The sequence below is a fragment of the Trachurus trachurus genome (genome assembly GCF_905171665.1).
Source record: "Trachurus trachurus genome assembly, chromosome: 13".
Classification (NCBI taxonomy): domain Eukaryota; kingdom Metazoa; phylum Chordata; class Actinopteri; order Carangiformes; family Carangidae; genus Trachurus; species Trachurus trachurus.
Window position 1 is genome coordinate 29,602,171 of NC_139892.1, and position 144,179 is coordinate 29,746,349.

Here is a 144,179-nt window from a genome sequence, read left to right on the forward strand (position 1 = left end):
TCTCTAATAATAGAGTAGTTATTTGTAATAAAGTGGTGAATAATTATTATTCATGAACATAAATTCAACCACTACCTGCAGAATAAAATAGAAAACAGTACCTCAATTATGATAAATAACTGAGGCTTTTCAAGAGTTCATCTTCAGACTCTCAGACTCTCACCCAATCTCAGACTCATACCCAAAAGGAAAACACATCTCACCAGACCAGCTTCCACATTGATCTTGCCACTCCAGTGGAGGGATGGATGTTGTTGTTCCAAAACATTCATTCATGTATTGTTTTAATGGCACTGGTGGTGATCACTGTCTGACATGTAGGTTCAAAATGAGGTTCAGGACTGTGAAGGCCACAGCACATGATTCACATCATTTTCATACTCACCAAAACTTCTCTGGTACATCATGCCATACAGTATGTGTGGTAGTATTTCTGTCCTGGAAGAGACCACTACTGTCAGGAGAGGAATGTTTCATCACAATAAAAATGATTATTATTATAAGTGGAACAAAGTCATGCCAACCAAACAATGGAGCCAATGAGTCCCTATAGATCCCCTTACTGTGGTATCAAGATTTAAGAAGAACAAACAAAGACTCTCTTCACTCAATCACTCTATTGCATGAAAATCTTAGTTGTAAGTTTTGAAACCACAATTTTCTGTCCATATATTTACTGACACCTTTAGATCATGCAAATACAGATCACTACACTCTGTTCACTACAGTCAATGTTCCTATTGAAACACCAGCCAGTTCAGCAGTCTGTGACTAAAGCTCCTGCTGTTGGTGCCCCAATTATGAACCCTCTTTCACTTATACAGTAGCTCTTTTCCTGTTGCCATAGAAAATCAGATTGACCTGAGCCTGCCGGTATTTTTATAAATGCAACAGATTTCATAACTGCACTGAGCATCGCCCCTGTGTGGAAGTGTCGCACTTTCCTTTAACAAGGGAAGTTTAATCAGTTTATTTTCCTTAAATTCATCATCTAATCATGTAAATGAGATTAATCTATTTTCATTTTATTCTTAGATAATAGAAGGAAATAGTCTTTAATAATAAATAACAGTAGGATATGTTATTATCATGTAAAATCATTGTATATATTGAGAGATTTAAATGTTATACAATTATTATCTTCCAATACAAATGACTAACCTCTAATTAAGTACTAATTAATGTTGTCAAATGATTACTATTCACCAAATCATGACTTAACTATTGGGTATCAGCCTAATTTGCCATTTATTAACAATTCTCATGACTTATAAAGTAAGATTTTATATGTTAATTAATATCGTATGACAGTTAATTTATACTTTTAAATGATTGTTTTTTTTTTTCGTTTTTGTGATCTTAATTTTGGTCTTATGAGTATTTGACACTGGCCTTTTGACCAATGAGGAAAAACACCTGGTTTCACTGCTGCAAAGTGTATTGTTTTGTACAGATCTCCTGTGATGATGAACATGTTATTGTGTTTATTGGACTCAGTCCGTATTTATTGCATAAATAAAGATATTTCACAATTGACTAAATTAGTTTTTCTCCAGGACTGTCTTCTTATTCCCCTCGACATGCTCCTCATAGGCAGCAATGAAAGCTCGAGCACCTGCTATTACTTCAAGATCATGGGTTTTGCAATATCAGACTAGACATCAGACTAACCTTTGGTGTTTCTTGGTAAATTTACTTTGTTTTTCCGGCAGTTATTGTTTGTCCAGCCCCGAGGTGTTTCACCTGTTCCCAATCACCCTGATCTCCCCCGTGTATTTTTGTGCCAATTTTCCTTTCACTTGTTGTCAGTTTGTCTGTCTTTTCGTCCTGAGTTCAACCCTATGTTCAGTTTTCTGCTTGTCTGCCTGTCTAGACTTCTGTTTATCCTTTCATCTGCCTGTGAGCCAGGTTTTGTTCATTTAAGTAGCCTCACTGCATCTACCTGCCTTTACAGTATGTGTGCCTGTATTTAGGTCAAGAAATCAATGAAGCGTATTACGTTTTTTTCACCGTTCACAACAATTTGACCTGTAAACCAGTTGGTTTGGTTTAAACATTTGCAACTCTGGCTGTTAAAGTAGTAGTAGGCTGAGCAGCAATTCTCCTTAACAGATGAATGGCCACCATCCTGCACTGATTGCTGGGATCAAACTAGTCATCCATTCACTGCCCAGTGTTACACCACAGGCTGCAGTGTCAATACATGTGGAATGCAGTCATTGATTTCAGGCTCAAATCATGACTGCTTTAAAATTAAGCTGTTGGTTTTACTGACACTTTATTCTTGACTTGGTGGTGATTATTGACTGGTGGTCTTGGTCATGGAGACCAGTCTGCAGCCATGATAGTTGTTCTAAGGCTGTGCAGTCATGCTTTGAGCTCATGCTTATGGAAATGCTGTGTCACCACTGACTAGTACTACGCTCACCTGCTGATCCATAGCAGGTACAACGTTTACACTGTGTGCCATCTGAGTTTATAGTGTCTGAGAATTAGTGCATATTAGTTAGTATTATTAATCTGACCATGAATGTTTGTACAAAAAGGGTTTGGTGGTGGACGAGTGACAGACCACACAGTCACAAGCATGGCTAAAACTGGAAATGTAAATGTATAGTGATTCATGACACCTGAGCTAAATAATGAAAATCTTGTGATGAAAAAGTTCCATACAGCTGCTGTATCTTGTGAGATAATTCTTTTCCCAACTGCTTTAATATTCATCATATAGGCCCAAAGCCCAAAGAGTTACTGTACCACAGTGCAAAATGTCAGATGCTTGTTGATTATTCATCTGTGCAGCCTGGAGCTGTTTTAACCCTGTACCTTTTGCAGAAATATGTGCTCCATTTCACAGGTCACTGAATCCTGGAAATATGGGCAATCAATGGGTATCAAATTGATAAACTGCTTTCATCACTGTCAAGGTTGCAAGGACAATGACCTCCACCCTGGATCACCATAAAGTGTTTTATCCTACCCCAGGCTTCTGGTATAATGAGCGGTAGCTGTGAGCTGAAGCTGTCGGCAAGCCATATTTAAACAGCATTAGTCATATGGTTGGTGACACAGGCGAGAAAGTGTCCCCTTATGAAAGGAAATACATAGTTCCTGTACTGCAAGGTGATGATGATTCAACTAAAGGGTGGTTTGATTTGTTTGTTTGTTTGTCGTTTCACAACCACAGTGAATTGTTGTGTTTCAAGTGAGGAAAACTGAGCAATCGCCTCTGGCTGACAATCCTCTTAATTTGCGTTCCTTCTCATTTGTGCTGAAGAAATCTGTGTTAAAAGGAGCTGTCTTTGTTTTCCCATAGGTCACTATGCTGATCAATATTTTGAATCAAGGTAATTTTCCTTTGAGACTCTTTAGTAAGAGTGCACCGTTCACAAATCAACCAGGTCTTCATGAAAAGAACATGAGAAAAACTGAGGCAGTTTTTCAGAGTAAAGGGAGGAACAACCCAGTATTAGTGTGTGTTTTCTACACATGCAGCTCCATATCTCCTGGTTTTATCACTGTTGTAGCGAATCATCAGTTTAGTTATTTTAACCTGAATAGACACAATATCATCAGTATCATTTTAAACACTTGTCTCAGTATAACAATGCTCATGTGTTACCCATGTTAAGTAAGCTAACAAATTCTGCTGCAAATGAATCAAGTAACAGTGACAGTGTCACCTATGCTGATCCCGGGGATTGAAATGGTGTACCCCCAACTGTCAATCACACTTTTGTAATGCTTCTCGACATCCTTGGCTATTTCTGGTAATGAGATCCGAATCTTGTTGGAGATGCATGGACCTAATTTGTGAATCAATGAATGCCTTTGTTGGACTCAGATGATGCTTTTACTGTAAGCAAACAGGAGGCTTCCTCAGCGTGGTGCGGCCACAGGGTAAAGAGGAGCACGGTGCAGTGTAACTTAAGGATATTCTGAGGATCACTGATAACACTTTGCTCATAGGGCATGCTGCATTGGACAGGGTTAGCCTCTTTGCATTGAGCCAGTTTACCATATGGAGGGTTAGGGTTAGGCTGTTCAACCTGTAAAAGATAATGCTTGCGTATAGCAGCTTAGATCACACAGTTGATGCTCTTTGCAATACAGAACAAATCAGTTACCTAGCAGCAACTTCACACTTACCCTGACTTTCAGCTCTGTTCAGCAGCAGCACTACCACCAGTGAATCAGCAGAGGGTTTAATTTGTCCTGTGATCTGGCAGGTGATTTCTGGATGACCGGGTGGTGACGAGGAATGCATTAATATCTGAATAGATCAGAACAGTCCAGAGCAGAGACGGAGAGAAAACGATACAGAGTTAGATATTTCTTGAAGCCAGGCAGCCTGGTTTCCAGACAACAAGAAAAAGACTCAGATAGTGTAAATAAGGCCGCTGCACACATTCATACCCAAAGCACATTCCTGGGGTCAGCAAGGAAAAACGGAGATAAACTTTTCTACTTCTGGCTAGCTGCCATGGAAACACTTTAGTGTTTAGCTCCGGCCTGGTTGTATATGACTACTGTAATCAATCTCATTCTGTATGAGGTCATTTGAATTAGTTTCACATTAAAAATAACTTTGAATGTGTATTTACTGCAGCTTCGCAATTGCATGTGAGACTTAATGTAATTCACCATTTGATCTCAGTTGTGTGTAACCATGGTGACACTGGAATAAATGGTTTAGCCGTTTGGTCAAAGTCTTGGAAATGTCCAAAGGGATGCATTGCAGCAATGTTAGAAATAGGTCTCTGAATTATTCTAGAGGGCACATGATTGGGTAGAGGCTTAGTCACTTAGATGCTGTTGCATTTGCCTGCAACACAGCCTCTGAATTCAGTTCTGGGTCACAAGAAACCAGAGAGAATTTGGAAACCCGCTGTCTTTGAATACTTTCAGGGGAAAACAACAATCTGTAGATTGGATTTGAGAAAGCAATTATCTAAAATGCCTCCAGGAAGCGAGGGTCAGATGCTGGAACCACATATCACTGCTCACAGTGGCACAAGATGTGACAGGCTGTGTCTCGTCGTAGTAGAGCTCACATCTCTCACTGCCATCATTAACCAGAGACATCAATATTTAAGTCAACGCAATGGGTGTAACTGCACTGTGGAAAAAATGGTTTGGAGCCTTTCCTGCTCTTTATGATTTGGGACCTTTCCTAGAATCATCAGTTTTCCCCCTTGTGTATCTACAAGTAAGATGTCTCACAAAATGAAACACAGGACTCTACTGTTGGTTTTTACCAAAAATATTTCATTTGTCTTTCTCTGCTTTGGTATTTCAGTTGAAATCTGTGATGGTAAACACAGGCATCTTTTATTTAAGCTACCAGAGTGTTGTCAACTCAGTAGCTCATTAACACACGATCTGTGTTACTTCCAGCATTGTGAAAGACACAAAGAAAGTGAATAATTGAAGGAGAACCAAATGAATAAACAATATGTGCCTCCTCAGAGCTATAATTCATTCAATGAATATGCATCGTCGGTGGGATAAATTGTCAAAGAGATTTGGCTCTTTGATCCTTTTCTCAAGCTGTTAACTACAGGGAGTGAAGGTGTGTGCAGTTTCTTTTAAGTACCGTTTTTTTTTTTTCATAAAAAACAGGATTAAAATGAGACGCTGTGACTCATATAATGTTCAACCAAGATAAGCACAGACACTTGGATGATTAATTTTTAACTCTGAAATGAGTTGGTTAGAATATATCTTGTCTTAGACTATATAACTTTGTTCAGTGATAAGAGGCAGGGCCTTTGCTGCATCACAAACACAAAACAAAAGGAGAATACAAATCATTTTTGGTTGAAATCCACTCAAATCCACTCATGTGTATCTAATTTTAAAGTAGAACTAAGTGATTCTGTCCTCTCTCTACAGACAACTTTACTGAATTTGGAAGTGGACAGATTGTGACAGTGTCCTGTGTAGACATCAACAGTAAGACCATGACCCTTTTCTCTACTGTACTTCTTCTGTGTTAGTTTAACAGATAGAACATGAAGGAATTTAATGAAACATTATTATTTAAAATAAATATTTGACAGATTTTAGTTCCATGAATGATGATTGATTTGGACATCATGAAAGATGCAATTTAAAAAAAAAAAATTATCTTCAAACTGTTCACTATGGACATTGATCAGTTTTCTTCTCCTCAGGGTATTAAATCCAAAATGTTGCACAAGAAGTACAAACCACAAAATTAGTGCAGTATAGTCCGAAGACAAGCAAACACAAACCTGAAACACATTAACTTGGTTACTTTGACCTCATAGAGCGGCTGATGTGCATGCATTTCCTTCTTCCTAAAGCACTTCTTAAAGACTGTTTCAGGATGGCTTCAAAGTGGCTTTCTGATTCACTCACATGAACCATGGCATCTTGTGCTGTAACTGCATTTAACTTCATGTGAAAATAAACTAGAACTATCCCTTTAAGGCCTCAAGTCTTTCTTTTTTTATAGTTGTTTAAAGCAGCATGACATTTGAACAACTTTGGTTAGAAGCTAGGGCTAACCCTGCTGATGTGACACGAACTGGGATATTTGGAGCACACATCCATGTCTCCCTCGGGATGTGCTGTAATAATCTTACAGCTCCAACAAGTCAAAATTCATTTGTGCTGTTGGTTTGTCACATGCAAAATATTTACATCAGCTTCAGATATAATTTGCCTTTAGTACTGATTACCAAAATTTACCAGCATGCTAAACTAAGATTGGGAACATCAAAGTACCTGCTAAACATGAGTATATTTCAATTCTGATGTTTATTAGGTTGACAGGCTGACATTAACACGTATCTCAAAGCACCACTGTGGCTAAAACCAGCCTCACAGAGCCAACAGCATGGCCGCAGACCCCATTATCTACTAAACAACACCACACATGCTAATGTGTCCTATTCAACAAAGAAACTAGTACTAGTTTTGTAATCTGTTAAATCTTTACTATCAAGCTGATGAACATAACGTAACTTTGGAACTTGACAAAAGTAGATAAAGATACCTTCATGCTGAGATCCCAAACTAACCTATACTAAGAAAACACACTCCCCAATCTCCAGGATCAACAAATTATTGAATTATTTGTTTGTCAGAAAAGAACTGCCCAAAGGATGATTTATAAGGCAGAGATATGAGGTGCCATCCAGTGGATTTAGCAAATACAAAGGCAAGAGCAGTGTTAGGGAAAATAATAAGTGACAGATACAAATCACTGGCACTGCAGCACATGGTATCTGTGGCACTCATTCCAGCAGACTGATTGATTTTGCCAACATGAAGCCTAGAGGGCTTTGGGTTGTCACATTAAGAGGAGCTCAAAGTGAGACTGAAAGCCTCTAAAAGGACACGCCAGAAATGCGACATTTTGCTCATCCTTTCCTCTTATTAGAAACGCATTTACAACCAGAATTCACACACTGTTTAATCCTCCAAACCTTATTTGATTTCAAACAAGGTGTTATCAAGCTGTTTCTCTTCTGCTTCCCTCTGATGCCAGTCTTGGAAGATCTGGCTCATTAAAATAGATTTTGAATATACAGTGGTACAAGAAGAATAGTACATGAGCTACCTTGATCCAAATTTGTGTGCAAACAGTTTCCTTATATTCACACACTATTTATTCAATCTTATTATGCATTATGCACTTGTAATATATATGTCTTTAATTTACACTGTCTGCCTCATTATCCTCAGGGTGTCAGGGATTGGTGAGCCGATCATAAGCATATTCTGAGTGAGGTGTTGGTAGAATTTCTGTTCAGTTTGCACTCTATTACAAGCCTCTTTTGTGCAGTCACTACATCCTGTCTGCTATGCTATGAGTTTGGCTTCTGAAAGTGGAGTGAGAACTATCATATCCTTTATGGTGGACTAATAGGATCTCACAATGTATCATTAAAAGTAGTGTATGTCTGATCACTACCTAAGCAATACTATCATGTATTGCGTTCATACTGAAAGACAGAAACTGATGCACAGACAATGACCTTTTTTTCTAATTTTCACACAATATGATCCTGAAACTTGCAGAATCTAAATAGTGTTTTTCTTTGAGATGTGACGTGTCACAGTTAGGCATGATTCAAAATTCAAAAAACGTTATTGTCTATCACATAGTGACATAAAATTCCCTTCCCCAACTGTGAGCACTTTTAAATCCAGGTTAAAAACATTTCTCTTTTCACATGCTTATAGCTGAGCTCTTTTTAAGAACTTTAAACTTTATCTATTTTCTTTTATTTTACTTTTATTTGCTCTTGCTTTTAACTCTGTTTTTAGTGTTTGTTTGTTTGTTTGTTTGTTTTTATTCTGTTTTATGCTTTTTTTTATGTTTTATGCTTTTTCTCTGTTTTATGCTTCTTTTTTTAATGTTTTGTCTTTTCAGTATGTAAAGCACATTGAGTTGCCTTGGTATGAAATGCGCTATATAAATACAGATGCCTTGCCTTGCCTTGCCTTGCCTTGCCTTGCCTTGCCTTCAGTTAAAAACACCACAAAGACATGAAAACCACATCCAAACCCATGAGACATATACAATCACATACAATAGTACTAACTAGAAAATTTCCTCTCGGGAAATTTTGAAAGGCCCACGGGGCTACTGCCGGTTTTGCCATCTCTGTCAACATGGGAATCAAACCCACGATCTTAAGGTCAAGATAGAGCTGATCAGACAGACACATGATCATCTTTCTATAAGCACTGATATGGAGGAGCTGTAATCACATTAGGTTAACTGTGTGTGTGTGTGTGTGTGTGTGTGTGTGTGTGTGTGTGTGTGTGTGTGTGTGTGTGTGTGTGTGTGTGTGTGTGTGTGTGTGTGTGTGTGTGTGTGTGTGTGTGTGTGTGACTGTAATCACATGAAGCTGGCTCTAGAGTCTGTGTGTGTGTGTGTGACTGACTTGACACATAGTTAGTTAGTAGCTGCATCCTGTGTCAGTCTGATTTAGCTGTGTCGGTGTTTATAAACATTTAAACGAGCGCCAGGTGGATTGTTTATGAAGTTAACGAGCCCTGGCCTGAGGATCAAAGAGGTTACCACGGCGATAGGGGCCCCCCAGGCTGAGACAGACAGAAACGTGGAGAAAAAGAGCCATTTTCTGCCTCTGTACCGGTCTCACAATTAGGCTTAGGGTGAGAAAACGGTAACTCCTATCAGAACAAAACACAGATCAACGTTGCTCTAAGGACTTACTGAAACTTTTGGTACGATTTGGTGTTTCTACAGTAAATATTTTGGCGACGCTGGCAGTTTTAAAACATCAGGCCGTTCTGCTTCTCTCAGAAAATATTTGTATTGGAGTCAATGAGGAGCAGAGACAGACGTGGCCGCACTTAGAGGCTCAGAGTTTAAATTCTGTAAGTCACTCTGATATTTTGAGCAGATGATGAGTGACAGGACAAGTTTGTCTTACAAATTCTGAAAAAATTATGTGTGTAGAGTGTAAACTGTGGCCGGGCCGAGTTTGGAAAGAGAAAAAATCTGGAGTTTTTCTGGCATCTCTCCCACTCTAACCGATGATGTCATGCACTCTGACACGAACATTCCGTCCAATACACACCCATTATAATCTCATCATTTCTCCAAAAATGATCATGGTCATTGATCAGGGATTGATCAAAAACTATATGACCTATCAAAACGTGGAGTAATACGACAATACACAAGACTTGTGTCTACTGTTTAAAGTTTAAATGGAGTCTCTAGGTGAAAGTATGCCTGAGCAGTAGACGTTTGTTAAACTCCAATGATTGGTCTTTTTCGGTCTTTTTTTTTCGCCCGTCCCATTGACTTACATGCAAAATTTTGCGTAGTTTTTCGCGACTTACGTCGCGAAAAATTCGTACACTGTTGAAAAAAGTAATAGCACACCGATCCCGATCAGGACACACGTTTTGATATATAATATGTCCTGCAACTCTTTGAGTTGCAGGACTAGTTGCGAATCGAAAGTCGGCCGGAAGTGGAAAAATAACTAGAAAAAGCATTTCCAAGAATGGAAATGGTGTGACTGCTGATAGCAACTGAACGCTGTTGCAGAATTAGCAAATAGTGCAAGTAGTGATCACCATACAAATGTTTGACCAAGGTCGGAATCGAACCCACAACCTCATTGTCATTAGACTTCCACTCTGCCTCTAGGCCACAGTGCACACACAGTTGCAGAGACTGTTGTCTGTTAATGATCTGCACACTGTCTATGAGGAATCAAAGACTGTCCAATGACAGCTGAATAATTGGAATGAAAAGTCAAGCAATGATGTGAAATGACTGAGGCAGGAATCGAACCCATGACCATATGATCACTAAACCTTTACTCTGCCACTCGGCTACAGAGAGCACACTGCTTTCAAGACTGTTGTCATTCATTGTAATGTGATGATGTGCTGCAAACTGGTATGAGTAATCAAGGAGATAACAAACACCTGTGACCAATTGAAGGCGGGGGAGGAGAGCAGAATTCAACATAACATAACAAGAGTTCTTCCCTTGGATTCGAACCAGTGACCTTAGGGTTGGGAAGCGGCCACCCTACCCCCTACACTACAGTGGAGTTGTCAAGAAGATTGTTGTCTGTTAATGATCTGCACACTGTCAACATCTAAAAAGTTAAATATTTTAAAAAGTATAAAGAGTTAAAAAGAGAAAAGTAATGCCAATAAAGTCCAGAAAAAGCTGCACGTTTTGATATATGAATTGTTGAAATAGCACAAAGTATGAAGGACTAGAAGAAGACCGTAAAAAGGCGGAAGAAAATGGCCAAACAGAAGAACAATAGTGTGACTGCTCAGCAGTCACACTAACTAGAAAAAACATTTCCAAGAATGGAAATGGTGTGAATGCTGAAAGCAATGCTGAATGAGCTGAAGAAATTGTTGAAAGAAAGAAAGAAAGAAAGAAAGAAAGAAAGAAAGAAAGAAAGAAAGAAAGAAAGATTGAAACGAGAGAAAAAAGAAAAGGACAGAAAGAAAGAAAGAAAGAAAGAAAGATTGAAACAAGAGAGAAAAAAGAAAAGGACAGAAAGAAAGAAAGAAAGAAAGAAAGAAAGAAAGAAAGAAAGAAGTAAAAAGACAGAAATGGAGTGAAAGAAAGAAAGAAAGAAAGAAATGGAGTAAAAACAAAGGAAGAGAAAATGAGTAGAAAGAAAGAAAGAAACAATCAAACAAACAAAGAAGTAAAAAGACAGAAATGGAGAGAAAGAAAGAAAGAAAGAAATGGAGTAAAAACAAAGGAAGAGAAAAGGAATAGAAAGAAAGAAAAAAACAATCAAACAAACAAAGAAGTAAAAAGACAGAAATGGAGTGAGTGAAAGAAAGAAAGAAAGAAAGAAAGACAGAAAGAAAGAAGAAAAAGAGAGAGGGGGGTGATAGATAGAAAGAGGTAGATGGATGGATGGATGGATAGAGAGGGAAGGATAGAAAAAGTTACGTAAAATACAAATGAAGGAGTAGAAGAAAGAAAGAAAGAAAGAAAGAAAGAAAGAAAGAAAGAAAAGAAAGAAAGAAAGAAAGAAAGAAAGAAAGAAAGAAAGAAAGAAAGAAAGAAAGGAGACAGAGGGGTTAAAAAATAGGGAGGGGTATAGATAGATAGATAGATAGATAGATAGATAGATAGATAGATAGATAGATAGATAGATAGATAGATAGATAGATAGATAGATAGATAGATAGATAGATAGGACACATGTTAAAAGCTGCATCCTATGTCCTAGGCTCCACCTGTAATTGTACTACTATTAATAGAGTTGGAAAGACTAAACGTCTGAACTTAAATTCATGAGAAAAATATAAATTGTTGGAGATGTTTACATCAAAAGTATAAAATAATTGAGAGACTGATGAATTTGAGCTGAAAACCTGTGTGTGTGTGTGTGTGTGTGTGTGTGTGTGTGTGTGTGTGTGTGTGTGTGTGTGTGTGTGTGTGTGTGTGTGTGTGTGTGTGTGTGTGTGTGTGTGTGTGTGTGTGTGTCTGGGTGTGTGAGTCTGACGGTCTCTCTGTCTGCGTGTACATGTGCAGAAAGTAAAACTGTTGATAAGCGCCACAAAACTCCTCTCTCCCTAATGATCTGATTGATTACACCTGTGTGGCAGCCTGCCCTCAGAAGTTACCATGGTGACTACCATGCTTACATTTTACTGTGTGGAACAGTGTTGTGTTTGTGTGTTGTGTCTGTTTGTGTATGCGTGCATGTGTGACTGTGTGTGAGCGTCTGTGTGTGTCTGTCTGTGTGAGTGTGATGCCTGTGTTTGTGCGTGGACATCCTCTGTCAGTCTGGTTTATCATGTGTCTGTGTGGGGCTGTGTTTAAAAACATCTTAACGAGCGGCCAGGCTGCACCTGCACTGTTCTATTTATAGACGTTGATAACGAGCTGGCCAGTACAGCTGCCACTGCACTACACAGAGCAGAGCAGAGCAGAGAGATTTGTGCTCTGAGCAGCTTCCGAAAACAGCCCAGTAAAAGAGAACCGTACCTTTTATCAGAATGTGGCCATGACTACTGGGGCAAGGAGACCTTCCTGAGCACATTGATGTGCATTAAATGTTTGTAGGGCAAAAACTTTTCTCAGGGTCGCAAGGTAGAAAAGGGGGGCATTTCTGCTTTTCTAAAAAAATCAGCTCCTACTTTTATATTGAAGTGGATGAGCCACTGGAGCGGGTCTAGCTGCACAATTAGGCTCATAGAGACAATTCTGTAAGTCTGTCTGCTGTATTGAGCACATCAAATGAGAGACGACAAGTGTGGTACAAACCAGTGAGGAAATCATGTGTCTAGAGTTTAATTTGTGGCCGTGCTGGCAATTTATCCAGAAAAAATCCTGAATGTTTTTTCGATCCCTCTCACTCTAACGATGATGTCACTCACTCTAAGCCCTGCTCGTTAAGCGCAATACACAACCATTATAAAGTTGGATTTTGTCGAAAATTTTAATGATTTTAAAACGGCCACATATCAGAAACTGTTGAAGATATTAATAAGCTGAGTAATATGTGAATAGATTAAAAGTTTGTCTACAGTTTAAACGTCAAATGGAGTCTGTGGGAGAAAGTATGCTGACGTTTGACAGGTTCAAAGTAGTAAGATTTTAAAAGTTTGAAGACGTTTTCAATGCATTCCTATGGGAAAAAATTTGCAGAAAAAGTTAAATATTTTAAAAAGTATAAATAGTTAAAAAGAGGAAAGTAATGCCGATAAAGTTCAAAAAAAGCTGCACATTTTGATATATGAATTGTTGAAATCGCACAAAGTATGAAGGACTAGTTTAAGTCCGTAGAAGGGCGGAAAGTAGTCAGAACTAGAAAAAGCATTTCCAAGAATGGAAATGGTGTGACTGCTGACAGCAACTGAACGCTGTTGCAGAATTAGCAAATAGTGCAAGCAGTGATCACCATACAAATGTTTGACCAAGGTCGGAATCGAACCCACAACCTCATTGTCATTAGACTTCCACTCTGCCTCTAGGCCACAGTGCACACACAGTTACAGAGACTGTTGTCTGTTAATGATCTGCACACTGTCAACATCAAGAAAGCTTGAGAGTCAAGCTTGAATGACTTAGAATGAAAATTTCTGTGAATTTCAGGCTGAGAGCAGCAGTTTCAACATGAAGCAAGTTATCAGAAGTCAACAGATGACGACTGGGAAAATAATTCACTATAATTGTTGTTGAGGCAAGATTTGAACCAGCAACCTTCAGGTCTCCAGACCAGCAAGCTAACCACTAGGCTACAGACAGAGACAGTATGTGAGGGGTAAAGAAAACCTTTGATACAATGAGCTTTATACTATGAGGAATCAAAGACTGTCCAATGACAGCTGAATAATTGGAATCAAAAGTCAAGCAATGATGTGAAATGACTGAGGCAGAAATCGAACCCATGACCATATGATCACTAAACCTTTACTCTGCCACTCGGCTACAGAGAGCACACTGCTTTCAAGACTGTTGTCATTCATTGTAATGTGATGATGTGCTGCAAACTGGTATGAGTAATCAAGGAGATAACAAACACCTGTAACCAATTGAAGGCGGTGGAGGAGAGCAGAATTCAACATAACATAACAAGTGTTCTTCCCTTGGATTCGAACCAGTGACCTTGGGGTTGGGAAGCAGCCACCCTAACCCCTACACTACAGTGGAGTTGTCAAGAAAACTGTTGTCTGTTAATCATCTGCACACTGTCAACATCTAAAAAGTTAAATATTTTAAAAAGTATAAAGAGTTAAAAAGAGAAAAGTAATGCCAATAAAGTCCAGAAAAAGCTGCACGTTTTGATATATGAATTGTTGAAATAGCACAAAGTATGAAGGACTAGAAGAAGACCGTAAAAAGGCGGAAGAAAATGGCCAAACAGAAGAACAATAGTGTGACTGCTCAGCAGTCACACTAACTAGAAAAAGCATTTCCAAGAATGGAAATGGTGTGACTGCTGATAGCAACTGAACGCTGTTGCAGAATTAGCAAATAGTGATCACCATACAAATTTTTTACCAAGGTCGGAATCGAACCCACAACCTCATGGTCATTAGACTTCCACTCTGCCTCTAGGCCACGGTGCACACACAGTTAACACCAAGAAAGCTTGAGAGTCAAGCTTGAATGACTTAGAATGAAATTTTCTGTGAATTTCAGGCTGAGAGCAGCAGTTTCAACATGAAGCAAGTTATCAGAAGTCAACAGAGGACAACTGGGAAAATAATTCACTATAATTGTTGTTGAGGCAAGATTTGAACCAGCAACCTTCAGGTCTCCAGACCAGCAAGCTAACCACTAGGCTACAGACAGAGACAGTATGTGAAGGGTAAAGAAAACCTTTGATAAGAGGATCACTGGCTTCTGCTTAAAGAAAAAAGTAAGGAATCGTGGCAGAAAAAGTTAAATATTTTAAAAAGTATAAATAGTTAAAAAGAGAAAAGTAATGCCGATAAAGTTAAAAAAAAAAAAGCTGCACGTTTTGATATATGAATTGTTGAAATAGCACAACACCTAACACACTAACCATATGGCCACAGAGAACCTGAGTTACAATGAGCTTTATACTATGAGGAATCAAAGACTGTCCAATGACAGCTGAATAATTGGAATCAAAAGTCAAGCAATGATGTGAAATGACTGAGGCAGGAATCGAACCCATGACCATATGATCACTAAATCTTTACTCTGCCACTCGGCTACAGAGAGCACACTGCTTTCAAGACTGTTGTCATTCATTGTAATGTGATGATGTGCTGCAAACTGGTATGAGTAATCAAGGAGATAACAAACACCTGTAACCAATTGAAGGCGGTGGAGGAGAGCAGAATTCAACATAACATAACAAGAGTTCTTCCCTTGGATTCGAACCAGTGACCTTGGGGTTGGGAAGCAGCCACCCTACCCCCTACACTACAGTGGAGTTGTGGTGTAGAGAGGTTGAGACTTTGATGAATGTGAGATTTTTCAATGATTCTTAAAATAAAGAGAAATTAGTATAAATTAGCCACACCAAGCAAGAAGAGGACTTTTTTGTGACCTGTGACTATTTTTTGGTGAATTAAAATGAATTAAAAAGCACTTAACAGCAAGTTACAAAGTTGAGCTCCTTCTCCTGCTGATGTGAAAAAAATACATTGAGCTGAATGAGAGCAGAGAGCTCCCTGGCTGCATTTAAAAAATATTTAAAATTATTATCTAAGTCTCTTTGCATTTTTGACCAGAATTTTAGCCAGAAGACAAGTGTGGCTACAAAACTGGAGAAAATAATTTGTCTAGAGTTTAATTTGTGGCCGTGCTGACAGTTTAGCCAGAAAAACTCTAGAATGTTTTTTTGCCTCTATCCACTCTGACACCACTCTGGCTCTGCTCGTTAGACGCAATACACACCCATTATAAAGCTGAAAAAAATCAGAAAAAGTTAAATATTTTAAAAAGTATAAAGAGTTAAAAAGAGAAAAGTAATGCCAATAAAGTCCAGAAAAAGCTGCACGTTTTGATATATGAATTGTTGAAATAGCACAAAGTATGAAGGACTAGAAGAAGACCGTAAAAAGGCGGAAGAAAATGGCCAAACAGAAGAACAATAGTGTGACTGCTCAGCAGTCACACTAACTAGAAAAAGCATTTCCAAGAATGGAAATGGTGTGACTGCTGATAGCAACTGAACGCTGTTGCAGAATTAGCAAATAGTGCAAGCAGTGATCACCATACAAATGTTTGACCAAGGTCGGAATCGAACCCACAACCTCATGGTCATTAGACTTCCACTCTGCCTCTAGGCCACAGTGCGCACACAGTTGCAGAGACTGTTGTCTGTTAATGATCTGCACACTGTCAACATCAAGAAAGCTTGAGAGTCAAGCTTGAATGACTTAGAATGAAAATTTCTGTGAATTTCAGGCTGAGAGCAGCAGTTTCAACATGAAGCAAGTTATCAGAAGTCAACAGAGGACAACTGGGAAAATAATTCACTATAATTGTTGTTGAGGCAAGATTTGAACCAGCAACCTTCAGGTCTCCAGACCAGCAAGCCAACCACTAGGCTACAGACAGAGACAGTATGTGAGGGGTAAAGAAAACCTTTGATACAATGAGCTTTATACTATGAGGAATCAAAGACTGTCCAATGACAGCTGAATAATTGGAATCAAAAGTCAAGCAATGATGTGAAATGACTAAGGCAGGAATCGAGCCCATGACCATATGATCACTAAACCTTTACTCTGCCACTCGGCTACAGAGAGCACACTGCTTTCAAGACTGTTGTCATTCATTGTAATGTGATGATGTGCTGCAAACTGGTATGAGTAATCAAGGAGATAACAAACACCTGTAACCAATTGAAGGCGGGGGAGGAGAGCAGAATTCAACATAACATAACAAGAGTTCTTCCCTTGGATTTGAACCAGTGATCTTAGGGTTGGCAAGCAGCCACCCTAACCCCTACACTACAGTGGAGTTGTGAAGAAGACTGTTGTCTGTTAATGATCTGCACACTGTCAACATCTAAAAAGTTAAATATTTGAAAAAGTATAAATAGTATAAAAGAGAAAAATAATAGCAATATTGTCCTGAAAAAGCTGCACGTTTTGATATATGAATTGTTGAAATAGCACAAAGTATGAAGGACTAGAAGAAGACCGTAAAAAGGCGGAAGAAAATGGCCAAACAGAAGAACAATAGTGTGACTGCTTCAGCAGTCACACTAACTAGAAAAAGCATTTCCAAGAATGGAAATGGTGTGACTGCTGACAGCAACTGAACGCTGTTGCAGAATTAGCAAATAGTGCAAGCAGTGATCACCATACAAATGTTTGACCAAGGTCGGAATCGAACCCACAACCTCATGGTCATTAGACTTCCACTCTGCCTCTAGGCCACAGTGCGCACACAGTTGCAGAGACTGTTGTCTTTTAATGATCTGCACACTGTCAACATCAAGAAAGCTTGAGAGTCAAGCTTGAATGACTTAGAATGAAAATTTCTGTGAATTTCAGGCTGAGAGCAGCAGTTTCAACATGAAGCAAGTTATCAGAAGTCAACAGATGACGACTGGGAAAATAATTCACTATAATTGTTGTTGAGGCAAAATTTGAACCAGCAACCTTCAGGTATCCAGACCAGCAAGCTAACCACTAGGCTACAGACAGAGACAGTATGTGAGGGGTAAAGAAAACCTTTGATACAATGAGCTTTATACTATGAGGAATCAAAGACTGTCCAATGACAGCTGAATAATTGGAATCAAAAGTCAAGCAATGATGTGAAATGACTGAGGCAGGAATCGAACCCATGACCATATGATCACTAAACCTTTACTCTGCCACTCGGCTACAGAGAGCACACTGCTTTCAAGACTGTTGTCATTCATTCTAATGTGATGATGTGCTGCAAACTGGTATGAGTAATCAAGGAGATAACAAACACCTGTAACCAATTGAAGGCGGTGGAGGAGAGCAGAATTCAACATAACATAACAAGAGTTCTTCCCTTGGATTCGAACCAGTGACCTTGGGGTTGGGAAGCAGCCACCCTAACCCCTACACTACAGTGGAGTTGTCAAGAAGACTGTTGTCTGTTAATCATCTGCACACTGTCAACATCTAAAAAGTTAAATATTTTAAAAAGTATAAAGAGTTAAAAAGAGAAAAGTAATGCCAATAAAGTCCAGAAAAAGCTGCACGTTTTGATATATGAATTGTTGAAATAGCACAAAGTATGAAGGACTAGAAGAAGACCGTAAAAAGGCGGAAGAAAATGGCCAAACAGAAGAACAATAGTGTGACTGCTCAGCAGTCACACTAATAAAAAAAGAGAATAAAAATTGAGTGAATAACAATAGTGTGAATGCTTCCAGCATTCACACTAATAATAAAAAAAGAGAATAAAGAAAATGGCCGAACCGAATAACAATAGTGTGAATGCCTTCAGCATTCACACTAATAACTAGAAAAAGCATTTCCAAGAATGGAAATGGTGTGACTGCTGATAGCAACTGAACGCTGTTGCAGAATAAGCAAATAGTGCAAGCAGTGATCACCATACAAATTTTTTACCAAGGTCGGAATCGAACCCACAACCTCATGGTCATTAGACTTCCACTCTGCCTCTAGGCCACGGTGCACACACAGTTAACACCAAGAAAGCTTGAGAGTCAAGCTTGAATGACTTAAAATGAAAATTTCTGTGAATTTCAGGCTGAGAGCAGCAGTTTCAACATGAAGCAAGTTATCAGAAGTCAACAGAGGACAACTGGGAAAATAATTCACTATAATTGTTGTTGAGGCAAGATTTGAACCAGCAACCTTCAGGTCTCCAGACCAGCAAGCTAACTACTAGGCTACAGACAGAGACAGTATGTGAGGGGTAAAGAAAACCTTTGATAAGAGGATCACTGGCTTCTGCTTAAAAAAAAAATGAAGGAATCGTGGCAGAAAAAGTTAAATATTTTAAAAAGTATAAATAGTTAAAAAGAGAAAAGTAATGCCGATAAAGTTAAAAAAAAAAAGCTGCACGTTTTGATATATGAATTGTTGAAATAGCACAACACCTAACACACTAACCATATGGCCACAGAGAACCTGAGTTACAATGAGCTTTATACTATGAGGAATCAAAGACTGTCCAATGACAGCTGAATAATTGGAATCAAAAGTCAAGCAATGATGTGAAATGACTGAGGAAGGAATCGAACCCATGACCATATGATCACTAAACCTTTACTCTGCCACTCAGCTACAGAGAGCACACTGCTGTCAAGACTGTTGTCATTCATTGTAATGTGATGATGTGCTGCAAACTGGTATGAGTAATCAAGGAGATAACAAACACCTTTAACCAATTGAAGGCGGTGGAGGAGAGCAGAATTCAACATAACATAACAAGAGTTCTTCCCTTGGATTCGAACCAGTGACCTTGGGGTTGGGAAGCAGCCACCCTACCCCCTACACTACAGTGGAGTTGTGATGAAGAGAGGTTGAGACTTTGATGAATGTGAGATTTTTCAATGATTCTTAAAATAAAGAGAAATGAGTATAAATTAGCCACACCAAGCAAGAAGAGGACTTTTTTGTGACCTGTGACTATTTTTTGGTGAATTAAAATGAATTAAAAAGCACTTAACAGCAAGTTACAAAGTTGAGCTCCTTCTCCTGCTGATGTGAAAAAAATACATTGAGCTGAATGAGAGCAGAGAGCTCCCTGGCTGCATTTAAAAAATATTTAAAATTATTATCTAAGTCTCTTTGCATTTTTGACCAGAATTTTAGCCAGAAGACAAGTGTGGCTACAAAACTGGAGAAAATAATTTGTCTAGAGTTTAATTTGTGGCCGTGCTGACAGTTTAGCCAGAAAAACTCTAGAATGTTTTTTTGCCTCTATCCACTCTGACACCACTCTGGCTCTGCTCGTTAGACGCAATACACACCCATTATAAAGCTGAAAAAAATCAGAAAAAGTTAAATATTTTAAAAAGTATAAAGAGTTAAAAAGAGAAAAGTAATGCCAATAAAGTCCAGAAAAAGCTGCACGTTTTGATATATGAATTGTTGAAATAGCACAAAGTATGAAGGACTAGAAGAAGACCGTAAAAAGGCGGAAGAAAATGGCCAAACAGAAGAACAATAGTGTGACTGCTTCAGCAGTCACACTAATAAGAAGAAAAAATCCACACAATAACAGTAGTGCCCGGGCTTCGCCCGGGCACTGGTCCCTGCAGCTATTTCATAGCTGTTGGGACCAGTGCCCGGTGCGATTGCCCGTGGCCCTAATAAAAGCACATGTAAAAGCGCTGTCTATTTTGCTTTGTTTAAAATGCACACTGCGGTGGGAATAATAATAAGGTCCTTTTTTTTTGGCTTGAAGTGCCCTGAAAAGGCTCCCTGGTAGTAGAGGCTGAAACAAGTAGTGAAACAGATGTGAAGGGTCCTTAGTGATGCAAACTGCCGTCCTTTGTACTGCATGACTGTAAAGTTATGAAAGTCACAACTGAGAGGTAACAGTGATTTTAGATGTCTGTTTTATGATTCTGGAGAGTTTATTCTTGATTTTTTTTCTGTGATGCAATGATAAATGTGAGGACTGACTCACTGAGACATTATAGCATTCAACATTCATCTGAAACTGCATGCTGGTGATGAAAAATTAGGGCACTTTTAATCTCATACTCACATCACCAATTTCACTTTCAATAGAGAGGTTTGGAAATGAAAGAGAGGCGATACAACTTTCCAAAGTGGGCGATAATGAAAGCAACCCTGTGTGTGTGTGTGTGTGTGTGTGTGTGTGTGTGTGTGTGTGTGTGTGTGTGTGTGTGTGTGTGTGTGTGTGTGTGTGTGTGTGTGTGTGTGTGTGTGTGTGTGTGTGTGTGTGTGTGTGTGTGTGTGTACTCTCCAAGTGTAACATCGTACTCAGAGTCTCAGAGTGGATATGATATCTGAAACAATGAGTGCGGCTCTTATACTTATTCGTTCATGTTTTGTGCTGAATTATAGGGAGAGCTATTCAGGAATACCTGACAAAAAATTGTTCACGCATATCAACTGACACCATGTTTGTCATTTTATTTCAACACAAATTCGAGGCACCACATCCCACCACAAAATATGTTTTCTATCCATGATGTATGTTATCACTCTTGCACAGATGGGCAGCTGAATGGGTTTTCTGCCAGATAGCAGCAGAGGGCTGCATCTCATTCTAGATGTTGCCTGGGCAGTGACTGATTAACCTTTACCACTCTCTAGACATTGAACCATATGACATGTTAATGTTTAATCTTCCCAAACACTTTAATGAACATGTCTTTCTGAAATGATGAAGACTGATTGGACTGATTTTACTGCTCCAAAGAAAAACCTGTGCAGTCATTAAAAAATAAAAAGATGTTCATGAATAATCATGGCTGCACACCTTCTGTCTGCTCACATATCATATCTGACAACACACAGAATTAGCATGATGGCATGTACCTATGGTTATTTAGTATGCCATTCACAGTGCCCACTAGGCCATATAATCATTCACACAGTGAATGTATAGTGAAACGCTAAACTATATTTAATTACTATTTTTTAAATTAAACTTATGCACAACTTTGGTATCCACCTATCTTAATAGGTGGAAAAACCTCTGCACCATGTTACTACTGCAATAACAATACTGTCAATTTAACTTATAATTTATATTTTTGTCTTACACAATGAGATTTCTTTTCTTTCCTTTTTTTGGTCATAGTTTGCCCACAGTGTCAAACCTGAGATGGAATTTGTCAATCAGTAACCTTTTAGGATGTTGAAATACTTGACTCAACAGTGGTGAATTCATTCCATGGAGAGCGACAAAGATACATACATGAGTGAAAGGACAGCGGCTTCCCTGGGGAAACCTGCATTAGCATCCAATCCTGCAGGCATGGAGGGGTCCAGCGATAAGCTTTTCTGCTGCAGGTGGGTGCGCAACAAGGTTCCCCTGGCCCACAGAGAGGAGCTGTACCGCATCCTGAGGATGACAGGGCCTCTGGTAAGCACTGGCACTGCTTAAACACCATGTACTGTCTGTTATTGTGTGCATCAAGGGCGTCCTTCATAACATGATTTATACACTGGAATTTGGACGAGAGTGTTCTTGTTTGAACTGACAGGGAAAATAGACTTAGTCTGGCAGCTGTTAGAAATTGGCTACCTCCTGCACTGGTTACAAGCTGCTAAAGCGATTACTGTGTAGTAGCTCTTCTGCAAAGAGACCCATGCAAATTCATTACAACTTGTGATAACTCTAACTTATACTATATACTGTATATCCCCTGTGAGCTGGCCTCTGTATCAACTATACTTTTGGTTTGTCTTTGCAGCTGCTCTCCCGAATCCTCACTTTCCTGCTTCCATTTGTGGTTACAGTGTTCTGTGGGCGTCTGGGAAATGATGTGATGGCTGGCTACGGATTAGCTACTGTTGTAAGTTGTCATCTGTATGCTCCACAGAGTTGTGTGGAGGCTAACATGAGAAACTGACAGGTGAAGATGTAATGTCGAGGGAGCCGGTGGAATGAAAACAAAAAAATACAGCTATAAACTCTGCTTCCCAAGATAGCTTTTACAGTTCTTCCGCAAACCTGATGATTTAATCAATATAGCCTACAGTACATTTACCCTCATGAGTCATAGAAATATTGTTCAGTTCTCAAGTGTACGTCCAACAAACTAATTTAAGTGTTTCATGTTCCCTTCAGACTATTAACGTCACCACTGCATCAACGGGATGTGGTCTGGGACTAGCATGTAATACTTTGGTGGCTCAGGTTTGGCAAGTCTTTTGTCCAAAGCAAATATGCTTAAACTTCACTAACTCCTGATTTCAACTGTCCATTACTCTCTTTGATATAATGATTAACACAGTTGCTGCACTGTTATGCAGACATTTGGTGGTAAGAACCTGCTGAGGGTGGGAGTGATCCTTCAGCAGGGAACCATCATCCTGCTGTTGTTCTGTCTCCCCTGCTGGGCTCTGCTCCTCAATGCCGAGGCCATCCTCTTATGTCTGGGCCAGGACCCCGAGGTGGCCAGGTAACTAACAGCACTAAATCTGAATCCAAGGTTGTCCACATACATCAGCTTTACATCTCTGATGGGAGAGAAACGACAGATGATGATGATGAACGTTGTGTTAAACCATCATTTCCATACCTTTTACTGGATCTGAATGCAGTCTCTTGATTTCAGAATAGCCCAGCTGTATATTACATACTTTCTTCCTGCAGTGCCAGTGAGTTGAAGCTTTTATTTCACATTTTTCTGCAAATTAAACAGATTATTGGTGACGCACACTTTGCCCTCACACCCCAGTGTCAACTGTTTTCATCAATCTTTGTCTCCTAGGCAATGTTCCTACATCAGCTTCAGGTGTCTTATCTTCAGAACCAGGTGTGTTAATGTACTGTGTGCAAATCTGTCTCTTATTGTCTGTAATGTAAATATGCTCTCTTAATTAAGGTAATTACATTTCTGAAGGGACAGGTTTAACTAATTGGTACTCGTTGCATCATTGTGTTTCTTACCATCTCATCGCCTCTCTGTGTACTCAGGATATAATTTTGCCTCAAATGTACACTGCTGCCGCAGCAAACATTGCAAATTTGCTAACAAACTACATCTTTCTTCACTGGCTGGATCTGGGGGTGAGGTAGGTGTAGGTGTTGTCAAGACCATTTAAAATGGGAATCAAATTGTTGCTCAGACTGACGTCACTGTATCTGTCTTGCAGTGGATCTGCAGCAGCCAACAGTCTGTCTCAGATTTACATCTGTGCTTTTCTGTTTGCTTACATCTGGTGGAAGAAGCTCTATGTGAAAACATGGGGAGGTGAGGGATTTCATACTCATGCTTTCACTTAGATACAGTACACAACACTGCTCAGCCTCCATCTTTACAGACAACATAAATGAGTTTCTCTCTCCCCCTGCAGGCTGGTCTGTAGAATCACTGCAAGAGTGGGGCTCGTACATGAAACTGGCCATCCCCAGTACCCTGATGACCTGTTTTGAGTGGTGGATTTTTGAGTTTGGGGGATTTTTTGCAGGTAATTACATATTTGCTGTATGTTTACAGAAGTAAATTTAACAATGTTATTCAACATAGTTTTGAAGTCATTAAACCAAATCCGAAGTCACATTTTCTTTGTGTTTAATAATCAGGGATGCTGAGTGAAGATGATCTGGCAGCTCAACATGTTGCGATGATGGTGGCATTCATAACCTACATGGTAATTTTTAGTGACAGCAAATCAAAACATTTTGTTCTCACAAACAGTCAATTCACCTCAGAATTACACGGATTAAAAAAATACAGTACGTAATTGTCACAAATTATGAATGTGATTTTGTTGCTGTATTCTCCCAGGGGCGACCTCTTTTGCATGACAGTTTTTTTTAAACATACCTTCATTTTATTTCTCCATAGTTTCCTCTTGGAATTCAAGCTGCAGCCTGCGCTCGCGTAGGTAACGCTCTTGGGGCAGGAGACACAGCTAGGGCGATCCTCACCAGCAAAATATCGCTCACTCTTGCAGGTGAGTGAGTGAGTCTGTTGCTCACCCTGAGGTTTCTCCAATTTTTCCCTGTTAAAAGGATTCCCGGGAGTTTTTTTTTTTTTTTTGCCATTTAAAGTCCTTTGAGATTCAGTTACAGTAACTTTGGCACCTGAAGTGTGAATTATGACTACACAAGATAGGTGTAGGAAACACACACACACATCTGCATTTGTTTCAGACTCAGGAAGAACTGAAGCTGCATCACACCTCTGATATGTTCAGCATGCAGTGATGATTCCTCTGTTCTCCTCGATCGTTTGTATTTTAATAAATCTTATTCAACATAAGAAATCTTGTGGCCTTTTTTCAGAAATCAGCATTTGATGTTTGGTTTCGTAAGCATTTTTAACTTTTTGCTCCTCTTGTACAGGAAGCATCTCAATCGTTGAAGGTCTGGTGCTTGCCTCTACTAAAACAGTGATCGGCTACATCTTCACCTCTGATGAGTGAGATTCCACAGCTGCTCTCGCATTTCACCACCTCCATGAACGTTGTGAGAGTACAACTAAACAAAATGTCAATCACAATGTTGTCATTACAGGAAGATCATAGGTCTGGTCTCCCACTTGATGAATGTTTACGTTTTCAGTCAATTCTTTGATGGCCTTGTGGTGAGTCTACCAACTTGTCTCATGGTCCAGAAGTATATGCAATGTGCTCCTTTCAAATGTGAAACGTCTTTGTCTCCACCCTAGTGTGTTTGCAATGGAATCTTCTTGGGCACAGGCAGACAGAAGATACCAGCTGTGGCTAATCTCATTGGATACTACGGCATAGGACTTTCACTGGGTGTAACTTTGATGTTTGTTGCCAAGCTTGGGGTGTTAGGTGCTTCAATTAATATTTTGTATTTTTCATTAACATTCAAAACATGTCCATGGCTACGTAGTAAGAGCACTTTGTCATTAAGTGAAGCCTGCTGTGCCCTTGACAGACTAATTTGTCTTCTCTGCAGGTTTTTGGCTGGGACTGCTCATTTGCGTTGTCTTACAATCCACCTTCTACATCATTGTCATCTTCAAGCTAAACTGGAAGAAGATAACTGAGGAGGTAGGCGGTTAATCTAACAATCAGGATCATGCAGGGCCAAGGCTGTTCAGCTACAATGACAGAATCTGTTTCATATCTACAACTCCACCCAGTCGCTGAGACGAATCTGGCAAATTTCAGCAACTCTTTGTTAAATGGGTGCTGAAATTGGCACTTAAGTTTTGATCTCTGCTTGTTTGCAGGCTGTGAAACGATCTCAGAAAAAGATACACATGACATTATTAAGTGCAGCTGCTCTGTCAGACAACACAGACGGCCAGACAGGAAGTAATTGCAACGTAAGTGGCAAGTTATTCAAAAAGGTTTGGATAGTCTGAATACAAACCACTTAAATGTTTTCATATCTTGTTTCACTTTGGTATCAATTAATGCTTTGATGCAATATGTCTCTATAACATGATTCAGTTAAAGATGCCAAATATTTCAAAGTGTTACCATGCTAGCTGTCCATACTGTATGGCTCAATAAAATAAAGTAATTGGACATAATATAATATACGTATAATTTTACACTTTATTATATAATAATAATAATAATAATAAAGTGTTTTCTTTCCAGTCAGTGGACGGCTACATATCTGTGAGAACTGAAAGCCATGATGGGAATACAGACACACAGGGTGGACATGCGGTCCAACAGGCGAGGGGAGGTCGTCTCTCTTTTACCCAACTGATCCTCAGGCGAGGCCTCATTATGCTTGCAGCAGTTGCACTCCTGGTTGTGGGAGCATGTGTGCACTTCATTGTGCCCTTGCCAGAGACTCTTTCTTCCAAAGACTCGATCAATACTACATACTCTCCTGATCAAATTTTCTCCACAGTGTTGACCCCAGTAGAAGAGAAAATGTAACCTTCAGAGCCTTGATCATCACTTTTGAGATGCTTGTAGCTCACCTGTGATAGATTGGTGGAAATGTGATATTAATACATTTAAGAGAGTATTTCATTGTTTATTCACAGTGAATTTTTACTGCCTTGGTTGTTTCCCTTTTTCATCCATGTTTTTTCTGCCTGTATATGAAAGATGTTTTTTACTGACTATGGAGAGCTTCAGTTAAAAGACCTTTGATAAATACAGATCCTATGTCAAAACTTATCTAGTCTTGTAACAGAATATATTATGGTGCATGGAATAAGTTGTGAATAAACTTTCTATTTCATTTAATTGAATAAACCAGAAGTACTGCTCAGTTGCTATACTGTAACTGCACCTCCTGATTTCAAGACAAATTGCTGTTTATCCAAAACCAAATTAAATGTACTATACCCCAAGGTCACCATGACCATGAACTTTTACTCCTGACCACCAAGTCCAATCAGTTTGTCTTTGAGTCCAAGTGGATGTACCAAATTTGAAAAAAAGAAAAGAAAAAAGAAAGTGGTTGTTTTGCCAAATGAGAAACTCTCTGGATGGGTTCTTGAGATGTTGTGTTCACAAGGCCAAAACAACATTTTGTGAGCCTAGCCTAGAGCTGTGAAACTTGTTGCATATTATTAAAGAAAGGAAAATGCTAGAATGACAATGGCTATAGTTTTGTATTTTGTTTTCATTGTGGATTCGGGATTGTATCATTTTCTACAAGAGCTCTATTCTACAGCTTCTACAAATCAGTCAGTGCATCATTCAGTAAGTAATTATTCAAGTGAAGTTCTCACTGAACTACTTTCTTTTGTAATGGACTGATATTTGAAGAGGGATACTTTGACTGTCACTATTGAAGGAGATGTGTACTTTGTTCAACTTGTTTTTCTTTATTCACATATAAATGCTCACTATTACTGTGGTAGGTTTTTCATCATTCCAGAGATAAAATATTTATAGATTAACCTGAATATTTTTGTTCGACCTTTTAACTCTGTGGAGCATTATCACATTCAAAAGGCTTGAGATAGTAACAGAAATAATTGGCTTGTGGAAGAATTAGAAGAACTAGAACCAGATTGTTTTTCACATTTAAAGGGATAGTTCACCCTAGAATGATATTTCGCTCATTATCTACTCACCCTCATGTTGACTAAGGGCTGGAAGAATTATCAGAGTCCACCGTCCCTTCTCTTAGTTACAGGGGGTCTCGGCGTAGCAGTGAATTTCAATGCAACGGTTGCAAAGGGACACCGGAGCTCTTCGTAAAAAAACACACACAAAAAAACATCCAAATACCTCCATGATGCTCGTATGTAATGTCCGTCTTGTGCTGAAGCCCCAAATTGCGTAATTGTCCCGAAAAAAATTAAATAAGTCTATATTTTAAGCTTGTTTGTAGCGGAAGCTTCTTCTTCTTCTTCTTCTTCTTCTTCTTCTTCTTCTTCTTCTTCTTCTTCTTCTTCTTCTTCCTGGTCCGTCCAAATATCGCGTGATTCGCAGTAACCGCACTGACGCCGGCGCAAATCACGCGATATTTGGACGGACCAGGAAGAGGAGCTTCGAGAAGCTTCCGCTACAAACAAGCTTAAAATATAGACTTATTTAATTTTTTTCGGGACAATTATGCAATTTGGGGCTTCAGCACAAGACGGACATTACATACGAGCATCATGGAGGTATTTGGATGTTTTTTTGTGTGTGTTTTTTTACGAAGAGCTCCGGTGTCCCTTTGCAACTGTTGCATTGAAATTCACTGCTACGCCGAGACCCCCTGTAACTAAGAGAAGGGACGGTGGACTCTGATAATTCTTCCAGCCCTTAGTCAACATGAGGGTGAGTAGATAATGAGCGAAATATCATTCTAGGGTGAACTATCCCTTTAAGGTCTCAGTCGAAACTTTCTTGCTTCCAGGTTTCACCTCTTTGACTCACAGTGTTGTTAGTGTTGTTTCAGCTGGCCTTGGCTTAGCTCTGGGGAACCTCCTATAACCACAGCAAGGAAAAGTGCATCAGAGAAAAGAGGGACACTTCAGCAGGGGGACCTGCATCAGCACATCATTGTGCTGTAGGGGTCCAGTTATAAGCTCAGCTGCAGGTTCCCCTGGCCCACAGAGAGGAGCTGTACAGTACCACATCCTGAGGATGACTCGACCTTTGGCAAGGACAGGCCCTGCTTATATCCCTTCCTCTATCTGTAAGGAAAGAGGTCACGTTTGCTGAAAATCTGATTGGGACAACAGCAGATTGATGACAGTCCCTCTTTGCCAAAGAAAAGGTTAAGATGTCAGGAAACCAGACTTTTATCTCTGAGACTCTGAGACAGAATCCAATACACCTAAAACAGTCTTTGGCAGGTTTCAGACGCTCAACAGTTAAAGTGACAACACTGAGTTAGCTTATTTGCCAAGTCATAGTCTGAGTGCTATAAGTAATTAAAAAATTTTGTTTACTGTGTTTTACAACCTGGTCTTTGTATCAGTTGTGCTAACATTGGTTTTTGTCTTTGCAGCTGCTCCCCCGAAACCTCAATTACCTGATTCCATCTGCGGTTACATTGTTCTGCTGGCGTCTGGGAAATGATGTGATGGCTGGCTACGGATTAGCTTCTGCGCTAAGTGGTCGTCTGTATGCTCTGCAGAGTTGTATGGAGGACATGAGAAAACAAGAGTTTGCAGAGGGAAAATGAAATGTTGCAACTATAAAGTCACCTCCTAAGATACCTTTTATAGTCCTCTCACAAATCTGGTGTAGGTCAAACTCATTCAAACATCTTTCGTGTTCAAATACCATAAATGTCACCACTATACTGTAGGTGCTGGACATGGTTTGAGGCTGTCAGGTGATAGTAGGCTACTTCGATGTCTCAGGTTTGGAAAACGCTTTGATAAGATTATATAAAACACTGTATTTCTTTTTTTATGGACCCCTTACTGCTGTCCTTAAATGGTAAGTTACATTATGCAAAAAGAAGGAAGAACGTGCAACACTCAAAAAAAAAGAAGAAAGAAAAAAGTCAAGAGGTGCTCAGCTGTAGAGAAACTCAGTACAAACAAAAAGCCAGCAACACTCAGTGTCCTTTGTGTACAGACAACTAAACACACAGACTGGTTTCGACAGCTGTCTTCTTCAGTGTGTAGCCTATACTAATTACTGATTTGAATTGAATTTGAATTACTGATGGTGTTGGTGATCCTTCAGTGGGGCATCATCATCCTGCCGTTGTTCTGTCTCCCCTGCTGGGGTCTGCTCCTCAATGCCGGGGCCATCCTCTTATGTCCGGGCCAGGACCCCGAGGTGGCCAGGTAACTAACAGCAATAAATCTGCATGTGATACCATTGCAACCACATCCAGACTGAATAATAATAACCCTCTCAAGGTTTTACACAGAGTCTCTGCATTACAATATGTAGTCCCAGCAGGTTCACTGAACAGCTTGAGCATAAACAGAGAGTCTGTGTTTCAGATATTCACCTCTTTCCTAATTATATTATGTAAAGTCCCCTTAGTTTTATAGTAGCGTCTTTTGGGTTAGTTTTGATTTCAGAAAATGTTGAAGAACCCAGGTTTAGTAAACAGGGTGTTTTCCTTACTTTTGTGTTTATGAATGTCAGTGAAAATATATATGAAATTAAGCCAATGTTGCTCAGCACTGACTGCAGTAATATTATAATGTTTGTTTAAGGTCTTTGAACTGATGTGTACAGTGTACTAATTTCAGTAGCCCAGCTCTACATTACAGCCTTCCTCCCTGCTGTACGGCTGAGTCCAGACCACAACAGCAGCAAGAAACCCTCTTTTCTGTTTGCTTATTTGGTGGAAGAGGCTCTATGAGAAAACATGGGGAGGTGAGGGACAGTTGTGTTTAGTCTACCAGGAGCCAAAGGTTTTTTATCTCTCAACATAAATAGGAGTTGCTCTCCCCCTTCAGGCAGGTCTGTAGAATCACTGCAAGAGTGGGGCTCCTATGTAACTGTGCTTTGGGTGGTCTTATTATGAACTGCAAGGATTTTTTGCGGGTAATCGATATTGTTCAATGAAATTTGATTTCATTGAACAAGAGACAATATTTCCTGTGTGATCAGGGATGCTGAGTGAAGATAAGCAGGCAGCTCAAAATGCTGTGGTAATAATGTCATTTATCATGGTGTTAATGCTCCTGTGGTCAGAACACTACATTTTAAATCTTTTTTTTTTTTTTATATATAATTTTCACCTTGTCTGTCAACTTGTTTTGTCTTTACACCACAAAACGTGTAAACATTTTGACGGGTTGATGCAGCCAAGTATTTTATAGCCTACATTAGTCTATAGGTGAAACTATGTTGAATATGTTGAAGAAGAAGAACATAAGGAGTTTGAAGACTCACAGGCATCCTAAATCAGATCAGTGGGGACATAGAGGAGGCTCACCTACTTTAATGTCAAAGTCCAACACATACATACACACACACACAGACAGGCAGACACTCACACAGACACCGGTTTACAGCTCATTAATGACCTTCCCATATCTTTGAGGGGAATTTTTAAACATCTCAACATTTCAGTTTGTTCTCATACTGTAATGGAGATTTCAGACTTCATATCCTGGTTTTTGTCTTTTCCACCTCTTCAACCTTTACATTTTACTTTGAAGGATTTTCCAACAATTCAGACTATTTCTCGACCATTTTTGGAGTTTCAATTTTTTCAGCTAAATGTATATATTTTCACACTTTTTCTTACACTTATCATAAACAATTCAGGTATTTTCATCCTTTTCATGTCATTCATCCTCCTGCTTACAAGTTATACTCTTCAGGTATTGTTTCATCTTTCTTAATATTTGTTCAACAAATATTTTAAAGTCGTTATAATATATTTATTAATTTGAGTAGACTTGAATGTTCATTTATTTTCACACTAATCTTCAAAAATTCAATCAATTTCCCAAACATTTCATAAAAATTCAACATCCTTCTTTTAAGTTCTACTTTTTAAAGCAGAAGTAAGTGATATATTTGTGTTTATATAAGTCTTAAATAGTTATATCTTCCGACAGCAATCACTTACATAGAGTGTTTGGTCTGAAAAACGGGTCTGTCAGTCACTCTGCTCTGCTCTGAGTCGAGGAGAAAACATTTATCGTATCCTACAGTTTTTATCCAATGAGGAGAGAGAACGGCATGCAGGGCTGTGTGTGCAGCCAAGGAACGCCGTGAATGTGGTGACGTAGGGACGAGGACTGTTATGGTGCGTTCAAGGAAACTCGTATTTTTCCGACCGTGAAGTGGTACCAGTTCGATCTGCTACGAGTTCACCGGTCGGAAGTTACGAGTGGCCGTTATAGTGACTTTCACCGGTAAAACAGGTCGGAAAAACACGAGTGGGTTGCCTGGAACGCTACAAAGTCGTAAGTTGTGACTTGAAGCTGTAATTTACGATTTCAAAAGCCTGCCTGGAACGCAGCATTAGCGAAAACGACCGGATCACTCACTTCTGCTTTAATCTTTTCTCACCTATTTCAGGTTTCATCTATATTAGTAATGGTTCAAAAATGTTTTCAAACTGTCAGCTTTAAATAAATCTGAGTAGACTTTAGCCTTTCAATTTCTTCATACTGATCTTCAGCAATTCAAGTAATTTCCAACCATTTCATACTCTTCATATATTGTTTCATCTCTTCAAGATTTCTTCAGCAGTTTCTTCCCTTAATTCAGCATTGTTTCAACAATTTAGTCAGCTCATTCAGCTTCCATCTTTCAGCATTCACCCGTATTTCCTTCAGGAAATGCATTCTCTAGTTGAACTTATGGTTTGCTTAGCTTGAGACATGTTCAGTTATCTTCTGAACACTCTCAGAAGCAAACTCTTTTTCTAAGGAACTTTGTCCAAAATGATGACTACAGTTTATGTGCATGTGCCTGGGTTGGTAATGCTCTCAGGACAGGGGATAATGTCAGGGTAATCCACACCAGCAAAGTGTCCCTCAGTCTTGGTTGAAGGTCTGGTGCTGAGCTCTACTAAAACAGTGATTGGCTTCATCTTCACCTCTGTTGAGTGAGTCTCCACAGCTGCTCTCACATTTCACTTCAGGTGATTGTTCAAGTATGTGTGCTACACATGAAGACCAGATAGGAGAAATATAGCTCTAACTTATAAAACCTTACTTCAGGAAGATCATAGGTCTGGTTTTGCACATGATGAATGCTTACTGATGTTACAGGGTGAGAGTGCATATTAATTAGAGATTTGTATTTACACCCCAGTGTGTGTGCACTAGAATGCTCTTGTGCATAGGCAAACAGAAGATACTGTACCAGCAGTGGATAATCTCACTTGACACTACTGCACTGGGTATGTATAATGTTTGTCGCAAAGCTGAGGGCATTGGGTCTTTGAATTCATTTTTTCCTATCGGTTTTTGCGATCCTATGCTCTCCTTTTAATTTAATAAAATATAGTAATGGGGACTGTTATATTTCTTCTCAGTTACATTTCTGTTAGCACGTGTGGTCCAGCAGGTGAGGAGAGACTGTCTCTCCACCACCCAGCTGATCTTTAGGAGAGGCCTCACTATGTTTTTGCCTGTCGGACTTCTGGCTGTGGAGCAAGTGTGCACTTTCACGTGCCCTTATCAAAGGCCTTTTCATCTGAGGTCAACTTTACCAAGAACTGGATCGATACATACACTCCACATCAAATAGTTTTAAATGTTATGGTATTAAGTGAAGAATCAGACTGATCCCAAACGCTCAAGATGACCACAATGTTTCTGTTTAATGTTGAAAATACAGAGGTTGTTGAATGTGGTTTTGAACTGAACACTCAGAAGAGATCCATTGATCATGGAGCATTTCACTTCCCACTTCCTGCTCATCTGCTGCTCTGCCTCTCTACTGTGTCCTTTGACATCCTGGAGGGCAGACATCTGTATCATATTGAGCACTGGTGGCTCATGAATTACTGGACTGAACACAACAGACTTTGTTCATGTTCATGTAACCAAGTTAGTGATCAGTAGGTTTGTAATGATCCCAGCAGCCAGGATGAGAAGCATGGCAGCCAGAGCCAACCCCCTACGCAGAACCAGAGTCCTGTGAGGCAGCTCCTCCTTCACTGTTGGTTCCTCAGCGGCAACCAGGTCCATGCTGTCTATTTGGCCATGCGAATTACCCAAATCATCTGGCTGTGGACCTGGACATAAATATAAATATAAAGGTCACATTTCCACTTAGACACATGAAACTATTTTTTGTTTAGTTTGTACTGTGTATACACACATACACATACACATACACATACACATACACATACACATACACATACATACACATACACATACACCAACTTTAGAGATAATAGTCATGGCAACAGTTCTCTTTACGTCAGCAGAGATACAAAGATAATATTTCCCATGTTGACCAGAATCTGTGTTTTTCCTCTCTTTATAACAGGATAAAACGCTTCAGCCACTGCACAGTTCTTCTTACTTGTGTCTGAGGAGCTCCCACGCACGCCTGCTCTGACTTGAGCCTGGAGGAAAAACAAGGTGTGAATGTCATATTCATAAAGAAGTAGCCTCAAGCCATGTATAATGGGAGGATTTACCACTGAATACTAACCTCGACTGTTGCTTTATTCCAGTTCATTCTTGACAGGTAGAAAATCAGGAAGGAGCACTGCAGAAACACACAGGTAAACAAGCCTGTCCACAGACCTGTAAAAGAAATGAGTTGCTTGGGAACGGTAGCAAGAACATGAGCTACTAAAAAATAGACACTGGGGACACAACTTGAAAACTACCAGTCAACAATGTAAAGGCTAAAAAAAAAAAAACATTGGAATCTCACCTTTGATTCCTAACTTCACGACAAACATCAGAGGGATTCCAATTGGGAAACCAACACCGTAATAACCAAGAATATTGCAAATAGCCCCAACTCTCTGTTTACCAGCTCCTTGTATAATGCCACTTGAGGCAGCCTAGTCACACACAAAAAATAAATATGTCATTTGACCAGCAAAAAGAAATACAACAATACTGTATATGCTATTTCATGAGATCTCAAAATATATACTTACTGATATGGCATCTAGGAGTACAAATGGAGCATAGAAAGTTAAGACATCAGAAACCCTTTCTCTGATTTGTCTGTTGACAAAGAGGAAAGACTCAAAATTCAAGAAATGTGTAAATGACAAGAATATTTTTTTGTGTGTTTTATTTTTGAGCAATTTCATACATATACTATTTCTGAGAAAAGAGAGTGCCTAGTCATTATTCCTGGATCATGTTAAACAGCATGAGTGCACCTGTCAGACACATTTACCTCAAGTTAATATGTAAAAGAATAACAGAGTTCATTGTTTTGTTTTGTTTTTCTTTCCAGGCAGTAACTTATATAATGGTGAAAGTTCACTAAAGACCTGTTATCTCTGACAGACTTGTGTCATGCAGAGCCAGTTCAGACCTGCATGGGGCCCTAAGAAAGATACTACTAAGGGGCCCTTCTACCACCACCTGTTGGTCTGACTAAAAATTAACAGACCAATTAAGAACAATGGATCTGTGCTTGTACTGGTTGATGATCCAGCATCTCTGGACAAATTTAAGCCTAGCACCTGTACATTATGGTTACTATTAATTCAGCTCCATAAAAGTTGGCTGCACTTGTTTTTCCTTCAAAATTTTCAAATAGGAAATTATTTATAGCACCACTGTAGAAATATTTCATGATTTGATTTACTAAGATATCTGCATCTATATTTGCCTGTGGGCTATCCAAACAAACACAAGCAAACAAAATTCAATCTTCAGTCAACATTTATCCATTGTTTTTTATTTTGTATAAATTAAAGGGATACTTCACCCAAAATTGATATTTTCACCAATTTTCTATACTCACCGTCACCGGTGAACGAACATCATGCAGCAAATCTCGCGCATATGCACAAACATCAACAGAGCCACTGGGAGCTATTACTACAAGGCCAAAAACAGAGATCAAATTATTTTTTTCTAAACAACCTTTTCATGTCGCGGCTTCAGGACACTTGGGTCAGTACAGACGAGCAGTATGGAGGTATTTGGATGTTTCATAGTGTGTGTTTTTTGGACGATTCAAAAGTGAGCACTATCCGCCGCCATTACTGTTTTTGAAAATCCTTTGGCAGCTGGACTCCAAAAGTGTTTTGATGACTCCGAAAGTTCTCCAAACCCTTCCTTGGCATGACGGTGAGTAGAAAATTGGTGAATTATCAATTTTGGGTGAAGTATCCCTTTAAGTTGTAACTACATGTTGTGAAAATGAAACGCTAAACTTTATCAATGTAGACACACGAACACAGTTCACAAGTAGGCAGGTTATTTGTTGCGCTGGTCATTTTATATCATTTTGTATTTACCACTTTCTGCAAAATATATATTTTGAAAATGAAACGCAGATGATGGAGCTACAGGAGTCTTTTTAGCCCCCCATTATTTGCATTATTTTGCAGGGCCCTATGCAACGTGCGTAGTGTACGTATTGGTCAAACCGGTACTGAGCAAATGTAACACACCCTGAGAAAAGTGAAAGATCTGTAGTTAGAAGAATGATGAAGGAAAAATATGTACTCACTCATCATATGTGAAAATGTATGAGATATGGTCCTTCAGAGTCCCAATGAGAATTGACAAACACACAGACACTGAAACTTTGGTAAAGAGAAACAGAGTTGATTAGCCATTGGTTGCATCATTCACAAAAGGACAAACCAGCAGCTGTCTGATTTTGGCCAATAAGTAGCTCTGCTGGAGGCTTCAAGGCCATGTTCAAGGGCAGGTGAAGTGAGAGGATGTTCTACTCAGATAGTCAGTCACAACTTGTTTGGAAACCTCTGAGCTACTCCAGTACTTCATTGTATGAGTGAAATTAGAGCAGTTCAAGAATTATCCCATCTTCAAATAGATGTAATTTAATAAGATTAAAAAATGTTCAATTGCACACTGACCTGAGCAGAACATTGTCATTTTAGCAGACAGTTTCGCCTGCTCTGTTTCTCCAGCTCCCAAGGCGTTTCCAACTCTTACGGTGCCTGCGACACCAAAACCCATAGGGAACTAATGACACACATATGTACAATGTTAATAGGATGTGCTGTTACACTGCCTAGAATAATCAATCATCATTTCACAAGCTAACAATTTAATGTCTGTTCAGTATTTGGTAGAGGAAATATTATTTCACATAAGGAAAGTCACCATGTATGCGACATTGGCCAGCTGGTATACAATGGACTGAGCTCCAAGTTCCACCTCACTTATGAGACCTGTCAATGACAAACACACAGTTATATGTCAGGTCAACTTTACTTCTCACAGCTGCTTTAAATCCACAACAGGACCTACAGTACCTGCAAGAAAACCTCCAATTTCATATGTCCACCACTCAACACACATCATGACCATGCCGGGGATGGCCAGGCGGATGTATGAGCCCCAGTCCTGCAGGCACTCTTTAGACCAGCCTGTGTAGTCAAACAATGGAACAATAAGTCACCCAGTTACCCAGTCATTTCAGAACAACAAAGACCCCATATGATTGTTCAGCAAAGACTCTTCCTCAAGTACTACTGCTTGCACAAAAGGGTATAAAACTACCCCTTAGTTTAAATGCCCTCAGGATATCAGATCCTGTATACGATGTTTACTGGTGTTGTAGAGGAAGAAATATACTCAACAGACAGGTGATAAATTAAATAAAAGGAATAAAAATAAATAAATAATAATAATAATAAATGAAATACAAGGTTCATTAAAAAAAATATTGTAAAAATAATAAGAATAATAATTAAAAGATAGAATAGAAAAAAATAAAATAAGAATGATAAAGTTAGCATTAATACAAGGACATGATATAAACAACTAAAATTAACAATATGGGCTAGGAGAGTTCTGGATGGCTCATAAATTCAAAGCAAATCTGATAGACAAGAAGGACTAAGAACATTAAGAGCTTTTAACACACACTGGGAAAAACCACTGGAGGCTCTGATTATATGATCACTATCTGCCTATGTAAATGGGCTCACCTCCCCATGTGGCCTTATGAAGACCTCGCCACATGATATAAGCATAGAGAATTGCAGCCATGGCAAACTGAGAAATGGTGTTGGCAACTGCAGAACCACTGCAAAGAATATTGGAAAATACAATTTTGGTTCTACAGTATGATGCCACCAGTAATGATGATACTGAAGGAGCCATGTGCAGTGCAATAAATGATACTCACGCTACTCCCATATTTAATGCGTAGAGAACGATGTAGTTGATGAGTGCGTTAAGAAGATTCACCACAAAGCCTGTGATTACCTGAGGCCATATGATGCCCTAGGGTATAGTGTCACAAATGATTCCTGTTAGACAAGGATAAAGAAAGAACCCACATGACTGTAGGAGCTCTTCACTTGTTCCCCCACTGTGAGTTTTTTACTCCCATTAACAGGAAGTATAAGTATGTATAATGCAACAAGACATGGATATGTCTGCACCAGATACAGAGCCAATTTGGACTTGAGTGATGTGGCCTTGTGAGGACAGTGTTAGTAGAAATGAATGTGAAAGTAGAAATGACTGCACAGTTTGGGACTTAGCACTTTGAGGCTTGTGGATTCACTCACAAGTCCCCTGACAAAGAGAAATTTAGGCAGCACTGACCTCATTACTGTTTGAATTGAGATAATAGTAATCCCTAATGTCACAATCAGTATGCAGCCTGGGTCTATCTACAGTGTGGCTAAATGAATAGAAAGCGGGCTAATAGAATTTTTCTGCCAATCTCTGTGACCCCTCTTTAATGTATATCATCAAACTGTACTGTTACTTAATGATGAGTAATTATGGACTTACCTGGTTTTGTAGATATCTTGTTTCTAATGAATACATGAATGTTGCCTACGAAGACAAAACAATAAAGGTATCACATCTTGTGTAGGCCACAATATAAAGCAACAAATAACAGAGGAGGAAATATAGCCGGACATAAAAAAATAATAGAAAAGTCAAACAGAATCAGTGATTATAGAAATCTGTAAATAGGTTCAAGGTTTAAAATCACCATGTGAGATGTCGTGTTCAAGATATAAAATGATTTCACATCTCAGTTTTATGGTACCAAGTTCTGGAGTCAGTTTTTTCAAGTTCACTGTTCACTCCATCAAAGTTAGAGATCTGAACAGCCTAAAATTAGTTGTAAAGTGATTAGACATACTCACAGGAAGGGCTGGCATAAAAATCTTCACATACATCTGAGCCAGCCTAAAGAGATATATATTCCATCAGAATCAATAATAAAATAACAAGCAGATGGACAGGGAGTGATTTGTATTTATTTGTATTTATTTTTAGATAACTGACCTGGCCACCTCTGGTTCCTGTTTGACCGCCAGCAGAATGGGCTCTGTGTTGATAAGGATTGCCCAGCAGGGAAAACATGCCAGGAGTAAGATGAGAATAGCCCGTTGCATAATGACTCCAACTCTCAGGAAGTTACGGCTCCCAAAGGTCTGAAATAAATGTGTGCGTGTGTGTATTTTTTTCTTCTTTTTTTTCTCAAACATTTGGCCACAATGGGTACAAAAAAAGGGTATGACAAGCTGAAACTCTTACCTGAGAAATTAAAGTATTACATGCCGATGCCAACCCAGAGCCAATTGATATACCTGTAACATTAATGACCTGAGGATATAACAAAAATATATAGTGGGTTATGTTCTGTTGGTTTTACTTGTGAGAACATATTTTACACTATAGTACTTACTGCTATGGCTAAGGACACAGATGCCAGCTCTATCCTTCCCAGATGGCCACAGAAAATAGTGCTGACTAAACTCACAGCAAAAATCATGAACTGGGATATAACCTGAAGAGAATAACAAACATAAAGCCATTGTTATCATCACTCTTCTTCATTATTAATACGGTAAAATGATGATGAGTGAGATAGTGATTGGACAACGACTGTAGATGTACAGTAAATGGAAGCTACTTACCACAGGTCCGGCCAGTGTAGACAACTCTTGGATTTCTTTCTTGAAACCAACAGGGACCAACCTGCGGATCCGCTTCACCACAAAACATTCACTCCAGGAAGAAACAGATGAGCCCTGTGCGCTGCTCTCCATGACTCAACAGGTATGTAGGCTATAGCTCCTTTCACAGGTGTATGTGGCTATTGAGACCCTCTGAGTCTGTTCAGTTGAGTGGAGGATCTCTGTCAGTGATTGTGTGTGTTAATGAAAACTGACGTAACACTGCTTTTCATACATGTCATGTGAAATCTGTAACACTTAGTTAGTTCCTGTGAGTCAGCTGGTGTTAGCACCAAAGGTCACTGGGTGAAGAGACACCAGATGAAACGTTTTCCTTTGATGCCGCTTTGTCCCAACAGATGGAGCCATATCCCAATTTACTGACCTTACTCTTGATGTGAAGCTTCACAATGAATTCCATGTGTTTTCTTTTATGGACACAGCACAACATATATGGAATTAAACTAATCATTAACCACTGACCTTATACCTCAGAGATAATCTGTTAGTCCATCGAAGTAACTTGTTTATTCCTAAGTGTCCACAAATTTTCCTTTAATTCAACATGAATTTATGAAAAGTGCCATTGTTTAAGACTTAAGACTTGAAATTAACAGCCATTTCTTTACAAATAATAATGGGTTGATTACCAAGCCACCAGTATTTTAGCAGGCCAAGGTCCATTTCATAACCCCTGAACTCTGTTATCTGGACTTTCTTGGTATAACTGTGAAGACCAATGTTTTAAATCATACTTTCATGTTTTATTTATCCATAATCCAATCTAACCAATAAAAGTTGCTTAAAGGCAACTAAACAGGACATGTTGACTCCCATGCCATTATTAATCCTCTTACTTCACTTAAGAGCACTATCATTGCAGGGAACAAAGACAATTGTATGTTATCCTGCATTAAAGTGCATTAAAGGTAAATGGTTTCACACAGGTTTGATCCTTATGACAAATACTGTAACTTTACCAGTAGATCATGTGCTGGCTTGACTCTGTCATTTATTCTGACCACCTGAACATAAAAACAATCACAAGGATCTCTTTCACAAGAGGAGCATAAAGGCTGCTCATCATGTTTGTTACACCGAACAACCACAGCATCAGTTAATTCCTTCTGGGAGGTCTAAAGGGAAGACGTCATCGGTTTGGGGCACTTATAAGAGTAGAGGTGCACGCTCTTATGGTCACCAAAACGCCTGTGCTTTGTTTTGACATTCAAGAGAAAAACACACAGGCAACTTCATAAATGTCAATCCGGGACTCAATTGACCCCACAGTTCATCAAAACAGTAAACTGAAAAGTCCAAAGGGAGAAACACAATAGTAGGTTTGCATTGCCTCAACCTCTTATTACACCAAAAAATGGTCTTTCTGAGAGTGAAGCGGTGCATAGAACACATGAACTGTGGTCATACAGTTCGGTGAGTCATCCCTTACTCTGCTTCTGAGCACATGTGTGGCCCACGCAATTCAAAGTGTCTTAAAGTAGAACCATCGCTAAGGTGCAGTGTTCTGGGTGCATTCCCTTGCAGGAGGTAAATCCATGACATCCTTCAGAAAGCACCACAAGGTGACCATGAAAGAGAGTATTCTTGAGTGAAATAAAACATCTCTCCAATGATAGGAGTGGAGTTCTTGTGAACGATAGTGCTCTCAGTTATTGTTGACTGCCACTAAATGGTGAGATAAAATGGAAATCACTTGATATTCACCCTCCTCTGCCATGTGGTAATATGGCTAAACACAGTTCAGGAATATGCATGGTGTAAGCAGCACAATATCACCAGAAATAGAAAAGAGCTTAAATTAGATTTTGACCCATGATGGGTAATACAATAGGACCTATCTTTTCCCAACTTAAGTTAAAGTTCTCTAAAATATATGCCACTGAGTAAAACTGCAGCTTTTTAGGGGGTCTTGCTTTCTATCCTCAAGACAGGTGCCCACTTTGCCCAGCAAGAGTCATAGCTGCTCTGTGAGGTTGACGGACTGACTGACTGACTGACTGACTGACTGACTGACTGACTGACTGAAGACCAACAATGACAGCATGGCTAAGAACCTGGATTGACCTGTAGGCCACTCTCATGAAGATGATGTGGACAAAGACTCATTCTTATAAAAAATATTATGTAGGCTAAGCGCTAAAAAGCTCTTTTTGTGGCAGTGTTATCACCTCTGAATCATCACTGTTTTATTCATTCTCTTATTTTTACTATTAGTTTAGCCTGGTCAGTATGAATGTACTTCAGCCTGAAGAGTACAAAGAAAGGCCCCCTGTCCTCCTCTGGATCTTTTAGCCTCTGGCCTCTTGTATGCAACTTAATTGGATATTCGGAAACCATCTCCACACACAGGTCTTTATGTGCCAAGGAGGATTGATTGTATCAAACAGGGTGCATATTGTTCTCCTGTGTAATTGATACAGAAAAGGAAGAAGGCCAGTGTGGCTTTAAAAAAAAATGTTCCATCCACAAAATACTCTCCAATGCAACAGGTAGATGAAACACAAATTGTGCTTTTTGGCTTTTTCGCCTGGGAGATTTTCCCGAATCCCAAATGACTTTATATTTGTCTGAGAGTCATTTATTAAGCTTGCAACTTGCTTACTCTGAAACAATAAAGCCTATGTAACATGCTCTTGGGTTCAGCAGAGGTCTTATGTGTGCAGTCAGTCGCATGAAACCCCAGCAAAGAACAATTTGCAGGTTCAGTCCTTCTGAAGCCTTGTATATATAGCCAATAATGGAGGCTATGATACACGAGGATGTGTTTCAATTGGATAATGAGTGGGTGGCTGAGAGGCAGCAAAGGGAGAGAAGGGCACTGTAATTACACAAGTTCTTTTTCCCCAGTGGGCCCAAGATCATAGTGATCTCAACTGCTCTATGCACCCAACCGCTCGTTAACCACTTTAAAACCGTCTAAGATTTTAATTGTTGACCAGAGAACCTTCCCGTGATCCTTTCATTTCTCTCTCCACGCTACCGTTGCTGTAATGTAACATTTTCTATAGTAACACAATACCACCAACATGACTTGGGTCTGTTAATTGTCATGTATGTAGTTTATGATTGATGATCTTATGCGTTTCCTGGGATGTATGATGCTCATTGTGGTGACTGATAATCACCACATGCTCCAAGGGTTGTAATGTGGACTAATACTGTATATACATTTTCTGGAGTGATGAGAAATTCTTCCTTGAACTCTTATGCAAGACGATGCTGAACCATATAACTGCCTTGACCCTCGGCTCACGCACTGTCACGGCCAAAGGAAATGACACAGAGCTCATGCCTACAAACATTAGGTGTGGCCTCTCAGTGCAGGATTACAGTGACTCGCTGCACTGTGTTTACAGGATCATATAAGCTTTGTGCACGAGACGAGAGGTCACTAAGCGAGAGGCAGAGGAACACGTGAGCACTTTAAAACACAAGTAATAGTCATATTGAGTTGAGAAAGAATGGGTTGATGGTGAAGGTTTTGGATGAGTGAGAGATGACAATACTGTTTTTAAGCTGGGTTTATCCACCTGCTTTATTAAAGCCTCTGAGTTGTTTGAAAGCTTAAACCAGACTATTATGATATTTCTATAAAACCAGCGACTTAAATTTTAAACCCAGTATTTTTCTAACATTTGAAAATATTGCATGAATGTCTCATTTGTTAAATTCCACTATGAGTAAGTGTGACTATGTGTTCCAGTATTGTTAAAGCAGAAGTAAGCGATCCGGTCGTTTTGGCTAACTTCTTGTCAGCCGATGGAGTTAGCAGTCCCTGTCCTCGTCATGGATCTATTGGTCCTCGTCCCTACGTCACCACATTCACGCGCATCCCTTGGCTGCACACACAGCCCTTCATGCCGTTCTCTCTCCTCATTGGATAAAGCTTGTAGGATACAAGGAAAGTTTTCTCCTCAGCTTACAGCAGAGCAGAGTGACTGACAGACCCGTGTTTCAGACCAAACACTCTATGTACTGTAGGTGATTGCTGTCGGAAGATATAACTATTCAAGACTTATATTAACACAAACATTCCGCTTACTTCTGCTTTAATATAGTTGTCACTATATGTAAATTGATGTTTAAAAGGAAGACACATTAAAATCCACTATAATAAAACGGATGTCTTTTATTTAAATTTTTTGTCATTGAAAGCCATGATTTTATTTTTCTTCAGCCCACTGGACATTTAGGCAGAGAAGATCAGTACAAAAAAAGTACAAAAGTGTTGAATTTTAAGAAAAAATATATACAGTGATTATCAAATACCACTTTATTGCAATTCAGACAATATTTATTATTGCAGTGAAACATTTCACAGTGTTAGCACATACAGTACTATATACTATTGACCGAAATACTGAAACCTTGCTTACAGTACAATAGGTCAGTATGTTCATACAAGGGAGATACAGATGTCTTACTTCTGCAGTGATGATACCGTTCAAAGTTCAGCTGATGCTGGAAGTATGTCATCCCTTCTGTATATGTACAGATATATATAAGTCAATGCAAGGGATGATTTGGATACAAAGGGGCAAAAGTCCATGTTGACTTGTGGTCAAGTTTTTGTATACATTATCTATTTCCAAACAACTTATCTGATTAAATGTTTCATCTGTTTTTGGAGATAGGAATATTTTATAACAAAATGTTTTTTTTATATAACAAAAATGTATCAAAAGTAAAGCATACACATAGAAAGCAGGACTACCATTGTCATATTATTAGTTGTAATTTTTCTTGCTCATTACCAGTGTGTTGATATAGACAGTTTTAATGTTGCATCTGTTTGAAGTGGGCTATTTATAACACCTGTCTGTAGAAGGCTAGTTATCATTCTTTAAAACCCGAAAATATTTTACAAAAGCATGATACTGTAGCCTATGTTTTCAATCTAAAATCTTAATGAAAAGCAACCAGTAGCTACAATTGTCAGATAATTAAAATGTTTCTTCTGAAATGTAGTTAAGTAAAAGCAGAAGTATCATGAAATGTTTATCTTTAAGTGTAAGTACTTCAAAGCTGTACTAAAGTGCTGGACTTGGGTAAATGTGCTAAATTAAGTCCTTACATTAGGCAGTATGGCTTACTGCTATCAAGATGTGACTATGTAAAACATCTTTGATTTCATGAATTCTTCCATTTGGTCATATTCATGTGATAAAAAAAAAATGTTGGCTTGAATGGTGTTTCTGCAATTGACTGTTCAGGTGGATAACAGTCTGTCTAGCGAAGTTTTATGAGCATAAGGGGTCTGTAACTTCATTTTGATGCAACATAATGTAAAAAAGTATTTCATTCTTCAACCACTCTACTTCAATTCCCAATCATATTCATCACCACTTTCTTTTACAGGCAATACTCAGGTGTCACAGAAAACAAGCCTTGTGTGCTTTGCCCTAGCAGCAATCAGACACATGCAGTCCACTGTGTGGTCCCATGCTGCTGCTTTGACCAGAGATCTTTGTGTGGCACTTGTGGATAGGGAGGGCAGGGTGTGCATGGATCATCTCCCATGGTGGAAGCAAACTCACACCCCAGTGACATTGGCCCAGACAGGGAAGGTGTCCAGGTTAAACATGGCCTTGCCCCAGCTGTTGATGGCCAGTGTAATACATAGGATGCCGATGATGTTCATGACTATTCCTGTTCTGGCCTGGTGGAGAAGAGGATACAGTACAGTGGTCTTAAAGCAACAGTTCAGTTGAAAAATATGCATATTCATTTTCTTAAGTTGGGTGAAAGTCATTGTCAATACCTGCTGATGAATGCTGTTAAATTGTAATGTTGAATAAGATTTGCTACAGCATGCAGATATTTAAAATTAATAATAATATGTTTTTAACAGGTAGTAAACTCAGGAGCACTCTTCAATCTGTCCATTAAATGTAAAGGTTCAGCTAGCAGCCATGTTTCCTAAAGACAGAAACATGGGGGAACAGCTTTCCTGACTCTGTCCAAAAGCAACCAAATCTGTCTATGAGGTTATTGCTCCTTGCCAAGAAACATCACTGTATACTGAAATTTAGCAGGGTAACTATGGGCACAAAGGCACAACATCTTCAAATGCGTAATTTACTGAATACACACGACAAACCACACTCACCATGTCAGCGACCTTGAGGTAGCCATAAGAGAACACTATGGCATTTGGAGGCGTAGCAACAGGCAGCATGAAGGCGAACGAAGCACTCAGAGTACAAGGCACCATGACGTACAATGGATTGATCCCAATGGACTCAGACTGCAATAATCACACAGAGAGATTCAACAGTCTGAGACAAGGATGACAGTCTAGCCTTGATCACTAAATCCTCCACATCACCAGCTGGCTATTTTTCTGCCACCGCAACCACTGACTCATAACTCAGAGTGAAACGTGAGCAGCTCAATGCAGAGTGAAAACTCTCATTAGGTGGGTGTAATTAAGATGTAATTCCTGCAAGCTTGGGGCTGAGTCATGATATCTGGAAGAGAAAAGCACTACATATGTAGCGATAATGGCAGACTGCTGAGACACAGAAAACATCACTCTGTGGAATTTGCCTCTGAATTACATATCCCACAGCACAGCAGTTTATACACGCACAGTAATTTCTGGTTCTGAAAATAAACAAAGAGTGAAAAGACTTAAAGTTTATAGTTAGTCGTCTTTAAACTGCAGGCTGTATATCTGGTCTCCATGATGACAGTGTTTTATATCATCAGATGCTTTTTCTTTGAATCAAATTGGTGAAGATTCCCTTGACAGGATGACACATACAGTGACATGCCACAAGCCATGACTACCACAAAGTATTATCTCCCCACTTTCAGCTGCAAGTACGGTAACTGATCAGATGCTCTTTTCTTTCCCTCTTTTCTCTCCATAGCTATTTTCACATGAGGATTGGAACCCGTGTGCACCCAACTGGCTTTGCCTGCAATATCTATGTGAATAGCCCTGCTTGGGACGGTCTTTCGCAACCAAGCTTTGGTGTTCTTCTGAGTGCTTGACTGGCAGGCACAGTAATGCCATTCTTCAGCAGCAGCGGGGTGGGCAGCATCGCAAGGCACTGGGCTGAATTGGTGTGTTTGGCAAGTTATTAATGGGAGGAGGGGCCCGGGGAAGGGGACCAAACACATTCATCCTGAATGTACAACTAGTTGGGTGACCAAACAAGGGAAAATAGGCCGGTTCCCACTGGGAGTGGATTCAGAGCCGGTCTCCAATTGGGGAAATTGGGTACAAAAGAAATTACACTAGGAAGCACTCCACCTCACTGAACCCCTGCTGCTAAACATGGTTGTCTGTCTGTTGCAGGCTCAGATCCTGCCTCTGCTGTTTCTCCATCAAATACATTTCACTCTCTCTGAGAACTTACCATTGAGGCCAAGACAGGTAGGAAGAGGGTGGCAGTAGCCACATTACTAGTGCACTCAGTGAAGGTAGCAATCAGGAGGCACAAGACAACAGCAATTGCCCAGGGAGGGATATGTTGGAGTGGAGTCATTTGATCACCCAACCACTTTGAGAGTCCTGATTCCTGAAAGGGATATGTGACATAAACATATTAATGTTAAACTCTTCCCTTGACATGAACACAGTCTTTATCTGGAGGGCTGAGTTGACATATGGTCATTTACTTTGAGTAGGCTACACTGGTTTGTCCACAAGATAGAATATTGTGTAATATTTTCAGTAATGTATTGCTATGACATTTTAAATTTCCACAGGGGGATTAAAAAAAATATATATGAATAATAAGTAATCTATCTATCTATCAAAACATTTGAAGGAGTGACAGGACATTCATTTTGCAGTTTTCTGTTACTGCATCGCCAATGTTAGCATTAAAAGCTGTTTACGTCTCCTGCCCTTCATGGCTACCTGATTGATTGAGTGAATGGATCTCTCCCTGTCTGTATTATTTATGTGTTAAACTTCAATAAAAATGTTCATTACAAAAAAAAAAGCTGTTGACGTATAGCAGGTCAAAAGAAAGCCCATTCCTTTACTTGCCAAGAGACAATCATTAGGCCACCTCCACCACTTGCTCCATGCAAGAATCTGTGCATTATATGACTACATTTGAATTTTGAACATGCCCCAGTGACACCATCAAACTGCTTTCCCCCGGCAAAAACATTATCATATTTTGTGTTAGCCTTCGGCCAGTTTTCCCATCGACATACGACTGTCAGTGTCACTTACTTCACTGCCCTTGGCCAGGGCAAAACCACCCCCAAGAAGAAGCACAATGCCCCATGGTAACTTCTTCTGTACAACTTTCCAGGTGAGCAGAGGTGGAGTTGGGCCAGTTTGATGGGGCACTGCAGATCAAATAAATTCAGTGTCAGTGTACAATCATTGCGCAGTCCTCATCTCTGTTTTGACACACATGACACATAAGCTACTCAGAAAGTCGACTTACCTGCGTCAAAACGTCGAGACCTCCATGAACAAAAACGTGGAGGTTTAGAGGGCAGTACAAAGAGAAGGACAGCAATGAAGATCGCCACAGTGGCATCTGTCACGTACCTAAGCGTGGGAGGGATGAAAGTGAACAAACTCAACTACATACTTTATCCTCTCGATCATGGTATGAGTGACAGTTAATTACAGACTTAGGAATTGAAAAATCTTGTATACAAACTCTGCTTTGGCGTTGAAGATATCTGTTGCCCAGCCATCAACAAAACCTGGATCCCTTGTGAACCACATCACCACCAGCAGAATGAAGAGACCCAGGACGCTGAGCTCTCCAAAAGACATGGGCCCCAGCATACGATGCTGCTCACGGATCACATTATAGGCAGCAATCTCCTTTTCTGTCTTCACAGCCCCACAGCCCCACGTCTTCTTGAAGCTGCAGAGGGATCACATGGGAAAAAAAGGAGTCTCACCTCTGCACTTGGTCATTACTCTTTATGCGGTGCAGGCTTCTTGATGTTGATTCAAGTCTCTGTCACTATAATTAGGCTTTAGCCATCACCAAACTCACTTGAATCCCATGAAGACAAACTGCAGCCAAAGCCAGGCCAACGTGAGCATGAGGATCATGTTAGGGAAGGCAAAGCCAAACCAGGAGGCAAAGTTAATCACATCTCCATTGTCAGGAAACAGTCTGAGGAAAACAACAAAATGGATGGAAATATATTTGTTAAGAAGATTGTATTAAATATTGGGCTGCTACTTAGAAATGGCAAGACAACACTCACTGGTTCATCTGGCCTTTGAGCACCAGATTGGGACCAGTTCCTGTCAGTGTGGCGGTGCCTCCAATGCTGGCAGCGTAGCAAACACATAGGGTCATCCCTTTACACATTCTCTGCCTTTCCACCGCCTCCTTATGCCTGCCCGCCTCAACTGCCACATCTAAGAAAGTCACCACCACTGGGCCTTCAAACAAAGAGCAAGGAGCAATACAGTTTTATGAGTGGAAAAAGTCAATGATGCTGTGCATGTTATAAAAAGTTTTTTTTTTCTTGGCCAGACAGACAGACCATTGGGTGTATCTCACCTTGTCCCTCGGTTTGTTTCTCTGTCTGTGAAGGCTGTTTGCTGTCACTCTCTGATGTCTGGACCTGCTCCTCTGAGCTGAGGATCTGAGGCATTTCTGTCTCACTGTTGTTGAGCTGCTCTAGCACAGCTTGGACAATAGGCACCATCATGGCTGTGGTAGCCGTGTTACTGATCCACATGGACAAGAAAGCTGTCACACCCATGAAACCCAACATCAAACTGCCGGTAGGATTAAAAAAAGAAGAACGTAGCCTATTACTAGTGTTGGATAGCAAGAGTGGCCAGTAAGTGTTTTACTACAACCAACAACAAAAGACAGACATTTATGACAGCAATAAAAGTCAGTTTCAAACAGTTGCTTTATCTATATCAGGTGTAACTGATTTCCAAACTGATTACAGTAGATATGATTTGAAATCTGCTGAAGAATCTGCTGTGAGGGTGTGAAAGTGTTACTCACAGTGCTGGGCGCACACCAACAAAGAGCAGCACTCTCAAGGCGATGCGCTTGTGCAGATTCCAGTGCTCCACAGCAACCGCAACCATCAGACCCCCCACAAACAGCAAGTTTGTGTCTTTCAGGTATTGCATACACACCTGAAACAGCAGAGTGGCTCATGTGAGCAGAGACATTCATCCTCGCAGACCAACTTCTGCACACAGCTGCTTCACTTACATCTTTGGATTGCATGATGCCAAACAAGGGGAAAAGTAGGGCTGGGAGGAGAGCTGTTATCGCCAGTGGTAACACCTCTGTGCACCAGTACACTGCCATCAGGATTATCACATAGGCACATTCTGCCTCCTGCATAAAAACAAACAAACATGTGAAGACACATCAGCAAATACACATAATGAAAATAATCAGCGACCTGTTTTAAAGATGTCATACAACTACAAAACAGTTTCTGAGATTAGGAAGTATTGCATAATCTTTAATGGGATGTTATGGTGGTTCAAAGGGTAAAGATAAGTGCTCTTTTTGTTGCTATTGTTTAACGCCCAATTGTAGTATGATTTTATGGCATCACCTGCTCATTTGCCATGGGATTTATTTCCCATTTCTGCAACTCTTGTAATTTAGACTTTTAAAAACTTGAATATGCCTTGATTGATTGTCAACTGAAAACAAGTCTTGGGCTTTTGCAAAGCTTCCTAAAGCTAGTCCCCTATCAGAGTCTTCATTCTTCCAAAGAGCACCTCTGTTCACAGTGGACTCAGGCATGCCTCTCCTCTCTGTCCATGCCTGTGTCTGTCATAACATGCTTACAGCCTGTGTGCATGTCTGTATGTATGTCACATGTAGTAATAGCAACGCGGACAAAGCCCTTTGACTCCTTTGTGTTCCCACGCTGGACATGACCCTTCATGTTAACAACAAGGAGTTAAAACAACAGGACTTTAGAGTGCACCAGCCTTAGGCAACGCAGGACAGCTCCCATGTAGTTTGCTCCGAGTGCGCTGTTGTGCACTTGAGAGTCGCATCAACAGGTGCACGAGAGAAACACTGCAGACTCACTCATTTAAAGGGCATTTTAGGCACCAAAAAAAAAAAAAAAATAGAAGAAAATAAATCGCTGAATTGCTTAATACACTGAATTTACGCATGGATTAAGTTTCAAGGTGTGTTAAAAAAAAAAAAAGTACAAACACTGCATCGAAAAGAAGTTACGTTGTCTCTATTTAAACTAGGCTATAGCATTTAGAAATGCGATAAAAATAAATTCTATGTGGAACAGAAAACCAATAAATTAGCTTATTGATCCAAAACTTGAATTAGGCTATTTTATGCCAAAAAAGTAGCCTACTTCTACACTTTTATCAATGTGGCGAAGTTTCATCAAAATCAATATTGTTTCATCCAAATCAGCTACATACCGATGTCCCGATCACTAAAGGCAGTGGAAGAAGGAGAAATGGAGTTGAGAAGAGGATAAGCCCATTCTTAGCAGAGCGAAGATATTTGAAGAATGCCATCATGCAGGAAAACGGAGAAAAGGAGGCTTTCGCACCATGGATCGCGCTTTTGAGGCGCTGCAGAGAAGAGGAGGGGGAGTCCCACGGCAGATAAAGGAGAGGCGAATCACAATGAGGAGAGAGAGAGAGAAAGTGGGAGAGAGAGAGAGAGAGAGAGAGAGAGAGAGCTAGAGAGAGAGAGAGAGAGAGTGTGTGTTGCTCACACACCAAAACAAAAGAAGTGACGACTTGATTATTCAGGGAATCAACAAAAAAAACTTTCTTCCACCTAGGCTACGACTAAATTACCACTGAGCAAACTCAGCAAATGTTATCATTAATTCAGGTCACAATGACAGGTGCTTATGAGTCGAGCCATTAAGCTACAGTTAGAGACACTATGTGACCAGTGGGAGAGTGAGTTTTCTCATCCTCCTTTTAACGATACATCAGCAGGTCTGTGATATAATGTGTGGAGTGGAATTCAACCACAATACATGCAGTTCACTTTGTCTTGTGAAACTTCACAGGTTTTGACCTCAAGGAGTAAAGGTCCACACAAAGTTCACTGCAATAACATGAAGGCACATTCATCTGAATCATTACTTTTCATTAATAAATGATAAATCATTAATAAGTGATCAGAGCCTTACCTTGGATTTTAAAATTAGTGATATGATCATGTGTCCAGATCCCCAGTGTCGCCCAACCGACCAAAGAAATCTTTTACTTGCCTTTATTATCACTTTTTATCAGTTAATTTAAATTTCACATAACTTTGATCTCTCTAAGTGGTGTACAGTAGGCTACTTGCTACATACAAATATTTTCTTTCCCCCCTTTAAATCTATATTTGAACGAAAAAAAAGGTGAAATTATCATAATGTTAAAAATCATGACATCATATCATTCAGTCAGAGGTTACATAAAACAGTTTTCTGATGCATCCTAAAGACAAACAACAGCAACAAAACAACATTTCTGAAGTTTTATTGAGATGCAAACACAAAGTCTCCATCTGAAGCAGCATGAAACCTTTAAAACATGTTGCGACCAAGAAGCTGCTGTTCTAAGAATTGTGTGTAATTTCTGCATTATTATCCACCCCAAATAAATTGTATGTCACAGTGATTTCAGTGAATCTTCACCTCTTTCCTCTGCTGGCCTGGATACTATCGCCCATTCACCTCTCTCCCTCTACAATCTTTCAAATGCCTATAACTCCCAGAACACATAAACTATCATTGTGAGTTGGTCGGTTTCAATCAGATTTAAGAACAGGTCATCAAATCCAAAAGGGATTTTCACGTTGTGCTGTGTTAGGTTCAGTAAACAGTGATAACTGGGAAATTGCCTGACTATTTTGGGCACTGGTACAAAATACAACCCACTTCCTTAAAGAATAATAACATTTCAGCAAATTTCATGGACTTCATTAATGTTTACCACTCAGTGTGTTTTTTCATTCATTTGTATGATTGGGAAAACATTCTGTAAGAAACTGACAGACTTCATGAATGGTAACCCAAATGTCTTGAACTGATGATTGTGTGTGCTTGGGAACAGTGCATCTGGTAGCAAATAATTGAGTTCCCCTTATGCCAACAGGTCACGTGACTTCCCCAAATGTCATCCACTAAATTCTGTATAGATACATTTCTTTACCAGCAGACTTCATATTTCAACATAACAGTAATGTGGATTTTTCCTTTACTACAGTGTGTATAAGTCACATGACTGTCCTAGTTTGGCATGTTTGGTTAGATTTTTGTGAGCCAACTTGTCTTGTTGCTTGTGTCATCTCAGCTCTACTGCTTTTAAAAAAGATCTGAAATTACAGAGTTGTGTCACAAGCCAAATAGAGAATCTGCTCCAACCGGCCAAACATGCAAGAGTTTGCTTTTGAGTCATGTGTTTGCATCAAAAAGTGATTAAACTTACTTTGGGAAGAGTTGAAAGGTGTGTCTGTGTTGTGAGAGATAGCCTACTATAAAGTGCTTTATAAATGATCATATTATGGCAGAGGAAACAACTTGTATCACCCAAGGCAATGTACTCATTGGGTATTCCATATCCACTCTATGATTTATCTGATTTTCTCAAAGGTGGTCAAAGGACACCTCAGGTCATTCCCTCAACCATGTAGACATTGGTGAATTCATAACATGAGAACTTCAATAGCACATGCAACAGTCACGCATTGAAAGATAATGATCAGTAACTACACTTCATTGTGTCCGCTCCCTTTTAATGTAGCCTACTGTAAGTTCAGGATATTTGCAGGGAACGCTTTCAACCAAAACCAACGTTGTGCTTCGGGACATAAAACACATTTTGCTTGGCAGTTCTATAAAACTACTGAGAGAAGAACATGATATGCTGAGCCAAGGAATGTCATGTTCTCTGGCTGTAGCTTCTCTGTAAAAGTGCTGACAGTAATTATGCCGCATTGGTGGTATGCTGAGATGAGAGAAGCTTTTAATTTGTCTCCCTGTAATTGTGAGTACAACTTGGTGTGGGATTTCAACATTTACTCATTTTACCAATTCTGAGGACAGGCAAAATTTGTCATAATTTTAACAGTCCATTGACTTTGTTGAGCTGAACTGTAACAAAAAGTTCCTTTCGATCCACAACTTGATCAATTTTTTTCTTCTTTTTCGTCCACTCTTGTTGTCTTCCATCCAAAAATAAATGTCATCCAAAATATGCTTGCAAAACATCTATACATAAAAACCTGTACACTTAAATGCCATCTAAAGCAGCCTGCTTTCACAAAAGTACTTTCCTGCTGACAACAGCATAACACATACCACAGTAAAAACACATTGCACAATGTAGTATATTGTTCAGTAGTTCTTTATCAAATTGCATCCACATAAAGTTTACAACTATATTAACATGAAGGATATCCTCAAACACTATACTCATCTTTAAATATATGGAATTAGGATAACGTAACTGGGAATAGGAAATTGGGGGTTAGGGTTAGACTAGACCACTACTTTGTTTCTGTTTCTGTTTAATTAAGGGTCCAACATAGGATCACTGCAAACAGCCATATCATTTGAGTAATATAATGCATTGTATAGGGATTTCAGCAAAGCAAGCATCCAAAATAAACATAAAACAATTCTGATGATTGTGTCAACCTCTTTATCTCATTTGGCTACCAGTCACCACTTACACAGCTGTGGTGTTCAGAGGTCCTGGTGCTCATAGATTAAAGTTGGAGCCACTTGAACAAAATAAAGAAAAATCAAATGACTGGAAATGTATGAACTTTAAGCTCTTACCTGCACACAAGTAGTTACTGAAGAAATTGTCTGTGAAATTGCAGATATAATGCCACCTGGTGGAGATAATGCTCCTCACATCCCAGCAACGGATGCTGAACTGAATAAGATGAAGAAGATAATTTCCTGGCAAAATAACAACAACAACAAAAATCTGCCTAAAATGTGGAACTGTGGCAGCAATATTATTCACAGCATCAGCTGGGTGAAATAAGAAATATTAGCCATTTAAGGCCAAAATGTGATTTAAAAAAATATATATTTTCATCATTTTGATTTATCAGGTGAATTCATTCAAAGTGCAGCAGACACAATATATTTTTAAGTTATCCATGAGTTGTTCCAAGCATCTTTTAGAATTTGTGGATTCAGGTTGTTTCAGTGTCAGACTGACTCAATGATGCTGAGATCGGGACCCTGTGGGGCCCAGATCTTTTACAGGACTCCTTATTCTTCCTGAACACAGTTCCTATCCTATGACTTATGATGGTTGTATATTTGGGGCCCATGCTGCTGCAGAATGGCAGATGTCTCCTTGACTTTATAAAAAGGAATCTAAACAGTAGCATAGGCCTACAGTTTGCACAGTAGCCTATGCTACAGCAGTAGCCTACTTTGGTGTCACAGGATTGTCAGGGAACCCAGCTTTTTATTTACCACATGCAAACCACTGGATTTACCATGATATGTAAAGTTAGGCTACATGTTAAACTGAAAGCCATTTAGAAGATAGCAAAAACAAGTGTAATTGGAAATAGAAAGGGCACAAAACATTTTTAGACTCTTGCTTGCCACATGCTGCCTTTTATTAGCCTGTTGTTGTTTGTAGTGTTGTTTGTGTTATGATCTTATTCAGATATTTCACAAATTTTGTGATATTCTATTTCCTATGGGCGTTTGTTTAGTGGTAATCATCAATAAATTGATCTCTCTGCCTGTGCATGTGCATACTGGAGACAGGTAGGCTTATGTTGAAGGAGAAAATAGGACATGTGGAGGCTGGGGTGATGAGCACCTTGGAATATGGTAGCCTACCCAAGGGAGGAAGTGTATAATGCACTTTAGATATTTAGTAAGGAGAGATGGAGCCTGAAGGAGGCAGCAACACAGATAGAGGATGCCATCTGTTCTTAAAACCAAAGGAGGATGAAAAGAAGAAGAAGTAGAAGAAGAGAGGACAGGCTCACAGCTCGCTGAGGATGGAAGCGCTCCTGCTCTGTTTTTGTACAAGCAGCGGTCACATGAGATGGGGCTGGTGTTGTGTCACGTGAGATGCCTCCTCTGAAACATGGCTCCGACTAGCTCACAGGAAAACAACGCCGTCGAGACTGATCATCTTCTGTCCGCTGACACGCATCTGTAAAGAGCAGTAAACGTAGCGAGCAGCCTACACGCCAACCCTGCAGCATGTCCTGGTTGTGTGAAGTTGTTGCGGTACCGACTCATGATGCGTGACACCGGCGCTGCACCGTTAGCTTAACGCTAGCTAGCTGTCAACTGCTGCAAGTGGAAAGAGGTGAGCTAAACATTAAACAGTCCGCGCTGTTGTTCTGTAATAGCTGCGGAGTTACGTTTAACATGCATAACTGCTGTTGTTTTTTCCGTGTCAATGATTACACCGTCTGAATGGCGGCTTTCTGTTCGTCTCAGTCAGGTTTTGTAACGATAGCCTACCCTGTAAGCTAACTGTTAGCGTTAAGTTGACGTTACTTCCCCAATTGTCTTTGAGCTTCTTAAAGCTGTTTCCCCCCTTCCTGTTCACTTCTAACGTTTAAGAGTGTGGTATTAGCTGAATCATATTTAACGTTACATCTTTTATTTGAGACATTGCAATGTTTAGTTTTGGTTTTAAATTGGCCTTTGTTCTTTCTTAGATGTTATCTCTACCAGTCAGTCAGCTAGCAACGTAGCTAACGCTGCACAAGATTCATTCTGAAAACTTTTAACGTTAGCTACTTGTGCTACTGTACAAGAGTGTTTATGGGCGCTGTGCACTCAAACAGAGGCACCCGGCAATTGTGCTGGTAGTGAGGGCACAGTTGAAATCACTAACAGTAACATATGACAGTTTATAGGATACTTGACACCAAGGGAGAGTAGATTTGTTGATGGGGCAGAAATCGTCCGGTCATGTGAGATGAGCTCAAACTTCAGGGACCTGCTGCAGAAGAGCAAGAAGTCATGTGCACTCATCAACATCACATCACTGTCAGCTTTTCTCCTCTGCAGAAAAAAAAAATCTTGTTTCAGTATTACACAGGAGCATAGTTTTCAATGCGTGACAAGAAGGAGTTGTTGCTTATCTAATTTGTACTTAACCTAATTTATTTATTTCCTTGAAATCCTCAGTGGGACTGGCAGAAGGGAGGCCTGTCCTTGATGACTTTTATTTCCTCCTCCATGGGTGTTTGAAAAGCAAGCCCTCCGGAGGGACACAGCAAGGTGAACACAGCTGATCAGTCTGCAACTTTGGATAAGCATTGGAGACTCACCATGGATTGGCTGATGCATGCAGTTGAGAAAGACTTGGGGATTGATCGACGGCAGCAGGGCCTGGGCCCCCGCCCCCGGGAGCTCATAGCCCTTGTTCCTACCCGCTGGATGATGGGCCTGAGGGAAAAAAGGATCATGCGCTGTGCCCGCTTTGACAGCATCAGTGAGGCTGAAATCCGCACGTACCTTCAGTGTTCCCAGGCAAAGCTGCCCCCTGGCTGGACACGAGTATGCATCCAGGGTCTGAGGAAAAGCAAACTGAGCTACAGACTGGCCAGAGACCCATGTGATCAACAAATGGAATTCATGTCACAGGATTCATATGTCAAAACCATGCAGTGTGTTTCACAGCACAATGTCAGGTACAGTACATCATTTATTTTATCAGGTAGTCCTTACACAATGACTCGTCATGTTGATAATTAAAAAGTTGATCTGAAACAATTTTTTATAACTCGTGTACTTGTCCCAGTCAATTGTCCTGTAAAGAAGCCAACTTTTCTCTGCCCTCTGGACAGTGAGAATTGTATTTTTTCCAGTTTGTATTACTTTAAATTTCTTTATTTGCTCTAGATTATGAACAGCTGGTTATTAAAAGTGATTAAAACTTTGAAACCTTGGCATTTGGAATACGAAAGGATGACTTTTTGGAAGGTTAGGGTTATTACAAAAATACATTTTCAGACATTTATTTATAACAATTAATTGATAAAATAATGGTTTGATCAATTGATAATAAAAAATAAATGTTATGCTTCCAACATCAGGGTACTGGGAGCTTCATTTTAAATGGACAAGATGTTGCTATAGTCGACCTGCAATGGTTAGAACATGGCTTTTCATTCACTGTGTGAGATTCTTTATTACTGCACAGGTAATAACAGTCAGCATTTAGTTTATTATATTATATTATATTATTTATATATTTAGTTCTTGTTTATTTGTCGCTTTTGAAAGGTTTCTGTTGTCAGAGAGTCAGGGTTAACTGTTTGTCTAGACAGCTTAATTCTAAGGATCGAAGTCAGGTAAATGTCTTGCATACAATAGATTTTAAAGTTTACTTCTGTAAGATTTTGTGCAGATTTAAAAATGTAATTTCATTGAACTTGTTTCAAATAGTAATGCATCTGCCTTTTTTCTTTTTCAGGAATCTGTGGCGTGAGTTTCATTACAAGCTTGTGCAGCCATATGCGGGAGCCAGTGAGCAGATGCATATTGCAGCTGTAGATGCAGTACGCCATGCGCTACAGAAGCTTTTCAATTCCACCTTCATCTCAGCAGACAGAGTGTCACCATCCCTCTCTCCAGCCAGAGAGAAGGAGAAAGAAAGCTTCTTGCCATCCAGTTCATCCTGCTTTTCCAAGTCCCAGTCAGACCATCTGTGTCCTAACGTTCTGCCTGCAGAGTGTCTGCTGGAGACAGTAGAAATGCTGTATCTGATTCTACCATATACTCAGTATTCACTCCAAGATATTGTCTCCTTCAGCCCAGCCAAGCTCGCTAACAGCCATGCCAAAGTGTTGTTCATTCTCTACCAGCTACTAATAGCTCTGCAGGCATGTCATGCAGCAGGTCTGTCTTGTGGCGAGCTCTCTCTACAGGACATATCAGTTGATGAGCAGCTCTGCAGCCGTCTCAAACTCAACCTAGCCCATTATGAAGAGCTAGGGTTGGTGGAGGATGCACATAGTGATGTTACTGGCAGGCAAGTGCCAAAACGAGTCCTGCAAGGTGAGAGTGTATGTAGGAGCCAAGAGAACAAAAGACTTTGCAAAGACTGCTTTGATGAGCTCAAGAAGCTGGTTCTCGACTGGGTTCATGGACGAGTCAGCAACTTCCGCTACTTGATGGAACTGAACAGATTAGCAGGACGCAGAGAGGGAGACCCTAATTACCACCCGGTGCTGCCGTGGGTGGTGGATTTCACTGTGCCATTTGGAAAATTCCGGGACCTCAGGAGGTCAAAGTTCAGGCTCAACAAAGGGGATAAACAGCTAGATTTTACATATGAAATGACCAAAGAGGCTTTGGCAGCTGCTGCGGGTAACGGTGTTGGCGGGGGCGGCGTAGGTGGGGACCTCGGTGGCTCTGTAGGCGCTGGTGGCGCAGGACACTCTGACCACCTCCATGTACCTCATCACATATCTGACGTGCTCTCAGACATCACCTACTACGTCTACAAAGCCCGGCAGACGCCGAAGTCGGTGTTGTGCAGCCATGTTAGGTCCCAGTGGGAGCCTAATGAATACCCAGCCAGTATGGAGCGTATGCAGAGCTGGACCCCTGACGAGTGCATTCCTGAGTTCTACACAGATCCTTCCATTTTCCGCTCCATCCACCCCGACATGCCAGACCTGGATGTGCCTTCTTGGTGCAAGTCTTGTGAGGAGTTTATCGAGGTCCACCGGCGCCTCCTGGAGAGCAGAGAGGTGTCCCAGCATTTGCATCACTGGATAGATCTCACATTTGGCTACAAGCTGTCTGGTAAAGAAGCTGTCAAAGCCAAGAATGTCTGCTTGCACCTAGTGGACAACCACACCAATTTGACTACCTATGGCGTAGTTCAGCTGTTTGACCAACCCCACCCGCCCCGCTTATCTCCCTCCCAGTACGCCCCAGCAGAACCTCCTCTCCTTGGCCTTGCTGCTCTTAACGTGCCTTCTTTACACATCCCTCAAATCGACACCATAGCTGACACTGTGGATGGAATGGTGCCCGAGTCCACGGGGTGTGAGTCCAGTGGCTGGACCATGGTGGACAAAGATGAAGAACTCGAACAAGGTACCGAAGCCTTGGACTCATTAGCGTCCACTGGCTCATCCAGTTCAGTATCCTGCTCTGTGCCACTGCCAGGTGTCAGTACAGCGGGAGGAAAAATAGGAGGAGAGCACACAGCACTTATTGTATCACAGTCCCCAAGTTCATTCCCCGGTGATTTTACAAGCGGCTTAGGCCCTGGTTTACGCAGTGCAGTGTTACAAAGAGGTGGGCCAATGAACAAAAAACTTGGGGAGGGAAGTGTGGCTGCCACCAGTACAGAGGAAATCAAGATAACCCTCCCCGAAGGCTTCAGTCCATTGCAGCCTTTGGAGGAGTTGGAAAAATTGAACAATTTCCTGGTGAAGAGTCTGCATGCTGAACTATGGCATCCTGCAGGATCTAGCGACTGCATAAGAAATGGTGTGATGAGTGAATCTCTGCCCTCTCTTACACAGCTCTACCAAAGAGACATGCAGGCCCTTGGTGTTCTCATCGCTGAGATTTTCTTCTCCTTTAAACTAAGAGGACTCAAACCGGGCACCCCCCTCAGACACCGTTTCCAAGCGGTAATGAAGCTATGCTCCGCCAGCCTCCGTGATGTGCCACTGTCTTTGCACCATGCCCTTGAGACACTGCTGCTAATAGAGAAACACTCTGGAAAAGCACACAGAGAAGTACCAGATTGCCCACGTCCACTTCTTTTCAAATATGACCCCATCTGTGATAGGCTTCCTCCTCCAAACCCCTGCCAGTTATTGAACCCAGTCATCACTCCCTTTCCTTTCCCGTCTTATTTTGCAGCACTGCATGACTTTATCTTTTCCTATCATAGTAAAATGGCAACTACATGCAGCCTTCAAGGAAGAGATGTTGTCTTTCACCTCTGGCAGCAGCTTGAGACCCTGTTGCGTGGTAACATCACAGCTGAGGGTCTTGAGATTCTCTTGCCCTTCATCCTAGCCCTCATGCTTGAGGAGTCAACTGCAGTCTATGCTGCTTGGTACCTCTTTGAGCCCATCTCAAGAGTGCTGGGTCCTAGAAATGCAAACAAGTACTTACTGAAGCCACTGATCAACGTATATGAAAACCCCCACTGCCTGCGAGGACGTTTCTATCTCTACACTGACTGTTTCATCCTGCAGCTCATTGTGAGGCTCGGCCTGCAGGCCTTCCTCTCCAGTCTGCTGCCCCATGTGTTGCAGGTCATCACTGGCTTTGAAAGCTCCATCTCAGGCACTGGTGGGGAAGCATGTAAAGGACTGAGAGCTGGCACATGTAATCTAGGCGAGGAAGAGGAAGAGGACTGTCAGTATGGTGAGGTGCGGCCATCATCAGGGTCAGTTAGTGGGAATATGCCCGGTAGCAGTGGAACCAGTGTAGGAGTTGGGGTGGTGGGAGACGCAGGGCTGGTGGACTTCTCCTCTGGCATCAGTCTTAATGACCAAGTGTTTCTTGCAGAGGACTTTCAGAATGGGTTCTACGTTAACAGCGGAGCAGGTGTAGCTTCTGGAAAACAGCCGAGCCAGAACTCTGCATCCAAGGATCAAGACCAGGAGTCTCTAAGTGTGGGAAAACTGAGTGACAAAAGCAGCACAAGCGAACTCTCACTGGGTGATGGAGACTCAATGCGGGATCGAGCCAGCCTCAAATCAGCTGACAGTAGCCAGGACCTGAAACATGCAAGTGAGGGAGAGGAGGGAGGGGACCTGGAGGAAGAAGAGGTGACCGAGACTGATGGTAGAGAGGAGACGGATGATGCTACTATACCCAACCTGGAGCTCACTCTCTCTGGTTGCACAGAAGGTTCAGGAGCCACAGTCGCCACTTTAGAGGGTGAGTTTGTGAATGGAATGGCACTGGAAGAGACTGAGAAACGCATTGTGGGAGAGCAGGAGGAAGATGACCACGATCCAGCAGAAAACTCTGAAGAGAAAGAGCAAAAGATTCTTCTAGGTGAGTGAATAGTGGATGTGTACACAATAAGCTTGTTAGGTATACTGGTATTAAAATGGTATGTGGTCTGAAAGCAATTAAAACGTTACTATACTGCATTTGGAAAAAAAACAGTATATGAATATATGAATGACTGAAGCATGTAGCTGTCTGTGATGAGGGGGAAGAGAAAACAGCAGAGAGAGAGAGAGGCTTCTGACTATGTACATTAAGTAGCAGCGGCCTGTCTCTATATTTTATAGAGATTCACAAACCTGGACCAAACCAGCCCGTCCAGTCGGATTGTTCGGGCCAGCACAGGCCAATAATAACCTCTACTGAGGTGTCCTTAAAAATCTCCTCTCCTTCAGCGTTCATGTTCTCACTTCACGCTGTTCCGTTGTCAATAAACACACAGCAAATGTGCTGAACTGAAACTGAACTACACAGCTGTTACATTATTGGCTGTTTGCCTGTCACTCGTAGTGTCCAGGGATATGATACGCTGTTTCAGTGTTGTGCATTTTGTGCACACCATCTTAGGAGAATCAAAGAGCTATCAGTAGGGCTTCTACTGTGTACAGTATGTACATAATAATAATAATTTAATAGTTTCTTTGTTGCATAAAATTGCAGTTCATTCATTTGTTATTCTCAGTGATAGGTAGCCACAGGATTTACTGTAGATTCTAACGTCATTTTTTGTGTTCCCCTTTTATTTTGAAAAGTATCGAAAAACATATTGGTACCAGTACTGGTATCAAAATGTTGGTATCGGGACACAACAGTAGTACACATTGCATTTGTTTATTAAGGGATAATGGCCAATGTTTGAAATGTTTCCCCACACACAGATACAGTCTGCAAAACTGTTCGCTGGCTGTCAGCGAAGCTTGGACCAACAGTGACATCTCGATACGTTGCCAGAAATTTGCTGCGATTACTCACCAATTGTTACATTGGTATGCAAATTTACAGCATAAAGCTTTCTTATTCCCTTTATACGTTTATATTGACAAATTAATGCATGTGGTTCTGCATATGATTTCTTCACCCCCTTTTCCTTGTCCTCTGCCTGTAGGGCCCGAGAACCACCAGTTTGTGGCCCCTGCATCTGAGGAGAGCAGTTTGGACAGTGTAGGAATGGGCAGCGTTTATGAGAAGAAACCCGTGGTTGGCGATCAGACAGCAGGACCTGTGCTGGACTGTCTCATTTACATAGCTCAACTTTACGGAGAGCCTGTTCTCACCTACCAGTACCTGCCTTACATTGGATATCTTGTAAGAGGACATAAAATATATAAATAAGTGAACATATGAACTCACTTGGCTCTGAAATATTGTACTTAACATTTTACCAATGTGCATTGTTTCTAGGTGTCTCCACCGGCCTCACAGCGTCTTAACACTCGTAAGGAGGCAAGTCTGCTCGGAGCTGTTGCACTCACACAGAAGGTTGTTGTCTTTCTCTCTGATACCACCCTAATGGACATGCTGATGAAGATCAATCAGGATGTGCTTCTACCACTACTGGACCTTCTCACCACCCCGACTATGGGGTAAATAACAAACCATATCCATAAACACACATAAATAAACGTTGAGGCACCATACACTGCAGTGCCTGAGGGTTCTATGGTTCAAACACAGCTTGTCAAACAGCGGCGTCGTCGTGAGATATTGCAGATTGTTTGCTTTTTGTTTTGTTATTTTTCCCTTTGGAATTGCAACACACTTTGAAGTGTTCACAGTTTTTGAAGTGCTATATCTTTTTCATGTTTGTGCTAGAAAAATAATCAAAAAATGTTCTTCAATAGATATGACATTCATCCTCTGCTTGGTTGTGCTCGCTCTGCTGTACTCAGGTTCCCCAGCGGGGTGCAGACTCGCACTGCCGTCTGTCTCAAGACGCTCAGCCTGATGGCTCTCATCTGTCTGCGCATTGGGAGGGAGATGGTGCAACAGCACATGGCTGACACTCTGCGTCGATTCTTTGCCGTTTTCTCTCTGCTGCATTCTCTGCAGCCCCAGGTATGTACACACAGAGACTCATAATACAGAAGGACTGACTGATCCCAAGTTTATTTCTGGAGTTTCAGCAAGCAGAGCTCTCACAGAGAGCTTTATGTGTAACAAATAACACAAAGGCAGATGGAAATATGGATAAAAATAAAAACAGAAGACAGAATCTTGAAATGCGAACTGTATGACAGAAGGAGAGAGAGAAAGTACGCAGTTTTGAGTGTGACTGGAGGGTTGTTGTTGCAGATCATTTAAATGTTTATCCATAGACTTCTGTCTTTGTAAAAATGGAATTGTAAAATACACAGATGTGGTGTGCTGTCTGTCTTATGATGTAGCTTGACAGTGCCCCTCGCAGAGTTGTGGGAGAAGTCACGGTGGTGGATGTTTGCACAAATGAACAGTCGAACGTGACATATGAGTTGGGGGTCTTGGAGGAGCTGCAGACTGTGTTCAGCCCTGAGATGGCCCATGCCTCTTACATCCCCTTCTACTGTCTAATTGGTAGGAAAATGCCTCAGTTCACGTCAAATGTGATACGTTATCCAGCAAAAAGAATGCAGCGATAAATTAGACTATTCTATTACATGTCAGTGGTTTAAATCAGTTTTATATTTTGATTAGGTGACATGGCAATTCGGAGGCTGGTTCCCAACCATGAGCTGGTTTGGCAGTTGGCCCAGTCCTACCATCAGACTGTGAGCCAGGGGAGTCCAGAGACCAATCTCACAGCAGCATCCAGAGGAGAGCTGCCTCCATCCTCCATGGGTCTCTCCTCCGGTTTTGGCCGACATGTGGGTTGCAGCCCCTTTCCTGCACCCTCAAGTAGCTCCACCCCACTGGGAGACTCCCTCCCTGAGTCAGGTACCTTTGGGAGCCACCTGGTAGGAAATCGTATCCAAGTCTCCCGAGATGCCGATTACGGTGGAAGCCCCAACCTGGGCTTGGCCAACTCTTGGGGTCGCTCCAGCCATACCACCCCAATCATCACCACTGCTTCCACTTTCACCACTCCATCTGTTGGCGCCTTGGCTTCATTTTCCACCTCTTGGGTAACAGGCCCTACCGTGGAGGACAGTGCCCTGAAGCAGGAGCTCCCTCGCAGTGGACGCTCCCTGCAGGGCAACTGGTTGGCCTACTGGCAGTATGAGATTGGCCTCAACCAACAAGATCCACACTTTCACTTCCACCAGATCCGACTTCAGAGCTTCCTAGGTCACTCGGGCACCATAAAGTGTTTAGCACCGTTGGCAGGAGAGGATTACTTCCTCTCTGGAAGTAAAGATAAGACCATAAAGCTCTGGCCACTTTATAACCATGGCGATGGGACACAGGAGGTGGAGCCTCGGCTGACGTACAGCGACCACCGAAAGTCTGTCTTCTATGTTGGACAGCTCGAAGCTTCACAAGAGGTTGTCAGCTGTGATGGTACAGTGCACCTGTGGGACCAGTATACAGGTATGAAATTTCACATTGCATGTCTGCTCATCACCTGCGCATCTGGAGTTTATAATGTTGTTCATGTACTTTGCTATGCAACTACAGTCTGTTTTTTGTCCTTAGGCAAGCAGATCCGCTTCTATGAAGCTGTGGATGGAAAGAATCCCATTACAGCTGTGACTACCATGCCAGCTCCACACTGCAGTGTTGTGTTTGGCAGCGCAGATTCTGTTCTTCGCTTCATTGATCCACGCAAACCAGGATTGCAGGTACCAATTTCACCAAGCTCGCTCTGTTGAGACCTGTGCTATGAAACATTCAGCAATTAATGAGCCGTTAGAGTGTTTTCATAAGCGCTTGCACTTTTTACACTTCTCCAAATAGTTCTTTTAGACTTGACAGTGACAACACTTCCCTTATATCCCCAGCATGAATTCCGTCTGGCATACAACAACCTGAGCGCTGGACTCATTCGCTCCCTGGCAGTGAGTCCTTCGGGGCGCACAGTGGCTGCAGGTTTCTCCTCTGGCTTCATTGTTCTCCTTGACGCACGTACAGGGCTTGTTCTGAAGGGCTGGCCAGCCCATGAGGCAGATATCCTCCAAATGAAGGTATACATGCATGTAGTTTTCTCTACCTCTATTTTAGTGAATAAAGCAGCCTTTGGGTAACATCTTAGTCAGTGGGGCTAAATAAATGTAAGTGGTTATTTTACACTACAATTTGTGAGCATTATGCAAATGTTAAAAAAAAACAAACATCAATGACAAATCGAGGAAGTTGTGAAAATGGTTCTAAGGCTCTATTAAAACTACTGCTGGGTACCCAGCTGACTTTAAGAAAAGGGGAAAGTAAATGTGTAATGGCACCTTCAAAGCAGATTAGGTGACACTAGTCAGCGGGAGACTGACCTTCGATGCGTGTCCACAAACCAAAAAAGGCATTGCTTCTGTCTTCATTCATTTCTTTTATTTCATACACTTCTTACAACTCAAAATGTTTTAACTCACGATCGAAAGGTGTGGCGTGACGCTCCCGCTGATTCAGAACAAAAAGCAATCAGTGCAGTCATAGATATCACCTGTGTCTACTCTCAGGCTGCGTCAGCCATGCCCCTCATCCCCGCCCATACGCACCTAACTAACTCAATGAAACAAAGTGGCCTATACAACCCGGCCCCTAATTATAAGGCAGGGGGACTTATAATTAACTTAAGCAGAGCATCACAGTTATGACACTTTTAGTAATAATTTTTAACTATTTACTATAATTTCTAACTCATACTATTCTTTTTTATCTTTACAGTTCATACATGTGCATAACATAATATAGCAATACAGAAGTATACTTGATTGTTGATCTTCTGGGTCCTTGCTGCAAAAGAAAATAGTCGTTCGGGGCAGCGATCCGCCTACACCCCTTTGCAAGTGTCAAACAGTCGTCAGTCATTAGTCATTAGTCAGGTATCAGTCTCACAGATGAGGCAGAGCTTGTCAACGGGCCTTTCAAGGGTGCTGCTCCTAGTCTTGACTTGCACCCGACGAACAAGACCTCTGGCGTCCAACGTAGTCTGCTCGACTCTGCCTAGCAGCCATGAATTTCTCGGTGAGTTTTCATCCATTATCATGACGACGTCTCCAACTTTGAGGTTCCTTTTTATCCTATTCCATTTTTGGCGCTCTTGAAGGCTTGGGAGATACTCCTTTGTCCATCTTCTCCAAAATAAATCGGCCAGATACTGGGCTTGCTTCCACCGTCTTCGGGAGTAACAATCATGCTTACTGAAGAGACCAGGGGGAAGCAGTGGCTTTTTCTTAAGTAGCAATAAATGATTTGGAGTTAATGCCTCTACATCACCTGGATCATCAGACGTGGTGGTTATGGGCCTATCGTTAACAATTGCTTCCACTTCACAAAGCAGTGTTTGCAGGCACTCGTCATCCATAGTTTGTTCACTCAGCACTGATTTCAGTATCGTCTTCACCAGCCTTACTTGCCTCTCCCATATTCCACCAAAGTGTGGTCCAGCCGGTGGGTTAAAGAGCCACTGTATTCCTTTTTCTGCCAGAGTGTTTTTGATCTTGACTTGATCCATCTCTCTTATAGCAGCTCTGAGCTCTTTCTCGGCTCCAACTAGGTTCGTCCCATTATCAGACCGGATGAGGTCCACCTGTCCTCTCCTACACATGAAGCGCCGGATGGCATGTATGCACGAGCTTGTGTCCAGGCTGTGAGCGACTTCCATGTGCAGAGCGCGTGTTGTTAAGCAGGTAAACAATACACCGTACCTTTTAATGATCGTGCGACCTCTTTTGACCTCTATGGGCCCAAAGTAGTCCATCCCTACATGAGTGAAGGGGGGTTTGTCAGGGATCAGCCGATCTACAGGCAGGTCTGCCATTTTTTGCTCCTGACCTCTGGCATGACATTTTCTGCAAATGACACAACGAAATATAATTTTTCTTACTGCTGCGTTTGCTGCAGGTATCCAGTAACGCTGTCGCAGGCGAGAAAGCATGAAGTTCCTGCCAGAGTGTCCAGTTTTTTCATGAATGTCTTGCAATAACAGGTTAGTAGCATGTAGACCTTTTGGCATTATTATGGGATGTTTTGAGCTTTCAGGCAGGGCGGATTTATGCAGTCGTCCCCCAACTCTTAGTAGGCCATCCTGAAGACAAGGATCCAATCTATAGATGGGGCTGTTTCTTTTTGGTGCTTGCTTTCCTTTTTCCAGAGCTGAGATTTCTGTCTGGAAGCTGCAACGCTGACAGTACCGCACAACCGCCATCTCTGCTCTGTTCAATTCTTCCACAGTCAGCGGCTCTTGAAGGGGGAAAGCAGAATTTACTGTTTTTCTTCCTTTGTGTGCCTTTGAAATTAGATGGTCTTTTATTCTCAGGATCCAGGCTATGGCCCGTTTTAAGCGCCACCAGCTGGAGTAGTAGTCCATCAATTTTTTCACTGCACACAAGCTTACAGCGGCTGTTGAGAACGCCAAAATGGTTTTTCTCACCTCTGGATCATCCTCACCAAGACGTAAACATTGAGGCTTGTCCACCGCTCCCACATTTGCACTTTGTAAGAAGGCAGGCCCTTGCAGCCACGTTTGGTTGGCCAAGAACTGCCCCACTGTGAGTCCCCGAGAGGCACAATCAGCTGGATTTTCAGAGGTGTTTACAAAGTTCCACTGCTTCACATTTGTGGCCTCCTTAATGATGGTAATTCTATTAGCCACAAAGGTTTTCAGCCTCAATGCTTCATTTGTGATGTATCTTAGCACAGCTGTGCTATCCGTCCAAAAAGCTGAGGCTTGGAGGTCCCACTGGAGCTCCCTTTTCATCATCTTATCAATGTTTACAGCCATCGCCGCTGCAGTAAGCTCCATGCGTGGGATGGTAGTTTGTTTCAGCGGGGCTACTCTCGCCTTACCCATCATAAAGGCGCAATGAACATGACCGTTCTTATTTGTCAGCTTCAGGTATGACACCGTCCCATAGCCACTCTCACTGGCGTCTGAAAAGTGGTTGAGCTGGGCTGCGGCAATCGGACCAAAATCCCTTGGCTTGATGCACCGTGCTATTTGGAAGTTGGATATTTGGGGCAATTGCTTCACCCAGCTCTCCCAGTCATGCAATAGGTGTTGAGGTATTTCTTCATCCCAGGTGATTTTTTCCTTGCACAGCCGTTGCAGAATGGATTTGGCGGGGAGTATGACAGGGGCGAGAAACCCGAGAGGGTCGTATATGGAGCTGACCGTAGAAAGAACTGCTCTTCTTGTGTTTGGTTTCTCTTTCATGGAAACCTTGAATCTGAAAGAGTCTGAGTTTTCACACCACAACACACCCAAGGCTCTTTCTATGGGCAGAGCATCTTTAACAAGGTCCAATGCTTTCACCTCTTTTGCTCTGTCATTCTCCGGCACTGACTTCAAAAGTGCGCGACTGTTACTCGTCCATTTAGACAGTTTGAAGCCTCCGGCAGCGCATAGTGTTGTGAGCTCTTTTCTTAATGCTATGGCAGCCTTCTCGCTGCTAACTGACTTTAAGCAGTCGTCAACATAAAAGTTTCTCATTATTGTTTCCACAGCTTCTGATGACGACCTTGTCCTGTTGTCTTCTGCGGTTTTGCGCAAGGCAAAGTTTGCACAGCTGGCAGATGAGGTGGCCCCGAAAAGATGAACTACTACCTTGTGCTCAGCCATCTCTTGGGACAGGTCTCCATCTGGCCACCAGAAAAAGCGCAGATGGTCAGTGTCTTTCTCTGGGACTCTCACCTGATGGTACATGGCCTCTACGTCGGCCATCATGGCCACGCTTTCTTCTCTGAAGCGAGTCAGCACACCTATAAGTGTGTTAGTCAAATCTGGGCCTTGGAGCAGTCTTTGGTTAAGAGACATCCCCTGGTAACTAGCAGCACAGTCAAATACGACCCGAAGTTTTTTCTTTCGTGGATGGTATACACCATGGTGTGGTATATACCAAGCTGTGCCGACCTGCCCCTTTAACTGTGTCTCTGGGATCTTGACTGCATATCCTTTATCCAACATGTCTGTCATGCAGTTAGAATACTCTTTATGAAAGTCAGGATTTCTGATAAGCCTTTTCTTAAGGGTGAGTGCACGCTGGATTGCTGCGTCTCGATTGTTCGGCATCTTTATGTCTGAGTCTTTCATTGGTAGCTCAATGTAGTAGTGTCCCTCCTTGAATTCCACAGACTTTGAAACAGATTCCATGAACTTTTTGTCTTCAATCGACATTTCCAGTTTTTCATCACGACTGTGTTCTGGAAAGTCTATGCTGTACTGCTGCAACAGCATCTTTTCTATGTTTTCCACTGCTATTCGGTTAACTGTGACAGCTTGTTGTTCTCTTTCCACATGTGCCCTGATTGGCCCATTAACTGTCCATCCCAGGATTGTCTTGACAGCATACGGTCCATTGTTTCGACTGTGAATCACTCTCCAAGGCTCAAAAACTTCATAAGTGTCATTGCCAATAAGGAGTCCTACATCAGCATCGATGTGTGGTAATTTCACGTCTTTAAGGTAAGACCACTGGTTAATGTCTTTTTGCTGAGGGATGTTTTTCTTTCCAACTGGAATCCTCTTTTGTACAAACACCTTTGAGAGAGTTACGTATTTGTTCTCACTGATCCCACAAACTTCCAAGTTTCTTACAAGACAGCCTTTTACACGTTTGGTTGAGTTCATGGTGCTTAAAATTATCTCTGTTCCTTTACCATGCAGGTTAAGCTGTTTGACCAGTGCATCAGTGCAAAAGGTTCCGGAGCTCCCCGGATCGATGAATGCATAGGTCTCCACGATCTTTGTTCCCAGTTTTGCTTTGACACACACTGGAAGAATTGCCAGGATGCAGCTGTCTCCGGCCCCAGTAACAAGAGATGCCTCCTCATCCAGACCCACGAGGGCACTTGAAATAGTTTGTTGACATTCAGTGTATTCAGTTTGACAGCTTGTGTTAGTTTGTTTTGTAACATTTCCATCTTTATAAATGTGCAACAAGCTTGGGTGTTTTTGTGAGCACACCTGACATGTCATTCTTCTGCTGCAATGTTTGCTGAGATGCCCCTTTAATAGACAGCCGAAACATATGCCATTCTTTCGTAAAAAGTCCAACTTCTCTTTGTGTGATTTTTCCAGGATTTGGTGACACTCAGCCATTGTGTGGTTTTTCCTGCAATACAGACATGGCCTGGTGAGGGCAGCGTTGTTACATGATGTGGTGGACCTGTTGCTTGTATTGACAGCTTCACTGCACAATGATATGCTGGTGGCAAAACTGCTGCCTCTTGGATTTTCTTTCCTTGACATCTTTACAGCAACAGGTAATTTTCTTTCTTTTCCTTCACCTGCCATTCCATGCAGGTCGCCAAAGAGGGGGTCATTTGCTATTCTTGCCTCTTTGTCCACAAAGGTTACCAGATCCACAAATTTTACCCGACCTTGCTTTCTCTCTGTGATGTCAAAGGCCACAGCTCTCCATCTTTCTCTCATTTTATATGGGAGTTTTGCAATCACCACTCTCATGTTGGCCGGGTTATCCAGTTCCTCCATATAGTCAACATCTCCCAAAGCGTTCAAGCAAGTCACAAGAAAAAGGGAAAAACTGTGGAGGGGTTTGGCATCCTCAGATTTAATCTGCGGCCAGTTTAACAGTTTACCAACCAATGCTGTTGCAATCTTAAGGGGGTTTCCATAGCGGTCCTCCAGTAGGCGCACTGCTTCTCTATAACCCCGGCCAGAGGGCATGTGTTGGCAACTTTTCACCAAGTCATGTGGCTCACCTTTAGTAAACTGTTCCAAGAAGAAGAGTTTATCTGCATTGTTGTCAGTTCTTGAGTCAATAACATGTTCAAATGCCTTCAAAAAAGACCTGAAATCAAGCGGGTTACCACAAAACACAGGCACATCACGATGAGGTAGACGAGTTGACTGTTGTTGTTTGACAAGCAATTCTGTTATATCCGTCTGCCTCTTTATAACATCATATAATTCATTGTCATGATGTATTGTTCGTTGATGACCAGTATTAGGCTCAGGCATTGTGATTTTCTCATGTGGCCCTTTAACCTTGGATCTGGCTCCCAGTGATGAGACTGGAGGCTGCATGGGATGTGAGGGGGGAATTGGCTTGAGACTGAAGACTGGGGGTTGCATGGGATAATATGTGGGGGGAATTGGCTTGAGACTGAAGACTGGGGGCTGCATGGGATATGTGGGGGGAATTGTCACCTTTTGCACATCAACACCCCTTTGACCATGTGAAACAACTTCATCAAAATATTCATTCATCCCATCATTTGGTTCAGAAACATCATATTCTTTATACACTTTAATCTTTGCATTTGACACCGCCAGGGCCGTTTGAATCCTTAGCGCCTCCTTCTCAGCCGCAAGCTGCGCCTCTTTTAATGCCAGTGCTTGTCTTTGCTCCAATGCGGCTGCCTTTGCCACCAAAGCCGCTCGCCGTGTTTCCTCTTTGATGCGCGCGGAGGACGCTGATGTTGCGCTAGAGCGCGCGCTCCTTGAAGTTGACGATCTTTGTTTTGACACATTTGACACACTGTCATGCGGAGATAACTCCTCCTCCTCAGCAGCAGCCCCGTCATCGTGGGGGTTTGCCTTGGCATCTTCACACCACAATAACACTTTTTGATTGAATTCCTCAAATCTTTTCAATTTTGGCTGAAACCATTCCTCCTGGTCAGTGCGCAGCTCCTCCGCAGTTAAACGTTGTTGAACGGACTTGTTAAGAGTTTTGAACGCTTCAAACACAGTGTTGAAATCCTCCATCCTTATCATTATGCCTTGATAGTCCGCTCCCTTTCCCAACAGATCCTCAATCTGGTTTGATTTTAAGGTGAGCTGCCTTAACTTTGTCCTCCTTGCACCGATGTCATGATGCAACTTATCATCCTCGCCTTCCTCCGCGAGGCCAGTATCACCGGCGTTTTCATTCATGTTTCACAGTCAAATAATTTATTTAATTCATTGCGGAGGCAGAAATCACGTCTTTCACTCTGGATTTCAATTCAATGCATCAGCCAATCTTCACATTACCTTTCGATTTATTGTAATGGCACCTTCAAAGCAGATTAGGTGACACTAGTCAGCGGGAGACTGACCTTCGATGCGTGTCCACAAACCAAAAAAGGCATTGCTTCTGTCTTCATTCATTTCTTTTATTTCATACACTTCTTACAACTCAAAATGTTTTAACTCACGATCGAAAGGTGTGGCGTGACGCTCCCGCTGATTCAGAACAAAAAGCAATCAGTGCAGTCATAGATATCACCTGTGTCTACTCTCAGGCTGCGTCAGCCATGCCCCTCATCCCCGCCCATACGCACCTAACTAACTCAATGAAACAAAGTGGCCTATACAAAATGAGAAATACCTGAATCAAAATTAGTTTCTTTCATAATGGTGCAGCTAACATTTATTTTGGAAAATCTTTAGATGTACCAACAGAAGATTTAAAAAATGGCTTCTTCTGTATTACCTTATCATGATAATGTGTCACGCATTTCACATTAAAGAGTGTTTCTTTAAAAATCCTCATTACCTCTACAACAACAACAATTTAAGGCATAGAATATCAGAACCTTCAAATGCAAACATACTAAATACACTCTACATTCTTTGTATGTTTACACAGCATGAAAAATGTACAGTGTGTACCCACAATAACTTGAGCCCTGGTTAAGAACCAATTTTCAACATGGTGCTCAATACTGAGCTGATGAATGGGACTTTCTTAACGGTCAAATTGTTCACAGAGGTCATGGGCCAAGGGAAGCAGGTCAAAGGAAATTGCCAATCATTTTCTATGCTGTGGTCAAATTTATTCTGTATTCTGCCAGATAAACATTTTCTTCTTTGTTACTTATATCACAATAAATACTTCAGGTGTTTATTGTTTTTTCTGGTGGACAGGAGAGTAACAGGTGGAGAAGTTTCTGTATTGGTGCATTAACCAGCAGAATCCAGTGGGTATGAGATCCTAATCAGATTCTCTAAGAAACAATGGAAACTTTTATACGATATCAGCTGTGGAAAAACACAATACGTGCCATGCAGCTGCTACTTGTCACTTGTGTTGACTCTTTATCTGAGTGACTCACAATACTTATGATGACATGTCTAACACATCTGTGTGGGTTGTCTTCATGGGGTTTTAATTTTATACCGATACTTATTTTTTATTTTGATAAATGTTGAGAACTGCCTGCCCCTGATGAAAATGAAAAGTGTTTGCTATAATTAGAAATCAAAAGGAAGACATTTAGCACCCTCCAATGTATGTAAAGACCTGAGGTATTGTGTAACACTAGTACTGATCCCCCAAACTCCACCAGAAAATTGTTATACTGTATTTCTGGGCATCAGGCTAGAAGGTGTGGCTCTGCTTTCCGATAATCATGTGATTAGTTTTGAAAAAGACAATCAGCCAAGTGGCTTTTATTTTGACATATCCCAAAGGCTGTGGTGTAGAGATGGTGAAAGTTGTACCCAGCAAATCTGTTGTCAACAAAGCGCAAGGATGAGCAAACTTTATTTAACCCCAAATTAGGTCAAGGATTGTAGCTCTAGTTTTAAAAGCACAGGTTTAGGCAAATATGGACACAGGTTACTCATTATAAAGACCGTGGTGGTTCTCATTGGCACATCGATATTACTCAGATGTCCCAGTGTTTTTTTTTTTCATATTAAATAATAACTGTAAAAAAAAAATGTTTTACCTTGTTTTACCTGAAATAAATATTAGGATTAATAAAGTTGTTCAAACTCATTTCCTTTACTCAGGAACATACATTCATCAATTTTCAAGTGCTTACAAATAGGAACTGTAGATGATGAGAAGTGAGGGATTAATATAATCAAAAAAGACTCTTTTTTGCTCTTGCCTGAATTATGTTTCAATGTTTTAAGTATCATTACTTCAAGGATATTGTATCACATGTTCTTAAGTCTCAGTTTATAAAAACATTTTTATATTATTACTTTGCATGTAATCACAAATGTTGACAAAGGACTTTGGAAAATGTCCCTTTTCAGTGTCTATCAGCAAATTGATTGAAGTAGCAGTCAGTGATGTCCTTTCTTGTTTCCTTTTCAGGCTGCAGAAGGAAACCTTGTCATCAGCTCCTCCACTGACTACACGCTCACTGTGTGGAAAGACCTAGAGAACAAGCCTGTACGCCAGTACAAGTCACAGTCTGACCCCGTCCATGCCTTTGACCTTTACGGTTCGGAGATTGTAACAGGAACAGTGGCTAACAAAATCGGTGTCTACTCCATGGCAGATATCTCCCTGAGCCCCGTTAGCAGCACAAAGCTGAGCTCAGAGAACTTTCGAGGGACTCTGACCAGCCTGGCAGTCCTGCCCACCAAGAGGCTTCTGCTGCTGGGCTCTGAGAATGGTGCAATTCGGTTACTAGCTTAGATCTGTGGTTCCCAGTGACACTAAACACTCTTACCGCTGACCATCAAAGTGTCTTATTTTTGAAGACAGCAGGTGTCTGAGCTCTCTCTGTCCCTTCTCCTGTGCTCGAGGTCAATTGTCCTGGTAGGGCAGGTTGTCAGTTCTTCTAAATGGTTGTTTGAATGAAGCAGCACAAGTAGAGGCATATAAACTTCATGTCTACTGAATCCTTACGCTCTGGCTGTTGGCACTGAATTTGATAGACCAGAAACGTGTGTCACACTATCGACATTTATCATGTACAGTAAATCCCATGAATTAAAAAAAAAAAAAGACTATAGATGTATAGATAATATATAATGGGAAATCCTTGACAAGGTCATTTATTCTGTTCAAAAGAATGAATCAGAAGATGTGCTCAGGAAGGTGGAACCAAACGCGGTTCTCATGTAGTGTTTACACTTTCCAAATAGATGCATAACAACACCAAAAATACATTGACCTCACCTTTCATTTCCCTTGATGACAGAATACATGCGTATCCAAATGCACTGATTAAACTATGCAGTATTTGTGGATCAAATCATTTGTTTTTGTAAGTGATTCTTCGTTTTCCCTGAGACTAGTTTCAGAGTGGGTTGTTTATACTTCACGAACAATAAAAGTTCACTCATTGTTTGATGACCATCTCTGTACATCCTCTCAGAGTGGAAGCATTTCAGTTGTCATCACACACAAATGTCAGTTACTGATGCACAGCCTTTATTCTACTGCACAAGTATGGCCTGAATTGTAACATTTAGATTCTCACTCAGATTTTAAAGACTGAATGTTTTTATCCACGAATAAATTACTTGAAGTTGCTTTGGGATTTTCTAAACCGTGTTTAGGGATTCTTGATTTAGCAGTTAGAATCTGTAGCAGCGTTATACTGGTAGTTTATCTTGGCAGACACCACTTGGACTGGGTATGCCAGTTAGTAGACTCACAACTTTCTAATCTGACTACAAAAGCTCACATAGGAACAGTCAATGCCAAGATGAACAATTTTGTATTTTAACATTTATAAGTAACTGCATATGAAAGTTATACATCGATAAAAATGTGGTTTAACTTGCTTTTTAGAGTGTAATACACATTAATGCACATCGATTTTGTTCCTCAAATCAAGACCAGTTTTCATTCAACTGTTAATGGATCTAAACACGCTTTCAAAGCCCACTATTATCGAACAATGAAAGCTTTGCTCTTTGTATGATTTTATCTCTGTTATGTTGTAAGACAGTTTTTCTAATTATTTGCCCAAGGCTCAAAATGCTCTGACAAGTGTACTACACTTTTTGATATTTTGTGGTTTTGTAAACCTGAGGTCAATCCTGAAACAACCATCTTGGCTTCAGAAAGAACATTTGTAGTTGCACGACTGATGTTGAAAAATCTGATCCAGAGTCTCTGTCAACATTTTAAAAGAACTCCATGAAAAAGCTTATTTATTAACTGGATTAATAAAAATTACTTCCATGTTCTCTGTGTTACAGTTGTGCTTTGTGATTCACATACCTCCCTTGCCTTACAGTCTGTACTGAGTCACAAGGGTTCAGATTGGGCAAAGTCCCCTCTAGTGTTTGCAGATGGTTGTCATGTGATCGTCTTTTCTTAGCAGTAAAATGTGAGCAAAATCAGCTGAATGAGTTTCATTTCTGCTTTATTTGTTTAAGTCACTTAAATATATTATTGGTCACAACATGTAACTGATTTTTTGACCAAGCAGTTGAGTGTGGCTGTCAATTTAGTTAAATTGGTAGTATATCAAAGCCAGTGGTTTCCGCTAAATGTGTGCTTGTGTTCTCTGACATCAGTACCAGCAAATTGTATTTGTTTGCCCACAAACAATAGGATTAACCACACTTTTGCAATTAATCATGTCATGTTTGCTGTCATAGATTTAGATGTGTCATGATATTATCACCTGCCTATTCACTTGCAATCTAGCTAAGCATTTAGGCTTCAATATTTAACTCTGCGAGAGTCTCAGTAGCTACATTTACAAACAAATAGTGGTTTAAATGAGGCCCCAATCAATGGAAGTTGATATTTAACTGTTTGCTGAGCAAGTGCCAATCTTTTTCTTTCAGGAATTCTGCCATCCACAGTCAGTCGCTCCTTTTTTGGACAAGGCAGCAAGTTTTTTTTTCTATTTAAATTTAAGGTAAGATCAAATTTACTTTAATACATTTATTGAGATACTGTACATTTGAAAAATTTGAAGAGTATACTACATACTGCTCAGTTATCCATATATTTTAAGGTTGTGTTAAGTCTGCAACAGTGGTTTTGAACCTGTATCAGTTACTGATACAGTACTTAGACCTAGTTTTATTTTGATTAAAATGCACTGGCACTAAAACTTTTCTCTGCGGAGGCAAAAACAATTTCTGTCTATAAAAGTGTTTTATTAAACTTTAAATCTCCAATATTAGGATATGCCTCAAGACAGCCTTAGTAACTGCTGAAATCCACAGTCACTTTAGCTGTGACACTCTTACATGGTTTACAACAAGTATCTTTTATATTTTAGATACATTTCCAGATGATCCTCTAACAGTGTGGGTGACTAAGTGAAGAGAAAGCACTTAAGACTTGCAGACAATATAGTAAAGATACAATTTTTGAAATAAAGGTGAGAATGTTACGCTTTGTGACCCTTTTTGTTTCTTATTTTTACCAGCTTCAATCTAAAGCTGGAGGAGTAAAAATCTAGTCTAAAGGGGGATATTGATTTATTGCACAATGCCTTACAAGGCAATAGGGTTTTTGAATAAGATAACTATATTTACTGCTTCATAAAAGTGAGCAGGCCAGACATTTTTCAGCCATCATAATTTCTCTTTTCTACAGTTACGCTGTAAGGACATGGACCTTCGTCTGACACTCCTGTTGATCTGTCTCTGCAGCCAAGGAGTAACTGTAAAGCCCTGTTATGACTAATAAAGCACATAAAAGATTATACAAGATGACTATCATCTATGGCGATTATATAATGGTTGTATAGTTTATTTCATGCTACCTTTCTGTTCAACAGAATGCCATGGAGGCAGAGGGTGAGTCAGTCCCCTTGGTGCCTCTTATTCCATTGATGCCCAGCCACCCCAGAGAGGTTAGAGGCAAATTAGAAAAGTTTGAATAGAACATTTTTCTCTTATTGTGCCTGTTTTGTCAGATTACTGTTCATCTGGTCATCTTTAATTCACCGTTTGGAGAGTGTGTCCTTGTGCTGAACATTTTCTCCTGTTTCTGCCTTCAGAAAGTAGATAATGAAAATGCAAACACCACGCAAATGCCTGCACCAGCAACGGCCATTACTAGTGGGCCGAATGGGGGCTCGTCAGAAGAAGAGCAAGATGGGGGTTGTCTGTCTACCAGCCGAAACCCAGAGTCAAGAAAAGTCATTGCTGCTGCCATTCAGAATCTGGGTGTGCAGCTGCTGGAGAACCTGGAGATAACACCAGAGCAGCCAAATATCATCATATCTCCTTTCAGCATATCACTAGCCCTCTCCCAGCTGGCTTTAGGTGTGCATGTCCTGCTGCAGCTTAAATAGAATGTATCTAAGCTTGTATTACACATGTGTATTTACCACATTTAATGAATTGTGTCAGCAACTAGCCCTTTTTATTGTCATCTAGAGACCATTACTCTTATCATTCAGCTATTACACCCCTCTTCACAGGTGCAGTAAATGAGACAGAGGAGCTCCTGATGCATCATCTCCACGAAAACACTCTCCCCTGCTACCACGAGTCTCTGCATAAAGTCTTGGAGCAGCTCCGAAACGATGACTTGCAAATTGCCACACGTATCTTCCTGCGCCAAGGTTACCCCCGAAAAGAACACAGATTTTGTCAAAACTATTTTTAACTGTGCTAAAAGTTATGACTGCAGAAGCTTCTGCTTGCAGAAACTCTCTTGTTACTTATTTGTGCTGACCTAAAGAGGTGGTCTATGAGAAACAGGGTCTGAAAATGCATTTGTGTTTATTGTGTGTTGTAGGGTTTGAGCCAAAGCAAGACTTTGTCAATGAATCCCAGCGGTTATATGACTCAGAACCAGTAGTGTTGGAGAGCTTGCAGCAGATAAATGACTGGGTAGAGGGGGCAACAAAAGGAAAGATGACCGACTTCCTGTCTGCTTTACCACCGAATCTGCTCCTCATGCTTATTAATGCTGTCCATTTCAAAGGTGAATGTGAAATGAAATTTCATCATATTCATGTAATGCCTCTTATGTGATGGTTGTGGTGAATACTAATTTCACTAAGATTTCAATGGGACATAATCAATGAAATTTCCTGTTTGCAAATTGTATTTTGTCAAGCTTCTGTATGTTTAGTTATGTCATTATATTTTAACCGAGATGTTAAAATATGTTCCCCACAGGCGAATGGAAAGCTCGATTTGACCCGCGTTTTACTTCCAGAGGTGTCTTCTACCTTGATGACAACCGCATGGTTGATGTTGAAGTGATGGAAGATGCCAAACATCCCTTAAGTTTATTTATTGACAACGACCTGGACGCTCAGGTTAAATGTAGTTTAATCTATTAGTCAATAGGTTACATCACTGTTCTTTACATCTACCTGTTACCCAATTTAGAAAGAAGGAATGTCTGACAGAAGTGTGTGTCTTCTCTCTGTGCAGGTAGCGAGCTTCCCATTCCAGAAGGGAATGAGCTTGTTGGTGGTTATGCCTTTGTCCAGCCAGGTAGATGTGTCTTCCCTTTATGCAAAGCTGAACATCTCGGACCTGTATAATCGCCTGCCTAAGGAGAGGGCCGTTCAGGTTAAAGTCCCTAAGTTCAAACTGGAGTATGCTCAAGAGTTACAGGATGTATTTATCAAATTGGGTAAGAAATATTTCACTGTTACAGTAGTTGTTTTTTTGGTCACTGATAAAATGTTATTTCTGACAAAAGTGAATTTTATTCCTTGAGTTGAACCTTTGCTTTCTTCTCTGTGTTAGGCCTGGAAAAAATGTTCTCTACTCCCAACTTGGCTAATATAGCAGATGGCCTCCTGATGGTGTCCAGTGTGATACATAAGTCCACCATGGAGCTAAATGAAGAGGGTGCAGAGGCTGCTGCAGCCACCACTGTGGTCATCTCACGTGCATCCAACCCTGTTTTCCACCTCAGCCAACCCTTCTTTTTTGCCCTATTGGATGATACGACTCAAATACCGATCTTCATGGGTGTCATCAACAACCCTAATCCGGGAGCTCCTGTTATGCAGAGGGGGGGAGATCTTGGAAGCAAAGATAAAGTGGGATTCCCAATTGACAAGAATCACTTTAGTTCATTTGGAGGCCCACCTAAATAGGAGCCAACAACCTGCCAGGCTGTCCGATGGAAATTCAGACCAAGACCTTCATGATTGTACGAATTAAATGTACATTACCATTTAGCTGGATTTGCGTGAAAACATGCTTCAGTTCTTTCTTTATTTCATTTCACAGTAAACATTATGAGAAGCCCAGTATCCCATTTAAAAGTAAAATATTTGACTAAAAATAATGATAGAGTTGCTGCATTAGATTCTGGTCAAGAGACTCTTAAAATGATAATTAGATACAAGAAATGGTTCATGTTTTATTTGATAATAGCCTACTTATACATTTGCCAAGGTGTCAATATGTGAAGCCAAATGAATCTGGTGTGATGTCACACTTTTACAGCATCAGTGTGTGTAGTTGAATTTTGAAAGATGTTATCTAATGGCATAATAAACTAAAGAGATGTGGCTTAATTGTCACAGTGGTGACAGAATTGAACGGTAAAACAACTTGAATGAAAAACGGTTTGAAGCTTCTTGCCAAAAGATGACATAATCATGAAACTGATGATGTATTTGGTCTTCCTACCAGAAATGTTTTCTCCTTGTCTTATTGGTGTGTAATAACTGACTGCAATTAAAAGAGTTGATTACAATTTAAAGTGTCCCAATTCCTTGTTGTAGTATAGGCCTAATGTTTTATAAAACTTTTTATCAGTGCTTTGCTCATGCCCACTTAATTCTTGCTTTCAAACTGACAGGAAAGTAGAGTTTTGTGCATAATGTGTCATAAGTATAACAATGACTGTAAATTATCTTTAAGTTTGATAGCTCCACTGAAAAAACACTCATTTATCGTGTTGTTTCGAAAATGAGCCCGAGTGGAGTAATTTCCCTGTGGCATTGAACGCATCGTAGTATCAATCCCTGACGTCACGTTAAATTTGGCGCTGACTTTCGAGCAGCTGGTCTCAGGTCAGTTAACTGGCCTACCAGGGCTATTAGAGCGACGGCGCTGACAGAATGAAGAACTGACGTCAGGTCTGTGAACGGAAACGGAAACAGGAGCAGCTTGTGAGACGCTTGGCGCGTTTGTCCAAGTTGTTGGCGCCACTGACACAACTCACTGAGTGCTTTGGCTGAAAGGAGCACAGAGTTATTATCAGACCATTTCACGAATATTTGTCTTTGTTGGCTTGAAGTATCCATTCGCAGACATGAAGCTCTCAGATGGCGCGATAGAGGTAAGGTTAAACTGCTAAATGAGCTAAGAAGATTTTTTTTTTCTTTCCAAAAACGTAAAACTGAAATGAAAGCTGGTTTGGTGTAACGTTACTTTTGTTTGGCTCCAGTAACCAACAGCCTTTTGTTTACTTCTGTGCTTAGTGTAACATAAAGACGACGCGTTACCTGTGTCGTTGATGTTTGTGTCTTTAAAAAAAAAAGTAACGTTAACAAACGGACAGTTTTGTCTGACACGATGGAAAATGAGCTAAGTTACAACGTTAACTGAAGACGTGACAGTTTAAAGGCTTTCGAGGAAAACAATAATTTGCGACATATTTACAAGTGAAACATTATGCAAAATATCCAACGTCAAAACAATTAAGGATGTGTGTTTACAGGCTCTGTCCAATGGCACCGGTGGCAACGACGCAGTGCTTCAGTTGGTGGTGAGTCACTAACAAAGACCTAAAATATTACCATCAGTTTTTGCTTCTTCTTTTTTTATTATTTTAACGGCAAGCCACTTCCTTACATCACTGTTTATCAAATGAAATAACTTTGCCTCTAACTGGTATCCAGTGATTGACTGATCTAGGAGGCATTACGCGAAACAAAACTGCATATTTAGTTTCTTTCATGGTGGAACAGCTCCTGAACATGTCCTAACATTCAACTTTGAGTAGAACACCAGAGTATGTGGCAGTGAGCAGCTGGTTCAGGGTGGGGGTGGGTGGAGGAAACAATACATATATTCAACAGCAGGGCTGTTGTAGGAAACTGGGTCCAAATAGTATGTTGATCAGTGTGTGAGAAGCTGAGCTTGTGTATTTGTTTTATTTACAAAAGAAAACACTAATGCCAATGTTACCTTTCTGCAGATGATTTTTGTTTGTACCATTAGAAAACATATTAAAGAAATGCTGTCATAAGATGCACATTCACACCATCAGACACACAACAATAAATTGGGTCAAAGATGCTGAACAGTTGCATTTTTCTATCACCTTTCAGCACATTCGCAAGATTGATGGGGGAAATGGTCCAACTCGCTTTCGGGTGATGATGAGCGATGGACGCCACTCACTATCCTGTAAGTTTTTTCTGCACGCATATTTCAGAAATAATTAAATAATAATAGTAGAGTGACTTGTGTGTCCTCTGACCAAATTGTCTCATCCACTCTAAAGATTCAAAGCAGTGCATTTTTATCCTTATACACAAACTGCTGGAAACACAAGATCCACAGCCAATACATTTAATATGATCAAGTACAACATGTTACTCCGGAGAGCAAGCAGCATGTAGTTATGTGTTGGACCAAATTACTCAGTAAGACTGTAACTCAACTTTGTTATGTTCTTTATTTCTGTTAAATACCGGATGGAGGATGGGCTTAGAGGAGTAGTTATTCCCAGACAGTCATGTTTATTGTGCTCATGTCTTCTTCTCTCTTCACCTCTGTACCTCTGCAGCCTTCATGCTGTCCACTCAGCTGAACTACATGGCGGAGGAGAACACACTCTCCCCCAACTGCATCTGTATTCTGAAGAAGCATGTAACCAATATACTGAAGGATGGACGGTATGTGCTTTGTTTATACATTTCTTAACTGCGTATTTACTTGATGAACCAGACTAGAGAAACGCAAGTGTTAAAAGATTGTGCTAATACATGTTTGTTTTTACTGTGAGCTTGACAAATAATTTGGACAGCTTAACATGAGAAGATAAACTGTTATTAATGGAAATTGTTCTTCACAGACGAGTGGTTATCATTTTGGAGGTTGAAGTCGTCCAGTCAGGTGAAGACGTTGGCGAGAAAATAGGTGACCCTACTCCTTACACTGAGGGTAAGGCTTCACAGTTTGTAATATTTGCTACTTTTAGAATAACTAATGTAAATTTAGAAATCACACTCAGTGAATGTTTTTCAGGTGATATTGCTATTTAAATGCACATGAGTCATACACATTGGGTTGTAGTGTCTGTCTGCTCACGTCAGATGTTTCTTGTAGGTCAAGCTAAAGGCCCGCAGTCGGCTCCAAAAGCTGCTGAAAACCGCCCTCCACTGCAGCCACAGAATAAAAACGAAGGTACGTTTTTAACTGATGAACATGAACGAAAAAGGGTGGAGGTGTTCAGTACTCTGTGTTTGTGGAAAAACACTGCAGAAAAAGTGAATAAAAACCCCACCAGATGGCACCATTTCTCTACTGCTTTGGAACATTTAGGTGACCCTCAGATTTACAGGACACAAAGTAATTTTGACAGCCCCACTGAGAAACATGTTCATTTTTAGCTTTCTCAAGTTTTCTCTTCTCAGTGTTATTGACCCTCTCAGCTCTTCAGAGCTCATCCTTTTACTGTGAACGCTCAGGATCATGAACTTTGACAACTGTGAGACTTTGTTAATTAGTAGCTGTCTTTGCGTGTGCATATTGATCATTGTTTACCTTTTTTTTTCATGCAAAGTCGAATACACAAATGAACAAACACATATTAACACAGGCTCCCAGGAGAACGCATATTACAAACAGATTCCTTTTTTGAAACACTGATACTTGTTCATGTCAGAGATAAGCAGTGGATCACAGCATAGCAAATAACTTGGACCAGGAGAGATGTGCAATCCAGCAGTCAGATGGGTTTTGCTGTCTTCCAGTGTCTGTCATAGCAGGTATTCATCCGTCTAATCTGCCATGTGGGAATTGAGGTTGTGGCAAGCACCCTCCTCATCAGCACAGTCATTGTTCATTTCTCTGTGTGTGCCGCTTGATCTGGGGGCTTAATTACCAGAAGTGCAGTGGTTGGCAAAGTGGGAGGACTTAAGTGGACACTTTGAACTCTAATCCTCCGCGTGAGACGCACACAAATCAAATGTGCAGCGCTTGTTCAAACGGAAAATCTCAAAGTCAGGCAGCACTGCTCTCCGGGGGAAGAGCAGCTCCAGTTTGTTATAGCATTTCACACTCTGCCCGGATTTTGTGAAATGTGAATCATCTTTCTCACCAAAATGCTGGATCACACATCTCCAGCAACTTGGTTTGACAAGATTTTTGTTTGCTGCTCGAGTCTTTCCTCTCGCTCGTCTCGACGGTGATGAATTTACTTTAAGTCATTAGGTTTTTCTTAGAAACTTCCCTCATGAAGTGAGATAATTACAGTGATCACAGTTGCAATCCAAAGAAATTGGATTTTTGTAATTCGTCTCTGATGAATAATGTATGTGCCTCTCTCTTGACTCCTCTCCATCACTGCTCTTCATGGATCATTTATTTCTCTCTTCATTCCTCTAACAGTGAACAGAGGTTTCAGTAGAGACTTTGGGAAGAAGACCCCATCTGCTATGCCCAGTACTCCAGGGGGAGGCTCCAAAATTGTGCCCATTGCCAGCCTCAACCCCTACCAGTCCAAGTGAGTATGTTCCCTAGTCACTGGGAAATTTAACATCATGCCAAAAATGATGCATATTTGCTGTTTTTGGAACAGTAAAATCACATTACTGCATAAATGTATGAGAAAATAGAAAATTGCAACAACAATTTGCTTCACATCAGCAAGACCGTGTGAAGTGTTGCATGTTGAAGCTTGATGTTGAAGATAACAGGAGGTTTGCACAATAACAAATACCTAAATAATTTAATGCAATTCTATACAAAAGCACTGAATCAACTCTGGATTTTGAAAAAGCTTTAGTTTGTTGTGTGGTATTGGATTGTCCTCTATTGGAAGTTGCAGTGGAAATATTTTTACATAAACTACATCTTGAAATTGGCCTTAAAAACCAAATTGTGCCATCTTAATTCTCACATGTCCATATTGTTTTATATGTTCCACGATAAGTAAAAAGGCGTTGCAGGACAGAAACAGAAATGTGTAAGGTGTGATTGAGGTCAGTGCCTTCATTGTTTTTCAACAAGAGAGCAGTGAGATTTCTATTTTTCCAACTCAAAACCATCCTGCAAAATGCAAATCTCCTGCTTGGTACAGATCGAGGTCACAACTCTGATATATTGTCGTCAGTTTGTGTACAGCGAGAATGTGAGAAGAGCTGTTAGAAATGAGATATCTACAATGATTCTGATGCCATCGTAAATGTTGAAGGCACAAACCTCTCCGCACAACTCAACAGAGCAGTAATGTCTCACAGTGGACATGTTTAAATGGCCAAACAGAGGTATCACTGATGACGTTACTAATGACTTATTTTCTATTGAGGAATGGCAGTTCAGGGCTCATAGTACTGATTTACCAGCTTGCCGAATGTAACAGCCATTGTTAATGTCCTTGGCAACACCTGTGCTTTTCTCCTTTTCATTTAATTTGGAATAATCCAACTAACCCCCGACAAGCTGATTGCAGTGGAGGCATGGTTCACAGGTTTAATATTGTCCTTACACGTCGTCATTCACCTAAAGGGCCACAAGGAGGCAGAAAAGGCTGAGTTTGTGCATAAATAAGAGTTAATGAATCAATGCATATGTGTAGGTTTAACTGAAAGGATCCATTCACTAAATTCAGCCTTGTCTCATGATAGGTGGACCATCCGTGCTCGTGTAACCAACAAGAGCACCATCCGTACATGGAGCAACTCTCGCGGCGATGGCAAACTCTTCTCCATGGAGATTGTGGATGAGAGCGTGAGTGTTAATTTGGCCCGATTGTCTATTTATGCAAATAGACCATAAGATCCTGAAAATCCTCCACTGTGTCTGCCCTACTTTTGACATTAACCACGGTGTTGTGTTTGATGACAGGGAGAGATACGAGTGACAGGTTTCAACCAAGAGGTGGACAAGTTCTACAGCCTGGTTGAGGCTGGCAAGGTGAGATCTTCCTACAGATAATGATTCACGGCGTCATAATTATTTGCCAAAACCTTCTTCCACCATACTGTTAAAGACAGATTTGGCCGCAGCATGTTCTATCAACAGCTGCCAATACTTTGTGAGTTAAAAGCTCAGAGACTACGAGTGAGTCATCTGGCTGCACTGTACCCATACAATAAGCGGCTTATGATCATCTGCCAGTCTTTGTTGATTCCCCCCCCCTGACTGTCCGAAGTTGGATCTTGTTTGCACCATTCAGTCAGGGGAAATGCTCCCCCAGATCTCTGATTAACATGTGGTTGATCCATCTCCGTGGGCCAGGTCTACTACATCTCCAAATGCTCCCTCAAGATCGCCAACAAACAGTACACATCGGTGAAGAATGACTACGAGATGACGTTCAATGGAGAGTCCACAGTCATCCCATGTGAAGACAGCTGCGATGTTCCCATGGTGCAGTGCGACTTTGTCTCCATCGGTGACCTGGAGAACAGAGACAAAGATGCTATCGTTGGTAAGGAGCACAAGTAATGATCTCCACGGGCATCTCTGAGCCCAGCCTGTGTCACATCAGGCGGCTTTATGATTTTTTTTTTTTTCCTCACTTACCTTTCCAGACTTTACTTTGAAATTCAAGCACTGAACAGCCTTCAGCTTTAAATGCATATACAGAGACATTGCATACTGTCAAAAGTAAAGCCCTGAAATGTAATCAGCAAAAAATGTGTAGAGTCAAGCTCAGGCCTGATGCCTTTATTAGATAATTAGTATATGAACAGTTCAAGTTTTGTTTTTTGAGGTTGCTGATCCCTCAGCGCAGGTTCTTGGCTGATGAAAATCAATTCAGGTGCTTATAAATATTTAGTGGGTGGATTGGATGAGTGAAATTGTCGACTTTGGCAAAGAGAGTATAGCTAAATAAGACTTCTTATGTCAGATATTAAATAAAGTTATCTAAGTGTAAATATATGGTAGGGGAAGAAAAAGTTTGCATTATGTTAATTTTTATAGTTGTTGTCTCATGTATTCCGTGCCCCTAAACAAATGTGCAGAGAGCAGGCCTGTTTTGCACAGTGCATAGGGGAGCGGGTGCGTCATTTCCCATCAGCGACTGCACCATGCATCAAACTACAGGCATAAACCAACCGACCAATATATCAAAGCCCACCTCCTAATGAAGTGTTCCCAAGCACCCAATAATAAACTATTATAAACAGAGGATAGAGTTTGTAGCAGGAAGTAGAGCCGGATATGCTAGGAGGTTGAAGTAATTACGGTATAGGAGCAGAGAGATAAAAGTGGTATTAATAATACTGATGACAGTAATAGCCTGTAGTGCAGATTGACTTTGGGCCCCATGGCAGAGCTGATGATAAAATGAGAACCTGCTGTCACAGGTAAATTGAAGTAATAAGGAGCCTGTTGTAATTCTTTTAATGTACTGCTGTTTGACTAATTTCTCACCTGCACACCAGTCAGCAACAAAGTGTAAATTTGTCATCACGGTTGAATACAATGAAAATCCCTTTACTCAGTGTTAAGTGGGGAGGGTTTTTTAGATGAGCATGTTAGTAATGCTACTCCTGCACCTTTACAAATAAATGGTTACGTCCACATCTATTGTGCTTGATTACATGAGTCAACAAAATGCGCATGATTAAGTGTGTCTGTAGAAATAATTAAAGCCTGTTTCACAGATTCTCTGCTATATTATGGATGTAAGTGCCCACTATACAGGCCAATGACCTGCAGGAAATGGATGAATTACTTATTTTCCAGCAGCCAATTTGTGCTGGAAACCATGGCTCCCGGAGTGACCTGTGGGTGTAAACACGACAATCAATATTTATGATATGAATATGTTTGGACAATCAGTTTTCCGGGAAAATAAAATCACATGTGGTTCAGGTATTTTTTGACGGAGTGTGAGTTCACAGTATGAATCATTTAAGCCAGTTTCTGCTGCTAATGTGGAACATTGTTTTTCATTACAGATGTGATTGGAGTGTGCAGGAGCGTAGATGAGGTAACCCGCCTCACAACAAAGGCCAACAGAGAAGTGTCAAAGAGGACACTCGATCTGATGGACCAGTCTGGGAAGGTGGTGAATGTCACACTGTGGGGAGAGGAAGTGAGTATAAACAGTAGATGGTAGGGGTGTAACGGTTCACCAAACCCACGATTCGGTTCAAACTTCGGTTTTTGACTCACGGTTCGGTTTAAACCTCGGTTTTTAAAAACATAGGCTACTGAAAAACCTTTTGAAAAACTTCCAGGAAAAAAATGTCTGGATTTTATTAAAGGATTTTTGCATTATAATATCAAGAACATGACTTAAGTTATATTAACTTAACCAAGTATAACACTCCTCTTTAGACCAAATTAATTAATTAATAAAAAAAAAAACACTTCTATCCAACTATCCAGGGATACAAAAAAAATAAACATTTGTCTTAAAGGGATAGTTCACCCAAGATTAAAATGATCTACTCACCCTCATGTCGACTAAGGGCTGGGAGAAGTTTCAGAGTCCTCCGTGCCTTCTCGGAGTTACGGGGGCTCCGTGCAGCACTGCACTGCCATATGACGGTTGCGAATGTGGCTCACTTTTCTTCGTCCAAAAAGACACACCAAAAAACATCCAAATACCTCCACACAGCTCGTCTGTAATGTCCCTCTTGTATTGAAGCCCCATCGTGTGAAATTGTTCCGAAAAAACTAAATAAGTCTGTATTTTAAGCTTGTTTGTAGCGGAAGCTCCCAGTAGTAGTAGTAGTAGTAGTAGTAGTAGTAGTAGTAGTAGTAGTAACTATCCCTTTAAGACCAGTCTATATAGTCTTTTAGCACAGAGCCAAAGGGAGACCTTTATGAACCTGATTACAGATGCCGAACTTAGTCAGATGGAGTTAGAACGGGCAGACAGAGAGAGAGGAGGGACAGGGAAGTGACGAGCAGTTGGACCTACAGCTGTAGCTGTGAGGGACACCGGGTGATGATCAGTAATGCAGCGCAGTCTCTGATGGAAGATCAGACGGACAAACGTACACAGACGACAGCGATTAAGAGGACGATTTGTTTTTCTTGCCATTATAGCGAGGCGACACACCAGCCACGTCCACTGAGCTCTGGCTCCGCTGACCGGTGGTCAGATGGCGGTTAGATCTTCTTGTTAAACTCTTTTTATTCAAAGTGCAGCCAAACACCTGGCTGAGAGAGAGAACTAGCAGAGGCTCCTCTGACAGCTGCAGGTGAGCTGGCTGGAGAGCGTAGCGCCGTTTTTTTGTTGTTTTTCTTTGGGGCACCGTCCTTACAGGTGATGCACGCTGTCTGTCTGTGTACATTTGTCGGACTGATCTTCCATCCCGGACTGCACTGGATTAGGGTGGGTCCAACTTTAGCTTGTCACATCTCAGTCCCTCCTCTCTCTCTCTGCCCTAACTAAGTTCTGCATCTGTATGCGGGAGGGGAGGGGCGGGCGGGGATGAACCGATCGGTTCGGGAAGATAGAATGAGTTTCTGATCCGAAGTCCTTTGAACCACGGTTTTTGGTTTCGGTTCAGAACCCTTACACCCCTAGTAGATGGGGAAGTAAAATGTGTGGGGCTGCGGTATTGTGTGGAGCTTTGTAATTGGCTAATGGAAATCAATACAAGCCCTATAATGCAAGCACATGCCTGTTGGAAAAACAAGTGTTGTCACAAGATATCTTGAGCCTTACAAGTGTTAATAATCACCACAATCCCTGGCCTCGCATCTAGACAATCTTTGGACCTGTCGACCCCCTTAGAATCTCTCACACCAATTAAAAAAAGTTTAAGGCCATTTAGTTTGGGGATTTTGGTGATGCTATGTCACAAAGGTATTTTATTTAAAAAAGTCTTTTCAACACCCGGGCCACTTTTGAGCATTTTCAGGACCAGAGATGGTCAACAATGTGTGCAATTTTTTATAGGGGCAGTAATCTTTAACTAAATTCCCTGTCATGGGCTGATGAAATAACTGAGCCCCTGCAGTTGATTTTACCTGTGTCTCGGAGGGACTGTGCTGAGTGTGCCACCATTTCTTTCCTCCTGACAAGAAGCACAGCGTTCCCTGTTTGTTTGTTCGACAGATACCCCTTCTCCAGAGGGACATGCTGATGTACACAAGATGTATGTTTTACAAAGAACAATGGCAATGCCAAACAGCAAGTCTTGGAGATAGTTTCCTTGTCCCTGAAGGCGCTACTGTTGCCCCTCTCCCCTCATGCAGTTGATGTCCTCAGGTTATTACAGAAAAAAACACACAAAAGAAATGGAAAAATAAAGTAAACGCACAAAATTTGTGAGACTAATCTTGGAACTGAATGAAAAAAGTGCTCACACATTAGAAGTTCAAGAAGTAATCTTTGAAACCCACTACCATGAGGCAGCATATTACTCATTGCAATATCTTAAAGCATAGATTGTCAACTGGTGGGTTGCCACCCAAAAATGGGTCATGGACCTGTTCAGGGTGGGTTGTGAACCGCTGGTCCAAAAATGAATAGATAATATTTGAAGTATAAATATGTATAAAGTGCGTATCCGGTGTGCAGCCTTGGTCCGGTTCTTTCCAAGTGTGGAATAAAGTAGAATATAGATTATAATTATGTTTTCATTCATGTAACTACAAATTGTTGTGCTATTAGAATGAACCCTTTCAACCAAAATGGGGATCATGTCCTCTCCCATGGAGCCTGCATGTTTCTACAGCAGCCGACAACAGACCAATCAGACACTGGTTCTCTGAAGGGCCTTCCACCATTTTTATATTATCTGAAGGCTACTGTAGGCTCTCCTTCATGCTTTAAAAGGGGCTGATGAGGAGGAAATCAGTCAGTTGCAATCTACAGCAACACCACTAGATGCCACTAATTCCTACACACCGGTCTCTAAATATCTGATCTATATCATAATTAAATTTTGTACAGGCATTTACAATACCTAATCAGTGTATCCATGTTTCTTTGAATCTCAACTATTAGGTCAAATCCAGTGAAAATTGGTGCAGATTTCCTGAGTTACCAAATGATGAATGCTCAATATTATAACTGCTAATTATGAGCATGTCAGCTCACTGCACCACTAGCATGGCCGTGAATTCTTAATTTTCTCATACAGTACCAAGTACCAACACTTAACTTGATACACAAATTTTTTTTATTAAGTTTTAATCAGTGTGCTATTTGTCCATGTCTGTTTTGTTGTGTAGGCAGAAAAGTTTGATGGCTCTGGACAGCCCATTCTAGCCATTAAGGGGGCGAAGCTTTCAGACTTTGGAGGCCGGTCCCTCTCTGCATCCTTCAGCAGCACCCTGATGATCAACCCAGACATCCCTGAGGCATACAAGCTCAGAGGCTGGTAAGTGAGCCTGAGGTCCATAGATAATACAGTGCAGAAAATTGCCCTATGTCCCAGCAATTGTATGTACTCTACTGTTTCTGTAGGATTAAAACATGCGTATACATTAAACGCCGAAGGGCTTTTTCTTGTTTATTTCAACCTGTGGAAGCCGGCTTCTCACATGCAAGCATTACTGTTGGAATTTGAAGAACTCGAAGGATTTAAACCCTTGGTTTCCATTTCCCAAGTTCTGAGAGTGCATGCTCTGATTCTCATTATCAAGATTAGCTTCCCCCCATTAGCCGCATTGTGGGGTGGGGGTGCTCCAGTGAAGCATTACATATAAATGGAAATCATACTTAATCTGTGGAAATGCGTTTTTTACTCCCCTAATCGCCTTTCGAGATGAAATGAAATCCAGACTCATTTCTGTGCGATTATGTTGATTTGTGGCATTTCTTTTATCTGTGTGGGGTTGTGCAGTGTTTACGTTCTTTCATAGTAGTTTTTCCCTTGAACACAAAGGATTATGTCAAAATTAGACAAGATATCTTCATCTTTAAATCAGAGTGGTTACCTGTGAACGTAGTCGGTGGTTGCATTCATTAGATGCACTGCAGCCACATGCAGAGTTGTATTACACTAACACAATTAAGACATGTGACTCTATTCCTTGAAGATTTTCCGTTGGCTTTTCTTGCAAATGAATAGAGAAACATTTAAGACTCAAGCTTTCATCTTTTCTTTTGGCTCCCGTGCCAGTTCCTCGATTCTTCATTTCCTAAATTATTTCATCTCCCTGGTGGTACAGCATGACCAGAAATAAGTTTGCACAGTGTGTAGTGAATTTCTCTGTGCCAGAGGTCTGGGTAGAAGGCATTTTTTGTTATTTATCTTGTCTATTTTTAAACAAAGACATCACCTGGTCAGTGTTTGGTATACTTGACCTCACTCCACCGTTGTGGCACAGTGATTGATCCGTCCTTTTGGAAATCCTACTCCAGGAGACTCTCTCTACCCCTGCTCGCTGGCGTCAAGGCAGAAGTCTGTTTTGAGATTTGTCTGTGTTTGTGAGCAAAGATATAATTGATTCCATTCAAAGGATTTCATTTATTTACCTCCCAGTATCATTGCCTGCTTTGCGCCGATAAATAAAAAGACGGTAAACAGTAAGAATTTATTCTGTGACAAGTCCAGTGGAGTCTTTTCTCTTGCCTCTTGACAAATGTGGCTGTGAGTATTTGTGCTTGATCAGAGAACCTGATCTGCATAATCAGAGCAGTGAAATGTGACTCTACTTTGCGGGCGAGAAAGAGGCAAATCACAAAATATGCTCAAATGTGCCTCTTTAATCAGATGTCTTGGTTTATGGTAATTTCTTGATGATAGTTTTAGCACTAGCCTCTGGCTTATCTAAATATGTCATTGCTCGGGATGCCAACAGCTGAACTGAACTGCTCTTAGGTTTTTGTAATGAGATTATTTTGTAGTGATAGAAAATATTGTATCATAAAGGCCGCTCTACACTCTTCTACCGGACTACCATTAAGTCCTTAATAGTTTCTGCATCCCTGCTCTAGCATAGGATTTTTTTTTACTTCCCCTGCTTAATGACTAAAGATTGTTCTGCACCTTCTCCAGTCACTTCTCAGTTGGAAAGCTAGGGATAATGATCCTTAAATCCTTGTGTTGGTTTATCCACCACAGAGGAAGGGTTGGCCCATGAGGGTCCTCTTTGGACAATGGGTTCCTGCAGGTTTGCAGCCATCCACTAATGACCATTTTAAAAGTCACAGATGAAAGGAGGCTAGAGCATGACTCATTATACTCGATCCAAGTCAATCCAAGTGAGGACCATGGTGAAGACAAGATCGTTACGCAGTATGTTGGACAGCTAGCTTCATGCTGTGAAGAGAACAGAGAAAGGAACCTCTTTAGTAATTCATCTTTATTTTATAGCTTCATGACAGAAAGTATGTAGTGAAAATAAACAAGTTGTCAGTGTTGAATTGAATACATAATGAGAGTTTTGTTGTTGGTGATGAGCTTCAGGAAGCCGAGTCTCAAAATGGTAGCAGACCAATGTGTTCCTTTTTAATAATTGTTCTGTCAGCCAAAATGTGAGTTGTGGAAAACAGAACAAGGAGGCAAATCAATTAAACTGTGAAGATGGCTTTTCTTTTTTTGCATAGAACCTAACACCTTTTCTCCCTCAGCCTAACAACGATGTGTCTTTACTGTACAGCCAAGGCTGCTGAAACAACATTGTTTTACTTATGTGGAGGCGTCTTAATTTGATTGTGTTTTGGCGCAGACCTCTGGGACTTCTTCAAATGAATAGTCTATCCTTGGTGGGCTGTTGACTCAGACTCATGCAGAGTATTAGTGGTGCTGCTCAGCACTTTCCATTGTTGTTATATGGAAAGCTGAGTAGCATCCCTTTAATGTCACACTAATTAATCTTGCAGAGGTGAAAATAGCTTTAATTTCCTTAAATAAGAATGTTGTACTATGCACTAATTATCTTGATCCTTGGGTTAATCTCGGGTCTTAGTGCTCTGTTAGCTTGGATATGCTCCCTGCCCTCCACCTTCTTTTTGAGATCACTCGTCGTCATAGGCTGCCAACATAACAATAAATGTACAGTTCCTTGAGAAAATAATAGGTGTGAAAATCAGAGTCACATGCTCTTTGATCCATCTAACTGTACAGAGGCAGTTGTCCATTAGGTGGCAACAGCACATCTAGAGATGGCTGTGCTTCCTTTTCCAATACTGTCAGGCAGGGCAGCCAATTCTTTTTGTTAACTACTCTTTTGTCATGTTTACTCTGAGTTGTTGATGCTATCAATTGCCGACATTGACTGTTAATTCATTTACTCATGCAAGTACAAGCTGACATTTTCTTTCTTATCATGACTCCAGTGTTCCCACATACACACGCCCATACATAGCTCATAGTCTGGGAAGTAATTATGTCAGCCGAGAAGCAAACAAACTTTAACACAGTCATCTAGTGAACATGATGCCACACTATTTAATTGACTGTTATTTTACCCAAATTGTTCCCGGTGCTGTATTGAATTGAATTTCTGAGTTATTGGCAGGATTGAATTGGTGACTGACATTGTGAACGTTTTGAATGTGTCGGACACGGTGGAGGATTCTGTCAGCGGTGAATAACAGAAAGCCGCTGGGCTACTGTCACCACTGTCAATTTAATCTTCAGCCAAAGACGCTCAGTCCCGAGATGCTTGACTGCTATGATATTCAATTAAAATTCAAAGAGGTCTGGTTAGAGAAAACTTGATCAAGCAAAGGGGCAGGGTAGAACTTGTGTTATGGTTCTGTGCCATACATATAGCCTAGTAGTTGTATGTAGTCAACGATACAGACTGTAAAATCAAATAAGACAATTAAATTCAACAATATTTCTTCATTTTTTAATTGAACTGGAGTGATTATAAATAATCTGTATCTTCACAACAACAGAGAAGAGCTGCAGCATTGCCCAAACAATAATGGTAACACTTTAGCACATGAACATATTGATGACATGTTGTAATATAAACTTGACCACTGAACCTCATTCACCCTAAATTCTGTGTAAAAATGTAGATCTGTCTATGAGCTGCTTGGATACCTTCTAGGTGGTTACTCCTCTTTGAGATGCTCGGTCGTCTGACTTTGGTCGTCTATAGCTTGTCTCTCATGACCCCCATCAAATACGAAACATCCATACACCAGTCTTGGGGTGTGTTTTCTAGGTATTTTCTGTCCACAAGTTACCTGTTAATGTACTTCCTGCTGCCATTCCACATGTTTACTGTGCCAGCCTTCCCCGGACTAGAATGCTTATAGTTATATAATACTGCCCTCATCAGTGTGAAAGAATCACATAAAAATATGTATCATCACGTACCAGAATTTTGGATTATTGTATGTGGATCTGAGCATACTCAAGATGGCCACTTTCCTCACATGGCCACAAATAGCTTGTCAACCAAAGGGGATACATTTCTTTGACCTGAACCTGTTCTTACACTGGTGAGTGGTGTGCACAGCCTCCCTGCGGGTCTTCTTTGAACACCTCAAGTCTCCTATAGAAGGAGCAGGCAGCTGTCATCAGGTCACAAACTGAATCGTCCTTGTCCTGTGGCAATGCCATTCATTCAGATGGATATTGTGACTGTTTTCCTTGGTACCACTTCACATCTTCCTCTCATCTTCATAGTAGTGCCTTCTGGCTCTGCAGCTGTGGCAACAAAGATGCAATTTCCCTCTGGATGGACCGAACTCCCTGCCTTTGCCAAGCCGTCTTGTTGTGCAGCAGAAGGTCATCAGCATTTGTATCAACTTGTCTGAGGAATTCTCTGTACATACAAAGCTGATGGGGTGATGATGCCCTGAGAAAGTTAATCATTCTCATCATTGTGTTCATCACCTCAGCATACTCATCTGACAGTCGAGCACAGGACTGATTGATGAATTATGCAATGGTAAGAGATGAGCCCTGGATTGTACACAATCATTCTCGCTGTCGCTCCTTTCTCTCTCCCTACCATGGCAGGGGCTCCATCTGTGGTTATTGAAACCACTTGTTTCACTTTATTTCCCTCTCTACTGGTCTGAAGGGATGAAACGCCTAACAGGTCGTCACAGAACTCTTTCTGAAAAACCTTATAGCCGAGTGTTGCCTATCTAGCTAAATCTGTGAAGGGTGCCCTGTCAATTGCCACACCCAACTGCAGAGGTGTCCCATCAATAGAAACCGAGGGGGCACATGCCCCCTCAGATTTGAGGGATGATTTTCTTTTTTCAACCAATTTTATTTTACTTACTTCACCTTACTTATTATTTTACCATCTAGCTATGATCAGTGGTCATATTGAGTGAAATGTATTCTAAATAATGTCTTGGTCCATCTCAAAAAGACAAAATTGCCTTGTCCAAAAATCACAACCCCTCCTCCTTTTGGTCGGCTGGCTTTGAGTTTGGGTCCTATCCAACCTCATTTGAGGGCATCCCCCAAACATTTTGCACATGCTGTTCTGCATGCGTGCTTCGCGTTCAAATTTTTGGGTTGCATAACGCCCCTGCCCAGCTGTGTTAGCAGACCCAGGGTTCATATTTCAGTTTTCTTTGTGGCTGTTAAATTTTACATCCAGACTCTTTTTTTCAAACCACAAAACACTGGATTTGAATCCTAAAATGATTTGTACCTAAACTCATCATGGTGCTTCACATTGCTGCTTTTTAAAAACAGTAATGTTTCTTCATCGGAACAACCAACAAGGAGACCAGTACATTAAGTGACTAATCTTAGGCTACTTCCATGTGTCAAATCCTAAACCATGTTTAATGTCAGTGAAAGATAGGTGAATATTTGCCTTTGCACTTTTCATGTCACCATCTAGAGGTTGTCTTTTACCTCCTTCAAATGACCCCATACTCTGGATTTCATATCCAATATACTATGTAGCTAAAGTAACAACCAATTTTGAGTTTACTATGCTATTTTTCAATATTTTAAGCATTTTATTCCCTCACAGTTGCTGTAAGGCTGCTGTAGGGAAGGAGTTATTGGTAGTCCTGCTTATTACACACAAAAATTAAGTAGGTTTTGCTACTATTTGTACATTATTTCTCTATGTATCATTGCTTTGTTTTTTTTCCCCCTAGATGTGTCCACTTAGTCGAGCCCAAGAAACTCAGTTACATTGTTCTTCTAATAACTGCAGAGACTGGGTACAAACAATCTGTCCATGTGACCGACCAACTATTAAAAACTCAGTCAACTCACTCTTGTTGTATTATAGGGGGGGGGGGAGCGGGTCCTTTAATGCAAAGTTTTATTTGGCTGCATAACATATGAGATGATTTAATATGCAATTAGTCTGAGGGTTTCTGGGATGCAAAACCAGTACTGTAAAGGCTAGAAAAGCTGAGGGCCAGTCAAAACATAATTATGTTCAACAACGTAGCAGTTTCAGATCTGGATCCTGATGGTTGCCATATCTGCCTTTAAGTACCCACGGCTGCATCTAATCTGTTCAGTGAGCACCAAGAGCTAACTTTGTTTGTTTTTGTTTTGTAGCTTAATTGATTAGTTGATTTGAAATTTAATCAGTTTGTTGCTTTTCTCTATTAGTCTTTTTAGTTTTCTTTGGTTGTTTTTATTCTTGTTGTTAAATAAATGAAAGATCTTTTCATAGATTGAGATAATTGATGGGACAAATAATAACATTGAACGGCACGGGCTGGTTTCTGGAAATTTAGAATGAACACTTCACAATTTCTGATTGATTTGTGGAGAAAATAAAAAGCAGAATAATCGGTAACGAAAACAAATTATTTGCAGTTTTTATAGCTAGGCTTTCTAGAGAGTTTATTTTACCCAATATACAGATTAAAACATACCTGCTTTTCTTATTGAAACGACTCAGATGGAGACTACGTTTGACTTTCAGAAGATTTACCAGAATGGGAGCTCTGTCAATCTGTCTCACAGATTAATAACTTTTCTAACTTTGGCATTTTTATACATGTATGCTGATATCCAACCCGGGAGTTCAGTTTGCGTTATGACTACACATTTGAAACCCCTGCTAATCAGAAGAATACTGTAGCATTTTAATAATTTGCTCAGTTTTTCAACGATATAATTTCTCTGTGAAGCTCTCAATACGACAAACTCATTCAAATTCAACAACTGTAACACATAAGGAGTCTACTGATGCATACAGAATGGTTTCAGGGGGTAGAGATGACATGTAAACATTTGATTTCTATATTCTTCCTTCTCTTTTATTGTTTTTTCCTTCACACAGTTTTCCAGTTGTAGCCCATGTGATCTGCCATCTGTACACAGAAATGAATGGTTTTCTGTGCTTCTATCAGTATGAGAAGAAAGGAAAACCTAACCTTTTATCCACATTTACATTTGAACAACATACCTTTTATTGCTGCTAGTTCCATATTTGACCACATGTCACTCACCACAGATGAACAGTTTAACACCATGTCACACACAGCATGAAGTTATCGCCTCAGCCGAGGCATTAGGGTCCTAGCCTGGAGCCGAGAACACTGCTTACTGAGAATTTCCCATCATACCTTCTGCTTTGACACAAATCTGCTCCTGTCCTGTCCTTGCTCATTGACACACCGACATTTGACATGTCTATGGTAAGCACATGCTTGTCTGCCTCAAGTCATCCATCCCTGTGCTCCTGCAGATAGTTTGTCTCACTGAAGCCATGCTGCTCTAAGCTGGGTTCTGTCTGCTTTCAGTACACTGTTACACATTTTCTGCCAGATCTATTTATTTATCCTCTTTTTGTCTCCATCATCACGATCTCTGTCTTCGATGCCATTTCTGCTTCCTGTGCTCCTTGCTGTCTGTGACGATGATAAAGACGGCAGCAGCCATCAAACTGGATGCTCTTCACTATGGTGTCTTGTTGAGTGTTAAGCGTTAACCTTTTTAGGATGTCTGTCAAATCAGCTGTCCAGAGCAGCAATGTAACACTGAGCCCCCAATTGGTCTGCAGTCTTGCCTATAAAGTGTGATGCATTTTTAAATATCTCAGTGATGTTGTCACTTCACTTTTCTCCTCTGTAGAACATGTCTTTGGAGAGATGGTAGGCCGTGACAGACAATGATGCCTACTTTATATGTCAGATTATCTTTTTTTCTTTTTTAAACAACTCCTAACTGGGTGCAAGCACAATTAAAGAAGAAAACAGCGCAGGTACACCAGTAAGGGAATTGGTGGCACTGAAGAGAATTGCTCACATTTGTCAGTGGGAATGGGAAACTGGCAGCTTGTGCATTGCTCAGGCCACAGTCTGAACAGTTAATGGGGATATTTTCAATTAGTCATGCTTCCAGGAGCAAGGCATGCTCTCCCTGTATTTACAACCCGACCTCCCCATTGTGCACCACTTTGCCTTGTGGCCAACAGATTAGTAAGCTCTATTGATCTTTGTGACCATTTTAAACTGTTATTTTCTTTTCCCACAACTGCATTTTACCTCCGCCCATCTTTCTTCTCCCGCCTTGCCTTTCCTCTTCGCCTTCCCATTGTCTTCCCTGAATTACCGGGGACATTGGGCAGAAATGGGTTTCTGATATCACCGTAACAGCCCTGACCCTGGCCAGCTCATCTGTCCCTTTGTGGTTGATTCATTTCACAAGCCTTTCAGCCTGCTTTGCTCTCAGCTGAGCCACCCCTGCTCTGACAAACACAAATGGATGCTCTGCCCTGGAACAAGATTTTTTTTTTCTCCCTTTTTAAGCTAACTGTTAATTGGATAGCCTGAAGTCTGTTGACAGCCATGTGAAGAGCAGTGTATTGTGCCTCCTGTTTCGGTTTGGATGTATTAAAATTAATAGTGCTGCAGACTAAAAGTGGGCATCTGCATACCAACGATCCAAATCTCTCAAGTGAAAATACAGCATCATACATCTTAAACCTATGTTTTTCAAGTTAATGCGGCGTGAACCATAGAATATACTTACTTAAAGAAGGGGGTGCACTCCACTGCACTAATGCATATGTAGAAAAAAATCTGGATTACCTCATCAGTCTTTTCAGGATGAAGGCTAGAAGTTTGCACATGAAAAAATGTGTGTGTAGAGTTAGAAAGAATTGATCTTACAGACCTCCTCGAGGCCACTACCCTGAGGCTACATTAGCAGCTGTGGGTATTACACACTCAAATGTGTGACAGAGCTGTTGGCACTCCACTTGCATTGTGAGTAATGTAAGTGCCAGGTTCTGACAAGGTAAAAGGATATGTGGTTATTAGGGATGCACCGATCGATGGGCGCCGATTTCCTTAAAAGAATTGGCCGATCGCTGATCCCGCAAGATTATGTGAAACCGATCTTGTCTACTGATCTTATCTACCTCTGCAAAAGGCTGAAAGTCAGCCACTGTCCCCTTCTGCTCTGCCGTGAGAGAGGGCTGACTGACAGTCACGTCTTCACGACTTGACAACAGTCACCCGGAGCATGCTCAACCAAGCATGTCGTCAGTGTGGAAGTATTAAGGCCGCCACATAGTTGGGCGGAGCGGATGTCCGCGTACTGCTCGGTGGGAAGTCTTCACATCGACCTGTTTTAAATGTGACACCATGCACTCGACTATGAAACCTCAAACGTCCGTGGACAGTGCGCGCAGAGTTTTGTTTGTTTTGTTTTTTTAAGTATATTTTTTGGGGCTTTTGATGCCTTTAACATGGATGCAAACAGCGCGCCGAAAAGCGAAACTCGCTTTTTTCATGACCAATTAGGTGACTTGTGTGAATCGTTCAGATCCGAAGAGTTTTTGTTTTTGGGAGGAGGGGGGGTCTCAGCGTCTCAGCTGGGGTCAGTAAAATGTTTTTTTAACAGGCTGACAGTGACAATCACGTGAAACTGAGGCGAACTCATTCATGGTCTCTGATACACTATAGACGCGCGACATGCGCGCTCATTAAGCGGTGCGTACCCGCGTGCAGTCGGTGCGACGGCGACGCCGTTTTCCCCCCGTGCATGTCTGTGGAGCTGTGCACCGCGGACACGCACGGTTCCCTACGTTGCTGTATCAGGCAGATGTTTCCCACGGAGCTCTGCCCCCCCCCCCCCCCCCCGGGAAATTCCTCTCTTTTTTGGTCCTGACCTGTTTGCATCCCTGCTTTAATTGATAGCACTGTCGAGAGAAAGACAGCGGGTGCGTGAGACCATCGTCCGACCGGGGGGTGGGGTGGGGGTTCACACCGTAACGCTGGCGGGGCAACACCGGACGCGGAAGCGCCGAGAAGCGGGGCGTTTTCATTTCAGCGTCCAGTCCTTCGCGGCCGGCTCGCGCCCTGCAGCGATCGTTTCGGCGTTTGGTCTATTTTGTGCACGAGCCGCGAGCGGTCGCATCAATCCGGTCAAATTTCGGGTCAGAGTCGTTAATTATGGTAAACGCTGGATGCGCTGGTTGATAAGTTTCGTTTTTAATGAGGAGGATATATGAAGAACTCAGCTGTGATTGTAAAGCACCTAAACCGAGTCGAAAGTTGTGACTGTGTAGTGGAAATGGGTGCAAAATACCTAATGGTAACTGGTTGTGGAAACCCTGCTTTACATTGTTTTAACATTTAAAAAAAAAACATCATTCTGAAGGTGTGGCGGCTTTTATTTTGCCGTGGTGGTGCGCCACGATCAATTACATGTAGAGGAAACCCTGGTATCGGCTTGGAATCGGTAGGTCAGGCTTTTTGAAAATCAGTGCTCGGCCAGGAAATTGCAATCGGTGCACCCCTAGTGGTTATATGTGGCTGGAATGAAAGTTAATTAATGGTTTTATTGAATTGATAGACTGTTAATTGGGAGCAGTTTAAATTTTAAACAGTAGGCAAGGCATTTCAGTTTTTCTTCTCAAATGAGATATTAAACTAAATACCTTGTCTTTAGGCTGTTAGACAAAATAAACAATATGAATATTCCAACAAGGGTGCAAGGAAACTGCGATGCACATTGAACAGCTGATCAAACCCATAAATATATCAATTAGTCATGAATGTATTTGTTAGTGTTTTTACTTGACTGGCGGGGTTCAAATCACTAACAGGTATACACTCTATTTCACACAGGTATGACAAGGAGGGCCATGCCATGGATGGACAGTCCCTGACGGAGTTGAAAGGTGGCAGCGGGGGAGGAAACACCAACTGGAAAGCCCTAACTGATGTTAAGACCGAGCACCTGGGACATGGAGACAAGGTAGACACCTGATCAGCTTTGCCTTGATGCACTCAAACATTAAAGATATGGTAACCCAAGACATATTGCTATTCAAGACTCTTTGAAGATATTTTCAAGGACACACTGAATGGCTGGTGTTGAATCCCAAACAACAAATATGAAAGTGCACACAGTCAGGCCGCCTTTGTTATTAAAAAAGCCACAGTACACACTGTTGGTGTATGGAGTTTAGCTGCAGTGTAACCTTGTCACTCCTTGCTCTGCTTTGCAAAAGTACTTTTAGTTGACAGTCAACATGATGAATCTTCATAATCATTTATTCATAAAGTCACTGCACCACCAGATATATGTAGTTAAAATCATATCCCACAAAGGTTCCCGATCCCCCCATGCTCATTAATCCCACTGCTTTGAGGGTGTCCTCTCACAGTCTTGGTGTGTGTGTGGGTTCTTGGTGAAAATCACATTTATCTCTAGTATTGATTACAAAAATTACATAGGCTCTATTCATTGCCCTCTGTAATGAAATTACTGCCCTCTGCTAAGTAAAGTAATATGGGTTCTTTAATTTCCCCAGATGGTGTCCACACAAGTGTGTGAAATATGTGTATAATGTGACCTGTGCAGGGATCTAAAGTAGTGTAATTTTTTACATAATTTAACATGCTCTGCACAATAGTGATCGTCACAGTGTGATGGAAATATCCCATCAACACCAGGACAATTACGAGATACAAGCAATTATCATAGGGCACCAAGTGTCACAAGATTGACAGTTTTTCACTGGCTGTACAAGACAAGAAGATGATGCTGGAGGTGTGGGATGTGCCGTCAATTTGGCTCATTGTTTCTTAGAAGCCAAAGAGAAAAGCAAAAAGACATGGATTACATGAGCAGCAGTTATGTAAAAGCCTCAATTAAGGGAAAAGGTATGTCTTGGTGAATGAGTACATTCAGGTCTTTTACTCTGTGCTTCCGTGTCAGCTGCCTGAGGCTGTGAGTGACCCTATCCTAGTTCTGGTGCCCTCGTAATTCTTTCTTCTATGTCCAGCGCTGCAGGACCCCAAGTCACAGATAGTGAATGGCTCATTGCTTTGCCTTTAATGGAGCCACTTAAGCTGGTCTGTCATCTGAACCCATTCAATGGAACTTAAGCAGTCATGGGTTTTTTTCTTCCTCTTAAAATCCACACCCCAAATCCTGACTGTGGTCATTAGCCCCCTGTCAGGTGAGAGGCATCTCCTGGCATCAGCTCCCTGCTGTTCAGGAGGAAGGATTTGACCCTGGGCTATGCAGACTAGCTCCTCCTCAGCAAGGCATGTGATGAATCCTGGTACTGACAAAAGAGCTGAGCTGAGGATGTCCTCACCCCCTCTGAGACGTTCCACACACAGGAGTGTGGGGGTCAGGCCTCTCACCAACCCACCCCAAGAAACCAAGTCTGTTGCAATTAATTGTCCCTGTCGGAGAGTCTTTGTGTCACAATCTCGGGTTTCTACATTGCACCCATGCCCTCTCTGACAGAGAGTAGTCACCCTCCTCCTGTTGGTTTGACACCACATTTGTAAAGGTCTGTGACAGAGTCCCCTTCCCACTGTGGCAGAGCTGGTCAGTCACACGCTAATTGAAGAGCTATTTGCTAGTTTAATTGAACCTCGTTTGAAAAGGAAGCAGAGACTGATATCTGGGCTGTTTTTGGTAAATCAAAACAGTAATTAAAAAAGAATAGCCTGCAGCTCTGTGTCTCAATGGGATGATTATCTGTTTTTTTGTTTGCTGACATTTACCAACTCCAAAGGGCTCATTTATCCAGAGTGATACGGAGAATGAATGTCCTATTTTTTTTTTTACTTTCTTAACGGTCAGCTTCTTAATGGTCAGCACTTGGAGAAGATGGAGAGGAAAATAGATTTTTCTCCATATATGTTCTATTTTTGAATGTATTGTGTTCATGTTTATCTGTTAATTGTTAGAAATATTAGTAGGCTACAGCTTGAAGTGGTGATCTCACAGTCATCACTGATCTTACTTTGGCATATGATTTACTTGTCCAATGAATCTGACAGGTTGTCATGAAAAGGTGCTACATTCAGATATTTATTTTGGCCTTTTTTTTGTCCCTTTATTTGATAGTACATAGTAGAGATAGACAGGAAAGGCTGAGGCAGAGAGGGGGAATGACATGCAGGAAGGGGCTGCCCAATGCAGGATTTGAACCGAGGCCGCCTGCGGTGAGGACTGTAACCTCTACATGGGGCGGCCACTTTACCCACTACGCCACGCACCGCCCCAGATATTTATTTTATATCTCAAGTTCAGTCACTGCTAACAAGCCCCCTGTTACTTGTTAAACAGCTGGCCCTGATCTGCTCTGCAGCCTTGACAAACCTCGGTGCAGTGGCAGATGAACCAGTTCTCTACCTGAGCAGAACAAGAACCACCATGACCGGCCGCAGAGCATCGCTCGTCTGCTTGTAGGACGTGACTGACTGACAAATCAACTGCACTACTAAGTGATCACAACACTTTTGTGTAGCGTCTTATGAATGAATAACCGCTGCGTTCAAACGAATGGTCCATGTGAGTAAACAAAAAGCCTGATTAGTTGTGACACAGTTTGTCAACAGAAGATAGTATTGTTGGCGAAGAGCAGACAAACATCCAAAAAAAGCACAGAACCAACATAAAGATACAAATCCCAACTTTTCAAGAGGAAACAGCGGAAAATGGTGATTTAGATCATCAGTTCATTATATCATTCTCTATTCTATACTGCAGATTTCTGTCATTTTTAATCAATAGAGACCATAATATGAGATCTGAGGAGGGGGGTTATGAACCAGGAACAACGAACTCGAGTTGCCTTGTTCACTGTATGGACTAAGTGAGCGTAGTAGTCCAGGCCTCTTGGCTTCAGGGGCAAAATCGTGCATGCATGTGTCTTTCAGAATAAAATCCCAGTTGTCCAGGACAATGACAAAGTAATCTTTTTTTTTTTTTCTTCTTGATTACACGTTTTGAGATTGTTTGGAGCCAAATTAAAATGTATTAAAAATGTAATTGCACAGCCTGAGCAAGGACCCAGGTCTTCTGGACTGGCCTGTGGTAAAGCTATTATGTCAACATATTCATGTAGTTAAACATAAATCAGCCATATGTATTTTATGTTTCAGTTCAATTTTCAATTGTTTGGCCTTCACTTTATCAGAGACAGTATGGGAAAAAATATTGTGCACCCCTGGTGTAGAGTATTTAAACGTGATGGCTGCTTTAGAGAACAGCAGCAATAGTTATGTATACTGTTATTTGTTTAGCAGGTGTCAAGTAATGTAACCTGTAACATATTGTACACATTGCAGATGAATATGACTGAAAAAAAAATGTATTCCAAAGATTTTTTTTTTGCTTTAATCCCTGAGTGTGTCTCTTCACTGTGTATAATTAAAAAAAAAAAAAAAGCTGTTCTTGACAGTGGAGATTGGGCAGATGACTGTAATATTTTTTAATATTTTCCCCTCGAGAAACTCTAAATACAGATACGGTACTCATGGCCTTCATAAGTCCTTCACAGTTAGCAATGATTACATTTTCATAGAAGCATGACTCATGCATCAACGCTTTGCTCTCTGACCCTGAACATGCACCTTTATCCTTTAGTCTTCCCTCAGCTGTCTCCCAAAACAGTCAGCTGTTAGAATGTGACAGTCGTAAGTTGTGTGTGCATTAGGGCCTGCTCTGCATGAGGATGACGAGAGGGGATGCGACTCATCTGCCAACATGTTGAAACTTTTCATCTCTTCATTAGAGCACATCCAGAGTCTTTTTTTTACATTCGTCTATTTTGGTCCGATGAGAAATTCATGTCACCTAGTTGTTTTTCATGCCAACTAGGAACATTTCCTGAAGGCTGTTCTGCGCAGACAGTCTCTAAAGTTTTCTTCCTCCTCACAAAAACAGCAGCTACCTCACTAGTTTGCATTTGTGTCAGAGCCATTAGGATTCTGGTTGGGAATGTAACCTCTGCATCTGCTGCATAAATGCTGCTTTCTGACTGTTCGCATTTTCCTCTACATGCTTTGGAAAATGTCATATTAATGTTAATTTCATGCCAACAGTCAACATATTTAACATACAAAACCACGAGAGCATCTAGTAAAAAGTACATTTCAGTAACTGGAGTTGGCACTGAACTTTTGTTAATGGATTTTTGTTCTTTTGTCTTCCTTTTTCAGGCGGATTACTACACCTGCATCGCTACCATAGTGTACCTGCGCAAGGAAAACTGCCTCTACCAGGCCTGCCCGAGCCAAGACTGCAACAAAAAAGTGGTAGACCAACAGAATGGCATGTTTCGCTGCGAGAAGTGTGACAAAGAGTTCCCCAACTTCAAGTACCGCCTCATCCTTTCTGTAAGTGACTCAGCAGTCCCCAGCCATTCCCTAAAAATCTAAATGAATCTTTCTAAGCCGTGCCACAAATGCACACAGAGCTTATATTCTAATGCGCGTATTCCTGAGCAGATACTTTTGCTGAGGCAGGTGTCATCCTTCTTGTCCTTCTTATAGCCTTGTCTGGCTCTTTACTTCCTGCTCTTATTCAGCTTTCTGTCTCCTGGGACACAAGCCACTCTTGCCCGTCGTGGTTCAACATTGCCCTTTCTGCTCTTTGAAGTTTAAATTAGAGACTTTTAGAACCAATTCTGGTGTTTGTGTGACACGGCGTAATGAGGACTTCATTTTAGTTTGTCTTTACACTTCGTGTAGTGCTTTGTCGGGTTAATTGCTGGAGCTTTCCATACTGTGCTGTTACTTCATTTCACAGAAAATGTAGAGACAAACACTTTCTCTTTACATCCTGAGCTCTTTTGCAAACAAACATTAATTTAAAAAAACAAAACAACCTCAAATAGAAAAACTCTTTTTGTCACCATCAGAGCAATTTCAGCCAGGCATCTGAAATAAGCAGCTTTTGTTGTGCACCCCTCACCAGTCGACATATTGTTATTCTTCACAAGCTGTAGCATAAGCTGTGAATTTGCTTCCACTGTAAGTATCACAAGTGCACCGTGACTCTGCATGTTTTTCCAGGCTTTGCAGCAGGATATAGGCTAATTAGATGATATAATGACTTAAGAGCTGTGTTCAGTTAACAACGTACCATGTTTAAGCATCCAACAACTTCTCTGTCAAAGCAAACAACCGATCAAGACACTTATACAAAAGTTAAACATTAATTCATACTTGTGTATGCCTGCCTATTCACTCTTTGCCTTCTGTATCTGTTTGATTCATCAGGCCAACATTGCAGATCATGGAGACAATCAGTGGGTGACGTGCTTCCAGGAGAGTGCAGAGGCCATCTTGGGTCAGAATGCAGCTTACCTGGGGCAGCTCAAGGACTCGGTGAGACTCCTCTTCCTGAATCTAATACTGGCCTCAGGAAATGGCAGAGCAAGAGCTAAACCTCAGGCTTTGTGACCACCACACACACACACACACACACACACACACACGCACGCACGCACACTCACATAGTCTTGCATAGACAGGTTTGTGTTTGAGACACCTACTGGGCTTTGTTCCTTCCAGGCATAATTACTGTGAAAATCACAGAAGTTGCATCTGAGTGTTGAGTTACCTGAACACCCAGGCACCTACTTTATTTTGCACTTGAGACTGAGATGAAACTAACATTTAATTAAACGAAGCCTGTCTACTTCTGGCCATGGAATTGAGCCAATCATATTTTTCTCATTTCCAGAATGAAAGTGCCTTCGATGAGATCTTCCAACAAGCCAACTTCAACACGTTTGTCTTCCGCAACAGAGTGAAGCTAGAAACCTATAATGTAAGTAAAACAGGAATGTTTGTTATTTTAATTTAAAGTGCCCAGGGCTTTGTTGTCACTGCAGAATGTGCAGCAGAAAATATGCCTTTGTAAGGGGGAAAGAGATTCCCTTAACCACCACCATTCCTTTGTAAGCTTTACATTTTTTTCCTCTTATAGTTTTCCCACTCATTAACAAAACTACCTAGCTTTTGCTTTGACTGACAAAAGCATCTTAAAAACCTGAGTTAGAGAATGCTGCTCATTTTCAGTGGCTCTGTGAAGGGTGCACACACAGATTAGTCGTGGCCACTATTTCCTGTAGGCCACACAGATAGAGGTTTGTTTTGAGGGAAGCACATAAAAGAGTTGATTGGGCTGGGACTCTGAGCAGGAAGTCTGGAGCTGAGCCAGAGGCTGCATCCGCCTTCAACACACAGAAGGGGCCACTGTGCCTGTCACATTCAGCTCAGCATCCTAACTGCCAATGGCACTGCTACAAGCAGGTATTGGCCGCTGCTTCCAAACCCCATATTCCTTCAACAGAGACACCTGCAACCCCTCTCTCAGTTTTTCTCCTTCTCAATTCAACAAGCCAACCATTGTGGCGTGCTCTCGCATGTTACCATGTGTACAGTCTTGCACAGGCTTGATGTGAGGCTAAGCAGGTCCTTAACTGTTAATGGCACTCCTCCATCCTGTTGTGTCACACTGGGACAAGTGTTGTCAAGAACTCTTTAACAAGGGTTGTCAGAAGAGTTAAGATAATTATATGCTCATTTATAACCGAATCAGGGCCCTGCCCCAGCCACACGATATACTGTGATGTAATGATCACCTGTTAAGCCATTACAACAGTAAAATAGACTGTCAACGTGTTTAAAGGTCACCAAGGTGTTAACCTAATGTTGGGGCAGTAAACCTCAAATTTTTAGCCACATGCACAGACAGTTAGAGATTACACAGTTAATCAATTGGTTGGTTAGCAGAAAATCAATAAATTCTGATAAGAGAAGAATTCTAAGTCCTTACATTTTTTTTTCTTCTTTTTTTTTTAAATCTTAAAATCCGACGGTTTTGGGGAAGGTGGGTGCCCTTGTAGTTCACCTCGTACACCTGTATGAAGGCTGAGTTCTTACTGCAGTGGTCAAGAGTCTGGCCTTGGCTCTCTGCTGCTCTTCATTCCCTCTATCCCCTAACTTTCCTTTTTATCACTACTTTTGCTGTAAAATAATTTGAAATGCTAGAAAATCTTTTAAAGCTAAATCTCAGGGTTTTGAACTGTTGGTCAAACAAAACAAGCAAATTGGAGATGTGAAAATATGACGGGTGTTTTTCACATTCTTGACAGTTAATAGACCAAATGTCTAATGGATTAATTTAAACTTGATTTATATATTGTTGGTGAAAGTCTTGCAACCCTGTTATAACATATAGTGCATTATGATATAGTTCACTTTTAGTTGACTAATTATTTTCAAGAAAGCTGAAGATTCGCTGGATATTAGTATTCATTAAACTAAACGGTTGCCATTTGTTGCTCGACATCACACTCAACCAAAACTCAAATTAACATGAAATTCCTATTAAGCAAAACTGTTGAGGAAGGCTACCAGTGTCAAAACATTCAAGTGTGTCCAGCCATAATTAATTTCATTCTGGCACCAGAATTCTTCAAATGAGCATCTTTTGAGGACAAATGTGGGATTGGCACTGGAAGCCCTGCTAAATATGTCAATTAATGTCAATTAATGTGTTTTTCTTAATGCCTTAAATAAAAACACTTCATGATTAATTACAGTTTATTTATCAAAACAAATATGTGCAGTTGGTTCATGTGGGTATGATGCATTGTGTAATTACTGTCACACCAATCAAGATCAAAGTTTCAAGTAGGCATTCAAAAATAGATTTTTTTTTTCCCCTGATCAATTTGTTTAGGCAGTTATGTTGACAATAAATAATGTGAGCAGATTAATGAGTTTATTACTTTACCTGTGTTGCTCCTGTCAAAACACACCTTTTTAAATATTACCTCTCAACATCTTTAACTTGACTGGGATCAAGATTGCCTGCTTGCAGCTATAATATTCAAACTTCTGTGCTGTTATTAAGGTATCATTGTCCCTGTAGGGTATATACAGACATTGTAAGTGATTTAAGTGTCTCGAAAGGGTGACACTGATGGAAAAAGGGAATATTGATACTGTTCTCTTTCCAAGGCTTTCAAGTACTGCCACAATCTCAACCACATTTCTGTTTCCATTGCAAATAGCTGTGTGGTTAATATTTCTTCTGCTGCCCTCATAAATCCTGTGTGCCTGACAAGATGTGACCATCACTAATTATGTGATGGAGTGTGTCACGCTATTCAGAGGTTACAGTGCAAGGTGAAGATTTGACTATGGAGAATAGTGAAGTGGTTGCAAACACTTGTCCCCCTGAGTAATGCTGGTTTTTCATTCCACTTTTTTTTTTTCTTCCTCTGAAGATCTAATGCACTTAACCAGTTTTCAAGGCTGGGGCTTAATCACCGGTGTATCTCTGGGTGCAAAGGATCAAATACACAGATAACATAGAAGCTGTGTAATAATGCTAATGCTAGTGTCTGAATTTTCAGTCAACTCCACATCCCTGTTGCTCCTTAAAAAGGCTGTGCGGGAGCTAAGACGCCTTGATTTGCACGTACTAAAACAGTTAGTTTCTATGGCTGTTCTTTGCTGCAAGTGTTCCTGGCAGGTTTAAAGTTGTTAGAAAAAGGTCACCATAAAGCAAATTAATGTGTTGTTCCTCTTGTGCTCATGTGTATACACACCCGCAGCTATAGCTGTAGGGGGCCCAGCACAGGTTGTGAGTATGTTGATCAACACCCAACTTGGCTGTGTGATGTGTTGCTGAGATGCACACACATCTTGTCTAAACTCACCCACTCATCAACTGCAGTCTGCATCAATGTAATAATAATAATAATTCATTTAATTTATATAGCGCTTTTCAGTAACCCAAAGACGCTTACAAAGACACAAAGAAACAGTGTGTGTGGATATGGTGATCAGGTGGTCAGATACATGAAAATCACTCTTATAACTGTTACTCATAACTCATCATTTTTGTTAAGGTAAAGCAGAGGTGGTTGTTTTCATTGAAATGAGAGCCTATTACTGTTGGTCCCGAATTTGATATTTGGGTAGGAAATTTTTATACCATGAGATAAAACCCAACTTAGTTTACAGAAATCTGTTCAGAAAATTATGTTTAACATTTCGAGATTGTACTGACACTTATAATAATTAATTATTTTGGTTTGCAACTAAAAGTTATTACTGCTCATATTTTCTAGGCTTTCACAACATTTATCAGGAAGGAGAATGCATTTACTTTTACCAAAGCACTGTGCTGAAACCAAGAAATTAAACAAACAAAAAAAAGAGATCTGTTTTAAATAACATAATGTACAATGTTATGTCCCTTTTTTGCCACAATGTGACTTTTATCAGAGTGGGAATGTAGCTGGTCAGACAGGGGCATCTAGGTCTAAACTAGAGCTTCATACTTAGTTATTAACTTTTTTATTTTAAGTTTAAAGAGTTATTACAAAGGAAAAGTCTGCACTGGTGTTGACATTTGAATCTCAGAGCTAAGCATCTGAAAGATAAATCCCCTGCGACCTCCTGGAAACCCAGCCTGCCATTGAACAGCACTTACAGGTGCCCTGTGGTGTTCTGTTTACATTCACTGTTTACTTACCAAAATGCCCTGCGTGCCTCTCTCAGACCTGACAAACATGATGAATGTATTTTAATTTCTTACAAAGTTTGGAAGGCTGGTTTCTTTAAAATATTCAAACAAAGTCATAATATTTGTATCAGTTTGCTAGCTCGGCAACAGGGATGCACATTATTAACCGTTAACCGATAACAAGAACTTTGACCGATTATTACTGTCGGTTAATTTTTAAAAATTATTAGCTCCTTATGTCGTCAACTCATGGGGGCGTGTCGACACGTGCAGACTTCCACATGCCTGCAGTCATATTTCGCAGCAAGAAGTTACACAGGAGGACTGACAGTATGTGCAGGGCAGCCCCTGTGAAGGAAGATCAGACAATAAATGTAAATACACGGACATAGATGTGAATCATCTGTAACAACGGCACAGCAGAAAATAAAAGAGGACGTCGCTGATCTCCAGCCTGTTTACCTGCAACTCCACAGGAAATGTCAGAGGAGCTCTGCTGTTCCTCTCGCTTCAGTCTGGTGTTTGGCTGCACTTTGTATAAAAACAGTTCATTATTGGACGATCTAACCTCCATATGAGCGCGATCAGCTGAGACAAAGCACAGTGGATGTCGCACTGATCAGCTGTGGCAGCGCACGTGTGTATTTAATGGCAAAAAAAAAAAGATTGCTCCCACGAGCGTTGTAATCTTATCGGTTATCGGTCAGAAAAAGAAAAAAAAATCAAAATGTGCATCCCTAGTCGTTAACCTTTAGCATTAGAAGAGCTGCTTGGGCCCATTCCCACCAAATTAAAACCAATTCAATTTGACCACTAAATTGACGTGCACGAAAAAACAAGCGCATTGCACTGCACTGCTACGTGTTGCTTTTGGTGGTGAGCCCGCATGATGCGCGTCTTCATTGGAAGTAATGGGTCCGAGTGCGAAATATGAAACACAAATACGTCAGTTCAGGGTGATATAGAAATATATATTTTCAAAATAATAACTCATTAAATTATTTCTCTCACCTGGTTAATGTGATTTCTGCCCCTGAACTTAACTTCACAGCGTGAATAACTTTCATTTTCAAGCAGGATTGCAAGCTCTCATCTGTCAGGTGCAAGCAATGTTTACGTTTGATGTAGTTCATGGTGGAAAAAACATTATGTGACGCATAGGCATTTTGACCGACACAATGTCAGAAGAGCACCTCAATCTCCAAAGAAAAAACTATTACAACAAAAAAACTAAATAAATCAAATCAATTTAAATGAAATGGCAATTATTTATTCACCCCCCCCCCCCCCCCCAAAAAAAAGAACTCCTCCTTTGAAAACCACGGGAGCCACAGCAGAGGGATGAAAGAGCTCCGGAGCTGCATGTTGCCGACCTCTGACCTAGATCCACACGTTTTAAAAATACCTATGTTGCAAACTTTTCCTCACTCTTGTCAGGAGGTGGCCAGAGGTGACACTTGCACTGTATCAAACAGTAACAGGTCTATCTCAGATAGACCTGTTACTGTGATGTGTTGTGTGAAAGTGATGAAAAGTGTCGAACCATAATGGTGTAATGCTCTTATTTCATAATTTTGTATATATCATGTACATGGTTTTCTTGCATGATGTAAGACAAACAAGAGAAGTGGCTATAGAGCAGGTTGTTCTTAAAGAATGTGGGCACTAAGGAAGATGATTTACATTTCGCCTCAGCAGAGGAGGATTAATGGAGACAAAATAAGTGTAACCTCTGTTTTAAATGCAGAGAATAATGGTCCTGGTAGAAATGACCTTCCCCTGTCTAGACAGCTGTAGAGATGGTTATGGCTTTAAAAGCTGCCTCTTTTAATTTGAATGCCAACACAATTCAGGTCTCCAGTCAAAACATCTCACATGAATCCACTTTGAATGAAAGATGTCTGCATCCATTGCCAGCTGATAATTAATATATTGCATATAATTCTTTTTATATATATATGCCAAGTTAAAAGGTCGGATGCATTTTTATTTTGTAGCGTATATAGATTAGCATAGAAGAATTGACATGAAAAAAAATCTGAGAGAGCTAAAATTGGAATTGTCCTGTCAGAAATGCAACTTTGCAACTACTATAATGTTTGATATGCACAGTGCCAACTGCAGTTTGGAAAAGATGACTACGTCATGCTAGAACATGCAACCATAGCCACATGCACAAATGTAAATATGCGCCTTTCAGCAACGACCTCTGTGGGGACTAGTCTGGATATATCAGTGTAAAGGCTCGGCTTAGACTCAACATCATTTTAAAGCATGGCAGAGATACACATACAGTATGTCCCCTCCACCCACCTGGTTGCCACCTCTGTCATCTTTTTCAGCCTTAGTGTGTTTGCAACACTGCTGACTTGCTGGTCAATGTTAAACTGAGAGAGGGTGTCTCTTGTCCTTTGACCTTGAACTTTTCTGTTGAAGAAGTGGCTATATCTCATACCAATGACTGCTGTTGTTTTCTTACATAGGATGAATCCAGGATCAAGGCAACAGTGATGGATGTGAAGCCTGTCGACCATAAGGACTACAGCAAGAGGTTGATCATGAACATCGGGAAACTGGCCGCCCAGTAGGAAACTGTGATCTACGCCAAACCTCCTGGGTTTTTTTTCTTTTCCCAAGTTGTCCTGTTTCTGTAATGTACAGCCAACAGAAGCTCTAAATGTGTTTCAGATTGTGCTTGTGAAGCATCTGTTTAGTTTTGTCATTAATTTACCTCCCTGTGAATGATCCTCGTAGGTACTAATGGAGTCAATATTCACCTTTTCTTTAAGAAATAATGATTTTTGGTCTGATGCTACGAGCTGTCTTTTTCTGGTGAACATAACAAAAACAGAGTTTTTCTTTTCTTCCTGTAAATGTGGAGAAGCAAACCAGAGTGGGTCAGTAAGCCACAAAATGAATTATCACAGGCTGTCTTTAAGTCAGCCGGTTGTTCCTGCATATACTATGTGCCATGTGGGAGGGGCAGCAGATTTCAGCCGAAGACCAGCACAGTAGCTAGCCCGCTTTTCACCCTCTGACGTGCACTCAGAATGGCTCAGCTGGACCTGCACATCCCTGATAAGACCGTTTACTCTCCCACTCTTCTTTTGCTTCGTCTCTTACATACTTGCAAACATAAGCACATATACACATGCACTCTGCAAACCTAAGGGGAAATGTACTGCATTCTATTTAAGTAGATAGAGGGTGTATTTTCAATGCCTGTAACGTTTTGTGAATTCTGTAGTTCTGTTTTTTTTTTTTTCATGTTAATTAATTGTAAGAATAAAGCTGTTTGGAAGTGGAGTTATTGTCTGTTTAATGGTGGATACTTGGCTCCCTGTCAGAAATACATTACAGGAATGCAGAAATATATTTAGCTTGCAGCACTTGAACCTCATCTGTGACAATTAAAAGCAAACAAAACATGTTGGCTAATTTTTTTTCGGAGTTCCACTATGTTTATGGGATTTATTCAGGGCTGGCACATAATGCCCTCTATCCCCCCAGGTTTTGCTCAGATGTGCAACAGATACCCCTGCAAACTTGACTTTCATGTAGCATTAAAGCAGAACATCAATGAGGCTGCAGCTCCCTATTTTACTTATGATAACATCTCTTTTCTGCTGAGTGCTGCATTTGTTGCCTGTAGTGTGCCAAGATGGATTAGACCTGTCTTTAATGGGAAGGAAAGCAAAGTTTTTCCTCTTTATTTTTAGTTTGCTTGGACGTACCGAGTGGGCTGTGCCAGAGATTGCCCTACATCTCAGCCATCTGACTGTGCCTTCTCTTCCTAAATGTTCTAATACAACATCTACATCTTTTATAACACTGCAAGTCAGACACTGTGTACATGGTGTCAAAGGCTGCCAGAAATACCAAACCCTACTCCTGCCTCAAAATCCAACTTGATCATACAGCAATAACAGATGATAAAGCCTAGTGGCTCTATTGCCACCTGAACTGAAATGTTTTATTTATGCACAACTTTGCTGAGAGAAAGGTTTGCACTTGCTGCGATAAATCAGAGTTTCCCCTGGGACTTGGGTCGAGTGAGTTATTGTCTGCCTTTATTTACAGCTGTTCTAACTGTGGTTCAAGCCTCAGTGAAAGTGAAGTCACTTGATAATGCAATTCTCACAACTGTTTTCAAGTTCTGATTAAGCTGATTATACAGTTCCAGTTGAGTTAGAATAGATTGTGATGCACTTATAATTGGTTTTGCATTCATCAGAATGAGACTGGCTAACTAACTGCACTGAATTACATTTGTTACTCAGGAATAGTTTGTTTTATTAGCAGTATGATTAGCATGGCTAAACGAAATTGTCACACAACGTGGTCAAAATTACAAAATGTGATTACAATTTGTGAGATGGATATGTTAGGGTCACTGGACTGTTTCTATCCCATCACCAGCATCTTCACTGTAATGAAAACCCAGAAACATATCAAGTTGAAGCAACGCTAATAAAAGTTTAGATCAAATCTTACTTCATGATCGTCATTGATGACCTGTTGAATGTCAACAATTAATATGAATCAAATTCAAATTTGCAAAATAATAACTGTTGAATGTGACAGCAGCAAACGAATACAACTGGCATTTTAGAAATGTCTATGTTAATATCGGTCATTCAGTGCAGAATGAAACACTAATTAAGTAGTTTGACTTGAAAACCTCTCTGGAGCCTAAACGACTGAGGCACAATTTTTTCTTTTACTTTTTTTTTGGATGAGTAGGTAGTTTTGTTTTTTAACATCTTTGTGTTTTACTGTTATAAGATAATGAGTCAGTTTTTTTTTTACAGTCTATGGTCAGAACCTGATGGTGATGTAAAGACTATTTTATTGGGGTGCACAGTTTTGGTCTTGTATGCTCTATTTATTCAGCGTAATTTGCATAATTTACAAGGTTGTCTTGAAGCATTATCTTCTGAGAATCGCATTTTTTCCCCACAGCATTATACTGTAACTTATCCTCAGCCGATTTATTGGCCAAACATGACCCCTAATATCCAAACTGTAGAAGTCTGTCGAAGTGTTATGCAGAGGCGGCGCCCTTTTTTTTTTTCTTCTTTTTTTTTTAGAGTCGTGGCCACTATTGTTTAAAGCAGAAGTAAGCGGAATATTTGTGTTAATATAAGTCTTAAATATCTTCCGACGGCAATCACTTCTGTCAGTCACTCTGCTCTGCTGTAAGCCGAGGAGAAAACTTTCCTTGTATCCTACAACCTTTATCCAATGAGGAGAGAGAACGGCATAAAGAGGCGGTCCTCTCTGTGTGTGCAGCCAAGGGATGCGCGTGAATGTGGTGACGTAGGGACGAGGGCGGGGACTGCTAACTCCATCTGCTGACAGGAAGTTAGCCAAAACGACCGGATTCTGCTTAATTAGGTAGCAGGCTGTTTCAGGTGTGTGAGTGGGTAAACGCATGCGCGTGAACAGGTGGAAAGACGGTCGCATGAGATAGGAGCCAGTTTTTTTTTGTTGTTGCTTTTTTTTTGTTAGCCTACAAGATTTCTGTTTTGTTTTGTTTACGTCTTTTATTTTTAAAAGTCTTTGACCAGCGGCGGCCTCATCACAGGAGCTGAACCAGGCGACGAACATGGATGTATCACGTCATCAACAGACAAGCAGAGCCAGGGAGCAACATTCACCTCATACCCCAGACCAGGCATGGAGGTAGGCCCGCTCTTTATCTGTCCACCAGCCGACGACGTATGTAGGATAGGATGCCTATCCTATCAAGCTGGATTGAATTTGTTTTCCACCTCAAAAGCTGGTTTTTAGGAAGGTCGACAATGCTGACTGTTACAATGTATTCTGCTGACTGGCTGCTTTCAGGTTCCACTTACCAAACATGCAAGGGTTGTGTTTGTGTTTGACATTCAAGGGTCTGAGCCAGTTTCATGTTGTGCATTTTGTAGAATACTGTTAGGCTGGTGATGGCCGGGGTGAATGAGTCCATTGTTGTACTGGTGGGCTTCCTTTGATTGACTGGCAGATGATTTTCTGATGGTCAGCCTGTCTGAGTGTGAGCCTGGCAAAGGACAAGTGACTTACGCAAGGTTTAGGGTTGGCAGGTGAGGATATTGGGCATGAGAAGTTGTATGATGGAGAATGTGAATTTTGGCCTTAGACAGATGAACACTGGCACCATGGCCAGGTTTTCATCATCTTGTCAAATTCACCAGTTTAAAGCTGATTTCAAAGGCTTGTTTATTCAGCAGCCCTGAGTTAGGGCCCTTTACTGTAACTCATCAGGTCTCTTCAGGTGATTTTTCTGGCTGGTCTCAAATATTTGGTTGATTGATTCTGCATTTGAATAAATAGCCTATCCCACCATGGTGATGTTAATTGTAGCAGGTTAAGCATGAATCCCAAAGCAGAGTAAAGGTTATCGTCTTGGTTAAGAACCTTTGAGCAAATCTGTTTGACTAGCAGACGTTTAATTGCAACTATACTTGATAAATGAAATTTACTGTCAACAGATGTGAGCCTGTTGAGGCATTGGTTTCTGTGTCGTTGTGCTCATCTGATTTACTCGGGTGTTTATGAGTTTGACATTTTTTGTTGTAGTGCGGAAAAAAGATAGGCTAATTTATAAATTACTCTTCGGCCAATTGCCGACACGTAACATGCGTCTCTCTACATGTGTTTTTATTATCAGTGGTACTCTTTTTCTGTAATTTCACAATCAGACACTGTATGAAGTCATTAAGCCCTCTGCTTACAGTAAGTACATGTCCTTCTTGTTACGAGACATATCATTTATAAGACTGCTCCAAAGACTGTATTTTTTAAGGAGACTGCGACTGTACGGAGTTGAGCAGAAAATGATGTTTTTGTTTTACCAGGCTGTCCTGGAGAGCGTCATCAGATATGGTATGACTGTTTGGTTTGGGAACCTCCTTGTTTCAGCTAAATCTAAGCTACTGCACCTGGTTCAAACTGCTATAAAAATTATTGGTCTCAAAGATCATTACAATCTGCAGTCTCTGTTTGAAAGGTGTGTATCTATAACACACTGTGCAGCAATACTTTATTATTATGGCACTTTAACTATAATATTGGTCTCTTGCTTGCTGTTAACAACAGGCAATATAGCTACAGTATTGTATGTGTGTGAATGCTTATTTTACAGCATTAGAAAATTCTCCTGAATGATTGTTCACAAACTGAATTTCATACATTTGATGGTGTCATTACAGACATTTACTGACTTTTGACTCTGTGTACTGCACCCAACTGAATGTGGACCCACTCCCACCAAGGGTGTCTAACTACCAGCATATTCTTTAAAATTATGAAGTCCTTGTGTGTGCCTGCAGGGTCTTCCTAATGCATATCTGCAAATCAGAGTTATTGTGATCATAGCCAGTTCATAGCCTAGTCCAGACTCCTGGTTGTTTAGTTTTATTCCTGGTGCTTCTCATTTGGACATGTGGAACATGGTGAGACGTTATGCAGTGTGGAGCCTAGTCGGTGTCCCTGAGACAATAAAAACGAATGGGCATGCGGAGGGCCCTTGGGGTAATGTTGTAATGAATGGGAGTAAGCAATATGAGTATCCCAAGATTCATTGGTCTGGTTCCTTTCCTGGGCCAGGGGTATTTTGCTTTTTTTATGAGAAGAGACAGATGCAAGAGTATGTATTTGAATACGCAGCAGCTAAGTCTAGGAGAGGGACCTGGGGCCTGTTGTTTGAAAGTGGAATAAAGAAATCCAGGATAAGTGGAAAATCCAGGTTAGACAAAGTCTCATAAATCCATCCTGGTTTACTTGGTTGTGCGAACGCCGAGCCAGGCTGAGGAGGGGCGGCTTGGTCAAGCCAGGTGTAACTAATTCTCTCGTCAGTAGACCACAGAGATTGATCACAGATTGACCGATGAGAGGACAGGTGTGGCTACTTTCCTCCAATGAACAGCGGATCTTAATGCTGACGTCAGGTGACACACCTCTTTAAAAAAAAGAAAGGAAAAAAAAGCACCTCCGCTGTCGTAAAGCTCAGAGAGAGCGCGGCGGGCAACTGCGGACTAATTGAATAATCCAAAACTATAATCACAACTCAAAGTTCCTTTCACAAATTAACAGTTGTGCACTTTGCCTTAATGATGAGCAGTGGAAGTTGATACATTGCACAAATCTAAAGTAAAGTTCATACAGAACAAATAAGTGGCCAAAAGTACAACAGGTGAAAGTGATTAATTAAATATAAGAATATTATGCAGTCTGCTGCTTCAATAAGTTGCTGATAACAATGTTCAGATGAGGTGTATAAATTATTTGGAAGGTGCCTGCTCACACTCACTCAATTTTTATTCTTGTTTTCTTACCTCAACCAATATTAAGGCCAATATATTTTGTAACATATTTTATAAAAAATAAACCTATTGCTGTAGTGGACGTACTCATAGAATATATCATAGATAGACAATACTCACTATTTTTGCTACCTATGTCCGAGTATTGTCTGAAGAACATCCACAGTGAATTCTGTGCTAATGTGTTTTACAGATTTCACAAACCGTCAGACATCTGTATGGCCTGCATTTGAAGAAGCAGGCAGCGCTGGCAGCAAAGATTCAGTGTGAGAAGCACATGATAGGACTAATTATGAAAAAAATAGCCTAATAAATTTGTAGCCTAAGTGTTTCATGTTTTTTGATTATTGTAAATTATTCTATTTTGTTTGTTTAGAAATACGTACATAAAAACATGGAATAACTGTATGAAACACGTTGATTTCTGATCAGAGTGACTGCTGACTTCACAGATAAAGACAACAGAATCAACTAAGCCTGGCTGTTAGCCTGGTCTGGAGCAGGCTAGCTGCAGAGAATAATCACCATAGTAACTTGACCAGGATAAATTAAACCTGCTTTTCGAACAACCGACTTGAGGCTAAATTAAGCCAGGATAACCAACATATCCCGGCTTAATCCCTTATTTTAACAGGCCCCTGTTGAGCTAACACTGGTTATGTGGATGCAACAAAGCTGGTGAGTGAGAGAAAGGATAAGTGTGTCTGGCAGGATCTGTGCTCTGTTTTCAAATGGGGTGTGGAAAATTGCACTGACAGTCAAAATGTCTGGCAGGTGGAAAGCTGATTGTTACAATAATTGTTGCAATCAAATAAAGTGATAATCCATTGTTTCTTCTGAGTAGCAGCACAGATTGAATCTGTACAAATGTGTTTCAGGCCCCGATCCTGTTTCCACTTGAATTGGATTTGGGTATAGTTAAAGGGATAGTTCAACATTTTGGCAAATTGGCCCATTGCCATAATCGCTATAGTCATAGCAGTAGGTTCATTACCTTTAATTGTAGGTGTAAGCTATTTTCAGTACGGCGGAGCGCAGCAGCAGGCTGCTCAGAGCTACGCTATGGAGGCTAATGGAATTTCTTGGTTTCCCTCATTAAACTCATCAAATTCAACATCCCAAAACTCCACAGCGCTTTTGTAGACAAGTTGTGACCTGCACAACCACCACGCTATGAGATAATGACGGAACGATACGAAACGGAGCCGTTTTCGAGGTAAATACAGGGTAAATACGGAGACTGCTTGCTGAAAAACTGTCCCTGAACGCAACGCGCATCAGCGGTTTTGTATGAATTTACCTCGAAAACGGCTCCGTTTCGTATCGTTCCGTCATTATCTCATAGCGTGGTGGTTGTGCAGCTCACAACTTGTCTACAAAAGCGCTGTGGAGTTTTGGGATTTTGTATTTGATGAGTTTGATGAGGGAAACCAAGAAATTCCCTTAGCCTCCATAGCGTAGCTCTGAGCAGCCTGCTGCTGCGCTCCGCTGTACTAAAAATAGCTTACACCTACAATTAAAGGTAACAAACCTACTGCTATGACTATAGCAATTATGGCAATGGGCCAATTTGCCAAAATGTTGAACTATCCCTTTAAAGTTCTGTTTGTCTTCTTGAGCAGGAGATTATAAGGTCATGTAGTGACTTTGTACCACGATTCTCTCTGCATTGTCTGGTTGTCATTGTCAGGTCTAGAAGTCCTGAAGAACACACTTTGCTCTGATTCAATTTCAAGGAACTGTTTTCAGTTTTTGTTTTGATTCTCTAACATAACTACTATACTAGAGCAAGGACGCACATGCTGGGGACAAAATTCAAATCAGGTGACAGCATGAGTCAGAGCTGCACAAAAAGACCAGAATCTGCAAATGAAGGCGGCCAGTTGCAGCATCAAGTGCAGGCAGAACAGGAACTGTCTCAATTCAACACCAGGAAACTTTGGGATTTAATCAAACAGAGGACCAACATGGACACAGGAAGGATGTTTGCCCACAACAAAACTGTAAGGGCAAACAAGCTGAACATTATTTTATATGTGCTTTGAAACAGATAATGTCAGGGAATGTGGCACAGTCCTAGAGAATCAATTACAAGTTACCTGTTAAAAAATGTAATCACTCTATGTATCACAAAAATAAAGGGCTATGAAATAATAATAGAAAGTAAAAGTAAATTAAAAAAATAAAAAAGTAAGTAGTTCTGAGTATTTGCTTCATGTGTCATACATACAGTAGATTGGATCACTCCAAACAGTAAGTCAAACGCACTAAGCATCTGGTAAATTTCAAAATATAACAATGGATAAACTTCTGATTTTATGAAACGAAACATCCACAAGTAGGCATAAAGTTTAAAAAAAATCACGTAGTAATTAACATTTGAACAGCTAATCAACCACAGAAAAGCAAAGGGATCAGTTGGTTACATTAAATTCACTTTATACACGGCTGTTATCACGTTAGCTCCTGTGCTCTTGTGATCTCAGGTCTCCAGCTGCTCTGGGCCCCGGAGACGGAGCAGTGGGGCGATGGTTTGATCCGACAGAGCTAAACCACAACGTAGACAGAACAGTGTGTGGAAATTGGGGTCACGTTACACACAGATCGAGGCTACGCGGGTGGTTGTTTCACATGTTGGTTTCTTGTAGTGCTGTGGACAGGTTTGTAGACTGGTGTGATGCACATGAACTTCATATCAGCATGAGTAATACTGTTGAAATGTTGATAGACCCCAGATCAGCCAGAGACCACAGCCCTGTGGTCAAACACAGTCATGACATCAAATGGTGACCACCTACAAATATTTAGGAGTCCATATTGACAGCGACTTGGCTGGCGCACGCATGTGGAAAGTGTTTGTGCTAGAATTCATCAATGTCTTCATTTTCTATTTTAATCCTTTGGTGTGGTATCACCAGCTGGTTGGGGAATCTAACAGTTAAATCTAAAGCTCAGATCCTGAGTCTGGTCAAGACAGCAGGCACAATCATGGGGACACCTGCTCATCCTATCGGACAGTTCCCTTCCCATACACTACCAAAGACGGTTTATCTTTGACTATACCCAGGGTGGAGTCCTGTTGGGACTGACGCGAACGTTACACACGGGCCAGAGCTCGTGCTGGGGCGCCAGCTGTTCGGTGTGCGCCACAGCGGTGGTGCACGTGACGTTTAGACCATAATAACAAAAAAAAAAAAACAATGAGTCAGTTTTGCACCAATCTGTGTAAACGGCCTAAACGTGAATGAATGAGAACAACAGTTATATCACTGAACTACTTGGAGGATAAAAGTAATTACTACATAACTTCATGTTTGTGTTGAGGCATATTTACCATTTTAACTCTGTTTTTACTTCATTGTTAAACCACAGTGGAGGCTAAATACTGTCTAATGTGAAACAGTTATTTATTTATTAAATAAAGTAGCCTGATGAATTTAGAAGCACCTTTTTTGTCCTTCTTAAACCGTGGTATCGAATAATTGTCAAGAATCGTGGAAATTTACTAGTATTGGTATCGGTATATAAGAAAGTTCCAGCTTCGATGGCGAGACCGCAGGAATTGGCTGGGATATGTTGTTTTTCGTTAATATGGGGATCGATTTCATGTTTCGGATTACTGGCACAAGACGAGCGCCCCCCGATGTTAAGGAGACTTATTGGATTTCGCGCAAGTGCAGAACGTACAGGCTGCTGTGTAGTCGGCAGTAGTCAAGGCTTCCTTTCTGCCGACTGTGTCTGACAAGAGGCAACGGAGTCGTCAGATAAAGGCAGTCGGCCGTCGGCTCTCGTTGAGGCGGTGTGTGGGGGGCCTTTAGGGAGGAGGTACATGGTTCCCTTATGCAAACACAACAGGTACAAACACTTTGTGTGTGTGTGACTGTGTTTGTATGAAGGATGATTATACACAGCTCATCGTGAGCCAGTGTTACCTGCACGTTTGTCCTCACTATTGTCAGTGACTTATTGTGTTTTTATTGTGTGTTATGCAGCAACTTTCCCTTGTTCCAAGCCAACTTTCTCTCAAGGGAGACTAATAAATAAACTTCCCTTGACTTGACCTGATTCAAACAAATTAAACACTGGGTTAAACACTGCCCTCGTCAAAGTGCTGTATAATCATCCAGGTGATTTCTTTTGTCGTTTGTGTGTCTCAGCCTTCCACTGGAAAACACATGGGCTTCTATGTATTTATTCACTTGTTCAAATTCGGTACTGTAAACCAGCATTCAGTAACCTTTATCTTCATCATGTGCATGAGATGGGCTTATTCATGTGGCCAAGCGATATGAATTCCGCTTTAGGTGTAGTTCACCTCAAACATTGCATTAGGGAAGAACAGTATTAGATGAAATGACTTTACTATCAAGCAGGCAATATGTCTTTTTAATTGAATCTTCCTTCTGTAACCTCTGTATTCTGGTAATTGGACTGAATTGTTATATTATTGTCACTTTATTACAGTGCATCACAATCAGTGGAAAAAAGGGGGCATATGTGGGCAGCAATTCAGAGGTCTGGGCCTAACTTATTACAGGATAACAAATTTAACTATTTTTCATGTGACTGTGTCGTTTAAATGTACCTATTATAGGTTATGATGACACTGTAACCATCAGTATCCTAGTGGATTGTGAATGCAACATTAGCTGGAAACATCAAATAGTCTAATGTGGCCACATAAATATAAGCCTTTTAATTGGCCATTCTAGGATTATTGTCAGCACGACTTACACACTGCTAATAGCCCCTTTATGTCTCTGAAATTAGCCTACACCATGACCAATCAGGACAGGGAAGGTGAACAGAACAAGGTGTTTCACAGGAACCCATTAACATACTAGGTGTAATCAAACAACCTTTGTCGTGGCTTAAATATTTACACTGCATTTATCTGTATTTTTTTTTTTTTAATTTTGAGCCCTAGATAAAGAATCTTACCTGTGGGTTTTCAATGAAATCTTTGTGATATATTTTGTAGATTTTATATACCTTTTTTGGATTATGGTGTGATTATTGCTGCCTTATGCAAACAGATAAAAAATTGTACATAAACCAAAGCTTTGAAAAAAGCTATATGTATTAATTTATAGTTTTTGGTCATGAACATTGTGTGTTTGTAAATTGTATGTATTGAGTATTGTTCGTTTTTTTTTTTTTTTCCTCTATACCTCAATATATTTCAAGTCAATCAATGTCCTTTGCTCCCTTGCCACGTAGTATCTTTGTTCCTTGGCTACTGATTAAAGATTCTCCGAGGAGGCTATTTATGTTGAGTATGCAGTCCAGGCCCTCAGCATAATTGCTGTCTGTGTGTGTATGCTTAAAATATCACACAGCTATCGTCACAAGTTACTCCATAAACACTATTTGTCTTTCCTAATTCATATGGAAATAAAAAAAAACACACAATGGTGATAGTTTGTCCTGCAGGTATCATGTGTTTTTAAGGGGACCACAATCAGCACCACAGGGGTGTTTTGAAAGGTGCTGCTAGAATATTTTTCAAATACTCATTACATTGAAGGAGGAAAAAAAAATGGAAGGAGAAACATCAAAGGTTCAACACGTCACCAAAATTACTATTCCTAGTATGGTTTCCAATATCAAAATAACTTTGAAGTTTCATGTTGCTCTTTTGTAAACCTCACAAAGGAACTGACACCCCATGCTTTGAGAATGGCTATTCTTCATTCAGTATGTACAGGTGCAGATGACCTTGTCTGGGTTCCCTCTAATTGGATGACCCATTGCTTTGAATAAGGGCTGCTCATCAGTGAATACTGAGGAGTGGTATCATCTCTGAGTTCATTGAAGTGTCAAGATAACAAGTGATTAGACAGTGCAAGGAGACATGGTGTGAAACTGTCAGAGTCTATCACCATATTGAAAGTAGCCTGTGTGTGTGCGTTTCATCCCCTCTGGAAGCACTTCTGTCTCCCTGAATGAACCGAGGGAGTATCATAAACAGTAATTTACTGTGAGTATGATACTGTAAAGTTCAGTTTTTGTGCATCATCACTTGATCTACCCTCTCCATTCCGTCCCCTTCCTTCCTCCCTGCCTTTCCACTTTTTTACCACTGCTTTACTCTCCTTTCCAGCTTATACAGAGACATTTTTAATATTCCCTGTGGTGTGGGATTTGGACAGGCATTTTAGTTATGTAACTGGGCCCTGCTTGTGCTGCTTCTGTGTCTCTTTTTCTCTCCCACCTTCTCCACCTCCCCACCCCCACCCCCACCCCCTGCCCCTGCTTTGGTGTAGCTGCAGAAAGATAGTTCCTACATCAATTCAGACGAATCCCTGTGTCCGGGGTCCCCCCGTTCATTCCCAGTGAGGAGCTGGAGCATGAGCTGAGGTGCCTTGGGACGTTTGCAAGTGGGTTCGGGACAGTGAGTCTGGGCTGCAGGGACGCCGGACTGAAACATGTTCAGTCACCGAGTAGACAGGTGTTTGTGTTCCTGGTATCAGACCCTGGAGGTCTCTTATGTGGGTCACAAGAGGATATAGCTTGTCCTATAGGCAGAATGTGGCCAAGGCTCTTTTCGGTGGTGAAGCTAGGGGCTCTGCAGCTGAGGCTTCTGTCGACAGCAAGGCTGGGGGCTCTGCGGTGGAGCATCCCGTAGGGGGGCGAAGCTGGCAGCGCCAGGGGCACCGGAGTTGCTGGAGTTGCACGCTCTAACAAATGATGTGCTGTAAAAAAAAAAAAAAAAAATGATATAGCAATTTCCATGGATATTTTTAAGTTATTTAAACTTTGCTAGTATTAATTACATGCCACAAGACTTGTCTAGTTAGGCCAAGTCAGTTACTTTAGTACAGGAAACATGATTTGCCTTGTCCTCTACATGCTTATTTAAGTTAAACCAACTTAATTTTAATTCTGATACAATTACTCCTTTTGTTATCTAATCAGAAATGTCCATGGAAATTGTTACATCAATTTTTTTTGTACAAGAACCTCAGAAAATATCACACAATGACTGCGTTTACGTGCACTTCAGTACCCCAATTTTAATCTTTAAGTATCCCGTGTTTGTGTTTGTGCATGTAAACACCGTTTCCCGATTTCAGAAATCGGTAAGCCCATATTTTTGCCGATTTGCCCAATTTTGCTGCCTGAAGAACTCCGAAAGAAACCAGGGTACTGGAGCATGTAAACACCTTACCCCGAAATCTGAAAGCCGCTAGCCAACTGACGTAGGCTAACCGTTCCCCTTAGATACGTTACTAACTAAATGGTCGGGACAACAAGAGGAGCGAAGAGGACACTATTAAGTTTTAATATTTTTTTACAACGTTTTTCGGAGGAATGAAGCTGCCCGTGTGTGAGCTGTGACCGGGACATCACAGAGGCAGCAACCCCGTCTCCTGAGGTGCTCGGCCGGCCAGCCTACGTCGTCACCCTGGGGGAGAAAACGATTGTTAATTAACTTACCCGCAGGTTTTTAGAGGTTTACCGGCGGCTGGTTAAATTCTTTTTAGGAGATAAATGCTGGTCTCATTGATGAAATCTAACAATTGTGGCAGTCGCATTAGTTTGTTTGAATGAAAAATGAAGCTTCATGTGTGTATTGGACAGAGGAGCAGCGCTGCCTGGGGCTCTGTATGTACAGAAATCACCACATTTACATCAATAAATTAATGTTTTACAATGAACCGATCAGTCTGCATTACATTTTCTTTTCTTCTATTAAGTAATATAACATGGCAGCATTTTTAATTTGTAAATTTTGTTGCGCTTCCTGTTGTAAACAAACATGCAACACGTATGCGCACATAAGACGCAGTAATCAGAAACTGCGATACTGGTGTTTATCATGTATACAGGGAAACTGAATAACCAGGTTTCTCTAAGTTCATTTAAACACCATATCCCGAATTTGATCAAAATTGGGATACCCATCAAAACCGGGGTACTGAAGTGCATGTAAACGCAGTCATTGAAATTCCAGTTTTATCATCTGTTTATTCAAACAGCCAGCATCTCACTGGCATGTGAACATTTTGACAGTGTGACAGTTTGAGATATTTTGTATGAAAGTACATTCCTTTGAACTAGGTGTAGTTAATAAACTCTCAACAGTACACCCACATACAGTATGTAAACAACACATTGCAAATATAGACTGATAGACTTTATTGTTGTCATTGCACAAGCACAACGTAATTGGTCGCAATCCCAGGTGCAAAAGAATAAAGCAGCAATAGACAATAAATAAAAAAAAAAGATCACACAAACATACACACACCATACATATTGCACATTGACTTAGGCATTTAGGGCAGCAATGGCTCTTGGGTAAAAACTGTTCCTTTATCTATTTGTTTTTGCTTTGATGGCAGCAGCTTAAACAAAGGGTGACCAGGATGTGATGAGTCCCCCAGTATGTTCCTGGCTCTTAAGGCAGCGGGAACTGTACAGTGGTGATCCTTTGAGCAGTGGTGATAACTCTCTCAAGTGATCTTCTGTATGCAGCCGTGCAGCTGGCAAACCAAACACAGATACAGTACGTCAGAATGCTCTCCACAGCGCTGTGATAGAAGGTTACCAGCAAGTCCACAGAAAGTTGTTATTTCTTGAGGAGTCTGAGGAAATACAGTCTCTGCTGCGCCTTAATTCTTCACAAGCGCTGTGGCGTTAGCACTCCAGGTGAGGTCCTCCTTGATGGTGACGCCCAGGAACTTGAAGTCAGCCACCGGCGGGGGGCAACCACCATTCTGACATCCCACCAGTTCAACAGGCCTCTAATTGCCTAAATGGCAACACTTAATTTTCGATCAAATGTCCCATCATTCCGACAATCCTTGCCTCCTATAGTCGGAATGATGGTATTTTTTTTCTTTTTGCGACAATTCCTTTAATAGCGTATTTTTTACCCAAAAGATTTTGCACTGTTTGGGCTTAGGCAATGATGAAAGAAGTTGGTTAAGTTTAGTAAAAAGACAAGGTAGAGGCTAGACAGGCCAGATAGAGAGAGTCCAGATGAGGGAGTCACCTGTTGAGTAACGCACATTTCCTTGATATTGAAAGTAGGGCTGCTTTTTAAATGGACCTAGAGTCTAATTTTTAAAAAAATTAAGGCAAATAAGGCAAATACTTTCTGGTCTAGGTGGTAACAGTAGTGCATTCAGTTTTTTTTCTGCTGGATTATATTTAAAATACGTCCATATATCTTCTCGTCGAGTGACCGCAGGTGTGTTGAGCAGAATGTGCTAATAACTTCTGTCTGTAACCGTTTCACCCAAGACACTACAAGAGATGATACAACGCTGATTAAGCCATTCGGCTCCTCTAACACCTCGCGGTATTTTTCAGTATTTGTTCTTTTTGTATTTGGTGTCTTTGGCGACATTCCCACGCTGGCGCACAGGAAATAATGCGTTGTATTTGGTTTTACCTGACAACGAGAAGGGAGAGGGGAGGAGAGCGCTGCTGGAAGCAACATGGCGGAGAACCCAAAGAAGCGACCAAGAGGTTCAGAAGTGGATCCTACTAAAAAGAAAAAGCCTTTTCCGTTCGGCAAAAGGTCTGTTGGCGAAGAAAGAGAGTGACAAGCGGTAGCGGTGGGGAGGGGAGGGGCGGGTTACACCGGGCCATACGCCATATTGAGGTGCCGGCCGTATCGTTTTAATAATGCAGAAATCCTCTAGGGGGCGATAGAACTTACGCACTATAGCTTTAATTGACAGATTACATGCACAATAAGCAGAAATGTCATGCATTTCGAACGTCTGACCACCCACCCGTCGGAGCCGATCACTGCCTGCCTGCCACTGTAATCACAAGCACCGCGGCTCGTCCCAGCAGCATCCCAGCAGCGTCCCAGCAGATCGTTCTATTTTTGACGGAGGTGTGCGTGTGTGGTTGACGGAGAGTTTTTTGGAAAGTATTTGATGATGTTTCATTGGCCCAATGATGGGAAAGTTGTGCTACATCAATGTGAAGTAAATAATGTTGTGTTAAAAGTCAAAGTTTCTCTCGCTGTCTGTACACTCCACTCAGTGTCTACATTTATATTATTCCTCAGCGTTGAGATTCACTTAGATTTTTCTTTTTTCCTTTTAGGTTGTTATCCTATGTTACCACTGCATCTATCCGCTCTGCTGTGAGCTCCTGTATATTATCTCCTCTGTGCAATGGGAGTCCAAGTAGAACTCATGTATTCAAACATTGTTTGTTTGAATTAATGCCAAGATCTTGTTGGTAAAACAAAACCCGCTCCTCTGTTTCTCCCCGCAACACAGATTATATCTCCATGTCAAGTGGGCTAGGCTGGGGCAAGCTTCACTCCTTGAGGGGAGGCCTCAGCCTCAGGCCCTGCTACAAAATGTCTCAGTAGTCTGGCCCCCTTGATACCCGGGGTGATGCACTGCAGTGTCAGAGTATTTTTTTTTCCTGCGTCTGCACACTACTCCATTTGCACAAACCCTTTTCTAGTTGCCCCCTGTTATGAGAGTGCAAAAGCAATTGGCTTATTTACTTATTCCAGAAATAGGAAAAGGTTTCACTGACAATAAGATGAAAAAAAAGAAAGTCAGGGAGAGCGACTCTGCTGTCTCAGGAACTGACAGAGTGCATGCACAGGCAGCTTTACACACTTCCTGCTGGAGATGATATTTTGACATCTTTTTACAGACCCCTTGAAGACGGGGATAGAATCTAGAGAAGCCTTTTTTGTCAGTCATGTGAGCACAATGGAAAAGAAGCGCAAAAATGCCAAAGAATGAAGGCTGTAGTTAAAAAAACAAAAAGAGTCAGTCGGAACCATTTTCACTTTTGAATGTGTTGCTCTGTTTATATCATGATCATTGTCTCATTTAAAGTATTTCCAGAAGATTGTAGTGTTTTGAGTGAAGTTCTGAGAGGATGTCTGTGTTTGCAGATATTGAGGCCACACTCTGTACCACACACAGCAGGCCATAACAATTAGGCTAGTGCTGCACAGAGAGAAAAGCTGTAGTTTGGTTAAACATTATATCTGAAATTGTGATAATATAGGCTTTACACAATCAGGATTTTTGGGGCTGATCACGAGTTAAAATAAACCGATAACCGATCACGATCCGATCACGTGAGGGAGCAATATATCTATTTAAATAACTTGATTATTTACTGTATAAACTTATGGCTGTCTTACCTTTTCCATATAATGATGATGATGATGATAATAATGATGATGATAATACTAATGATGTTTAATGTAGTAAAAAAATTTGATTTTAACACGTAAATTAAGCATTCTGGCGTACTTGAGAAGAAAAACATACAGACAACTGCTTCAGATAAAAAAAGAAAGAAAAAAAAAGCAGATTTAGTACTTACTGAGGTTTGGCAAGAATGGCTGGAGTGTATGAAACTGGTCTAGTGGGGAGCTGTGGCTGGTGAGCAAAAACAAAAATCGTTTTATAAAATCTTTTGGCCTCTTACTGTGCGTTCACACCAAAAGCGTCGGGAGCGTTTTGGCGGCCAGAAGTCATTCATTTTCAATGGAGACTGGCGTCGAGGGGCGTCGGGAGCGTCAACGCGCGAAGGAGCGTCGAGAGCGTCAAATTAGAAGTTGAGAGAAGTTCAACTTTATGCAAATGAGGAGCGTCGCGGCGGCGGCGGCAGCCAGTTGCAGACCGGGAGTCTCACAGCGGGAGAAATTGAGAGCGCCTGAGTGGACACATCTTCCGCGCTGCTTGAAAGTCCCGCCCCTTTGGCCGCCGGTCGCTGGAGCTGAACAGAGCGTTGAAAGCGTCTGCTGCCCATGCTGCTGACGCTCCCAACGCTTTTGGTGTGAACGCACCATTAGCCTTTCAAGGGCCTGTTTCCTCAGCCTCACCATGGACCTCTTTGGGGCCACACTTTCCTGTTCTACCACTTCTGCCCTATTCTCATCTCTATCTTGATAGCTTACAGTCAGATATTAATATATAAAAGGAGGACCTATGATTATATTTTCAGCCTATACTCTTTAGCCTACTGATCTATCTGATGGTACAAGTCAGGGTCCTGAAATGTGTGTTTCTCTTCTATAATAAACATTCTACAGTCCCATTTGGAGTTTGCAGGCACACACACACATGCACGCACGCATGCACACACGCCTATTGCTGTGCTGTCTCTCTCTCCTCTGCTCACTGGACTGGGCTGCTTGGCTGTTCTTTTGGGCTCCTAGGCGTGCATGGATCTCTATGGGCTTGGATTTGAATTCTCAATGGACCGGACACATTTATATGCAAATATGTAGAAATGACTTTGTTTTGTTTTTTTGGCCAGGTTCAGACCAAGAATTAATGCTAGTGTTTTAGTCCGCGTCGAAAGTTAAAAGCCGGGTCGGCTTGTTATGTAGAGTTCAACGGTCTAATGGCCTGAGGGAAGAAGCTCCTCCTCATCCTCTCCGTGTTGGTCTTCAGCTGTCTATAGCGCCTCCCTGAAGGCAACAGGGAGAACAGTCCATTGTTTGGGGTCACTGGTGATCCTCTTTGCTCTGGCTCTGGCGGTTGTTGTTGATGTCCTGCAGGTTTGGTAGGGCGGTCCTGATGGTCTGCTCAGCAGAGCGAACCACTCTCCCGAGAGCCAGCTGGTCCTTCTTGGTGGCATTACCCATCCAGTTAGTGATTCTTCCACTCAGGACACTCTCTATGGTACAGGTGTAAAAGTTCCTGAGTGTCCTGAGTGGGAGTTTGAAGTCCCTCAGCCTCCTCAGATAAAAAAGGCGCTGGTGGCCTTTCTTAACTAAGGTGTTGATGTAACAGGACCAGGAGAGGTCCTGTATGATGTGGACACCCTTGTCCACCCTCTCCACCTGGGCCCCATTTATCCAGATGGGTTGGAGGTCCCTTTGCTGCTTCCTGCCAAAGTCCACTATTAGCTCCTTTGTTTTGCAAGTATTGAGTTTTAAGTTGTTATGCTCTCAGTCCACAAGGTGGTTGATCTTGGTCCAGTAAGCAGACTCGTCGTCGTCGTTATTGGAGATGAGGCCCACTACAGCTGTGTCATCTGCAAATTTTATGATGATGGTATTGGAGTCTGTGGTGATGGTATTGGAGTCTGAGCTTAGTACTGTATGTCCATTTGACAGATCAGTACTGTCTTGCAGGTCTCTTGCAAGTCAATCGTGGGGAAGTCTCTGCAGCACCAGTGACTTTTGGTTGTTTCTTTTGCTTTTGTGGGACTTCTAAATTGCAGCGTCTTCTTCCTTTAACTGACTCTCTCATTGTCATCCTGAAAAAAAGAGATGCTGTGGCGCAGGCAGACTATCCAGCTGTCAAGGTGTCTCAGCTTTCTACCCTGCCAACTCTGTGGCTTTAATTCAGCAGATGCCCTGCAGCTGTCATTTCACATCATTACTTACAAGCCATTGTGCGTCATGTTTGACTAATAAAATCAACAAACTGCAAGTAGGATAGAGGGGGAAGCCGAGGGATGCTTTATGACGATCATTAATGAGGGAAAATTAAGGTAATTTGCTGCATTACTCTGAAGAGCTATAATTAAACAAGAACATCCAATGCCAACTGTGTGTCTTCTGAGGAGCTCCAGGCGATGCATGCATGTCTGTAGTAGGAGAGATAACACTGCTGTGTGGGTGGGAATGTCTCCTCAAGCCAGTAGTAGCCTGAACTAGCACCCATTGTTTTTGCCTAATTGAAGTTTTGATTTGGCCAAGCAGTGACCTGTGCGTTTCCTGGCCGGTGTTTGAAGTTTTCGTGGTGAGGTAGCCGCAGGGGGGGAATTTAATGGTCTGTGTATTTTGGGCAGAATTTGGACTGTTTATCCCGTCAGCAGTTGCACCATAGAACCACACAGCAAACGAATTGAGTAGATGAGCAGGAGCAAAATATGTCACATTTGAACCCGAGGATATGTGCTGGAAGCTGTGCAGCAGAAAGCAAGGTGGTGGGACAGTGTGGTACTGTAACATGCCTTACATGCAGCCTTCAAAGCCAGGTGGAGAGATGTTCGGGTCAACATCTAAATCCCTTCTTTCATGCCTGTCAGTTCTGGACTTCACAGCAACCCCTTAAGACTGAGGTTTATACTGTGTATAAAGACATGGGACCTGCTATTGTCCCTTGCCATGTTCTATACCCTGAGCTATCCTGATAAAGAAATAAGCCTAGGATCTGGTGTCACCAGGAGCACTGCTTCAGTCACTGGGGATTCTGTAAGGTTGTTGTTTTTTCTGTTGTGAATAAACATTGTTGTACAAGAGCTTGTGCTAGAGGGACGGAGGAAGAACACACACTGTCTGGTAGGAATAGAAATATACAGAGGACATTATATCATTTTCAAACAGTATTATGTAGGAGTGGTGTACAAAGTAGGGATGTCCCAATCCGATCACGTGATCGGAAATCGGGGTCGATCACGTGGTTTCAGACTCGATCGGAATCGGACGTTACATCCCGATCAGGAATCGGATATATTACATATCTACATGTCAGGGTTTTCCTATCTGTCTAAAGCGACGACGGGCCGCAAGGGGGGGGCGTATTATTGTGATATTGTTACATCCCTAGTAGAGCACAAAGAACAGAAAAATAGCGGGATGATACAGTTGATCTACATTAAAAACTTTACTGCATTGCCAAAGTATCGGATCGGGACTCGGTATCGGCAGATACTCAAAATCAAATGACTCGGACTCGGACTCGGGGGCAAAAAAATGTGATCGGGACATCCCTAGTACAAAGTATTGTTTAACAACCATGGCACAAAGTGGGAGGAACTGGCTGATGTGACAGAATGTAAACATTTTGTAATTGGATGTTTTTTTTCTTAACTTCTCGTGTGTTCATGCACACAAGTCTGTACTTTGTTGATTTTTAATTCAAAAACAGTTTTCAATATTCAGCTTTTTTGTTGTTGTTTTTTTTGCTTTTCCTTTGCTAAAAATTTAGTAGTTGATAAATGAATAATTACTGTGTGCCCCTATAGGTGTGCCAGACCCCCCCCCCCCCCCCTCCAAAAAAAAAAAAAAAAGACAAGTGAGACCACAGGCAGTAAACATGTTGCCTGAGGTGCACAGTCTATTTACTTTCATGTATATTTTTTAAATTAAACAAATGTTCTGTGAAAAGCTAAATCATGAAGCAATAGTACTCAAGTCAGCAAACCGACGCATGAATGTCAGTGTTCAACTTCATATTTATGAAGGGGAATTTTTTTTTTCTTCAAATTGACATTGTCTCACTTAAAGAGCTTCAAAAAGTTTCAAGAGCAGTTAAAGTATTCAGACTTTTATTGTTTGGGTCTTCAGATGTGGCTGTGAATAGTTTAATGGGGACTATGTTTTCAGGAGAAAATACTCTAAATGAAAACAGTTCATTGTGAGGTCTGTAGATTAAACAGAGTACCACAGACATTGTTTTTGGAGAAGCATCTACGCCTCTGAGGATTTTGAATTTCATTATCAGCCTTTTGAGCCCCACAACAGAATTCCATTCACCTCCATTATTCTGAGGTGAGACACAAGTCTGGGTAGTGGATATCTAATGAAATAATAAAAGGAAAACTATCTACATTGTTGGACACCACAAGGAATAAGTGAGAGAAAATGTTTTATATGAACTGACCCTTAAACAGCAGTTAGTGCATATACAGAGATTAGTCGCTCAGGGAGGTCTTTGTTTTGTTCACCTTTTCTTGGAACTGCCTGTGGACAAAATATGACTGGCATTGTAATATAATGTACTCTAACATGACAACAAAGCCACACATTGTAGCTTCAATTTACAATGGAGTTGATCTTATACCCTCTTCACTGTCTCAAATAAGGAAATGTAAGGAGCTTGGTAAGGGATTTTTTTCAAGATGCAGGGTGTAGCTAATGCAGGGTATGTAAAAACATCGATGGTCTGTTAATGTGTTCATGGAACCTGTCCCTGCAGTAAAAAAATCACTAAATATGATTTGACAAATCAGTAGTTATAGCTTTCACACATTAACAGCTGCCACTGAAGACATGTGGGAGTGATGCTGTTTTTTTTTTTCAAAATAAATGGGAGCCCAATGTGCTATTGTGAATGTCCTTTCAAATATTGACACATCTGCCAGTCTTTCTAATCCTTAATGATAGCTCTCTGAGCCTACAGGGACACCATTTCTTCACCTAACCACATCTCAACGTGTCAGTATCTGCTGAAAAATACAGTGAAGGAGAGATGGCGGGCGGCGGGTGGGTTTGATAACATTTTATAACTCATTTTATTTACAGATTTCAGTAAAGCAAGTGCTAATGATATCAACGGGCAGCACATTTTTCCAACCACACTAAAGCCACACATTAAGCTGATTCCGTGTCGTCTCATGAGGCAACCACAGAACTAGCAGTTTAGTGTGTGTGTGTGTGTGTGTTTGTGTGTGCGCGCACGCGTGCGCCAATATCCTACATGCCGTTTCTTTTCAAACATTCCACCAATTGTCACCGTGAAATATTTACTGATACTGCTACTATATATTTTAGACTTTTGTTTAGACAACATGAAGGAAGCTTTTGTGGTTGGAGATGAAGAGGTGTTTGCATCCTCATCTACACAAACCCACCACAGGCTGTGTATATTCTGTATCTTACAAAATGAGTATTAGATTAGTTCTATTTCTCCGAAGCTTCCTGCCTATGAAGGCAAAAGCAATTATTTCTGAGACACTTGCAGCCTCCATTTAACTCGTACATCACACTGACCAACACCGGCGTTATCTGTCACTGAAATGCTGCAATGGTAAATACGATAAACAAACACCCTTCCTGCAAAAATCTAAATTGCTTAATGACACAATTTCAATTATCTTCAGCTGCTTTCCCGGGCCTGCCAGTCAGAGTATCATGAACAAATGAAATGAGAAGCCAAAGCTTCAGCTCTGAGGCTGCTCAAAGAGAGTGAAAAGCAAAAGCATTTTGTGTTTGCCACAGTGATGCAGTCGTATCCACAAATGTCAACATGTGTAGGGTGATTAAATCTAAATTTTGAATTTCACTTTTCATTGGTTTGCAAGGAGTGTTGATTTTAGAAAAGAGTGTCTTGTGTGCAGTTGAGCTGTGAACTTAGAGATAATAAAAAATAAATAAATTAAAAAAGACGCAAACAGCGTTCAAGGTGGTATGTAATTAAAATCAGCATGTTGAGAGGGAACTTTGCCTTGAAAGAGCTATTCAACACGGCTGTGTGTGAATGTGTGTGTGCTGTGTATTGCTGCTTGATAACAGCAAGTAGCAGACAATAGAGCTGAGCCAGATAATGGGCAATAGAGACTGATAGAGCAAACTGTCTGAGTGACAACTCAGTGAGAATATAGTCCCCAATTTCATCTTCCACCGGGAGTTATTGATTTAGCTAAAACTGATTATGACTTGAAATGGTTTTTCAGTGGACTGGGCTATACAGAAATGGGTGATTGAGTTAAGATACATTATTGGTCATTAGGTTTGAATAAAGACATGCCCCTGCCAAAATGGCAAGTACAGGCCATTGTGACCATCACGAGCAACAGCTGAGTGATGCGAGCAAGACAAATCCTGCCAGAGATCGCTCTTTACATACACAGATCAACAAAGGCCAGTAGGTTTTTTGGATCAACACAAAAATACATTTTGTGTGCCTTTCTTAATACTTAACTAGATGTGCATCCTGAGTCTAGTCATGCCACAAAGCAATTTCTGTCACTTTGTTTATTGTCCAACATTGCATGCCTCATGGTTGCTTTCTGGTTAAAGGGACAACGAGGAGTTTTGGAAAGCGAAGTGTTTTCATACTACATTTACCATGAGCCATGAAATTCTTGGACCGGCGCAAGAAGGACGTCTTGCCAAGAATGTTTTCATTCATCAAGAATGAAAGTCAGAGGTTCGAAGACAGTCAGATAACGTCGTAGGTCCGACCATAAATGGCGATTCGGCGGCGTTATTATCATGACCCGCCAGGCAGCGTCCGCGAAACCGAAAGTAAGGAAACGCTGGTCGGCTCGCCCAGCAAAGAATTAAAATAACAAAATAACGATAGAGACAAAACGATATATTGATCGAAAATGGAGCCATTAACAACTGTGTGTAACGTAGATTCATCCACATTCATGTGAGACTTTTTTATAACCAAATACAATTTCCTCGTTGTCCCTTTAAGAGGATAGGTTTATTTCCAAGAAAAGAAGGGATGTCATGTATTGGGTTACTGTAGGTGTGTGTGTGTGTGTGTGGGGGGGGGGGGGGGGTGTGGGTGTGTGTGGCTTTTAACATATTGTTTAGCTTAATCAACTCTTTTCTTTAGGTTAACAATCGTCCAACAACCTTTTTTTTCCCAACAATAACTTTTTAGCCACACTTTTCTCAACACATCCCCACTTATTGTACACTTAATACAAAATCACAAAATATTTCAGGTGCCCTGTTTAACCTTTTGAGGTCTAGTTCTTGATATCATACCTGATATGTGAGTATCCTGTAATGTTTGAGTGATATGAGTCTCTGCTGGTGTGTCCACATCAACTACACGACTCTCCTCTCCTGGTGTTTCTTCCTACTGTGCTTTTTCTTGGGCTCGGTTGCCTCATATCTTTTCACATGTGTGGTGTTTCTCCAATAGCGTGCTCCTGATTCAACCTGATTTCTTGTTTTGCTCACAATTTTGTGTGGTGTTGCATGGAATGGTGTCGAGAACTCGTCCACTCCGTCTTGTATTCAGTACTGTGTCTCCTTTGTCCACTTTTGAGTACTGAGCCCCCCCGTCTTTGACCAGCATAATTTTGCCTTTCCTTTTTGCTCTGCATCTCTATCATGTACCAATTATTGCTGTGTGTGATTCACAGGTCTGATAATTTGTCCCCGTATTAAGAGGAATTCAACAGGGCTTTTTCCTGTAGCTGCATGTTCTATACTCTACACAGTTTTTACAGTCACATTATTTTCTCAGTTCAGATTTCCAATCCAGTCCTCCTGCTTAAGCAATCTTTATTATCTTCATCAGTGATGAGTTTTGTCGCTCAACTTCTCCATTTGCTTGAGCCCATTTTGGTGTTGTTGTGACAGGTAATCCTTGTCTGCTGAAGATTGGCTCCATACTGTCAATGACTTTCTCTATTGTTGTCGAGGTCAGCACATCATATTTATAATAGCGACTGTATTAATCTAATACTAGAAGTATGGAATGATTAGTTGGTAGTGGTCCCAGAGGTCTCAGTGTTTCAAGTGGGTCAAGTCTGGCTACAATTAGACATCCATGACATGCCTTGCAGTATCTCTCAGCTGCCTTATCCATGCCAGGCCACCACAGCTTGGGTCTGAGATGCTGTTTGGTTTACACATAGTTCACTTGCAATAGGTGCTGCATATGGTTTGCAATTCTCAAAGTGTCCATTTGTGAATTTGTGATTGATTGATTCCGTCACCTCTCTGATTGTAAGTGCTTTGGCATAGCACTTACTGCCACAAATTTCACATACTCCTTTGACTCATGTTTGTGTATTTCTTTCTTAGCTGTGTCCCCGAGCAGCCGTGACAGTAGGTCTGCTACTGTATGTTCTGTTTCTCTCTTCTGCTCAGAGAACACAATGGAGGTGAACAGTACAGGTCTCGTCCCTCAAAACTCATCAAATACATGATCCAACAACTCCAAAACAAGTTGTGACCTGCACATTCATCACACTATGAAATAATAATGTAACATTACAAGACAGAGTTATTTACGAGGCAAATGCTTAGCCGGAACTACATTCTAGACATGGCTGCTAGGTGGAGTGATTTCAAAAGTGCATGTTTAGTGCAGCTACTTCCGTCAACAAAACAAAACCTGCAACTCTTCCTCTGTGTATTATGGCTCAAATAAATAAGGTTCTGGGTCTTGGTTAGTAAAAAAGAAATCATTATAGTTGTCCATCACAAAGTCCGCCATGATCAGATGTCAGCTTCTTCCCAAAAAGGTATTGTTTTGTTGACCAAGCACTTTATGCATGCACATGGTTTAGAATGCTTATTGTACTGTATATGACTTCCAATGGCTTGTGGTCTGTGACTAGGTAAAACTTCTTGCCATATACATACGGATGTAGCCTCTCACAAACCCACACCAGAGCTAATGCTTCATGCTCTGTCTCAGAGTATCTCCTCTCACAGTCTATCAGGCTGTGGCTCACGTAGCACACAGGTAACATCTCTCCTTGTGGGTCCTGTATTAGCACTCCGCCTAAGCCTATAGGACTAGCATCTGCTGTCACCTTTACTTTGTTGGTGCTTCTTTATCACAGTAGCAGGGTTTCCCCCAGAAAACGTGTTAAGCCCGGTGGTAGGGTGGCACCAGCGGCCCATCGGCGGGCCACCGGTGCCCAAGCGTGTTTTTTTGTGACAGGGGCCTGACCCTGACCGATGGCAGGGCCCTGTAGGGAACAGATTCATTAATGGAGCAGTAGCATTTAGCAGGTGTGATTCCATAAGGCCTTAAGATCAATGTTAAAAGTTGACTAGAAATTTGAAAATATTATCATAAACATCTGTTATTATAAGACTTTATGTAACATATTTAAACACCAGCTATAGCAGAGTCTTACAGAAAGGCACTCTTGAAATGCTGTTCAATCAACCACAAAAAAAGTAGGCCTAATAATTATAATTATAAAAAAATATTTAAATAAATAACATCAACTGTTTGCATTAAAAACTAAAAAACAACTGCCTGGTGTCTCCATTGTTAAAGTCTAGCCTTATTTCCATGGATGTATTATAGATCCATCATCCATGTTTTGTTTTTTTTTATTTATTTTGCTCCGAGATTTTTTACATCTGGAGTCACGTGCACATGACGTACCACGCTCTTTTTCCGGTCAGTTGTCATGGAAACGTGACACTCACGGATCTACTAGAATAAACGTGTGTGATCGCGAACTTTACGAGCTGAAAAATGAAACAATGGATCATTTTCACATCAGGTGAAAGCCCCGCGGCTCACAGGAGTCTGGAGCTCTGACGCTGCAGGGGACGACGTGCTACCAGCTACCAGCTAACAGCTAACTGCTACCAGCTACCAGCTGCAGCAGCTGATGGAACCTCTGGAGCTGCGGCTCCGCTCACGTTAACGTGGACTCTGTGCGTTCCTCTTGGTCAGCTGGTGAAGCAGCGGTCTGATGCTGTCTATTGTCTGATGAGCAGGATGTCCGTGACGTGTCCCATTATGTGCGACGAAGTTGTAATGTTGTCAGGTGATGAAAAAGACACCTGATCACGTGTTTATTGAATATAAAAACTGATAAAAAAAATTAATAAACGATGCTTAGCCTGGCGGGGGGTCAAGTAAGGCCTGGCGGGCCGCCAGGCTTATAATACACTGGGGGAAACCCTGCAGTAGGCTAAGGTACCAGCTTTGGCAAGCTCATCCTTCAAAGCCTGAAATGCTTGATTCTGTTCCAGTCCAAATTTGAATTGTGTGTCTTTTCGGGTCAGGCGTCAGAGTGGTTCTGATAGTGATGCAAACCGGGATATAGATCTGCTGCTATAACTGACATGTCCTGGGTAGCTTCTCTTCTCTGTGGTGTTTGTACTGCTACCAAATATCAGACTGTTGTATCTATCTGTATACTCCGTTGTGTGCTGCAAATGTTGTTATTTCCTGCAACTGGTGTCAGTTCTATCATGTTTGGCAGAGTTGAAAATATATCCTGCACATTTGGTCCCGCAAGGTGCAAAAGTAGAGCTTGTCTTCTCTGTTTTGTGACATCTGTTGCATCCGCAGTAATTATTAGTCCATTTCCATCCACACAGAACTCAAACAATCAGTGTCCATTCTTGCCCTAGCATAGCTGGTTCCGTATAGCATGCAAGCGGTTTAGGTCCAGACTTTTCCATGCTAGCTGCCACTCGACGTAAGTTGGCTGCACTTTTCTTCAGAGGTCCGACATCCTCGTCCCCATTGTTGTGTGCCTGTCTTAATACTTAACTAGATCCCAAAACTAATCACGACACAAAGCTTCTTCTGTCACTTTGTTTATTGTCCAAACTCTGATTTCAATATATCTACCCATGTGGCCTATACCTAACCCAATACATTATGTTTAGAGCATTTTGTCTTCCTTATCATACCAGCACACAATTGTTTGTTGTTGTTGATGTCTGCACACAAAGAACTACTCACACCCTTAAAATGCACTGTGATTCCTCAGCACCAGCAAGGTGGCTCCTCACGCCCCTCTCTTCTCTCTCTTTAGTAAAAAAAGGCCATCAGGAAAGGAAGCCTCTAGTTATCATGGTGCTGCTCACACACAGTGACCCTGACTAGCTTTACCGAACGCTGGGCAATTGGGCACCAGGCTGTTCATTGGCAGCCACTGGGCTTCTGGATTGGCTTGGCTGCATCTGTATTGTTAGTGTAAACGCTCCCTCATTAACCCAAATCATTTATGCTCAGGATTAGAAAAGCTCTGGCAAAGCTGCCCCTTAATTATTGCAGCCATAATGATTACTTTGTGCCATTCTTCAATGCCTGTGTGAGCGTGCATGTATGTGTGCGTGTGCATGTACACTTTTGGAAGAGGATGCAACATTACCCATGTAGTGTAAATGTCTATTATGTTGATTGATTATATGCCTCTCTTTGTTTTATGCCTGGTTGCTGAGGTCAGTGCCTCCAAACTGGGAGCATAACACAACCAAAGACCAATTAAGTTTTTTTGTACTTGTCATTGTTTTTATTCTAGCTGACACAGACTATATTGACACATAAACACACGCTACTTCACTAAAATCCAAGTTTCTAAACCTCCATTTAGCCTACTGATTTACTTATTTATTTATTTTTGCCACTTGGGGGCAGCAGCATAAACATGGACCTGTCATTCTTTAAGCTGACGGGGCATGCTTGGTAGCAAACAGTAGCACCTCTACATACACGAATTCAGAGCAACATTAGCATTCAATCTAAATTGTTTCCGACCACCTGGGAATGCAAGTCCGATATTCATTTTCCTTTTTAGCTCTGTTTTACCCAGGCAAACTCCTGAGGGAAATATCTACCTCTTTAGCTGCTAAATGTTCAGCTGTGCTCACTAGATGCTTGCTAACTTTGTCTGCTGCCATGTTGTGGTAGTGTGTTGTGAGTTTCAGAGGCATTTTGCTGAAGTTGCCTCCTCCATAAACTTTTCTTGTGACTTTGAAACTTTGATAAGGAAAGTGATATATAAATAAATCGTTGTAGCCTAATCTTATTATTTGTGTGTCTGGAACAAAAGTCAAACAGAGGGATGAGAGTGAAACAAAGGTAAGGATCAAAAAACCATAACAGTTACTTAAAGCCAGTGTTTTTCAACCTTGGGTCGCCTGAAATGTCTAGTAATTGATAATAATAAAAAAAGAAATGACTGATAAAAATATATTTTAACCTCCTGAGACCCGGCCCATGCATGTATGTCCTCTGTGGTGGACCTTTTGTTCACCTGTATCTTCCTTAAGTATTTGGAGTTACCCTATCAAGCTCTATAGTATTCTGTAGAGGACATCCTGGGCTTTCCAGTGATGTGTCATGTGATGGGTTTGCATGGTGGGAACTTTACTTTTTTTCTCTATCAAGATGGCCGCCATACCAAAACACACATTTCATGGAGAGAGGAGGGGTAACACAAATATTTGTTATCTATTGCTATTTTTACCAGGATAATTATATATATTCTTGTTTATTAACATGTCAATAACAATATTATCTGAAAACAGTTTCATAATTTCTGTTTTGAAATAACAGTCCTTTTATGAATGTCAAGTGTAGTGGACACCAGGACCATTTTAATGTATTTAATGACTGCACATCGTTGTAGGAGAAAGAAGTGAAGCAGAGGGGATTCTAGTAGATAATAGAGAGAGATTCAGATTTGGAGCTGTCAGATGAGGAAAGGGATGGGGATGAGAATCAGCTATGATA

General features: G+C 41.1%; 5 protein-coding genes and 1 pseudogene across 7 annotated transcripts; 4 read left to right on the plus strand and 2 right to left on the minus strand.

Moving 5' to 3' along the window:
• The first annotated feature begins 21,850 nt into the window (after positions 1-21,850).
• LOC310996330 (multidrug and toxin extrusion protein 1-like) lies at positions 21,851-33,221 on the plus strand (annotated as a pseudogene). Its single transcript has 19 exons — positions 21,851-22,018; positions 22,350-22,451; positions 22,727-22,795; positions 22,912-23,060; positions 23,217-23,259; positions 23,373-23,417; positions 23,579-23,676; positions 23,758-23,855; positions 23,959-24,072; positions 24,188-24,255; positions 24,453-24,561; positions 24,953-25,028; positions 25,124-25,193; positions 25,278-25,410; positions 25,538-25,632; positions 25,815-25,910; positions 26,191-26,477; positions 30,426-30,429; positions 33,001-33,221. The product of its transcript is annotated as a multidrug and toxin extrusion protein 1-like (transcript).
• Positions 33,222-33,291: 70 nt separating this feature from the next.
• Positions 33,292-39,700, minus strand: slc47a3 (solute carrier family 47 member 3). Its single transcript, XM_083984336.1, has 17 exons — positions 39,512-39,700; positions 39,280-39,381; positions 39,129-39,197; positions 38,877-39,025; positions 38,735-38,777; positions 38,370-38,414; positions 37,753-37,850; positions 37,553-37,650; positions 36,875-36,988; positions 36,723-36,790; positions 36,473-36,581; positions 36,100-36,175; positions 34,562-34,631; positions 34,330-34,462; positions 34,102-34,196; positions 33,970-34,012; positions 33,292-33,673 (listed from the first exon to the last, which is right to left on the minus strand). Exons 1-17 carry the CDS (start codon positions 39,641-39,643, stop codon positions 33,474-33,476), a joined length of 1,644 nt encoding a protein of 547 aa, XP_083840462.1. The 5' UTR covers positions 39,644-39,700; the 3' UTR covers positions 33,292-33,473.
• A 5,404-nt stretch (positions 39,701-45,104) lies between these two features.
• On the minus strand, positions 45,105-51,059 carry slc13a5b (solute carrier family 13 member 5b; the record flags this gene model as incomplete). The annotated part of the gene is made up of 12 exons (XM_083985780.1): positions 45,105-45,230; positions 45,681-45,818; positions 46,939-47,100; positions 47,769-47,887; positions 47,989-48,095; positions 48,211-48,423; positions 48,559-48,681; positions 48,776-48,956; positions 49,078-49,298; positions 49,540-49,676; positions 49,756-49,884; positions 50,958-51,059. The coding sequence occupies 12 exons, from the start codon at positions 51,057-51,059 to the stop codon at positions 45,105-45,107; spliced, it is 1,758 nt and encodes a 585-aa protein (XP_083841906.1).
• Positions 51,060-55,604: 4,545 nt separating this feature from the next.
• Positions 55,605-76,393, plus strand: wdr81 (WD repeat domain 81). The gene is made up of 12 exons (XM_083985873.1): positions 55,605-55,847; positions 56,681-57,186; positions 57,972-61,537; positions 62,371-62,478; positions 62,598-62,797; positions 62,894-63,075; positions 63,382-63,547; positions 63,877-64,042; positions 64,163-64,996; positions 65,102-65,247; positions 65,407-65,589; positions 74,617-76,393. Exons 2-12 carry the CDS (start codon positions 56,825-56,827, stop codon positions 74,941-74,943), a joined length of 6,240 nt encoding a protein of 2,079 aa, XP_083841999.1. The 5' UTR covers positions 55,605-55,847; positions 56,681-56,824; the 3' UTR covers positions 74,944-76,393.
• A 530-nt stretch (positions 76,394-76,923) lies between these two features.
• On the plus strand, positions 76,924-80,904 carry serpinf2b (serpin peptidase inhibitor, clade F (alpha-2 antiplasmin, pigment epithelium derived factor), member 2b). Of its 2 annotated transcripts, XM_083984575.1 has the most exons (10): positions 76,924-77,131; positions 77,501-77,602; positions 77,821-77,889; positions 78,005-78,079; positions 78,227-78,494; positions 78,653-78,796; positions 78,973-79,161; positions 79,359-79,501; positions 79,620-79,824; positions 79,941-80,904. In XM_083984575.1, the coding sequence occupies exons 3-10, from the start codon at positions 77,836-77,838 to the stop codon at positions 80,294-80,296; spliced, it is 1,434 nt and encodes a 477-aa protein (XP_083840701.1). In that variant the 5' UTR covers positions 76,924-77,131; positions 77,501-77,602; positions 77,821-77,835; the 3' UTR covers positions 80,297-80,904. The 2 variants fall into 2 exon arrangements, with proteins under 2 accessions (XP_083840701.1, XP_083840700.1); XM_083984574.1 differs by lacking the exon at positions 77,501-77,602.
• Positions 80,905-81,361: 457 nt separating this feature from the next.
• Positions 81,362-115,188, plus strand: rpa1 (replication protein A1). Its single transcript, XM_083984679.1, has 17 exons — positions 81,362-81,492; positions 81,874-81,921; positions 82,487-82,565; positions 82,948-83,056; positions 83,236-83,324; positions 83,490-83,567; positions 84,774-84,888; positions 86,012-86,114; positions 86,232-86,300; positions 86,625-86,817; positions 88,298-88,434; positions 91,536-91,684; positions 102,295-102,424; positions 106,639-106,815; positions 107,701-107,808; positions 108,167-108,253; positions 114,454-115,188. The coding sequence occupies exons 1-17, from the start codon at positions 81,466-81,468 to the stop codon at positions 114,556-114,558; spliced, it is 1,803 nt and encodes a 600-aa protein (XP_083840805.1). The 5' UTR covers positions 81,362-81,465; the 3' UTR covers positions 114,559-115,188.
• The last annotated feature ends 28,991 nt before the right edge of the window (positions 115,189-144,179 follow it).

What these genes read in the sequence shown, in the direction of transcription:
- rpa1 (XM_083984679.1), top strand. Translation starts at nt 81,466, where the DNA reads ATGAAGCTCTCAGATGGCGCGATAGAG. An exon ending in TCTCAGATGGCGCGATAGAG is followed by an intron (nt 81,493 to 81,873) that starts GTAAGGTTAAAC and finishes GTGTGTTTACAG; the next exon opens with GCTCTGTCCAATGGCACCGG. An exon ending in CTCAACCCCTACCAGTCCAA is followed by an intron (nt 84,889 to 86,011) that starts GTGAGTATGTTC and finishes GTCTCATGATAG; the next exon opens with GTGGACCATCCGTGCTCGTG.
- serpinf2b (XM_083984575.1), top strand. Translation starts at nt 77,836, where the DNA reads ATGGACCTTCGTCTGACACTCCTGTTGATCTGTCTCTGCAGCCAAGGA. An exon ending in TCTGCAGCCAAGGAGTAACT is followed by an intron (nt 77,890 to 78,004) that starts GTAAAGCCCTGT and finishes TCTGTTCAACAG; the next exon opens with AATGCCATGGAGGCAGAGGG. An exon ending in TAATGCTGTCCATTTCAAAG is followed by an intron (nt 79,162 to 79,358) that starts GTGAATGTGAAA and finishes TGTTCCCCACAG; the next exon opens with GCGAATGGAAAGCTCGATTT.
- slc47a3 (XM_083984336.1), bottom strand. Translation starts at nt 39,643, where the DNA reads ATGGAGAGCAGCGCACAGGGCTCATCTGTTTCTTCCTGGAGTGAATGT. An exon ending in AATTGGAGGTTTTCTTGCAG is followed by an intron (nt 36,791 to 36,874) that starts GTACTGTAGGTC and finishes TGTCATTGACAG; the next exon opens with GTCTCATAAGTGAGGTGGAA. An exon ending in TGGCCAATGTCGCATACATG is followed by an intron (nt 36,582 to 36,722) that starts GTGACTTTCCTT and finishes GTGTGTCATTAG; the next exon opens with TTCCCTATGGGTTTTGGTGT.
- wdr81 (XM_083985873.1), top strand. Translation starts at nt 56,825, where the DNA reads ATGGATTGGCTGATGCATGCAGTTGAGAAAGACTTGGGGATTGATCGA. An exon ending in CCCCTTCTACTGTCTAATTG is followed by an intron (nt 64,043 to 64,162) that starts GTAGGAAAATGC and finishes TATTTTGATTAG; the next exon opens with GTGACATGGCAATTCGGAGG. An exon ending in CAGATATCCTCCAAATGAAG is followed by an intron (nt 65,590 to 74,616) that starts GTATACATGCAT and finishes TTTCCTTTTCAG; the next exon opens with GCTGCAGAAGGAAACCTTGT.